The sequence below is a fragment of the Solea solea genome, chromosome 6, assembly GCF_958295425.1.
Source record: "Solea solea chromosome 6, fSolSol10.1, whole genome shotgun sequence".
Lineage (NCBI taxonomy): Eukaryota > Metazoa > Chordata > Actinopteri > Pleuronectiformes > Soleidae > Solea > Solea solea.
In genome coordinates this window covers 8,853,662-8,997,840 of record NC_081139.1, presented here as the reverse complement: position 1 = coordinate 8,997,840, position 144,179 = coordinate 8,853,662, and the positions used below count along the sequence as shown (strand labels likewise).

The 144,179-nt window shown below is 40.2% G+C and overlaps 5 protein-coding genes across 13 annotated transcripts in view; 4 read left to right on the top strand and 1 right to left on the bottom strand.

Moving 5' to 3' along the window:
- Positions 1 to 36,448: 36,448 nt before the first annotated feature.
- On the top strand, positions 36,449 to 112,537 carry LOC131461174 (plasma membrane calcium-transporting ATPase 1-like). Of its 6 annotated transcripts, none has more exons than XM_058632229.1 (22): positions 36,449 to 36,987; positions 65,159 to 65,567; positions 74,915 to 75,112; positions 75,449 to 75,706; positions 77,421 to 77,546; positions 77,823 to 77,948; positions 80,556 to 80,591; positions 86,311 to 86,493; positions 87,300 to 87,514; positions 87,822 to 88,064; positions 88,289 to 88,530; positions 88,654 to 88,891; positions 91,363 to 91,542; positions 92,021 to 92,108; positions 92,260 to 92,366; positions 95,003 to 95,194; positions 96,948 to 97,161; positions 97,333 to 97,544; positions 98,263 to 98,370; positions 99,435 to 99,617; positions 102,524 to 102,613; positions 105,961 to 112,537. In XM_058632229.1, exons 2-22 carry the CDS (start codon positions 65,372 to 65,374, stop codon positions 106,204 to 106,206), a joined length of 3,681 nt encoding a protein of 1,226 aa, XP_058488212.1. In that variant the 5' UTR covers positions 36,449 to 36,987; positions 65,159 to 65,371; the 3' UTR covers positions 106,207 to 112,537. The 6 variants fall into 6 exon arrangements, with proteins under 6 accessions (XP_058488212.1, XP_058488211.1, XP_058488209.1 ...); XM_058632226.1 differs by having other exon boundaries at positions 36,450 to 36,987; positions 102,524 to 102,734; positions 105,961 to 106,094; XM_058632228.1 differs by lacking the exon at positions 80,556 to 80,591 and having other exon boundaries at positions 102,524 to 102,734; positions 105,961 to 106,094.
- An 8,729-nt stretch (positions 112,538 to 121,266) lies between these two features.
- On the top strand, positions 121,267 to 122,774 carry pth4 (parathyroid hormone 4). Its single transcript, XM_058631662.1, has 3 exons — positions 121,267 to 121,293; positions 121,793 to 121,878; positions 122,413 to 122,774. The coding sequence occupies exons 2-3, from the start codon at positions 121,796 to 121,798 to the stop codon at positions 122,681 to 122,683; spliced, it is 354 nt and encodes a 117-aa protein (XP_058487645.1). The 5' UTR covers positions 121,267 to 121,293; positions 121,793 to 121,795; the 3' UTR covers positions 122,684 to 122,774.
- Positions 122,775 to 123,915: 1,141 nt separating this feature from the next.
- cept1b (choline/ethanolamine phosphotransferase 1b) lies at positions 123,916 to 131,915 on the top strand. Of its 2 annotated transcripts, none has more exons than XM_058631660.1 (10): positions 123,916 to 124,107; positions 125,159 to 125,445; positions 126,255 to 126,429; positions 126,726 to 126,822; positions 126,907 to 127,048; positions 127,977 to 128,061; positions 128,367 to 128,498; positions 128,941 to 129,099; positions 129,208 to 129,333; positions 129,802 to 131,915. In XM_058631660.1, exons 2-10 carry the CDS (start codon positions 125,255 to 125,257, stop codon positions 129,922 to 129,924), a joined length of 1,230 nt encoding a protein of 409 aa, XP_058487643.1. In that variant the 5' UTR covers positions 123,916 to 124,107; positions 125,159 to 125,254; the 3' UTR covers positions 129,925 to 131,915. The 2 variants fall into 2 exon arrangements, with proteins under 2 accessions (XP_058487643.1, XP_058487642.1); XM_058631659.1 differs by having other exon boundaries at positions 126,675 to 126,822.
- Positions 131,916 to 133,051: 1,136 nt separating this feature from the next.
- Positions 133,052 to 138,325, top strand: dram2b (DNA-damage regulated autophagy modulator 2b). Of its 2 annotated transcripts, none has more exons than XM_058630609.1 (8): positions 133,052 to 133,239; positions 134,742 to 134,910; positions 135,196 to 135,263; positions 135,953 to 136,095; positions 136,182 to 136,359; positions 137,111 to 137,193; positions 137,410 to 137,502; positions 137,620 to 138,325. In XM_058630609.1, exons 2-8 carry the CDS (start codon positions 134,780 to 134,782, stop codon positions 137,752 to 137,754), a joined length of 831 nt encoding a protein of 276 aa, XP_058486592.1. In that variant the 5' UTR covers positions 133,052 to 133,239; positions 134,742 to 134,779; the 3' UTR covers positions 137,755 to 138,325. The 2 variants fall into 2 exon arrangements, with proteins under 2 accessions (XP_058486592.1, XP_058486591.1); XM_058630608.1 differs by having other exon boundaries at positions 133,052 to 133,329.
- A 2,012-nt stretch (positions 138,326 to 140,337) lies between these two features.
- The window catches only part of c6h6orf89 (chromosome 6 C6orf89 homolog), a 5,599-nt gene continuing 1,757 nt past the window's right edge, over positions 140,338 to 144,179 (bottom strand). For both annotated transcript variants that reach the window (XM_058632897.1, XM_058632898.1), the window contains exons 2-8: positions 144,109 to 144,179; positions 143,730 to 143,895; positions 143,168 to 143,316; positions 142,829 to 142,983; positions 142,590 to 142,725; positions 142,312 to 142,435; positions 140,338 to 141,941 (exon numbers count right to left, since the gene is read on the bottom strand). The exon at positions 144,109 to 144,179 is cut by the window's right edge and continues 196 nt beyond it. In XM_058632897.1, the coding sequence (XP_058488880.1) occupies positions 141,859 to 141,941; positions 142,312 to 142,435; positions 142,590 to 142,725; positions 142,829 to 142,983; positions 143,168 to 143,316; positions 143,730 to 143,895; positions 144,109 to 144,179 (884 nt within the window). In that variant the 3' untranslated portion in view covers positions 140,338 to 141,858. The remainder of the gene's footprint in view (positions 141,942 to 142,311; positions 142,436 to 142,589; positions 142,726 to 142,828; positions 142,984 to 143,167; positions 143,317 to 143,729; positions 143,896 to 144,108) is intronic.

Sequence of the window (144,179 nt, the reverse complement as noted above, 5' to 3'; positions counted from 1 at the left end):
CTGTTGCAGTTAACTATTCCCATTATAGTTTGATGTTGGGTCTTTCTCCTGCACTTATGCCCTTTAAAGGCCAGGCCTAAAGGGGAAACCAGCCAAAATGTCCTTTCCTGTCTCAACTCAACCCGGTCTTTACGAAGACAGACAAACAACTGCACTCACACAGGAAATGCTGTAAGACACTTACTAAGACAAAGATATTATCACAAGGCTCCTCCTCCACCTCCTCTGCATTAGGTTGACCTCCTTCCCCTCTTGGTCCAACCTCTCTCCCATATAACATATGACATGTCTCTCTCTCTCTCGCTCCCTCTCTCCCTCTCTCTCTCTCTCTCTCTCTCTCTCTCTCTCTATCCCTCTCTGACCTGCTGACTGTCACAGCTTGCGTTTTAGGGGTCCTTGGACAGACCATAAACTCTGGATTTACAGCGTCCTTCCTCCGCCTCCTCCTTCTCCTCCTCCCCCCCCCTTGGTGTTTGTCTCAATGTGAATGGACGTCAGCATCTGATTGAATGTTTACATCAGCCTCTGCTGAGGAAAAACAAGTCGGCTGAAGCTGGACTCTGAACATGTTTTTCCACAAAAGGGAGAAAGAAATGTATTTAATTCATCTCAGTCTTCAGTTATATAGCCAGATTCACACACACATTCACCCATATGTACATATATATATGTACATATATATATATATATATGTTCATCCGTCAATCCATCCATCAAGTAATTTATTCATCCAGCCAGAAATCCACCCACCTAACCTCCCATGTGATCCAGTTATATAGAGTGTATACAAATCCATTCATCCATACATCTGACCACCCATCCACCCATTTATGTTCTGTAGGCCTGTCTATCCTTCATCCATCCATCCATCCATAAATCTGTCATCCATACATTGCATGTTCATTTAGCCACCCATTCCCCCACCCAACCATCAATTCCCCAATAAAAGTGTCTACGAATTTATCCAGCTACATGACCATCACGTCATAGTTATTCAAGCATCCTTTCATAGGCACGGTATAAACTGTTGGGCACCAACAATTAGTAAATAAAATTGTACTAATGTAGCAAAACACAAAAAGTAATAAAAAGCTGGTGTTTCTACGGAGCAGTGCAGTGCAGATGGTTCACCGTGATACGGTTTGGAACAGTACGCCCTGAAATGGCTTTGTGTGTTTCCACCTTGGGGCGTGTAGGCCACGTGGCAGTAGCGTGTGTCAACTATGTAAATGGGGTGAAGTCATTCCAGAGTGTAGCTCCCAATAAAGTGGATGAAAAACAACAACATGACACAGTAAACAAAGGTGCGTGCTGACACAATTTGTCCAAAAAGAAATACTTGCGTTCCCACTCCTTGTTATTGCAGAGATTATGTAGTGAAAGTGATTATTTACTGTTGACTAATCAATAAATCAGAAAATACAGACATTTTCCCTGAAGGATGCTGGAAAAACTACTTTATGCATTTACATCTTACTTAATTCAATAGTGGACATTGGTTGCACCCAAATGTTCTGCTTTGGCAGCAATTTAAACAATTGGGTAAAATTAACACAAGTTATTCATATTCAATAAACCTGTGTATTTTGAGTTGATACAGTGTGATTGAAACATGTTTTGATAGTAGGTCATTTGAGCTCTTGGAACATTTTAATCCCTCACAATTTGATCCCTTTATTCCAACTCTATTCAATAACTGTTCCTCCAATACTACACGTTATTTTCATATTACATGTTAGTATTATATTCTAGTGTCAATTACACAATTTTACAATGGAGGCCTTAAAACAGGTTGTCTGTATTGTGAGATGGTTGCCTGTCACCACTATTTAAAAACAACATTTCGCTGCAGGGACAGTAGGTAACAGTGAATAAGTAAGTCAGTTTTTCAGTGTGGACACCGCGACACCACTGATGACAACGCAATGAAAAACCCTTTAATTGGTAAAATAATAGTCACAAACCTCCAAACCCAGCTTTCTGATCACATAGTCTGAATGAATATGCACTTAGTACCAAAGCAGCTGTCCGACAGCAAGAAGACACTCAAGTCCGACACACAACCAGCAACTGATGGACACAACAAAACACACACACACACACACACACACACACACACACACACACACACACAGTGTTTCTCTCCTGGGAGCTTTTTTCTCTCTACTCAATGAATCAATGTATATTATAGGAGCTGGGGCCTGACACATGCAGCAGTGTGCAGTGCTGATTGCATGACACTGTGTGTGTGTGTGTGTGTGTGCTACCAACAGACTGGTGCAGTACTTATTTATGTGTCCATTGCGCCATTTAGCAAAGTGCTGCAGTGACTTTTTAGCCCACCATTCCCCTAACACACACACACACACACACACACTCACAGAGGCAGGAACCTCCTCTGCAGTCAATACTTACACGATGTTAAGCACAATTTTAGGTTAGAGACGAGAACAGAATTATCCTCCTCACTCTGTCACATAATAATTCAGTTTCACATTCTGGCTTTTCTGTGTTTAACGACTGGATTTGTTTGTATCCTGATAAATAATGTTGAGCTGTAAGATGTGGAGTCAATTCTGGATATGAGTACACACATGCTCGTTCTCAGCATTATTATCAAACCCCCCCCATGTTCATGCACATTCGTCTTTATAGTAAGACGGGTAGAACGAAAAACGGTATGGGAGGGTAGACTGAGGAGTGGGAAATGATGGAGTGGGAGAGAGAAATGGGACCAGAGAGAGGTGACACGAGGGGGAAGGGATGGATGAAATGTGTCCTGCTGCTGGAGGAGTTATGGCTGCCAGTCAGCATTTCATTGCAGGCCACAGTCAGTGAGCACCGAGGGGGAAACTCATCAACACACGCACACTGGCACATAATACATATTTCTCTCTGAGCTCAGACTGTGTTTGGAGATCAGCCTCCTCATTTGTTCACCTCACATGTTTGTCATGAATACATCAGTCTACTGTATATGAATGTCTCTGTGTGGAATTATGCTGTGTTTGCCTGTTGGCTTGACTGTGGTTTTCCCACTGTTCCAACACAACTACTGAAGCATTTACAATTTAGCCGGTGACCTTGCATCGGTTCCAAACTGCTCCTCCCATGTTGGTTGTAAAAAAGCCTCAGCTCATCCGTCTCTCTCTCTCTCTCTCGGGCAAATTTCACCATGAAGGTAATGACTTTGTGCCCTCAGTTATGGTTTAGATATGAACTGTCCGTGTTCCTGTTTGATCATCTGAGAAACGCCACATACAGTTATGATGTTTACAGGTACATTTGGCAGGGTGTTTTCGAGATTAATTATTAATAAGGCTATAATAACTACGGCTGTCAGACAGCTCTTACCAGTGCACCTCGATAGGGAATCAAATGAATGCAAATGAAGTTACTTTATGAACTTGACTTTTAGATTTATTTCATTATTTCAAATCAGAAAAAAGGCCAAAACGCCTGAGGAACCATAACGTCGACTTCAGAATTATTAATGCAACAGCATTTGCACTTTGTAGGAGTTACACTTACGTTGCCTTGTCCGTTTCAAAGGTTTGGGCAGATGAACGAACATTAACACACATGTATGCAAACAGGCCCTGATTTTCTGTGGGCCACCATTTAATATCAAGTTATTCCTGTAATTCAAAGATTCATTTTACATCATAAATGCATTTTATTTTGAGTTATATATTGTTCTATATTAACACTTTTGTTTTGAATGAATATTCTGATATCATTTTTATATTGCCCACCTTTACTGAACCGTTGCTTTTCCGCAAAAAAGTGTGATTCTGGGACAAAGGGAACCAGCAGAAATATTTTGTCACGGTGTCTCAGCAGCTGCACTCCCCTCACTTCCTGACTAATGATTGATCTGCAGTATTTTCCCCAGAATCAAATTGCATTTCATTTTTTGTTTTGTTTTATACATCTCACAACTGTCATTAGCTGTTTAAAAAGTGTGACACAAACTGACGCTCATGCTCTGTCCGAGTCAATGGTGCTCAATGGTGGTCTTTGTCTTCTTCTTCATCTTCTGCAATTAGAAAACCCAGCCTGTCATATTCTGTCTCGTTTCTTCTGTCTCATCCTCCTCTCATCCTCCCCTCTCCTCAGTCTCATCCTCTCATCCTACAAAACATACCAATGCTGCAAAGAAACCTAAAGAAAGTCTAAAAGAGAGATGGACAAATAATGCAATTAAGTTCAAAACCTGCAGATGAAGCTCAACAATCACCCATTTATTTTACGTTTATACAGATATCTGCCAACTGCAGCTTAAAGCGTAACATGCAGCCAGGATAAGGAATGCATTGTGTTAAGTTGCTCTTCATTATTTCTTATTCCAAGATAACAGACATAAGATATAAGCTCAATTTCTTGTGTCAGCAAAAAGAGTATAAATTATTATCTTGAGGTTACGAGCTGAAATAACAACCATGAACTCCTAGTATTATTCATTCATGTGTGATTAGTTTCACATTTACCTTGCATGCTTCATTGTTTCGCTCCTTTGCAGCATCTGCTTTTTTTGTCTTTGTATTTTGTCTCTGGGAAACATTAATTGCTGGTCATTTATTATTTAACTGCCTCAGCATTTAATTATAAATGACTGTGTCCCTTCGAGAGTGCTAATGAATCCCCTCTCACACAGCATATTCCCCCCGGCTAACTTTAAGATGCTGTCAGTCAGACTTTGTGCCCACCCACCAGGAGAGGGCAACCCGTTAAAAATAGAGCCTTACTTTCATGCATACTTTTATTTTAAAACATTTTTCTTGTCAATTGTTTGAATATTGAAGTTCAAATGTATTTGAGTGAAACATTCAGCATCCTAATAGCTGCATAAAGCTGCATGTTAAATGGTAAGGAGTCCTCCCATGTGCCTTAACAAGCAAAAGGTCATTTCCCCCATTAGTTATGACCCCTAGCAGTGTCATCTTTGTCATTATGGTGACAGTTATAAATATGCAGATAAAGGTTTGGGATGGTTGTGCTTTGGTAATATTTAATCACAGAGACAAGTTGGTAAGGTTTCAAATGTCATGGTTTAGGTTAAAATGTCTTGTCCATGACATTCAAACCTTTGTAAAACAAGTTCACCCAGTTATGGATGCAACTAACGACTTGTTTTGATAGTCGTCTAGTCATCGATTAGTGAAGCAAAATGAATTTTATTTACTTTAAATTAGGAAATGAATATGAAACAGTAAAATTAGATAGACACGTGCCGCTCTCTCTGGATTAGAGTTAGGTCATTTGTGTATTTGTTGTATTTATGTTGAATTTAAACAGTTCCAACGGCTTCTATGTGTGATTTTGATATGAATTGGCTTATTATTTCCCTCTGTAAAAAGCAGAAAACTAACAATGAGGTCAAACTCATTAACTCATTAAAACGAAGTATTTAACTTGATGCAACTTCATGATTCAGTTTGAAATGAAGTGGGAAAAGTTTCCTCATAAAAAAGAGAAGAATCATTCAAAATTAATTCATCTGAGATAAGAGAAATAATGGCATCACAATACGCATGTCTGGATGGGCACTTGTGTCTTTCCTTATGCTGTTTTATTACTTTTTTCTCTTTCCTCCACTCATATCTCCCTCCTCACTCCCTCAGCGCCCTTGATCTCTCTTTAGTCTCTCTTTTCCTTCATCCAGAGAGAATCATTAAAGCTCAGATATTATAGTTGAGAAACATCAGAGGGAAGCAATGCCCCATGATCAGCGGGCTTCACCTCTTCCTCTCAACTTTCTTCCCCCCCCCACGTTTTTCTAATCTAATTAACATTTACAGTCTCTCTTCTTCATCCTCCATCATCACTGAGCAGGTCCCTGCACTGTACCGTCAGCACATGTGTAAGTTGGTTCATAAATCTAACAAAAGCCTCAATGAACATTTAAATCCCACAAGAATTTGTCCTTCCTTTCCCTGACTCTCTCTCTGCATGTGTGTGTGATGGATTGCAGGTGTGTATTATTGACTGAATGTATAGTGTGTGTCCTTGAGCCACACAGCAAGGTTTGTTTAATGTATGCAGGAATGGGCAGTGTAATTTGTATTTTATTGAGTTGATGAAAATGCCTTCACATTTTGTATTGAAGTACTTCAATGTGGTGCATTTTTTGTATTTTTAAAATGCGTAAAAAATACCAACATGAGAACACAAAAAAAGAGGTTTTGCTGCTGACTGGACGACGTGGCTCAGACGTCGAAGGAATCTGGTTCAGTGCAACGTGAGTAACTTAATGTAGCTAGTTTATTTTTAATAAAGCATTTTGAATGAATCACGCAGAATCACGTTTCAGGTTGTTATTGCTGTGACACTACATGGTGGGAGTTTTGAACCTCAGGGTCATTCACTACTCTGTGCTGCAATGGCAACACGGCAGATGGCAACCATTTACTCCATCACTTGCAGTAGTTCTGTCTCATATTATGGGCTATTTAAGCTACTTTTTCTGTTAGAAATGTCAGCTAATAAGGTTGTACTATTGACTGTATTGACTGATGTGCACGTGGCATGCCTCAAATTCACTCTCCCTCTTTGCTTAATTCGATTCTGGGATCGGGGAGTATTTTTTAGTATTTTTAAAAATACAGAATTTAATTTGATCCATGCTGTGGCTGCTGTATTAAGTTATGTATTATGCATTTTTGCCTAGGCCTGGACATATCAAATTGTACTCCATCCATCCATCCATCCACAACCTTGTCCTTCAGTCAACCATGACCTTCCCACACAACTAAACAGCCTTCTCCTTTACTTTTATAGGGAAGTCATTTCTAAAACCGTCATTACTTGCATATCTACAGATGAACATATCAATGTATTTATTATATGTAGTTATATACTTGCACTTTTGGCAGATGTAAGGAAATGAGGGTGAAGGTAACTATGTTCTGGTGAACCTGGTGAAAAATACACAGTGGTTTTCTCATAAGTTCACTGTCCACACTAGGATGTTCTCATAACTCCCCAACAATCAGCGACAAATCTTTCAAAATGTAATCAAATTCGTCTCCAACTGCAGTCTACTGCTTAGCGGATGACTCACAGTGTCTCTCATGGTTACATGACACCACCAACCCGTCCTCCTCTGTGTGAGAGTTTTGCCTCAAATACTTTGTGAACTAAGTCATTATTGACTTTTCTTTCCACACAATTGTATTTGTGAATCAACACAGAGATTTATGCAGATCTGTGTGCACAGGCCAGATTTCCATCTGTGTTTTTCACAGTTTGAGATTTGACTAGTGCTCTTTCCACGACATCATCTGGTTACACTGTCTCTTGAGGTTCAGTGACATGCCAGCAGAGGTTGAAAATAATGAATTACATCATCTCACGTTACTGTAATTGAGTAGGTTTTTTTGTGTGCTTTAAGTACACTGGAAACTTTGGTGAAATTAAGTACACTGACAAAGTACAACACTGTATGTTGCCATACAGTATCATAGCATATAGTGTTGGATGGACTCAAGCACTAACTGACTCACTTCTCCTTTATCGGTTTTTCTGGCGCTCCATTTGACCTTTTTTGAGCTTCATTTAGGTGGACGCCTGACTTGTGGGAGACAAAGAGACTGGGACGGTACACGTTCATGTTCAGCCTCACCATGTCAGCTTCATCCTCTCATCTCTCCTCTTATTATTCACACCACCCACCTCCCAATTTCACTCTCAGGCTTTGCTGAACTCTTCTTTCTCATTCTCATTCTGCCTCTGCCCATCAGCGCCCTCTCCTTTTTCTGTCCATGTCTCTCTCTGTCTCTTGCTAAGGCCCGGCTCTCTTGTCCTCCTTTGCCTCTCTCTATCTGACAGCTAATCAATAAGCAGCCAGCCATGAGGGAAGAGACTTTGGCTCCATGGATTTTCAATGGGATGGCTGACCCAGTGATGCTGTGTGTGTGTGTGTGTGTGTGTGTGTGTGTGTATTTCCGAGTATAAAATGTACCACAGTGTACTTAAACGGTGCTGGAAACACTGACAACATGCAGACTCCATGGACGTTTGTGTAACTTGGCTATAAATTGTTACAATTGACACTATTGTGATGATTATTACATCATTTACTATACTTTACAATGGTATGAGCCAAATTGTGGAGGAACCCACACTTTTTTGTTTGTTGGGAGTCTCTTCATACAGGCCACGTGGTTTGTATAGAGTTTTCTTAGTGTGTGCCGGCTTCTTCTCACAGTCCAAAAACATGAATTAGGTCAATTGGACACTCCTAATTGACCGTAGTTGTGAGAGTGAGAGTGAATGGTTGAATAGTTCTTTGTCTCGATGTGGCCCTGTGATGGACTGGCGAACTATCCATGGTGTACCCCGCCTATCGCCCTATGTCAGCTGAGATTGGCAAAGCGCCCCCGCGACCCTCATGTGGAGAATAAAGTATACCACTTTATCCTCCACATGAGGGTCGCGGTGGGCGGATGGATGGATGGATGGATGGATGGATGGATGGATGGAGTCTCTTCAGTCTCTTCACACTTTCACTTCACGGTGAACGACAGTGAAGGCCACGCCTGGTGCATGAAATGGCCTTGAGAGTCTGGAATGTTTAATTTTCCTGCCTTTTATGATGTGTTCCGTCATGCCAATGAATTTGACCGATGACAGCACAGAGCACTCACTTTGCGTAAACAAACAAAATGGCGAAGTGAAGAAGGTGCTTTCAAAAACAACAGAGCAAAGCCGTGTTTCCACTGAGTGCAACGGTATGACACAGTACAGAAATATTTTTTGCTTCCCTTCCCCAACGGAGTAATGGTAGGGTGGAGCTAGACTCACGACAGTCAGCTGATCAGTGTTCTCAGTCCAAACGCAAGCCTGACCGAACTGTACCATGAGAAAAACAAGTCACAAGTGTCATACAGGTGTGGTCCAGCTCAGCCTCAGTCACTCATGTCTGTCTCTGAAGTCACAGCATGAGCTTTTGGCTCAGTCGCCCAATCTGACAGTGACCATGGCAACGGTGCGTGACCTCAGTATTAGTCACTGATCAGCTGTCGGACTTTAACATGTATTTTAACTGAAGTGTGTCTCTGACAGCAGCTTTAAAAGGTCAGACCATTTGATCACTATAATCTAATCAGCTCATCCTTTAGTTCAAGGAAACATTTTGCCCAACTGGGAAGGATTTCCTGAAAAAGGTTCTTGAGACGTTCAAGACTGAAATAGACAGACAGACTGAGTGACCAGAAACATAATGCCTGTGGTCACAACTGTCACCTGCAATGAGGCATAAAATAGAAATTCTCCTCACACAAAACAAGCCAGGAGACTGGTGATAGTGGTTTTCAGAGAGACAACCCTCACTAAGGGTTACAGAGCAAGTTTCCTTCATTTTACCATTATTAAAAAGCCCAGAAGTGATTTAATTCGACTTTTTTCCCCCCATTTATCCAACTGGACACTCAAACAGTCAGAGCTGCAGCAGCTTCACTCAATTAAAAGTAATTAGCAATGAGCTGAGTGATGAGTATAATTCTGCTCCTACAGCTCGGCTTCACTCAGTCTGAATGTTTTGCCTGCAGCGAACAGAAGAGAGTAGCTTGCATTTAGTGACACAATTATCAGGTCTTATTTCTCATTTGAATTTTGATTGACTCTTTGACATTGATTAGCATCATGTAATGGCTCCTACTGTAATATGATTAGGACTGATTTAGCTCAGGGTGCTTTGTGTTTTAATCTGTCTTTGAAAGTCCCCACAGGTAGAGACGGGCATGATTACGTCGCCGTGACATAACATGCTTGTGAGCATCACTGTGACATCACTGGTGTCAGCTGGTTTTCGTTTGAGTTTTTTGTGTCCATGTATGCAACATTCTGAATATGGTTCTGTTCTTATGGCAACAGAACAAGTATGAGATAGTGACTGACACATGCATCATTAAGTATGGTGGCCCTGGAGTGCATCACACACTCTGACAAATGAGGAAACACAACAGTCAATCGCACAAAAACAATGGAAAGTTCTGTGATTTCCTGTTATTGCACTTTAGTGCCACCGTATTAAGACCTCTTATTATCCAGCAGTTTTCTTACAATCCATTTCCACGACTCTTCTAGAGCACGTCATCTGATAAAAACACCAGACAACAGCTGTGCAGATGTTTACAAAACTCCATCATTCAAGACAAGACACTTTCCAGTCATGGAAACATGACACTAATCGACTGTAAATGGGTTTTCATAAAGAAAAAAACAAAACAAAAAAAAAATCTAACATCCGGAAAAAGTCCTGGAATCAGGCCAACACACATTATTATAAGATTATTAAAATTAGACCAACTCTTGAAGTTTAATGGCGCTTGTCTAAGAATTGGTACTGTTAATATAATTATGTTGTAGTCTATGAAAGACAGTCATTATGGGTGTAATGAGTCGAGGGGAAATTGACTAATTAAGATTTTGTGATTTTAAACAGACTCAAAAACATTGGTGGAGTCAGAGTTTTTCTCTGCAGGGAATGTAACGTGAAAATTGCAGCATAAACTGATATGTATGAACTAATGTCTCCATATAGCCTTGTAACATACCAACATATCAATATGTGCCTTGAGTTTTCCTCCCAAGGTTCTATTGTCCTTCTCTGTGCGTGCTATCAGCAGATTCCCAGACGCTGTCTAACCAACCACAGTGTTGTGAGGATAAAAACCCAAACATTATCTCCTTTCCCCTGAACAACTGCACTCACAGCCTGAATATTCTCTTCCTCTTGCAACAAGAATAAAGCTCACAAAGACAGCTGCTGCTCTTGTGTCTTTTATTTCAACACTCGCCTTAGTCTTATAAAGATTTCCTCGTAAAAACGTGGTGTCAGAAGTAGGATCCGGTTGACTGATCATCTGGGACTCTGTGAACGGCCACTGGTCATCCTGGAGATCAAACTCCTCCAGCCTCCACTTGTGCAGAGACGGGAGGGCTGACACGGTGTCTCGGATCATCACCACTGGATCTCAAGGAACTCTATTCATCTTAACATCCAGACATTCGGTGAGTGTTTAAATAAGGGGGGGGGGGGCAAAATGTCATAGAGGCATAGAGCAGAAACACACAGTTCTGTGGTGATACATGACAATGATTTGTCGTGGCACAGAGTTTGAACAGGTTTGTTGCCAGGCAGAATATGTTGAGCTATTGTAAGTTATTGCTAAGTTGGCTCCTATTGCTGTTTCAGTGTGATGCTCAGGCCTGCGCAGACCTGATAGGGGTGGAAGGCCGTCGGACGTATGTACAACATGTCAACACCTTTGTCGTGTTTGTGTAAGTGTGATAAGAGGGCTTGCAGCTGAACTGCAGAGGTAAGGACAAACAAGATTTACTGTTGTTGAGGAGGACGAAAATGGATGAATGGTAAAGTCTGCTTGTGTTGTGCTGAACGACCATTTATCTTTGACTTCACGACGACAAAACGGAAGAGATGCTCGATCAGATGTCTTGCAGCCCTGAGAGAATATTGTGGATGATGCTGGAGTTTTTGCAGTGTTACTATGTGTAACTGGTGTGGGGGAAAAAATGGTCATATTGATTAGATTCTACAAGGTACGGAGGCCCTAAAGGGTCATACATACATACATTTTATTTTCTTCCATTTTCCCATGATAACCAGATAATTAATTTGAGATCTCGAGAAAACAAAACGATAGTCTAGTCTATTTAATTTTGTCATGATTCCCCCTCACAGCTCTTCTCTCCCTCCTTTTCATCACCTACCAGCCACTCCCTCCCCCTCAGCCACTCCCTCCTCATCAGCTCAACTCCACTCACCTGTTCACAGCAGCTGCACCTGATCATTAATCAGCCCACTATATATACTCCTCTCCACCATGCAGTCACTGCCAGATTGTTCTATGTCGCCAGTATTAGTCTCACCAGCGTTATTTGGATTGATTCCCCGGTACCGACCCTGCCTGTCCTTGACCTGCCTGCTCTGTCTCTGCCCCGGTGATCTGCCCCGACAACGGATTCAGCCTGCCCCCTACCTGCTTGTTCCAGTGGCAAACAGCCCTGCACCGGACCTGTCATCTTCCTTGTGTGGGCTTTTGGAGTTCCCTCTGCTTTCCACGATACGGAGCTCAGACAACCAGAGATCTCCAGTGAGCCCAGCTTCTCCTCGCGGGGTTTTCATTGAACTGTCGCTAAACATTGTGCTAAATTAACGTTGTTACCAACTGCCTGCCTGCCTTCGTGTACTGGATTTGGGTCCTTCCCTGACCCATTACAGAAATAGCTCTATGCCTTGCTATAACAGATAATCTACACATTAGTGTGCATCATCTAAGAAGGCGGTTAGCAAGGCTTCAGCTTTATCGGCGGCGCAATCTAAGTGAGCCTGATGTCGCCGTAAACTACATAGTTGACCAGCTAGAGGCCCCTGCATGACATGTCATGTGTGATGGAAATCTCAGGCCTATCCAGTTTCATTTTATTCATTATCTCTCAAATGAATTATCGTGTTTGTATCTTGGAAAATGGAGGAAAAAAATCTTTATCACAGAAAAACAGAGGAAATAAAATGTATGTATGACTCTTTAGAGCTTACGTAACAAGGAAAGAGTGTTGCGCGCTTTCAGGTATATGGATGAAGTGAGCAGCAGAGTGACAACACCTGTGTAACACGTGGGCCCGGTGTTCTTTTAGGTTATTTTCTTAAATATATTGAATAAATCTGTTATTGGTTTATCTGTGTGCATCTCCCTCATTCATGGCTATGAAGTTTCAGACTCCTGCCCATCTTAGACTCAAAGGCCCCTCCCCTTTTTTTTTTTTTTTAATGGACTATTATTTAATATTCTGCAAACTTATAAATTCCATTGGAATCATTTTCTTTGATCTGTCCTCTCCCAGACCTCCACAGTGGTCAGGGGTTTGGTTTCTGCATCTTGGTTTGCCAAATTCTTGGCAAAAGTGTTGTTCAGCGGACACACACACACACACACACAGTGAGTGAGAGAGAGAGATACTGATACTGTCAGTTCTTGATAAAATTGCTCTTTGCTGAACTTCACCTCAGGCTGGTTGTGGGTTTGGTATCGATTGGTGCAGTATCAACACCCACATGCAACATGTTCACAAAGGTCACAGAGTCAGCTGTAAACCCTGAATATTTTGTCTTGATATTGAGTTCAGCTCGTTCACTGTTTTCACCAGTCACCTTGCAGACAGATTATAATAATGAGAAGGTCATTTAGCTGAACACACTCTTTTGACTTGATAACAAACCTTTGTTGCCACTCACAGAATTCAGTGGTGGTTCTTCTTTGGTGTTTCCATGTTGGCTGATGGCTTGGACATTACTTAGTTGCTGGTATTTCAACATTAACTTGTCTTGGCCTTGTGCAGTTGACATAGTTGTCTCAGAAAGATTATGACTGTCTTGTTGACTTGACTGACTTACTCAGGGAGTCTAGAGATCCTGATATAAAAGCCATGCAATGTTTTTGCCACACTTCTTCCATTGCTTTCTAAATATCAAACACCTAACATAACATGCCCAACTTTCTGTGCCTTTCATTGTTACTGTAGAGTGTTGCTGTCTTCACTTTACAGTCTTAGCTAAGTACTCACTCTTCAGTCCTCTGCTGAAGGTTTAAACCAAATCACGACATTTAAAGTGATATCATGTAATGACTTTGGTGTTTTGGCATGAATTTAAATGCACTGATGACTGAAACTGTTCTCTTGTTATTGCATCAGTGTTTAAAAGCATAGAGTGAAAAAAAGCTTCTAAACAACATACTGATTTATATGCATTATGCTACACTGCTAGAGGCAAACCCCAGTGGCAAAACAATGAATGGGTTTCTATTTATTTATTTTATTTTCATGCAAAGCGTTGATAAATTCTTCTCCTGTGGCAGTGAACTCTGCTGGAAAACAGGAGGTGTCTGTTTCAGCTCTGGGGCATGAAGAAGCAACATCATCCGACTTTGGACTCCCGAGATGGTAAGAAGCGAGTGGCTGCAGAGGCTGCGGGGGAAAATGCTGTTCATAAACAAGCAAACAGCATAATCGGGCCAGTTCCCAGGCTCAGCGCATAGAAAAAGCGTCGGAGCTTTTGGAAAATGCACAGTATTTATTAATAAGTGTTTCCCTGGAAGCGGGTGAGCGGAGTTTGCATGAATCCTGTGATAAATGGGATTCATGGACCAGAAATATAGAAGTGGAATGTGAAATTTCAGCTTCAAGACACATTCCGAACACAAAACTGGATTGGTGCATCATTGGGTCATCACGGAGACGCCTAAAATATAGCTTAAAACTGTAAAAACCTGCCCTTTCTCATCAAGGTCATGGGTCATCCACGTGTACTGCTATGAGCACGGGGAGATGATGATATTGACGTTACGTGGACCACAGCGGACAACTGTGGACTCCTGGACATGGAAAGTGCGATTCTGGTCCTTACTTGGACTAAATTAACAGACTGAATGGCCTTTGTGTATTGAGCGTATTGAATATTGGGTTGTATAAATTGTAGGAAGTGAAAGAAACCTTTTTCTTACATTGGCCACACAAGTGTGTTAGTCTGTGTGTGTGTGTGCGTGTGAGTGTCTGTCCATTACTTCATTCAACACTCCACTCCACCAGTGTTTCTCAACCCTGGTCCTGGGGACCCACTGTCCTCCATGTTTTAGGTGTTGCCCTGCTCCAGCACACCTGATTCAAATGGCCAGCTCTGCAGACGCCTGATAACGACCCATTTATTTGAATCAGGTGTTTAGGAGCAGGGAAACATCTAGAACATGCAGGGTGCACTGGGTCCCTGAGGACCAGGACTGAGAAACACCAGTCTAGACGACCATATTTAGATCAAGGCTGTAAGTACTGAACATTAAATGGTTTGACTACAGCACTCTGTCTTTATAATTTGACTGCATGAAGAATCACGCTGACAAAACCCTGTATTTATACCCCATGCCTCGTTATTGGTCATTAAAATCCTTCCATCCATCCTTCTTCCTTCATGCACCTATTTGGAGGTGACATGATAACATTATTAATAATATTAATAGGATGACCTACAGAGCATTTTGTTAAGAAATTAAAGAGCGAACAAACCGTGGCAGAAATGTTTTGTATAGCGCATTTTTAGTACCAACACAAAACACCTCTTCTTACAGCAAAACACCACCAATATCATCATTTGAATGTCAATTTAAATGTTTTATCAAGGTGGAGCTAAAGGCAGCATGAAATCACATTTGACAGAGTGCCAGATGAAAAATGTAGTGGATCTCAGGAAAGCAGGCCAATAACAAGGTCAGGACACACTCTTTCATTAGCGGCTGCAGTAAGGATTTATGATTCAGCCACAACGCGAGTTATCAGACACCATTGGTAAAAGTTACATCCACATGTATGAAGGATTATAGCACGTCAAAACACTTCACAGTCATTTGAAAAATAATGGAGGATCGATTAAAAATAGAGGATTCTGCTGCTCTGGAAAGCAATTATGGCAACAATAGTTGTATGTCACATTGTGACAGTCTCAAAGGAGAGTTATTATTATAATTATGAATAGCAATGTTAATGGAGAGCCTGGAGAGTGGCTTTGTGCAACAATGGGTTTTAAGAGGTGACAGAACATTGGAAAAGGTGAATTCAGACCCTGAGCTGTAAGAAATCCGACTTAGAATAAAAATGAGTTCACCACTCAAAACTCCCCGGGGAGGTTGTTCTAAAGAGTGTTGGTCATAACAAAAAAAAAGGCCAGGTCACCTTGGTTTTCAGCCTGTGGGTCGACTATAGCACAGCCTTGGTCTCTAGCCTGGGCACTCATGGTGTCAGGAAATTTGAGATGTACCTGGTTCAAGACCAGAACTGCTCTGCTTCTCCTTTGAGGGTCATTACACCCCATTTACACTTGGCACTGAAAAGCATTTTTGAGTGATTCCAGTCTTTTCCACATAATGTGCAGGTGGAAATGCAACAAAGATGCACTACTGATGGACTGTGATCAACCAAACCCCGCCTGGAAGTGGTCAGGAACTCATTGTGATTTAAATCAACGCAAGAGTAAGTGAAACGACATCAATCCACATCCAAAAACAGAAATAATCACACACGTCTGTTCCAGCAGAGAGAGAGAGAGAGCAGCAATTCAGCAGTAAGCAGACAGCAGCAATTATTTAGTAAACAAAGCAGTCATCTACTTAGTCAAAACAGTGGATGGAGTGAAGATGAGACCAATTGAAAAGCAAGCAAACACAAAACCACAACTTCACATATGGCAATCAGCTGTTTTGATTTTGAATGTTTCTGTTTCTTCTTGCACACATGAGGGGAGGTGGTGGACAGAGACATCAGGTCTCAAGTGGATCAAAGTAGACACAGCTGAACACCAAGCATACATTTCACAGGGTTATTTCTGGACTTTTTTTTACTTTTTGACGCCGGGAATAACTGGACTCTCTGTTAAACATCAAAGAGGTAACGTTTGCATTTGCGTCCATCTTTTCACATTTTAGCCTGAAAAAAAAACAGTTTCAAAAGCTTCTTTTAAAATCAGAAAAACCTTCCAACCAAGATGCACGAAGGTGCCAAATGGAGTCTGTAATCAGACGAGATCAGATGAGGGCAGCAGCTGCTCAGGTGAGCCTTCATCTGGTTTTGATCAGCCAGTCTTTAAACTCTGAAACTCTGATCATCTTTATGTAACTGCACAGCTTTGTGTTGTTGCCATGGCGTCAATATCTGACACTCTGCTGCAGCGCCTACATGATTTAGGTGGCACAGTCACATTTGACAAACATACACACACACACACACAGGGAGGGAGAGAGGAAAGACACAAAACAATACTTGGTATCTGCGGCTTTTGTGAGCTGTCTGCGCGGTGAATGTGTGTTTTTGTTTCTCATTCGTACATACAGTATGTATATATATATATATATATATATATATATATATGTATATATACGTATATATGAAGCTGTTTGTGTGTGTGATAGCATTTTATATATTTGTTTGTTTTTTTCCAGACAGTTGTGCTCTGAGTTGAGTTGGCCTTTTAAACAAGTAATTGCTGAGATCTGTTGCTCGCTGCATGGAGCTGATATCACTGGTTGTTCTCAAAGCAGAATAATTAAAGCGCACACTAAATCCTGTGGATTATGTTTTTGTGTTACTGTATTAAAGTGAACACTTTAAAGTCGTTTTTGTTCTCCACTTTTCTTTTCTTTTCTTTTTTTTTGCATCTGGTGACTGGTTTCCTGCTGTTTTAATGGGCTATGTTGCTATGGAAACAGCTTGGGTCCAAGTTCACTTGCTCTGTGTTTGCTATTGACAGTTTCTTAAGTTGGGGTTGCATGTATTTGTACTGCATGTATGTATACATGTGTGTATAGTATGACTGCATTAATCTTCAGATGAAAAGCGCTGACATCAAAACAGTAGTCCTGTTTGACACACTGAGCTGTGAGTCTGGTGTGGTGATTAATGTGAGGCAGTTACTGTCAGCGGCCCCTCTGTCTACTCTACCTGTTTTGTAAACAGTGTTGTTTGTCCAGTCTAGTTTTCCAATGAGGTGAAACCCCCGTGATGTCTGTGCGGCTGAACAACCTTTGTTATTTGTTTTTGTCAAAGCAGTGTGATGACGATGAAGTTACTTCAAATTAGTGATGAAGTATTTTTTTTTGCACATGATTTAGTCTTTGTAACTGTAATCTCCGCCATGTGTAAAGCTGTAGTGTGTAACTTTTAAAATATAAATAAATATTAGATTCAAACCTTTGTCAAAAGAGTTCACCGCGTTTCTCGGCGTTGTGTTTAGAGTCCATGTCGACGCAGAGTGATGCTTTTTACACCGTGCTTGTGAAGTGAGACAGCAGCAACCTTTACGTTATGGAATTAACCCCGGTGAATGATTGGAATGTGGATCTAGATTCATTCTCTCACAAAGCTGTAAAGTGTAGAGAATCAAACACTGTGTTCTGGATCCTTTTCCAAACCACTGACATACAGATGTTTTTCTTTTTCATCACTGAGTGAAGTCATCTGAAAGATTATCAATGAGCAATTACACTGACGTGGTCATTACGCAATTAATCAACATGCACTCACTGCAACATAAAGACACGCAAACACATACAGGAACACTTAACATAACCCTAATGAGCTCTGTCTTATCAGAAGGTCTGGGTCTTATTTCATTAAGAGAGCAGCTTCTGTCTGAACCCCATTTGTTAATTAATGCACTCCATTCTCAAGCTCCCTTAATGTTGGGAACATATAATTAAAATTCACCATCTGTGTTAATGCAGAGATCAGACCTCAGGTCACTCACTGGAGTCCATAGATTTGACACAATTATCTGCAAACACCATACATCCAACACATCTAGGCCGCTTCAGACTATATTCCAGGTAATACCACAAATTTGTTTGTATGAGTGCAAAATCACTTTAAAGGCGACATCGAATGCTTGTATCACACATATATGTTAGTTATGGAGGTCTACTTACATATATTAACTTGTTTTCATGCTTATAAACCTACTAGTCGCTGCAAACGAGCCGATCAAAATATCTCCTCACTGACGCTCTCATCAGCCGCGCTGTTTCAGACCAAACCACACCCCCAGAACGTGGACTGTGTTGTGATTGGCCAGCCAACGAGAGCTTTCCCACTGTCCTGTGATTGGCCAGGTACCTGGAAGTGACGTAATAGATAGGCCAGCTCTCAGATACACAGCTCCCCCTCTGGCACGGTGGATGCTCTGCATCTCAGCAGCTACAACGAGAGTAGTTCTTCTTCTTCTGCGGTTGAATGTACGCAACCGGATGTGCCCGGACTAGTGCCCGCACCAGGAGGCGCTACGGTGGTGAGAGGAGTGGTGAGGATTTCTGATGACGACATCAGATTAAGGAAGTGCCGATCCGCTTCGCAGAGCCCAGGAAAACAATTAAACCCTATTTTCTCAGCAGTGGCTGAACTGTTTGTTCTGAAACTTTAGGGTTTCATAAACGAGGTAATGACGCAGATACACACACACAAACGCAGCGTTAATTGGAGCTTCCGGTCTATGTCGCCTTCAAAATGAAATAAATAGTTTTTTGTTTTGTTACTTATAGTCCTTTGATATTCAAGGTTTCGAAAGCGTGATAGTCATATGCAAAAATAACATGTTGTCTCTGCAATGAAAAAGAAAAAAGAGAGAGAAAATACATAATAAACGGTAGGCTCCAGGCGCAAGGAATCCATGGTCTTCTGAGACCATGGAAACCAAGAGATGCTGGCAATATACATATATATTTATTTATATGTGTATATATATATATATATATATATATATATATATATATATATATATATATATATATATACATATATATGTACACACACACACATGTGGCTCGATTGCATGCATGTGGAAACTTACATGACTTTGGTGCAGGGAGAGAGTCGTTTGCAAACTTCAATTTCTACCAACAAAATAATTAAAGCAGCATTATATTCTTAGGGTACTGTAGACTTGAGCAGATTTTATTCGATTAGTCTTTTGTTGAATCTGTACCTGTACACATGAATGATCCAGTACATTCAGCCTTTTCCCTGCACATATGAATAATGTCCTGCCATTTTAAGTCAAACACTATATGATATATGAACAAAATAACAGCCATTATTTACCCAGCCAAAGACTGAATAATCAAAGTCATTTCCGTACTGTGTGTAAAGTTCACATGTCAGATGTGTGATCTGCTTCCAGCAGGCAGGGCCACATTCAAAAGCACACATTGGAAACATCTGCAACATGAACATATTTATTTATCTTTTATGATTTATTGATTTCCCCCTTGCCTCTGAGTCACTGCAACAAGAGTCTGACACCTGCCTGACTTTTACCAGCACTGCTCTGCAGCAGCTCTGGGACCACACTCATTACAGTTCAGGTCAAACGTCAGCATGTCAGATCCAAAATTAAAATTCACAGAAGGCAGACAGTTGTGGGTAATGGACTGGTTAATGCTTGCATCATTTGTGGTGGTTAAAACAGGATTGACTTAATGCTTGCTGCAAATTAAACAAAAATCTTTAACGTTTAAAATGTCTGGTCACTTACCAGGCTGTGACATCATGGAATCAGTAGGAAATGTACCACCACTGCATCATTCATTTGTTTTCTTTTAGGGCCCATTGTGCCATGACAGGCGTTTGAGGAGGTTCAGGGGTTCCTGCTCTGTTCTCTGTTGCTGTGCAGTAACCTCCTGAAGTTCAAGTTTAAACCCAGCTCAGACTCAGTGGTTTCAATTTGTACTTTAGGAAAAAGAAAAGGAAAAGAAAGAATCCCTAATTCAATTGATTCTGCAGAGGAACAGACTGTGTGTGTGTGTGTGTGTGTGTGTGTGTGTGTGTGTGTCACTTACTGTGTAGGTTGAATGTCAAATGAATACCTCTCATCGACATGTCCATATCCTCTTATGTTGTGATATACAAACTATACTACATGGTCAGAGTGTGATGCTTTGTGTGTGTGTTGTGTGTGTGGGAGCTGAGGTTGTGCTGTTGTTTGAAGTGAGTGATGGGGTGCAGCGCTGCAGCTGCTGTTTGCATGCTAATGCTGTGGCAGAGCTGGAGAACGTGGGAGAGGAGGGGAAAAGGCCAGAGCCCGCCCACACACACACACACACACACACACACACACAACCTGCCATTTCACACGTCTCCTGTTGAAGAATCAGGGGGAACAGGCTGGATGTGTGGATGTGTTACTGCCTGACTGCAGAGGATCAGAAGGTTAAAACTCAGAAACACATCAACTCTGAAGACAGATGAAGCAAAAACCTTCATTGAGCATCGCAGGACCAGTTTTGATCATATGCTGCAGAATTGCACATGTAGATTTTTCTCATTTCACACATCTACTGTATCTGCAGACTTTTCCTCCTGGAGACACGGAGTCTGGAAGCTGATGGAAAGCAACAATAAAAACAATATTTTTAATACAACTTTTTTGTAGAGATTAATCAATCCATCCATCTACATTATAGATTACCTGATGCTTTTGAAGTTATGTTGGACTTGTTCTTGAATGATGTTCAAGGTCACCTGTACATCCATCTATTTAAAAGTGAGAAGTTGAATTTGCTCCTCTAATCACATATTTTCTATCCAAACACTCAACTGGCAGTTTATCAGCAGCCAACAATCACTGTGTACAATTATATCCTACCCTGATTAATTCTGTAAAGATAAGAGGAACATTATTATCTTCAGTTCTGGGGGGGTAATGTTTCAGAGCTGCTTTATTACTCTGTATTACCTATAGTTTGATGTGCTGTAAACTGAGTGACTGTATGTACAGTGTGTGACTGCACCTTTCACATTTTCACCAGTGTAAGTGTGTTGCCTACTGCAGTACCATCTGTAAGAGCTGTGTAACTATGCCAGTTGATTTGAGAACAACCTTTTATCAGCAGGTCCTCTGTATGAACACGGTGGAGTTGGGAGTGTTGAGCTGCAGGTATTTCCTTCTGTCTTTGATTGTGGCACTTTGGCAAATAGTTTCATATGCATCATATCATTTCTATAGTCATATAGTCCAGAGATGTAAATCTCACTGTGATTGGAAGTGGTGTGGACGAGAAGATTTGTTATGAGGACGTTCCAGTGGGTGTTTATGGAAAGGATTTTGTGACACTATTAAGAAAAACAATGATCTCTTCCAAATGCCCCAATGAGGTGATTTTTGTGCCTAAACCGACAACCGGAGGTTACTGACAGTGTTGCATACTCACTGTTTGACAATCATTTGGTTTTCTTAATGTCATATGAACCAGTTAGTCTCACTGAAATCAAGCCAGTCTTAATCGGACTAACATATCTGAAAAATGCGATACATAGCCCGATTACTCATGCATGTAATTTCCTCTTTGACCCGGAAGTAGAAGGAGACGACGTATAAACTGCAGTACGGCTGCCTGAAAAGAACAACATGATGGCGTCGGCTCGGGCGAAACCTACAGAGAAGACCCACTTATAGGCTGATGTAGATAGGAAACACAGTGACGACAGCGCAATCCATCCACTGTTTGTTTTTCTCTGACGTAAAGGTCTTCTAGAGAGATACAGCGCCACCTACTGAGGCAGAGTACATGGCCAATAAATAGATTTATACTCAGACGACCTCAGCTCGTTTAAACTGTACATGTAAACGTACTGACTCTCGTTTCCTCAAAATGCAAAAGCACTTCGCGATGATATGCACTGTCTGTGGAGATAATAAGTGATAAGTGATGTGTGTCAATAGGTTGTTCCAGAAACGTGAGCTCACACATCTGTGGTTTGCAGAAATGTAAAATGACAGCATATGTTCTGTCGTGTGTGAGCCAAGTGTTTGACCAGAACATGCAGTTCCTGTCCAGACACATCACGGTGTTATGACAGCCATGTTCCAGTTCATGGGAACTATTCAATCATAAACAATACTTTATGTGGCCCTTGTGAATCATAGAAATACTCATGAAGTATAACTAGCACACATAAAACCGTCTAAATCAACAGGGCTTGGGGGTTGAGGGAAATTAACAGAAGCACTAATGGCAACAAGCACTTACCAGTTGACCAACAGTGTCCAACACCACAAAGACACATTATGTCATGAAGTGCAGCATCATCTTCTGTAAGCTTTTCAGAAATCTAATGGATTCTGTAAGAAAAACGAGTTTTTCACCTGTATGATTCACCTGAGTTTTTTTCTGGGTTCAATTACATCCGCAGGTAAAAGGAGCGGATGATGGGGCAACAATGAATTGTTTCCAAGTCAAAATCTCAATTTGAGACAATGCAATTATACTATAATTGTTCTATGATGTGCATACATTTAAGGCTTGTCCTTTTCTGAGGCTCACATGAGGAGCTGGAGCCAATCCCAGATGGCATCCTCTCTTTCCTTTAAATGTGATATTTTGTTTGTAATCTGCACATTTGACACCTACTGTCTGTGCTGGGAGACGGAGAGATCCAGTGAGTTTTTCCTCACTGGATATGAGGGTCTAAGGACAGAGGGTGTCCCCTGCTGTACAGACTGTAAAGCCCTTTAAAGAGTTGTGTTTGTGATGTTGGTCTATATAAACAAAATTCACTTCACTTGACCTGTTACAAACAATTTATATCTTGTTGTTGTCCTCACATTGCATTGGCGTTTATTAGTATATTTTACTCACGTGATTATGTTCCATCTTGTTTCAAATCTATAACGTAATACAATACATATTATTGTAAATTTGATTCCCTGTTTTCATTGTTTCTATGTTGTTATGTTATCTCTGGTGCAGGTCGTCATTGTACAGGAGAACTGGTTCTCAATTGACTTAATAAAGGATTTTTTCTTTGACACATGAGGATATAATGCAGTCAGCTTTTCATGCTTCAGCAAAGAGGTAATATTTGTAATCTCTTCATTCGAATTTAGGATTCAAGACATTCACAGGTATTTGTAGTTGTTTCTGTGGCCGTGTAACTGATGGGCTGTTGAAATTACAGCATCTCCTCTGACTTCGAGCCAGAGCTGCTGATGAAAAGTTAATGGTATCAGTGAGCCCCCCCCCCCTCCCCCGGGCAGCAGTAATGATGAGGTTGGACTCCATGTCAGCGACCACCATCGGTGCTCAAGGCCAGGAGGGAAGCCTTGCTGTAGCTGCAGAGGGTGGGGACTCCTCTGCCTGTGTGTCCATCAGCTGACTGCAGGAACCATCCACTCACAGCGGATGATGGGAGGTCCTGCAAGTGACAGGGATCGATGTTCAATCTGAAGCAGCATCACTTTGTATGGATTATCTCATGACCTTTCACACCAGCTGTCAGATGCTGAATTTGTGGAAGCAGCTGAGACTATGATCAACCTACATACACTTCATTTTGTTACAGTTACGTTTTGCTCCGACAACTTAGCTGAGAGACATCCACGGTGATGAAGCTCCAGCGCAAGTTCATAAGACTATTGCGGTTTGTTTGCTTGAATCAACGTTTCATTAGCATGCTTTCTGTTTTCATCTCCTCCATCACTCCCTAGCCCTCAAATCCCAGGATGTCAATGCCAGGATCAGCTGTTTATCATCAGCTGGTCGGTCTCATCTGCCCCAATAGCTCTGCGATTGCACCAAACTCATCAAAGGCCCAGTGTGAAAGATATACATGGGTTTATTGGCAGAATTTGAACAATGTCAGGAGGATGGCTATGTGTTCATACGCCCATTAAACTAACTGAGTGTTAATATCGCTGAGACGGCTGATGGAAAAAGTGCACATACAAACACTGAGGTGTGATTAACATGAATGTGTTTTTTAATATCACACCAAACGGCAGCTTCTTTGTGCCAAGTAACATCTGTTTTAATGTTTCTGTTCTGCAGTAGCTATAGCACGGTTCAAACCTGAACCTTTAAGCACTGTTCACATTCTTCTTTTGTTCTTTTTATTTGCACTGACTTTTACACAACATTTGAAAACGGAAGACAATGGGATAACTGTCTTTGTGGTGAGAGACTTAACTCAGTGGGTTGTAGAAGAATCAATGCTGAGCATCATTTTTCTCTCAGGTCTACTCTACTATGCTGTATGAAGTCCAGCATGTTGAATCTCTTGTTTTGTTTTTTGTTTTACTCATTTAAATCACCCCAATTTCATGAGGGCTGTAACAAATAATTAAAGTCAGGGTGGGAGATCATTTTCTGGAGCATTTTTTTACTGTATTGGTTTAAATCCTCTTCACAATTGGCCAATTGTAACCAATAATTAATGCATTGTCACCAAAATGATGATGTCAACTTCTTAAACGTGAATATGTTCCATAGTCTTAATACACAAATTAATGTGGTTTTCTGATTACAAACTAAAGTCATATTTGACGCCTCAAGATTCACACCAAATCGTCACTCTGAAGACTCCATTCTGAGTGGTTTTCACTCTAGATAGATATATAGATGGATGGATGGACAGACAGACAGACAGACAGAGAGATAGATAACACACCATTGAACAAAATTATGTTGCATAAAATATAACTTACTTTGTGAACCTTTGTGGTTTTGTCTCCCTCACATATACTGTGGAAATGATTCTGTGTACATCACTAACATGTTAGCAGTAGGCTTGGGAGGAAAAAAAAAATCTTTGTGATAAAAATAATACAGATTACGTGTGAAGGTAGCCATGGATACAACATCCAGTCACCCTTGTCAGTGCATATATGGAGAGATTTGTGTTTCCACTTCAAGTAGTTGTCTAAATGCTGTTGTCAGATAGCTGCAGTGTATGTAGGTGGATCCTGACCCCAGGGAGTCACAGTGTTACATAAGCTTGATGGATATGAAATACAGCCTCCATTTAATAATTAATAGTTCCACTGAAAAGTTTTGCTGGAAAACTGTTCCACATTCTGGAAATGATTCCAAAATGATGATGATGTGAGACATATGAGTGTTTGCATGTGTTCCTTTAAATGTTAGATGAAACACTGAGATACATTTTTTTATAGTACTTTTTTTGTCCACTTATCGCTATTATGCAGATTTTATCGCACTTATGCTTCCTGGGAATTCTTTCACTGACTAAAGCTGTGCCCCAGCCACTCTCACATCCACTCATCCACTACGTAAAAACACACAGAAATTTTGGACATTATGAATCATCATCTCTGACAGCAATTACACACTACTGATACTAAATGAGCCGAGTCGTTTGTCTATTGATAAAGTCTGGAGACAATCTGAAACCACCAGAGATGGCAATCATGGGTTTGATTTGATTGAAATATTGACTGAATAATGTGAGTGCCGTTGATGGAAAATGTGTTTGATTTTGATCATGGTTGAAACGCACCTGAGTAAAGTCATTCACATCTGTAAACTGTCAACATTTCAAAAGATACTTTATAGTGACTCTGATAACGTGACTGTTTTCAGTTTATTGTCGTTTCTGTTGTTCAAGCCCTGTTTATTAGTTTAACAGCACGTCTGCAGCAGAGTTATCATCATGATTGTTCCTGTGGGATTTATGGCCTTTGAGTTAGGTTTTAACCTTAATGTACTGAGTACAGCAGTATATTATGGCTCCACTGACAAGGGTGAGTCAGCAAAGTCGTGTTTTCACATTCTGAGTTAGAGGTGGTTTTGCACGTGTTCCCAGTCCAACAGGGCAGAGACACTATTGGACAATCTTACACGTTTAAATCGGAACATCATTTTCCACTAAATGAAACCTCAGTCTGACACTATGCATCTCCTGAAGTTACAATCCATGCACAAAAACAAATCTGTTCACTTATTCACACACACAACAATTGGTGTTTGACATGTGTTCAACAGTTTGGGAATATATTATTTTCCAAGTGCAATATGTTCACATGGGTTTCAATCCTGTATGTGTGTGAGTGTGCAAACCTGTCTTTGTGGGGACTGTCTTTGGCAGGTCCACACAACTTTAACAGACTTTTTGAGGATTAGGACCTTGTTTTAGGGTAAGGGTTAGGGTTGGGCATTTAGTAGTGATGGTTAAGGTTAAGGCAAGGCACTAGGGAATGCAATATATCTATGACTGTCCACACAAAAAAAAAACCAGTTTTGTGTGAATAGGTGTGTGTGTGTGTGTGTGTGTGTGTGTGTGTGTGTGTGTAAATGAAGCTTTCATTTCCTACTGCTCTATTTTCACATTTAAAGCGTTTATTAATATAAGGAATGAAAGGAAAAGGTTTCTGTTCAGCTCGATTACTGGAGCTCTTTACTTGTTTCTTGTTACATCAAACATTGTGGATGTTTCACGATTGGTTCTTGTTAGATTGTTTGTTAGAAGTTACACCATAGCTTTATTTTACATTGTCAAATAAAAAGCATAAAAGATTGTAAAGATGCATCGTAGATAAAAAGCTGAAGTGTTGATGTAATGTGACGCCCATTTTCTCCTCAATCAAAGTCAGTTTGACAGAGGAATTGAACAATGTGCCACATATTTTCCAGTGACATCAGGGAAGGTCGGGACGAGAGATTTAGCCTGTTCATCCATCTATGTGGCACTGAATAGATCCAAACCGAACCAAGAGTTCTGTACGTGGATGGATGTGATGATGGTTTAGGAAAAGTGAATACATTTAATACTTTTGTATCATTGATTGGCTAACGAACTTCCTCTGTATTACATAATATTAGAAATGTGTTGGCGTTCAATATTACATTTCACTACCGAAGAAGTTAATCTCCAATAAGCTAATAAGAATGCAGCGTGCTCTTTGACCAGCACGCTATCGGCTGCCCAGAGGCACGCAGTTAGAGGCTATGTGCACAGACGGAGCTTGTTTCCCAAAAGAGAAGAGGAAGACGGGGCTTAAAACGTGTGTGTGTGTGTGTGTGTGTGATTTGTGTTTTTAAAAGGCTGCTGCTTGTTTCATGAATGAATGTACAGTATGTCAAGAAGATCTGAAGTGCATGGGATAAATATGAGGCAGAAACATATGGTTAGTTAATGTTGTTGTGTTTCAGTTAATGTGTTTGTGTTTTAGTTAATGTGGTTGTGTTTTTTTATATTTGTGTTATGGTGAAGACAATGTTAAAACAGATTTAATACAATTGAAATCGCAACAAAAAGTATTCTGGAATACTTGAATACTTGAGTCAGTACCCAGCCCTATTCCTGAACATATGATTTTTTTGTAATCCATCTAACAGTTGTGAAAACCCTTTTAACCCTGAACCAAATTGTTTAGATCCACTCAGCTAAAAATAAAATAGAGAGTATAAAACCATGTTGCCATGAAATCCAGCCACAGCTGCTCAGTGCTGCAGTAACTGTGAGCTGCAGGTGGAATCAGTCTTTTGTATCTGTGAAACTGCAGGGCAGAAGCACCAATAACCCATCGCACAGTGATGTATGATGCTATTACACTCCAGACAACAACATCAGTCAGCAGCCAGCTTTGGTCTGTGCTCCAATAAAGTTCATAAACATATACCGCTCAAGAAGACTTCAGCTATTAACACCTTTCTGTAACAAAATCATTAATGCATGACTAATGGCGTCGGTGGTTTTAAAGGCAGAGTGAAAGCTACCAATGTCTTTGAGAGGAAGGAAACAAGAGAAGCTCATGTAGAAGACAGGGAAAAACTGTTTTGATTAAGCAAACTTAGCAGGACTTTTATGAGCCTGTGATGCTGGTCCATAGCTAAACCATGGGCACAGAGAGGGAGGGAGAGAGGGAGGGAGGGGGAGAGGGAGAGAGAGCTCCTGTTGCCTTTGCAGCCCTGAACAGATAGAGAGGTGACTTTTTTTTTGTCTCTGAGGACACTTACCCTGCAGACTCTGGAGTTCCTCCAGCAACTAAATAACTGCTTTAGATCATTTGGACTTGGCACCCGCGGCAGCAGTCACCAGAAAACATCTTTAGGATAAAATCTGAAAAACTGGCCAAGAAATTGTAATGGCCAGTCCAGATAACTGTCAGGCAAGACCAATGTATTTCCCTCCTTATTCATACTCTGTGCAACACTTTTGGGGTAATATTGGTGGATTCATATTCTCCTCCAGTGGGGAACCTTCAAGGCCATCTATGCCTAACATTAATTCTGGACCAAAAAATAATTAAATATTATATTAAATATTAAATTATATATATATATATATATATATATATATATATATATATATATATATATATATATACATATGCATATATTTAAAAAAAATCTATGTTATTTAATTTAATACAATACATTTAATAAATGTTCTCTCATCTATGTTCTAAAGTTAAGTTTACTATCAAGTTCCCATCAGCAATGAAAGGGTTACTGCCATGAAACATGTTATCCAATCAGAATCGTACATCTCTATTAGGCCTGGTTAGCTGGCTCATTAATTCGTAAGTTAGGACTTCTTGAATCCCGGAGAAGGCCAAGCTGTGTGTTTTGGTTTGGATGTGATCCAAATCACTTTGATTTTAAGTGGGTGGGCCAAAAACAAAAGAACAGCGCAGGTCTCACTGCAGACCACAGACTCACTACACGACACGCCCCCCAGAGTGCAACAGGACGGTTTTGACTCTGGATTTGAAGAGGCGGAAGAGAGCCAGAGTTGTGGATGTCTGGTGGGAGTGAATTCCAGAGATGGGCTTCTGATAAACAGCCACATACCAAGAAGATAAGATAACATGAAAGTGCTGGATGCCCTCCACTGTCACGCTTTGTTGATTGTGTCACATTCTTCTTCTTTGTTGGCGAGCTACACTGTGTGTGTGTGACATCATGCTAACGATGTAGCGGATGCAGCTGTCACATCAGGACCACACACAAGAGCAGGCTGTACCATACGTATCTAAACTGCCCTGCGATGCTTGAAAGAAATGGGGTTTATGATGTCACCTGTGTGAGGTTAAGTGTTTTGGACAAACTGACAGAGAGATCGTCCACTGCATGTTCACTTACCTGTAACCATTCCCCTATGAGATAGTACTTACTGTCAATCACGTTGCAGGAAAATGTCATTGTAAATCAAGTGAGATGTAGGATCATTTTCTCATTGGCTTATATACTAAGGTCGCCATTCAAATGAATACAGGTTTCATTATTTATTATTCATACTGTTTAAGGATTGAGTATTTTGCACAAGGTTCTTTCCAGTGACCTAGAATCCAGGGTCACACGAAATGATCCAGTCTACATCCGAAGGCACAAACTGGCTGGACTGGACGTAAAAAAAACCTGCAGGACAATCACACAGGAGGCTTCCATTTGGACCCAGCTCTGTTCCCTCGCTGTTTATTTCCTCCTCTGCATGTTCTTCATAAATGGAAACCAGTGACAAGGTTTTGCAACCGCATGTTCACAGATGTCACCTGCAACCAGGCCACTGATACCACTGGTGTCCACTCATACGTGTTGTACTTTAGCATCTTTTTCTAAAGGTGGGAACGTAATTAAGAAAATGTCACATCATGTTCTTTTGAAGACGACCCGAAGACCTTTAACTCCTCAGGAGAATGTTCACTGATGTAAATCGAGTGAGTGGTAGACTCATTTTCCCATAGACTTCTTTTCAAACAAACGTATTTTTGCAAATATAATCTTTTATATTATATTAAAAAGTTCTGCTTTGCCCTCAGCTCACAAACTGGAAGACTGAGTCCACTTTTATATTTTCAGCTGGCCACTGTTAGTGAATGATAACACATAGATAAATGAAAATAAATGATGTCTTGACCGAACATGCAGCCACCAGCTGTATTTGCTGTATTTTATATTAAATGCAGCTGTAAACATGATGTGAGTTTGCTGCTGCTGATGTGCTTCATTCTGTCAGTATTTTAGGAAAATTGACAGAGGACTTAGTGTGAAGGCAAAAATACAACAGTCAATAAATTCATAAACAGCAGAAGTGAATATTTACTCAACACTTCACTTTTGTGACTCTGCAAATATTCCGTCATATATGGAACTCGGCAGAAACCAATCAGGGTTCTTATAGGTGTTCTTCTTATTATTCTTAGGTTTGACCTGTGTCCTCCTCAACATCACAGATATGGCTTTGTGTCCATCTTTCCTCCAGTCTGTTCTGTCTTAATTTGTCAGGCGTATTGACAATAGATACACAGGTGTGTTGTGACAACAGCGTGCTCAGAGGGGAGGTGAAGGACAACAGCCAATCAGGCGGCTGAGTCCTGACGTGGCACATTTGTCTGATTTGAATCACAGGAGTCTGTGTGAGAGAGTCTGACACCAAAACTGACATGTGACGTGAATGTGAACAGAAGACAGACACACATTTACTTAACTGCCTGTGTCATTTTCAAAACCCTGTTGTGGTTCCTTCCCCTACTTTACTTACTAAAATATCATTGAGTGAAGAATCCTTGTGCAAATGGGAATGTGTGGACTTGAAAACCTTTCATCTTTTAAGCTTGACTGATTTGAGGATCCCTGATTGTATGTTTGCTGTTTGACTTTGTCATTTGCCTACGAGCTATATTTACTGTATGTAAATATGTCTCTTTGACAATCAGCAAACGAAAGTTTTGAGGGTCCACCCACTGTGTTACCATTTCGAAAGTATTGCACACAGTTATTAAAGCAGCATTCTTTGATAAATAGTGATACTGACATGTATTTTATTGCGTTTATTGTATGAGAGTCATAAGATGAAATGTGTGAAAAGTTATCGTGGAATTACTGCTTGACAACAATTAGAGGAAAATTGTTCATTTTATTTTGTTGATAGCAGTTCTATTTTACTTGTGAACTTGAAAACAGTTTCATAAGGGAAACAACAGATCAGGTGCTGCAAGAACAGGTGCATGACAGTGGAGCAGCTTTGCACACAAATCAAAACCATGTTGACAGGGCTCCAGTTAAAGGCTACTTTTGGGCTGAGCACGGTTGTTTAAACTATAGAAAAAAAAACGTTGCAGTAGACAGTAGTTTCTACAGGAATAAACCATGCCCAGGAACCAGTGAAGTAAGACAGTTCTGAAGTAAGTAACAGTAGTAGCCTTACTATTATGACCCACATGTTTGGGTTTGTTTGGCATAATGATTTGCGGTTCTCTCCTCCTTTTAAGTGTGTGTCTCTGTGTGTGGTGTGGGTGTGGTTTGGGTGTGTCTCTGACTGTCGGTCTCACAGGTGGATGTCAGCAACCAGGTGGCACACTGTGAGTGGCTCATTTGAGGAAGACTTGTTTCAACATGAGTGGATGAAGTGTTGGGGGCCTGGGCTATATACATTAAAAACCTGCACTTTGGACTTCCTGCTCACTCTTTCCAAACAAGGCCTTAGTCTGTGTAATTGAAATTGATAGTGGTATTAGTTAGTTAAAGGTAAATTTGATGTGTTGAGTTTGGCAAGTTGTTTTGTGTATAAAAGTTCACTTTGAAACACAAGTTGTGTTTTTTTTTTGCTCTTGAGAGAGTGTTGTGAAACAGTGTGCTCAATTGTTGATTTTTTTGTATTGATTTAAAGGTAGCAGTAGGAGAGATGGGCCATTTTTTATTCCACCTTTTCTTTTCTCCTGTTTTTAAATTAGAAGATTAGGCAAGTTTTTTGTCATCTATTTTCTGCTTTCTTTACTGGAGGTAAGATTAGGCTAATTTAAAGAAGTTTTGTTTGTTCTTTTGGCATTGCTCTTTTCTGAAGTCTAAGTAAAATTGCTGCACTTTGTTAAACTTTCTATGGAGAGAGGAGTTGGGAGTCACACACACGCGCGCACACACACACGTTAAGATTGTATGTTTTTTTTCTAAATACAAGCTGTTCCTGAATTTGCTTCCTTAATAACCTAAACTTTTTTTTCCTAATAGACAGCCAACTGTTTAAAATGTGAGGTACACTGATTTTGGACAATTTCAGGCATCATTTGCATAATCACATGCCTGAAAATCTACACCCTGCCTGTGCCTCATTAAACTGTGATGGTTTGACCACACATTGAATACTTAGGTGTATTTCAACCCTTTTATCATACACCTGCTGGGGTGCAATCTCCTTTCAACTGATGAAGAAACTGTAGCCTCTATCCCCACACTGACTTCATCAGACGGTGCTAAACCATCACTGAGTGTTTTGACCTTCAACCACAACACAACACATTTGGCTTCCAGCATCCCACTTTTCGCCAAACGTGTAACAAGGCTCATTCTCCTTCCAACAAGCTGCTTGATTTTGGTAACTTCCCTTCAGACCTAAAGGTGATAACAGCTGCTATGTAATTTGGCTTGGAAACCTCAACAGCCAGACTCCACATTTAACAACTAAGTGTGCCACGCCTCACCACCCTGCACTCTTCAACCAGAGGCTGGTACTCCAGGGTCTTCCTCTCTTCTGTGAGCACCTCCATAATTATGTTATAGTCCTTAGTGGAAAACAAAACAATTATTCCAGCATCAGCCCTTGTTATCGAGGAGCTGGAAACCTGGAGCGGATTATACTTTGAATTCTTAGCACCACATACACCGCCCTTGGGCAACACAGGTGTTAGATAGATAGATACTTTATTAAGTTAAATTCAATGTTACTGTCAACATCAATCAACATCTCTCTTTTTGTTCCCAGAGATGATGTTTATTTTTTTTTCTTTGGCAAAAATGTCAATCACGAGCATCTCTCAGTGATCCTTACGGCACTGTTACAAGTGGGACTTTTGTTTTTGCCTCATCAAATGTTACTGATGATTGAACGCTGATCCACTAGAGTGCACAGCATCCGTGCCAACAGACGCCTGCAGAGAACCTGTTTACAAGAGGATGTTACCCAACCCTGCCTACTCCCTCAGCCTGCCGTCCACACACTGCCCGTTGGGTTGGCAGTGGTAAAGAATGCAGTTATTCACATTATATTTCTGATAAGAGTTGGTGGAGATGCAACCCACCCGAAAAGAAGAGTAAATGTTGGATTTACCTTTATAAGAAGGGCAAAAACATAACTCCATACAATTACTGATCTGATTATGTGTCTTCTGAATGTATAGTTGGGCCTCAGAAGTCTGTTTGGAGCCTGCTGGAAAAATTCCAAGCTTGACCACAAAAGGAATGTGCCAGAACTAAATAAAGGGAGTCCTCCACAGACTCCATCTCCCAGCAGGTCATACAGTTTTTGCACTTGAGTGTGTGAAATCCATGCAGTAAAACTGAATCCTCAGTCTAGCGGGACCTTCCACCTTTGCAGCCATGATGGCCATGAGATGAAACCTTTTAAGAGCGCCAACATCACGCACGCTGTCACGGCCATTTCTGCCAACTGGAACGTCTGTGTGACGCAGTCCTGTCCGTGGGTTATCTTCTCTCTCTTACTCTCTCATTCTAACACACACACAAAATGCCTTATCTCTTCACCTCTGAGGTACTGCATGTGGATATGACTTCCTGCTAAATCAGTGGATCAGTACACATCATTATACAGTGTGTACAGTTGGTATGTAGTCTTAGGACACGTGACGGATGGAGGACAAAGGTGCAGCTGGTGGTGGGCAGTGGCGACTTTGGGAACTGTGATAGGAATCAGTGGTTCTTCATCTGCAGTCAGTGTTTCATTGAAAGTGAAGCAGTGCACTGTGCTGTTAATGGCAGCAATAACCACCTCTCCATCATTAGCATAGCGTAGGAGGCAGAGCTGATTGAGTGGCCATTTGGCAGCGAGACATTTTCTTTTCATTTTCCTTGTTCATGTTTATGTGTTTGCACCAGAAAGATTCCCCCATACATGAGGACAAATACATTTTCTATAATGATCTCTACATTTCAAAACAAAAAGGTCAGGCTTGCTGTCATGGAAGATTTCTTAAATGTTTTTTTTTTTTTTTTTTTTACATATTTTACAAAAATGTTCCTGCTGAAAATGTTAGACACAATGATTCAAATCTAAACGTTTTTATTTGAACATATATTAATAATTGTTTTCGTCAGCTTCCTCCATCAGCAAGTTCATATTATTGTGTGATCAGTGGTTTAAATGACACAAACGTATCTCATTAGGCAGCAGTGGACCAGCAACTAACTGTGTCACCAAAAGATTTTCTCTTTGGACTTTGGTGTGGTAAACTGACTAAAAATGATGTCTGCCAGTGAGATAAAGTGGCAAAAAGATATGTGTGGACTGATAAGGAAACCACAACATTCCTAAATTTAGTGCGAGACGCAAATATTACTAAACAGGCACTCTTTATTTATGCTTTATTTGCTGCTTGTCTTGGTGAACTAATTACCAATATTTGCTTAAAGCAACTTCTATCATCCCCTGAGGAATTATGAGTAATCACCAAGACACTGCTGGTGCCTCTACGTGATGTTAGCCTTGGGAATCCTGCACTATACCGCAACCTCTCTGCTACCCATTTAGCAATCAGCATTTATCACATGAACCTACTGAAAGTCGAGGTTTTTATTGAGCATTTCGAGAGCCCTTGTTGGCATTTTCAGAACTACTCCAACCTGTTGCAGTCATTTCAGTTCGCTAAAGCCATTGTTGTGCTTCCTCCCAGCTTTTGTCTGTCTTGACATAAAATTAATCACTTACTGTGCACAGCTCGAAAACATCACTGAGTGAAACTGGAGTCAATGGTGTACAAAAACACAGCTCTACCAAAAAATAAATAGAGAGTCAGGTGGAGCTGATGGTATTGTGTGAACTTATTTGGCAATGAGTATAAATGTAACAGATATTCATCCAATCCAAGTTATTTATAAGCCATTTTTAAAACAGTTGACCAAAGTGCCATACAAGAGTGAAATTGAATAAACAAAGAGATATAAAAACAAATAAATTAATAAAAGACATAGACAACATCTCACAGTCAAAGTGGAGAACAACAATTGACACTTTTTAAAGCAGACAGAGAAGAGAAGGGGCCTGCCTAATGTGTAACGACAACCCATTCCACAATTTAAGGGGCCGCAATAATGAAAGCCCGATCTCGTCTGAGCTTCAGCCTTGATCTTGGAACCACTAAGAATAGGTGATCAGCTGATCTTAGAGACTCAAAAGTACATAGTTTAATGTTAGAGCTTTAAATGTACACTGTACCTTTACAGTTAGAAAATGTTATACACTGTCTGGTACAGTAAATGCAAAACCCACACTCTGGCGGCCTCCATAAAGAAAGCACACACAAACTATGGGGCCCATAGTTTGCTAAACTATGGGGCCCATAGTTTGCTAAACTATGATGGAGAGATTCTTAACCCTTGAGATGATCCAACGAAGATGCCACAATCTTTTACACTTCAGGAGCAAAACAGGCTACAGTCATGATAACTTCTCAACCTCTTAAAAACACTATAAGACAAGGAAAATAACGTCAATAAATAAAACCGATATTGAGTTTTTTGGTTCACTAACATTTTATTTATATCCTACATTTATCTCTCTTTTTTTGGCATATAAGGGATTTAATTAACACGTAGGACAGCTATAGATAAAGACAGGTCATTTTAATTCCACTCAGATGAGGCTGAACTTGCAGCGTTGGGGCCCCCTGGTGGCCTGGAGGCCCTATGTATATCAAGAAACGACTATGCCAAGGCTAAGAAAACCAATCTATTTTTTATTCTAAAGTGATTGCACATTTATCCAAACATACTTATAAGTTGTGTACACATAAAACACATCTTTTTTTACAGACATTATGGAAATTTGGTTAAAAACTGCATTGCATCATATGTTTTAATGGAAACCAGTTTATAAGAAATGTAGGCAGCTGGCTACTGTGTCATATCAATTTAGATTTGTAAGCCTTTTGCAGAAATTAGCTACATTAAGGACATTTCTCCAGATGTGGATTTAGATTATCCTCCGTGTGCATTTCTGGATCTTTACCCCAGGCCTGGTGTTCTGGATGTTACTCGGTTTCTACTGGAGTACCTGATTAATTCATAGATCCACCTTAAAAACAAGGTTGTCCCTCCCTCAATCTCACGCAGTCTCGGGCAGCAGTTCACTTCCCTCTCTCAGTTCTCCAGCTCGTTGGGCAGAGTCGGATCCGGACACTGGATCTTTTCTTTGGGTCTTTTTTTTTTTTAATCAGCCGGACCCCCTCACCCATACCCACCCCTGTAGTCTCCCCAAGTCCCACCCACTGCTCTGCAACACACACCAGCGGAGCTCATTTACTGGATCTGCTCTTTGTTATCAGAGCTTTTCCCTCCTCTTGTTTTTTTGAAATTCAGGAGAGAGTGTGAGAACGGGAGAGAGAGAGAAAGAGAGAGAAAGGGAGTTTATTTTCCCTTTCAACGGATTGATTTGTGGAGCTGATTAGTTTTTCCTCTCCGTCACTTCATGAGCCGTTGTAATTATAGTCAAATAAACTGGTTCGAACCTCGGAAGACTGTTTCTCGCCCTCTTCCACTCGGCTTGTCAGTCTCTTTCACCACTGCAGTTGTCAACTTGAAGCCGTGCTGGGAAATGGACAAACCCCTCTAAAGTGAAGACGCTGCTCGCCTCACCCACACAACAACCACAGGACGTGATTTGGACGTGGATCCCGGAGCGGAGGTAACCTCTTCTTTTCTCTCTCTCCCTGTGTGTGTGTGTGTGTTTTAAAGTTTGCTGCTTTCTTTCAGTTCACTTGTGGCTTAAATACATGACACATAATCTGTTGTGTGTGCTGGGGACGTTTTTAGAGAGACGTTTTAAAGTGTTTCAGACGCATATCGCGTGTTTCCACAGTTGTCCGTACTGCTCAGCATCCGGGTAACGTCCACAAGTACTGTTTCTTCACCTTGACGCCAATTTATTAGCGACTAAACAGCCGAATTTGGGATTTTTTACAGGTGTAAAGTATCATGTACAGGGACACTGTGACATGTACGGCCTGTGATATTAATTTCATTGGCGGCTGAACTCCACCAAAGACACGTTTTCACCCCGTTTTCTTTTCGTTAACCGTCCCGACACTAAGCTAGGAGGTTACAGCCTCGATACGTGCCTTTCTGTCGTCTGCAGTCAACAATGCCATAAACCTCCATTCAGAAAATGGAAATATAATGTTAACACGCACACTCACGCTGCCTTTCACGAACCAGTGCGGTCGTTGAAGTGAACACAGTGGCGCTGTGCGATAAATAGTGATTGAACGCGTCAATAATCAATCAAATGTCGCTTGGTTCTGACCACACGTCAACTTTCGGACTCCGTACGCTGCGGTGCTCTCTGGTTCCTGTCGCCCGCCGCTGTGCATTTCACTGCCGGGATACCGTTGGGTGCGCATCAGTTGGTTGGTGAAGTTATCATTTAAGTGACCGTACCGATGTTAAATGTGTAGTGGAGGTATGCCGAATCGAGAAGCTGTCTCAATGTCACGTGAACATGTTTTCACGATGCGTAACAATATTCGCCTTAAGTCCCTAACAAGGATGTATGTTTAAACAATGTGAAAATCTGCATGGGGATCGTGTGACTGGTCTCCCCGGGCAACAGAACGGCATGTATGTACTGTTGAAGAGGCTGTGAGCCGCGAGGAGACCTCCTGCGGATGTCTGGAAACAGTTTGCTCACAGTCTCCGCTTACAATGGGTTGTTTTCCCTCTGACGTCCCCCTTGGTAACCAAAAAAACAACAATTTGTTGTCAGTATATGAAACCAGTCTATGGGAACTTCATCATAAAAACGAGGCATTTTCCCCAGTGGACACTGGTTGCTGTGATAGTTGCTGCTGTTATGCTGTTCTGGTCGGACTGGTGTCCTTGCACTGTTTGCCATGAATGCACCGCCTTCAGGGTGAGCTTGTTGAGCTTGTTGGAGTGGTTTAGCGCTCACAGTGTAAATAGTACTTCTGCTTTCTAGGCTGTCATAATCACGGGCGGAAGTGAACGAGGGTGGAAAATTCTTTACTGAGCTGCTTTTTTGTTATTAACGGGCGTTCTGTTCCGAACCATCCTTACGTCATCTACTAAGATGGGCGGATGAACAGCAGCAGCAGAAGCTACCCTGCTTCTTTTTCCTCCTCTCCTCTTTCATTTCATCCATCCTCTCCTCCTCCTCCCCTCTCTATCTGGGTGTGTCCTGCCTTATTGCGTTAGGAAGGAGGGGGGATCCCGCATCTTGGCTCATGGTGACTCCTCCTCAGCTTGTGACCTCCAAACGAGGGCATTGCTCCTTATGTTCTCCAATACTGCTAATTCTCACTCTTTGCACAGAAAATCTGTTGCAAATAAAACTTCTGATGCAAGTGTAGAGAAACCGTGAGCAGTTTAGATGATTGTGTGCAGAGCGTTGACCCTGTTGTTATATACTGCAAATGCTATACATATACAGTGTATATGTGTGTATATATATGTGTATGTATATAATTACATATATATGTATGTGTGTGTGTATATGTATATATGTATACATATATATATATATATATATATATATATATATATATATATATATATATATATATATGTGTATACATATATGTATATATGTATAGATTTATAGATTTTCATGTAAGGGATAAAGCAAATATTTAGTGATGCTTTGCCTTGATTTATAGGGCCTGTAAGTCATTGGGAAAAGCACTAAATCCCAATTTAGCCCTGATTGCAGTGTTGGCAGTGATGAATGGTGTGAGATAGAAAAAGCATTGCATATAGATAGATACGTTGCATTAAAGTGAGATGTAGTGTAAAGCACTTTAAGTGGGCTTAAACTAGAAAACTGGCTGTGGGTTTTTAATTATTACAAAGTTCTTGCACATCACAGTCTTATTGGGCCAGTACAATTGATTGTTAAAGTGAATGATTTTTTTTTGGTTTTCTACTAGGAAACAGTGTGCACAGGCCTCTAGCAACGGTTCAGGATTTCCTTCATGAAATGGCTCAGCTGATGTGTTCCACCACACAGTTACTGATACATCTTCTCCTCTTGTGATGTAATTAGTTAATAGACAGCAGCCTGAGCAACAGCTATAGTAATGACATTTGTTATATGAAATAGCACCTAATGGTTTAATGGAAGTGTATGTATTCTTTATGGAGAAAAAGATGTGGTCTGTACTGGGAAAATATTGGCAAAAACAACAACTGGAAATTACTGTATAGTAGTTTAATTTATGCCTGTCTTGGGATTCATGTTTGTAAACCTCAAGACTAGATGAATACGCTAGCCATCATTTCAAGTAGTTGCTTAAATGATTTAAAAATAAAAAAACAACAACATTGGATTTTAAGTTAACAAAGCTCATGAATGTCAAATTAACATTTAAACATGGACTGGTTTGTCCAGCCAAAGAACGTGAGTAAACAGCATGTCGCACAGACGTGTTTCTGCCATGACGTTGTATATGTGTATTGTCTCAATGCATTTACAAGGTGCTCTTTCAACAGGTCTGTATTTGTTTGTGTTGGCCACACCTCTGACTGTTGAGATTTGTGAATGCAGTTTTTATGTAAGAATTTTAACAACATGTAAATCTGACCGATTGTCTCTCTGTAGGATTGGTTTAAATCCCCCGATACCCTCTGTAGCATAATGGTAATTGATGGTATAATTCTGTGGATGGTGGAGGCTATGGTCTGCCGTTGATATTATGCAAATGAATAATGTATGAAAATGATGCAGCTTTCCTCTGTGCTGAACATTATCAGGGAAACACAGTCTGGTTTACCTGCAGACAGATGAGATCTCTGTGTGTGTCTGAAGCTGCTGAGGTCCTGATGAGAGGAGCACAGGAGGAGACGGATGCTGACTCAGTGTGTCTCTCCTACCAATGTCCTACAGGAGTTTCACCTTCTTTGAGCAGCTACAAATATTAGAGTTGATAAAAAGTGGAATGAATATATGTGTGTCGGTGTATAATCGCTTTAAAAATAAGTAAGGTCCTTGCTTTATAGAGGCTGCCATCTTGTGCTGCAGTGTTTCTACAGCAGCCCAAATGGACAAACTAGTGAAGAGTGCACATTTCGGACGGAGTCCTCCGTTTGATTCTAACTCTTACACACTGGACTTTTAGGTTTTTATTATTTTTAGTATTATCAACAACATTTTTTTAACATGCAGCATTTGTAGGTTTTAAACTAAAGAGCCACAAACTGCAAATCTTTGTCACACTACAAAGAGTTTGAGTATAATTATTAAAAGATTATAAACACTGTAAGTGAAACATGTGGCTAAAGGTAATATGATGGACTTGCTTAATGATATACTGTATCATACGGCGCCTTACCCATGTTGGATGGCACCATTGTAACAGCTACTGTGCGTACTATATTCCAACAGAGACAAATGCACCTGTAGCAGCCAGAGCATGGTGTCATTCACAGCTGGGACATGAACACACACAGTCAGTTTGTTTGAATGGGAGGTTTTAAAATTCAGTGAAATGTAGAAACCCCTCTGTAGACGGAATCCCGGCCTGTGAACCAGATCCAGCAGAGCACACTGTCTCTTATGTAAGTCCACATCGATTATTAATGGACGCAGTGCAGCTGTAAGAAACTCAGCCCTATATTTAGGATATGCATGGCCTCAGTGTTTGTGCTTATAATAGGGCTGTTGGTCTTTATAATTATTTTATAATTCAGCTTCATAGAGTTCATACCTCTATGTAGCGAATTGCTGAAATACAGCTCTATGTGATGTGTTTAAAAAAAAAATAATAAAAAAAATAATAATCTGTTTTTAATTTAACTAGGAAGTCTTCTAGGCTCATGGCTAGGATTAGTTATAAATAACGACATGTAATGAGCTGCAAATAAATATGAAACTGAAATGTATGTGTTAAAGGTCCAACACAATTAGCTGTGGATATTTAGGCTTATTATATAAGATTATCTTTATCATGGCAGCAATTATTGATTATGATCAGCTAATTCTTTCAATTCACTGATTAAATCGAATGTAATTGCTGTGATTTTATTATTCTCATCTCTTTGAAACTGGTTGTTATTTCGATATCCCCTCTTTTAGATTAATTGTACTAAAGCAAAAGGCCGCTGTACTTTTAATCATGTATGTTACTTCCACCAAAGATGTTATGTTTTGAAGGTCGTATGTTATTTATTTATTCATTTTTGCATTCTTTTAACATTGCAAGATTGATCCCTTTAAGTGATGGCACGGGTGCGTGGTCACTGAGCGTTTTGTAGTCGGTAACGCAAACACGTTTTTCCATGATCACCTGTTTAATAATAGCGGTGTCTTTGTCACCTTTCATCACAAAACACAAAATGTTCGCTTTCAAGTTCTACTTTGCTAGTAAACTGCTGTTGGTGTACTTTTCCACAAATGTGGCATAATCTGTTCCTTTTGTTTATTTTTAATGGAAGTCTATCAAAATGACAAACAGCCCTTCTTGTGGAAGCTCTACAACAACTGAAAAAACTGAAGTGAACAGATTTCACTTTGGAGTAAAACGGTAATAGCATTTAATTCTGTTATGATGAATTAGCCATGGCAATTTAATTTTTGATTTCTGATAATCTGGAAGATTGGCTTGACCTACCAGTCGGTCTGGGCGATATGGCCAAAAATGTCACCATGATATATAAAATATCACCCCAGTCAATATTGATAATTATCCTGATGGATGATGATGGATGTCGGATAAGTTATATTATATTGAACTATTGCCCAGTCCTACCTACCAGTAGCTAATTGCCCAACTCAATTTAGACTAGTATTATATTAGACAAGTTCAGACCTGTTCAGTGCTGTACAGCATATGTTATAAATGCCGGTAACCACAGCAGCAGCACTGATACTTTATGCTCTGTTAGCACCTAAATGACTGGAGAAAATACTCACAGATTAAAACTGACAGCAAACACACTTGGTGAACAGTTCAAAAACAGCTGACCTTTAGTTGCTCTGGAAGGTGGAAATGATGGAAGAAACAATTATGAACTCCCATCTCCCATCCCATCAGGTGTTTTCTGCCTCTTCCTTGCGCATAATTGTCACAGGAAAACCTTGTTGCTGGGTCCAGGCACATGTCCTTTTGGTGTCCGTAGGATCAATGTTCATAACTGGACCATCTGGAAGTTTTCTCCTGGCACATGCTTACATAAAACCTCTATCTGTGCTTGACAGGTGTTCTGAGTGTAGGAATGTGGGAGTTTGTTTGCAAGTAACTAACAGATTGGTTTGAGCTGTGGGATGAACATGAACTGAATCAACAAATCTGCATCTTTGTACTTGTATTTTTGACACTGGTTTATTGCTGAGAGTTAAATAGTTAAATATAATTTAATGCAATATAATCAACATATCAGAAACATTGATGTAGGTAGACAGACAGACAGACAGACGACTTTATTAATTAGTATTATAGTATTATAGTAGTATAGTATTAGTATTAAAGACAAAGCAGCATGCCCTTTTTTGTATGCCACCTTAAAATGTTTCACATTTGAGATAAGAACTTCAGGTCCTGAGGTATGATCAGGAACATGAGGCCAACACAAATATGCTCTTAGTCTAAAGATGAAATAATGATTAATATTAAGCAACAAAATGTATAAAAAAAGACAAGAGCAGCCAGTCATCGATAAATGAACATGTATTTGGACCATGATATTTTGCGGGATTTGTGTAGTCTGTCTTATCTAAATTTCCCTCTTCATTCTCTAACTAACTTTTCACACTTCCCGAAGGTGAAGGTGCGTCTGTGACACACTCAGATGTGTTAATCCTGATGAAGCCGTCGGTGCAGAGAGGTGTTGAAGCTTGTTGTGAATGTGATGAACTGCAGTGAGCTGATATGTGTGTGTGAGCGAGTGCGGGGGATTGTTACATGTTACTCATGGATTTGCTGCTCTGTGGTTTACTGAAGTGTTATTGTTCCTTGACAGTTGCATAAATATATGTACATTCTGTACTTATACTAGACTGTACATACTGTGCCTGTGTACAGTTTAAAACTTCATGTTTAAGGTAATGCACTCAGATGGAAGGGTAGATACTAAAGTTATTACTGAGTATAAGATTAGTTAAAAACTAATATTTAATTCAGATTATATAATCATACCATGTCCCTGATATGTTTTTGACAAATTTCAACTTCTTCATCTCAGATGGCGGCAATTTATTTTTTTGAAAGTGCAGAGGAATGATAGGAGAGATTGACTACTTTGCAGGTCCTCCAGTGTAGTTAGTAGTGTGTGTGTGTGTAATGTTTGCACCTTACTTGGCCTCCCTCTGCAGTATGTTAACAGCTGATAAAGAGTGGTTAAGGCAGAGATGCTGCAGGAGAAAGAGAGCATATTCATAGAACATTTTACCAAAACACGGCCACAACTGAAATGAATGGCACAAGCTACAAGTGTTAGTTATTTTACAGTAATTTTATCAATGGTTAAAAGAAGCAGATTGTATACAGGTACAATCTGCTTCTTATATACAATTACAATTACCATCCGCCATGTCCAAATAGAATCTGCATAACTGGAGATCATGCTTCACATTTAATGTGTCTATATGGATAAAACCCTGTATCATACCATTTGCAGTTTTGTATCATTTATGAAAGGCTGATTGGGAAAATTAATTGAGAAAAGTCTTAATAATACTGCAAATAATCAAGCTGAGTACAGCACATTGATTAAAGTGATTATCTTGTTCATAGAAAAATACCACACTCTGAAATGTATTGCAGAATCAGTCAGCTGAGATATTTTCCCATGATCATTTTTTTTTTTTGTTTAATTTTTGTTAAGTCAAAAGAAAAAATGATATTTAACAATTAAATATCAATAACACATTAACACCCACTGGCAAGACCTATGCAGTCAATATGTTTCCAGTAGTCCAGTTAGCTTGACTAGGCTATTGGAGTACGGGACCTCTGTCCTTGTCCCCCCAGGCACTAGAGGGGGAATCGATTTATTGAATGAAGTGTCCGACTCTGCTACGCAATGTGGTGAAATGCCTTTTTAGGCTTTTTTTCCTGGTTGATCTATTACATCACAGGTGAAAAGAACTGTCAAACTATTTAGCTGGCAGCTAGGTAATACCATGTCGGCTGATGAATTGGACAGCCCTACCACATTACCCGGGTGTGGTAGTCTGACTCAGAGAAATTTGATTTAGTACAAGCTCAGTTGGACTAACAGGTATTTAAAAATCATAATAAAAAAAAGTTGTCTATTTGTTTTTTGTAACTTTGTTTATATACTGACTGATGTTCAGTACAGTCAGTGTAAGTGCAGTGAAGCTGTCGTCCCCATTAATGTTTTTAGTGTTTATTCTGAATAAATGGATATAATCGGCGGCCAATCGACGAATCACAAAATAATTGGCTCATTAGTGAGCTCCCAACACAATTGGTATTTGTAGCCCTAGTGGTTAGGTTAGTGTTAGATGTGGCACTGGTGCTGGTTAAGGATAATGCTTTATTCAGGCTGTCCAAAAGAATGGAGGTCAATGCTGTGTCCTAAGAAAAATAGCTACGCAAGCCTGTGTGTTTGTGTGTGTGTGTGTGGGTGTGTGTGTGTGTGTGTGTGTTTGGAGACGGTCAGAAAAAGGCGTCAGTCAGAGGAGGAAGTGAGCAGATGGAGGGCGGTAGGAAAGCCAACAGGAAGTGGAGGCTTGATGGTTTCCTCATGTTGTGTTGGCAGCAGTCAGGATTTCACTTCCCTGTACTGAACATAGCCAACAGGTGTTGTGTGTGCATGCTTGCGTGTTATGTCTCAGTCCATCTCTTCCTCTCTTTATTTTGCTTCTTAACCTCAACAGAAGACTTTTTAGAAGTGTTTAATTGAGATGTTCAAAAATATGAGTGGAACTATAGACAAGTACAAGTCACCAGAATCTATTCTACCAATAACCATGTGATATTAAAGTTCTGGAATTCATGCAGCTTACATTGAACCTTGCTATTGATAAACATATGTATTTTTGTTTTTGTACAGTAGTCATTTGTGTTGAAACAAAATAAACATGCACTGAAAGTAAAGATATACAAAGGAATCATTGACCTTACTTGGATTACCCTAATAATGCTAATTAATGCTACCTCCCAATGGAATACATACTGCATTTCAGAAAATGTCAAATACTGGCTATTTAGCATTTTAGTGAAAAGATTTTCCTACAATTTCTGTTATTAAAAATCAGCTTATAATCATAGAGTCATGGGGCTCTGCAAAAGCTTTTTTGTATCCGCTCATTGACCGTGTCTCTGCATTCATATTGAAGATAGGGATACACTCTCCAAATAGTGACTCATGCTGTATGTAACACATTTTTGCAGTATGGTTTATTATTCAGGAAACTTCCCTGTTAACTTAAGCACACTTCAGATCTGCAGGAAACCGAATACAACACCATGTAGCCTACATGTTTTAAAAACATGCTTACAAGTGGTCACGAGATAAGGTGGATCAGGATCTGAGTGGGAAGCAGTTCTCTGGGGAAACCCTGCTGACATTCAGTTCTGGTTCCTGTTCAGACTGTAGACACTGCAGAAAAGGCCCTGTTGTGGTTTGTTTTTTCTCCTCCAGTCGTTGTGGTGACAGGCTGACAGGAGGAACCTCTGGTGACAGACACGCTACCTCTGTCTACCAGTCCTACACTGATTTAATTCCTTGTCCTAGTCCATGTTTAGGAAAGCGGGGTCATTGGAATGCAGTGTTTGTGTTGTAGACACTGGGCGTGGCTTTGTTTAGCCATGGTGACTGAGCAGTCAGCACATACCCATTCATCACATTGTGTACACGCTGAAATGCAAAGCTCAGATCTGAACGCACAATACTGCTGTCACAGCCAAGAACCTCCAAACTGGGCCAAGATGAGATTTTGGAAAACATTAAAAAAAACCAGAGCAGAGCAAGGACCTGGTTTTTGTATAAAAAAAAAAAGCACAAAAGTAGCTTCTGACTCGGAGGACCAGGATTAGATTTGGGTGTTTGACTTGTCCTTTGACTTGTTCCTTTTTTTTTTCTCCTTTTATTTTTTTCACACTCGGAACAGTTGGAGAGCTTTTGGTCTCGGCTCTGTAAAGTCATGTGCTCAGTGCAACTGCAATGGCTTTAATTTCAAAGTTCACCAGGAAAAAATGAGCTGGAGGGCGGGTGGAGGGAAGGCATACAAGATCTAATTGTTTGCATGTTTCCATGTGGCTTTGAAAATATCACGTGATATTGTTGCATTCTCCCTTTTAACAATTTGAAAGAATAATATAAAATGTTTTGTCTGAACAGCATGAAGAAAGTAAGGGTTGAAGTTTCTCTCTGGTTTTACTACAAAACGGTTTTGTCAAATCTGATCGGGTGTCAATGTAATTTGACAAGATTATATTCAGTAGCACTTGAAAGAATGAATGGAGCGCTATTGTTATTCCTTGAATTGCCCCCCAGGGACAAATATAGTTTTTTGAAATTGAATGAAGTGCAGCCACCACAGTGCTCCATAGGCAACGAAAGCACTATAATCACTGTCCTTATAGGTGTGTTGTCATCACCGAACCTTTCCTGTAGTATCAGGAGTATTTTATGAGGATTTCTTCTCCTTCTCGTGTTTCTACTTGGAGGAAACAGAGTCACAATTAGGTTCAGGGTAGAGTTCTTGGCCCATATAAAGTTCCTGCTGTGAGTTGTAGACTGAGGAAATATCTTGGTGGGGCTTGCAGCTATTGTTCCAGCTGTGTCCTTGTGCTAATTCACCTCTGGTATTTTTAAAAACCCACAATTGCAACATTTTGGTTGTAGCCCAAGAGATTAAACAGATTTTATTCTTCTGATGGACTGAATACTCTGTCCCTTGACACTTTTGACAATTTTGGCTTGGCAAAACTCATCAGATTGTGTGACACTTTCAATTTGTGCTCTGGCTGAAGGTTTCAGTCATCTCAGTGTAACCGCTATCCATTTTTCAGCCAGCTCTTTCAGTTGCCAGTTTACATTATATAATCCTGATTGGTACTGTTAGCTTGTGTATTTGTTTCCTTATCAGTGCTATCAGGGCTGCATTTTGATAATACACAGTTTTGATAAAGTTGATGTATTTTGAGTCGGAAGAGATTTTTAATTTACTTTTACTGAGAGGCCAATAGAGAACAGAGGATTCACTCGGAGAGTGCCGACCTTTGTCAAGGATTCAACACTTTGTATTTTACATACAGGCACCTGAAGTGTTTACATTTTGACCCACTGGATCTAGACTTTCTGGATCTGTATAGAACTTTACCCACTTGAGGCTATTTTATGAGATGTCTCTGAGATATACACATTTGTACTTGTTGATTGGGACTTCCCATGTTACATCTAAACTGTAATCTGGATCAGTTTTGGATGAAACTTAGTCTGATGGTAGAGTGTCAATCCCGCATCCCCTAACCCTTCCGCACAGTTTTACTCATAAGAAATTATAAGAAAGAGATTTCTTGAAAACGTGATTGTTTTTTGTGACGTCATCAGTGAGTAGATTGTTACCTAAATGTAATGGCAACATATACTTAGGTGATCACCTGCCTATAACAAAAACATGTTATTTATCTGTCAAAAACTGTTACCTGGCAGCTCGTTGGTTGAATCAATAGAGATTAATAAGGAGAAGATGTTTTGGTCTGACATTTGAAGATGAGACATCCACATTAGAGCTGCACCTAATGATTATTTTCACAATTGATTAAGCTGTCGACTACTGTCTTGATTCATCGGAAATGATAATGTTCTCAAATGTCTTGTTTTCTTCACAACCAAAACGATTCAGTTTTATTTCTTTGTTATACAGAGCAAAGAAGCTGAGAAATCAGGGAGCTTGTTTTAATTATTAAAAACAACCTCATAATGTACGCATACTGTGAAAAGTCATTCTTTAATTCCAGGGGAAATAAACACCAGTGTTCAGGGAGAACTCTGTGAATTCCTGGAGCTTTTAATGGAAAAACACCTGATGTGTCCACACAGAAATTGCTTTTCTAATCATAATGTATAAGCTTCTAAAACTGTTTTTAAGTCTGTGTTGTAATTTTAAATGAGTTGAAAGTCGGACTGTTTCCTGAGTTACTCTCTGTCTTCATGCTTTGTTAATCATGTGATACAATATATTTCCTCCATGCAGTTTCAAAAATCTGAATCTACATCTTGTAGTGCCTGCAAATTAAAACCAAACATTTCTCTTAATCTATGGTGTGTATCCATAATTCATTTTTACCAATTCATAATTTTTATAGTTCCACTTGTGTAACTTTGGACAACAGCTGTTGAGACACAACTTATGTTGTACCACTAAGGCAGAAACTGATTTCAAATTGACATTCCTCCTCTGAATAGGAGTCTGTCACACACTCAGCTGATTAGACTGAGTGATTTCCTGCTCACAACCACCAACATGAATGGCAGCTTGTGTTTTCTGCATTCACACAGACCCTCCTCTCTCTGCTCAGACAGTCACTTTTTTATGAAACCCAGGAATGTTTGGTGTCACATTGTCCAACTGGTTTTCAGCCCAACAAATAGCAGACTGTGAAGCATTTTTTCCACTCTGCTCTTAGTCATAAGATGCTCCACTGACAGTCATCTGAGGCTGAGTAATGTGCTGTCTCATTGCTGGAGACTGGAATAGGCTGATGGGTGTTGAGGTTATTTCTCTGCACAAATGAAAAAAAAAACAATGGAGCCAAGTCTCTATATTGCAGCAGACTAAAAGACTTTTACTGAGTTTGTTGTGTCATAAAACATAATACATAAACATCAATGTAGTCATTTTCAAATGTTTTTATTGCTGCAGTGGAGAAAATGTTCCACTGGTTCCACTTCTTCTAGACCGTTCCAGAGGTGTGTAACATGCTGCCACAGTCTCTCAGTTTGACTTCTGGACAGGATGGACATTAAACTAAAACTGTCTCTGTCTGCAGTGTGAGGCTGTAGCAGAATCAATCAATTAGATGGATCATCCGCTTCCATCCAGGACTCTCCAGAGATGGAGCTGGATAGATATCCACAGTAAAGAAGAATAATGGTCATCACAATAACCCTCATACGCTGATGTAGACCTGACCTCTCTGATTGATTTCAGAAAAAAAAAAAACCTGGTACATGTATTTATTCGTTTGATTGACGCAAAAAATGTCTGCATGTGTTTGGTGCTGTTTTTCAATATTGCTCACTTATTCCAGTCCAGCATCAAACTGACAGATATCAACTGTCACCTGGATATCATTGGATACTAATTATAACAGTTGTATTTTGATAATCAATTAATCAGTTTGAGTGTTGTTTCAGTAATTAAAACAAACTATCTGGTTTTTCAGCTTCTCAAATGTGAATATTTTCTGGTTTCTTTCCTCTATATCACAAAGAAATTAAGACTGAATCGTTTTTGACATTTGAGAACATCATCATTTCCAGGTTTGACAGGTGACAGATTGACAGATTAAGTGAAAATAATAGTTGGTTGCAGCCCAAGTGGATAGATGATATTAGAGCTGCAGCTAATGATAATTTTCATAATCGATTAATCTGTCGATTATTAAAATCGTCCATAAAATATCAGAAAACCTTAAAAAATGTTGATCGGTGTTTGTCAAACCTGGAAATGATGATGTTCTCAAATGTCTTGTTTTGTCCACAAACCAAAATGATTGACTTTTAATGATGTCTTTGTTATCCAGAGCAAAGAAATGAAGAAAATATCTAAGAAGTTTAAACAATTGAAAATCTTGTTTTAATCATGAAAAAAGCTTCAAACCGATTCATCAATTATCAAAATAGTTGTCGATTAATTTAGTAATCGATTAATAATCGATTAATCGATTCAGCTCTAGATGATATTGATAATGGCAGTGTTTCTAATTAAATATGTTGACTGTGGTGGCCTCATTTGCCCTGCCACAGTCTAAAAATATGCTAAAACGTTTTTTTTACAATTACCCGAATACACAAGGGAACATAAGTTAGCATTTTGCTCTATTGCTGCGTACACCATTCTTGTACATTCTCCTTGTTTGTCTTGTTCTTGCTTTTTTGTGCTCTATTATGCTGCGGTGTGCTCACGCTATGGTCATTTATTACTGTGACAGAGCCAGAAAGACAGTGTGAGAGTGGCACATAAGATCATCTCTTTCCTACCACTCAGGCTCTGATGGTGGTGAACTGTGTGTTTGCGTGCGGGCATGCACACACCATGTGGTCTATCAACAGATACTGAATTACTTCCATGGGAAACAGTGATGTGAAGGCTGGTTTCATAAAGATGAACTTACCATCGTGAGCAGCATGTAAGCTTGACTGGCTCTCTGACTTCTGTGTAAATTTACTGAACAAAAAGGTTCTTATGGTTGACTCCATGAGGAGTATACAGGAAGAAAACTGCAATGTTTTTATCGATTGGTTCATTGATTTGAGTCCACTGCACACAGTAGCTCTATATAGTTGGGGAAACCACAAAATCCACTGTGAAACATCATTGTAGTTGATTAATTAAATAACACAGAGAACCAGAGGTTGTGACGTTTCAACAAACCTAACACTTAATTCTAAGACCTGCACATTTTAGATGATTAATGAAGCTCTGCATATTGTAAAATTGCAGATATGGCCACCTGTCATTATGCAGTAAGAAGATTCCTCTGTTGCTCTGATTATAATCATTGTGATGGTCTCAGAATAAAGTTCTTAATGCTGGTGCTGGACCTTTTATGAGCATATTTCTTCTCCATGTGCCAGATATCCCTGTTTTGATACAAATTGGGATTCAACTGCTTCTTCTCAGCCAGAGGGAGGAGAAAATGTGTTTCTTCAATTATTTATAAAGATGCCTGATGTGATGTGGCATCCAAATCTATAATGAAATATGACTTACTTCAGTGTCTTCTGCAGGAATATGGATCTGTAAAGGTGGATCACATCATGTTTGTATAACGTTAAGGAATTCACAATGACATATTTTTAACTCTTTAACTGAAAACTGGTGACCATCGCTCACAATCACATGCTCACAGACTATGACTTTTCATCAGCACAGAAGACACAAGCAGACATGTGTCAGTGAAGTAGGTTTTGCTATTGTTGCACAGCTGTGTATCAGATTCCATGTGTGGGACCAAAAGCAAGAGTCCTGGCAGGTTGTGGAACATGAAACAAAGCAAAAGAGGAAGGAAACAAACTGATTACTACTGTAACACTTCCTCCTTGATAAGCAGCACAAACAGTGGCTTGAAGTTTGTGCTGCTGCAGTAGTCATCTGCTTTAACTACAGTGATTCTGGGGGTGTTACATCACCCTTTAAATATTCCAACCATTGTGATATGCCCCGATGGCTGTATGTGAACTGTGCTGCCATCTCCATCAAATAGGAGATACTTTTTATAGTTGGTTAGTTGCCGTTTGTACCCAAAACAGGACATAATATAGGTCAAAGAATTTTGAAATGGAGAAAATATTCATTAAAATGAATTGATAATGAAAGCAATGGTTATTTGCAGCTCTGATTCACTGAAACGTGTCCAGAACCTGAATCAATAAATAAACTTTTCCTATGACACTCGATACCTGATGTAGTACGTCTGTGTCTCAGAGCTCTTACAGACAGAAGAAACACTGATGTTTGGAGTGAAAGTGAAATGTAAGCTGATATGCGCGTGTGTGTGTATACACACTTTGTCTTGCACTTCTCAAACTGTTAGCTACTACAGATCTCAACCTCTCTGTGGCAGGATAAGCCATACGTCTGGGAAGTTGTAGGGCCTGAGGTTTGATTTGTATGATGTGTTAGAGTTAGGGTTTGCGGCAGGATGTTTGCAGCTCTGTGGTGTCATATTTTTAGTGACGTCTTTGTCTTCTTCATTTACCTCATGGGAAAAATGCTGGCATGTCCCACCTGGAATGTCCTCCTTATCAACGAGCTGCAGACAGCAGCTGTTATCTAACATGTTCTCCGTGTCTCATTGACATGCCATTACTCTCTAGCTCTCACACACACACACACACACACTTTTTCACTTCTATGATGTTTCTAGTCCAGTTTAACCTCCAAATTCAAATCCAAAAGTTCAAATGAATTTATAATGACCCGTAATTTGTTTGAATAAATTTGAACCCCCCCATAACAATTTTAATTATTGCACTCCGTTGAACACTCATATTTATGAGCCAGCTAACAGAGTATTAGATTAGATATGTATTAGCAGATAAATGATGCACAGTGTGTCTCCACCAAAGGAAGGATCAACTGAACCGCCACTGCTCTGGTCGGGCTGGTAGGAGGCTCCTTGGTGCAGCCGCTCCTCTTCTTTTTGCCACTTGCAACTCATTAACGGCCCACATATACACTACATATATTCACCCTCAATACAGGCTTTTCTCCCCATCCACTGGATCAATCGTTGTGCCTTGCCATTACAGGCGAAGCTTGAACTAAACCGTGCTCTGTGTCTTCCTCTCTACTCCTAGAGTCAAACTTAGTCTTCTGAACCTAGCCCAATTAATAACAAATCTAAATAATAGCTATCTGTTAATGCCTAACTGTGCTTTACTAGGGTAGTGTACATGCTACACAGGGCAAAACCTGCTATTTGAGAGGCGTCTCCCTCATATACTGTAGACTTGCATCTCCAATATGCTGTCACTCCTGCAGCTGTCAGCTGTCATATGGTAGGAAACCTAAAGTGCGCCTTTAGGTGCTGGATTCTAAGGGTTGCTATTTAAATAGGTGCTTATGGAAGATTACATTTTGAGCAGAACGTGAACTAGAATGTGAACTTTACATTCTAAATAATGTTGCATTTGCCTGTCACAGCTTGGCCTCAGATCCACTTTGAATGACCTTTTGGCTCATCGTCGGAAGAAGACAGCATTGATGTTTTGTTGTGAAAATCTAGGACACAAGCCAGCTAACTGTCCTTTTAGGTGGATATTCTATGACACTGAAGCATCTGAAAAGCTCCCAAACCTGAACAATTTTTTGCTGGACAACAGAAAAGCTTTTATTTGCAAAAAAAAAAGCTATATTGCTGCTATGTTTTATGGGCCAATTTGAAGTCAAACTATATTCATTCTTAAAATGTAAAATTAAAACAAGCCATACCTGAGTTTGCTGACCTTGTAAAACTCAATTGCTGATAAAAACATTAGCGCCTCCTTGTCTACTTAGTTTGGCAGTAGAGCCACAAACAGAACACGGCAAGACCAGATTATTCTCAGTGACCAAAATGTGGGTGGGTTTGTTAACATAAACACGTCTAGATTGCCAACACCAGCAGTTCACAGAGGTGATGTATATACAGGTCTGTTTACATAGACTCTGTGAGAGCGGGCGCACAAATAACTGGACCTACCTGTTTGAACTCATTTGAATATTAACAGAACAGAAGTGAAACTGACCACTACCTTTCTCATCACAGCCTATGCTCTGGTAAAGCAAACAGACAGTAACATTAATGGCTAGACAAAACCTTGATTGAAGCTGCAGAGGGGTTTGGGTTTGGAACTACACCTGTTAGTATCCAGCCCAGAGGAGGTCAGCTGGCCTCAGCCCCAGCTGCGGCTGCTGTCACCTGGGCCATATCAAAGGCAGGGCAGCCCACCCTCACAGCCCCACAGAGCTCGTTAGCTGTCAAAGCTAATTGGAAAACTCTTTATTGCACAGATGCTCACATACTTCAAAAGAGTTCCCCTTCAAAGCGCCCAATAGGAATAGGTGGAATTTGAAAATATATATGATTTCATATTAAACAGTTTGACTTTAATGGTCTCCATAATGAAGGTCAGGTATTCTGGAGATTTTGTTTCCACTGTGTTTCTTAAAAATACAATTAAACGATTTGTGGTTAAGCCAAGTAAATATCTCACTCTGCAGAACCAAACCAAAATCATGTTACGTGTGGGCACATAAACATTGTAACCATTTGTGAGGTTTAACGTATGATGTACTTTAACCTTCTGCTACAAACTCTTCTAGTTTCAGTTTGACAGACTTTGGAATCTTACTGGAGGGATTTGCTGCCGTTCAGCCATAAGAGCATTAAAGCCAGTTCATGGTCTTTTGCATTTGCATATCTGCAAGGGTCCATATGGGTGTGTGTGTGTGATCTAAATTTTATTATCAGCTCAAGTCCACAGGATGTTTGTGAGTGTAGTGGCTGCAGATGTACAGTAAACCGGAGGTTCCTTTGCTGATTATTTTTTCTATTCTTGGACATATTATTGATGTTGTTTAGTCAAATGCAACAAAAAGTATTGTTCTTGCTGTTAGGAGGTGTACATTATAGTGTGAATAGATGGTCTGTAAAAGTGCAAGCAGAAACCATGGACTGACATTTGATGAGTTCCAGCAATGGCGTTGGAGGAAAATGGCTGACTCACAGTTTGTGTTTCTGTGCATCATGCAGTCGTTTCATAGGCCTGAGATCAGGGTTTGCACAGGACCCTCATCTGCTGTTTCAAAGAATGAAAACCAGTTCTTTATAAACCTTGCTAATTTGATACTGAGGCTATGCTGCATTTTGATAGACAGAAATGTAGGGCTCTGGATGTCATGTGACTCCGTTTCTACAAAGCACTATCATGGGAGCCTTAAATGGAACAGTATCAGTGCTGGATTCAACCTGTAAGAGTTCACTGGACTCTTTAAATCCATGGAGATTGACTGATATACAAAACTTGACAGACTGAATATAAATCGGGTTAGGCATCCCGGAGCACAACAGCTATCCAGCATATTCACTTTTACAATGAAAACCGACTATGAGATAAGTTGTGTGACATACTGCCCGATGACTTATTGGCCATCACACACACACATACATTATTTTAGTTCCAAGTCAGTGAGAGCTACGCTAGCTACTATGGCACATGACCAGTCATTCATTCATTCTCTAATCCTCCTCATGAGGGTCATGGGGAGCTGGAGCCAATCCCATCTGATATAGAGCACAAGGTGGGGTACACCTGGACAGCTCACCAGTCCATCATAGGGCAGTTAACCTAATCTGCATGTATTTGGGAGACTGGGAGGAAACATACCCAGAGAGAACCCACACACACAGGGATAGAACATGCAACCTCGCCCTCAGTTGAATGGGGATTTGACCTGTCTTGCTGTGAGGCAACTGCATCACCAGGTGTCCTAGTTCAAACACAAAAAAATGACATACACTAACATGCAGCAAAATTCATATATGGTGTCTTTCTATCTGCTTAATAGTAATCGTATATAATAATAATATGCTATAATATAGGAATAGTATAGCATCAAGAAGTTGTGTATTCATTGCTGCAGAGTTCAGTAGTGTTGACAGTAAACATGGTCCACTGATAGTGAGTTTGTCCCAGAAATGTGGGGCATTAAGTGTATGCTTTTCAAAGAAAATTTGTTTTAAAATAACAATAATTACAATAATATACGATATCTGTACATATGTGCGTATATTTTCATAATCAATTCATCTGTTGCTTGTTTTATGAGGTCCACAATTGACGATGTTCTCAAATGTCTTGTTTCGTCCAAAAACAACTTACATTTAAGAAGCTGAAAACTCAGAGCTCATTGTATTTCCAAAAAACACACAGATTAATTTAATAATAGTTTGATAATGGATTAATTGTTGCGGCCCAGGTACATGCATACTTACCGTATATACAATATATACATGTGCTTGTGAAGACAATGAGAGTGGCTGAAAGCCCTGAAATAAACAGTCAAGCTTAAGAGCAGTGTTTTTTCCCCTCAATAATTCACAAAAAACAAAACCCCATGTCATCTGTGTCCCACGTGGATGCTGTTTAATGAAAAGCATACACATTAAAGGGATATGGCTGTAAATCTTTCAGTTCCGCTAAGTGTTTTTGTATTGGCAGCCTGCTTCACTGTAGGTGCTGCAACAATGGAGGCTTTTATCTGACTGATCCTCATACACACTCTCACCTGGGGATTGACCAGTGTCTGCACACACACACACAAACACACACTCTGGCTGCTGCAGGTCTTTTCCAGTGTAGATTGGGCTGAGCTTCAAAGATTCAGCCTGTAAACAGGATTATAAAATCTCTAGATGCTCTCCTGCTGGTTTGGTCTAAAAATTATATGGTGAACAAGAAGGACATAAAGGGCATATAGGCTATGCTGTTGTTGCAGGGCCTCTCTGTCTGTATTTCTGTTATTCTGTGTCCATTTAGTTTATCTAATGAAAGGAATTCATTGTTAACACACATACACAGCTGGTTAATTTTTGGGCTCAGGTTGCAGCTGATAAAATACCCATATTCTTCCAGCTAAGTTCCCAGGTGTTGTGTAAATAAAAATGCATCCCATTCGGAGGTTATTCGCATTAGCTTTATTTTTTGCATTAGCTATTGTGGTAATTTAGTCCTTGACTAAAGTGTTACATCACATGACTAGGGTTGACCAATCTGCATTTTTCCATAACTGAAAATTGAACAGGTTAATTAACAGTATTCCTTAATTGTGAGCAGTGGATAGCAGAAACACCTCTGCTTTTCTTAGTTTAAATGTATATTCAAGATTTTTTTTTTTTGACAGTGCATTATGCCAAAAACTTTCTTGTATTTTGTCCCTAGTAGTTATCTTCATGTAACACATAAAGAATGATGATAATAATAATAATAATAATAATAATGATAACCTAATAAAAGAATGAGGCTGTTGTTTGTTAGCTTGTCATTAAGTCAGTCTGCAGAGAATTCTCTCTGACACAGACTTGAGCTGACTAACGTGGAAATTTGGCATGTTTGCCTCCCACCATTCAATGTGGTTTAGAGTTTGTTACTGAGGAATTTATTTCATTGTTTTTGAGCTTCTTGAAAAGTATTGGTTGAGGAGGAGTAGCAGCTCTGTCCTCCCGCTGAGTTGCAGCTCTATAACCTGGCAAAGGTGCAGCTCAGAGGCTGCCTCTTCTCACCTCGCCATGCCCTTTGACGACTTCTTTGTTATTGCTTTGGTTAATGTGAGGTGTGGAAAAATGACATGAATATGAAAGGAAACCGATACTGTGTGTTAGCTGATTCATAAATGTGTAAATGGTTAAATTCTAAAGGGCAATAAATCAACTAACTGTTAACATTTCTAAGTTGGACATTTGGCGACACTTGGGCTAAAAAAAATTAAATTACAAATTCAGTCAGCATCACTGTAATAGCAATGTATGCTAAATGGTTTGTCCATGGCCCTCATTAAGACACAAAATGAACAAAACAATGCAGTTAATATGCAATGCTGAATAGGTATTCCAGCTTCCCTGTTTCAATGACAAAGTCAGGACTATTGCCACCCTCTGGTAACTGAAGACATTTTCTCGCATGCAGGTTAAGAACATTTGTTTTGGATGCTTGTCAGCTGTAGCTGATCCTGTGTGTGTGTGTGAATACAACTTTCCCCTGATACATGTGAATAGGGGTAGCGTTAGCGATATTCCCATGGCTTCATAATGACCCGTTTGATGCTGCAAACATGGATTACTGTCAGGAATCCCAGGAATGAGCCTTCTGCATGGAACCATGTGTGTATGTGTGTACTGCTTTGTCGCACATCAGTACTCGACAACGTGCAAGATCATTTGTCCCATAAATCTATGAAAAGAGTTGATGTGAATCTAATACTTATTGCTTAAAACAGTGCAGCAATGCAGGGAGGTTCCTCTGTTTCTGTTGTCATGAAGTAAAAAAAACAAACCAAAACATTGCTGGAGTTTTGGGGAAGGCCCAGCAGAGAGCTGTGGTGATGCTGTGTTTATGCGGTTTCACTATGACATCACTATCACTGAAGAGCTCATTTAGCTCTGATAAGAGCTAAATGTGTTTCTCTTTGGATTGAATTTTTAATATGATTTATATAGCAGACAGATCTGCTGTGTAATCAGATTCGACCTGAATACAGCACATTGTGCAGTATGGCATATTTACAAATAAGGGTTAAAGTAAATCAAGAGAGGAAATCATACATAGAAGTTCCACACCTGAACTGTTTCCTGTGAAGATGAGTCATTTGCCAAGTGTTTTGTCTAGGTGAGTATATATGCGTTTGTGTGCGAGCATGTGACTGTGCATGCAGGACTCATTTGTGTGCAGAATTGTAAGATGATCCTTAGTAATTGTCCATTGTGTGTCATCATAATTAACGCATGCTGAGTTGAGATAAACATCTGCGTATGTGTCTGTGTCTGTGTGTGTGTGTGTGTGTGTGTGTGTGTGTGTGTGTGTGTGTGTGTGAGAGAGTGCGCGTACACACACATAGAAAGGGTTAGTCTAGAATTTGAGTAGTGTGTTTGTGTGGGTGTCTGACGCTGCACAGTGAGTCCGGACCATTGCCTCGTCTCGCTGCAGTATGGGGATTTCCTTTTTCCACTCTGGTCACATGACTGCAGATATGGGTGTGACCTCCTGCATTCCTGGGCTCACTCTTTTTCTCTCTTTATTACTCTCTCTCTAACACACACACACACACACAAAATGTCGTCTAGACCAAATACTGTGGCCTGGTGTTGACTGCTGTTCGACGTGCCCTGCATGTTGAAATGTCCTTGTGACATAATTCGGTGGGACCGCGTGTGTGTGTGTGTGTGTGTGTGTGTGTGTGTGTGTGTTAGATCTGTTGCTGGGTGCAACAAGAAGAAAAAAAGTTCCTCTGTGTGGAGGGTGTGGCCTGCAGCCTGTGTGTGTGTTTGGAGGAGGGTGGTGCAGGCTACTGCTTTAGTATGCAGAGCAGGTGTGTCTGCAGAGGCAGAGAACAGAGGAAGAGGAGGGGGGTAACAGCAGCTGAGCAGAGGGCCAATCTGATGACGGATAATGAAAAGAGAGAAGACCTGACATGTGGCCACATCTTTTTTTTTTTATTTATTTATTTTTTTATTTCGGTCATGACATTTAGATCACTCATCACATAACAGTGCAGTTCACACAATATACATAACCGAAAGGGAATGCGGGAGAAGCAAAGCTTAACTAGTCCCGCCCCCATTATCATCATACATTTCGTTTCCTTTTTTTTTTTTTTTTTTTTTTTTTTTTTTATGACATTTTGACAAAGAAAACATGTTTCAGCATACGATAGAACTCAGAGATATAGTCTAGCTCTAGACAGTCAACTCAGACTCCATGTGTGTTTATTCATGTGTCCATGATGTTCCGTCGCCCGTGACATTCTCGACTTGTTGCCTGGCATATTCAACTTCCCAAAAGTCACAAATAATCCAATCAATCCAATCAATAGAGGTCACTGCATCATATTATTATTATTATTTATTTATTTTTTTTTTCACTTTAGTCATCTATTTCATCCGTAGGATTCACCTCGCTTTTCTTCTCCATCCTTTTCATGTGCTCGAGGATTGTTGAGACGTCGGAGCGCAGCCCAACCATGAGTTTCTTTGTTATTGCGCTTTCCACCTTCATATCGCTCCATTCCCTGGTCCTCTTACTGTTGGTCTTTCTCAGATACCGGTGTTGCAGGTACATTCCCCATCCCAGGGAGAGCATTCCGATCATCATGAATGTGAATATGTACACATCCTCGACATCCTCTACATCCAGTGCAGCAAGGCACACGACTTTCCACTTATCCCATCCGTCCCGAGTGTAGCCTGACATGTAGGTCCCAACTGGGCAATGAGGTTCACCATAACATCCACACAGAAATGGAACAAAACGTGAATTATACTTATCCCGTAAACACGGCATTGTTTCAGGAAATGTCTCCATCCACATGAAACGCTGTAGTACATATGCCGGGTCTATTAGTGGCACTGTAATGCTGCTACACCAAAAATGGAGAAGAAGACGTTGCACTCATTACAATGCATATAATCACAGAAACTGAGACCGAATGAACCAAGCCAGGAGAACAAAAGGAAAATAAAGGTTATCATAAAGCAAACAGACCAAACAACAGTGTTGTCAACTTAGTGACGTTGTCGCTACATATACCGACTTTTCAAACCCCCATACTACTTTTAAAGCATAGTTAAAGCATGCCAGTAACTGCAGCTGTACTGTGTTTATAAAGAGTTTGTTGAGAGTAAGAGATTCCCTCCCTAACAAGGTCCAGAATTCTGTGCAGAAATTACCACTATGTGTTAGGTGTTTGGTTAAACATCTGTAGTCTGGTCACTTTCCCAGTGTACAGTATGTATTGCGATGAATTCATTCCTTCTTCCACTCAGTTATCAAGTCTTTTTTTGAGTCGTCATCATCTGTGGCAGCCTTGGCTGTATGATAGATTCTCTCACTGGGTCATTTCTGACATCAAGAGACACTTGTATTTGCTCATCAATATAGTTATTTCCACTGTGCAAGCCATTATACCATCTCCAGAAACTCTGACAATGGCTGGCCTGGCAACAGTCAGTGTTGAAGGTATTATAATTCCGTGTGGTCAGCCCATCCCATTGTTAACACAAAAGTGAAATCATGAAATATTTTATGTGCAAAGATTCTACCCAGGCTGCTGTGTTAATGCACATCTAATAATAACGCCATGATTGATGTGTTGGTGAGTCAGCGTGAGTCACTCTGCAGCATGGATTCGTTCACTTATTCACTGTAAGTGAACGTGGTCCTAAAGAGCGTGCAGTTCCAGATGTACTTATATGTCTTTATGTTCTCAGGTGTCAACAATGTATCCATCTAGAATATGGATGGAAAATCCAACATCATTTACAACCGCTTCTCCCATCTCCACACAGCTGGCTTCAGTTATACTGACATTAAACTCTCACAAACCATGAATATGGGAATCTTTCCATACCTACCGTTAATCTATCATGATATTAGCACAACACAGTATACCGTGGGGTTTCGTGTAGATTTTGACATAAAACAAGACATGAAATGTTTTTTCACATCTTGTGGAAGATGTGGGTGAGGGAGTCAACAGGCGGGATCAAAACACACACACAAACACACGCTTATCATATCTCACACACACTCGTATAAGCTGAGTGGCTGGCTGCAACATAATTTCATCTTGAGTCAGTAACAAACAGATAAGATGGACAAAGAACAGACGCACTGTCTCTCTAACACGCACGCACACACACACACATACAGAGAGAGAGAGAGAGAAACCCTGGTCGTCTTCTTATGGCTACATTGATTGTCCATCTATATATAGAGACGGCTAAATGTCCTGACATCACTTCCTGCTGTTGAGCTCTTTGTTTTTTTTCTCTGTGGCAAAAGCTTGATCCAGTTGCAGTGTAGTTCACTGATTAACAATAGAAAATTACACTGAATATTTATCAAGTTTCCTTTTCCTCCATTGCTGCTGTCGTTTTCTGACTGTCCTTATTGTTTCATTCCACTTTTTCTGTTTTGACTCTATGAATAAGATGTGTCTTTAAATTTTGCTGAAGCTATCTTAAAACCTCCATCTCCAGTCCACAAATACATATTGAACTTGTACAGTATACACACCATGTCAATATCAAATGTATGTCAGATGAGAAAGGATATTTGATGAAAAAGCAAGACCAATCAACTGAGATGGTGTTTGGCGTTAAACTAAGACGCACAAACCTGCAGTGGTAACGTTGAATCATTTTGTTAAATCCATAATTTCAATGGTTAATTTGTTCTAGAACGTGATACTATGTTTACATCAAGTTAAACTGTAAGGAGGATATTTTGTTAATTTACGTACTTGGTTATGAATATGTGCTCTACCTAAATAAAAGAAGTATAACGTTGACATGTTGACCTATTTTGTATGGGCTGGTTTGTGAATATGGTAAGATGAGATTATACTCTTTGGCCCCACAGCGAGGAAATGTTTCTGACTGGAAAGAAATGGCTCAAAAGTAAGTGGAGCTGCTGTGTCACGCTGTCACTGGTGTGGCGCCATCTTAGGGAACAAAGAACTGTGGTGTGGTTTAGACGAGTTCTTGTAAGATTAAGCTTTTTTTGTTTAACAACTTGTCAGATGGTGAGAACCGTACGAAAAGTGCAGATAGTTGTGATCAGTCCTGTCATCGTCACGTTCTACCTGCTGTGTGCGTGACTCACCTGTCTACTCAGTCTAAGCTTCTTTTCCTGTGAGTTTTCAGTTTTTCATTATCACATTCAGAAGATGAAGATGAATAATTTCCCAAGCATCTGTCGAGACCTGATTAACCGTTTATTTTTGTTGTGATTGACGTGTCGACTGCAGCTTTACGTATCACATAAAATATGTCAAACTATTGGTTTTTGTCTAGTTTAGTTCAGAGTATATCCATGAAAACAGGATCTTCAGTATGTGATGCTCTCACTGACATGTTCTGCAATAGTTGGTTGGTTGTATAACAGCAGTCGAGCAAATCACAAAAGCTCTACAGACTTTTATTAATTGTGGCCATTTTAGTACCATTTTAGTATCGACAGCGTAGCATTGCTAACGATGTGTTTCCATTATCCCTGTGCGATTGGTCTTCGTTAATCATACATCTGTTTGCCAAAGCTTAACATCATGCACAATCAGTCACATGATACTGTATGTGAGGGAAAAGTGTGTGTGTGTGAGTGTGTCACTAGGTGTAAAAATAGGAATGCCTACCTTTGGACTGATGTAGGTGTGGTGCTGTACTTACAGACGATAAATGTGCCCGAGTGTGTTTGTGAAACTCCACCCAACATGTGTCAGTTGTGCACTTGTTTTCCTTTCATGATTCAATCAACCTGTCGTTACGCACGGCTTATAGTCAGACTGTGTATCAAATGCTCCTTCTTCAGTTATTGTTGCCAAAAAAACATGTTGGTTAAAAAGTATGATCACCTTGGATAGAATCACACTTATCAAGATGAAAGGATAAATGGATAAAATGGCTTTGTTCGACTTGGAACAAATATCAAATACACTTAAAATCAAAGGTCGGTTGAGTTTGTTTTGTGTGTTAGTAGGGTTAGGGTTTATAGGGTTGGTGAAGTAAAAGTAAATATTACAGCAGTTGTAGTTGAGGGTAAACTGTGAGATCTGCTTCTGACTCATTCATGTTAATGCTCTAATTGCTAATGGAACATTCTGAGGTAAATATATTATAAAGGTCAGGGGAAAAAAACAGGTGCATTCAGCATATAGGTATAATAACATGGTGCATTAGAATGTATCAGAAGAAAACAAATGCCTGGGTATAGCCACCACTGAAGAAGGGAGGAGAGCTTATTTTGCTCAGGAGCTTAAACTTTACCACTTCAGGACAGACTTTAGGATTTCTATTAGACAGTGTGAAGATTTCAGGAATGTCCTGTTTGATTGTAAACAGTCTCACGTGTGCGCAGTTGCTTATTTGTGTATTTTTAATCTCATGTCAACAACTCACATTCTGATTGGTTTGGTGCAACTTAGACTCCTGTGATTGGAGAGAATTAGTGCTCTTCTTCCTGCTTTGCTGCTGTTGGTTTACATTTTGCTGAAAAGGTAAACAAGCCTCATTACTCACCACTATATATTGATTGTAAATGACACATTTACTGTATGTTTGATATACTACTGTATCGGCTCTGTGTTTTAAAAAGCTATTTCTGCCATTGTTTCGCCAATGTAGCCATGTAGTTGTTGTTTGATGTCAGGCACGTTGTGTGGTCACAATCTGAACTTGTTGCCCCAGGGCACTTTAAGCTGGTTATTGCTACTGATTTCCTGTATTGATTTGATTCCATCCCTTTCACTTTCTTTCCCTCACCTCTCTTCTGTTTCCCATTTTTACTTTCACCCCAACCGGTCGAGGCAGATGTCCGCACATTTTTGAGCCTGGTTCTGTTCGAGATTTCTTCCTGTTAAAAGGAAGTATTTTTCTCACCACCGCTTGCTCATTGTGTGAACTGTTGGGTTTCCCTTCTCTCTCTGATATTTTAAAGGTTTTTGCCTTAATGTATGTTGTGATTTGGTGCCTTTTTATTTAATATAAACAGTGTAATGTCAATGTCATCATTGGTCTTGCAAGTTTTTAGCACACATGGCACACTTGTGTGTGTCTGTGTGTGTGTTAGTGTCATTCACATAACACTAAACTGTGAAAAATGGAGGACAGCCTTTGATGTGCACTTGCATAATCCATGGCAATGGACTGGAATGCTTCATTTCAGCCACACATTCGCTTTCCTTACCCTGTCTTACTGTCAGAGTAAAGGAAATCTGTCAGATACTGAATCTGAGTTCTTGCTCCTTGTTCTTCATCAGCAGGATAGTGTCTATGAATTCAGTTTCCTTGTTGCCTTATATGTAATCACCCAAAAATGTTTGTGTTTTTTTGCTGCTAGGTAATGAGCTCACATCTTGAGGGCAAAAAGAAAAGAATATTTCTAATTTCCATGTCACAATCAAAGGAAAAGAATAATTTTACTTGAATTTTTAATCATCACTACTGTCTTTTTTCTTCCTTTGTAAATGATACTGGTTTATTGATGGATTTGCTCCTGGTGCATGGTGAGTTCAATCAAAGGATGCAATGTGACCCATCCATAAACAAGAGAAAATACACAATTATACCTTTTCTATATCCAGTCATTATCTCGGAGCCTACAGTTCAAGGGGAGCAGATATCCACTCATGTGTCTCAGAGGGGCAGCACAAACCAATAATCAGTTTATATCATAAAGACTTTGGTGGTTCAGGGGACTCCTTTAATAGTAGGAGATGAGAAAGTCTCCTCCAATCGGCCCAATTAGTGTCTGTGCTATTAATTAGTAAAAATCAAAGCGAGTCGTGAACTGATCTGTGTGCTGTATGATGTTTGTCTGCTGTGCTCTCAGATGGTTTCCTGTCTAGATCTAGTTTATAAAAATATGTTTTCCTGTTTCTGTTTCCTCTTTAGCAACAAACCAGAGGAACATGTTTACCTCTCTGTTTCTGTGGTAACAAAGAGGAGCATGCACATCCAGGCCCGGAGTTAACCTCAGCTTTCATCCCCTCTGAACTACACTACCCTCAATTCCCGTGAACTGACGACCAAATCTGAAGTTAAGATCAGTTAATCAAGGACACCCCGAGGAACGTCAACTACAACGCTTCTGCTAAGAGGACCAATATGGCCAACAACACAGCAGACCACCCTCAGGGGAATTCGGTTGCTGAGGGCAACCATGACGGGGACTTTGGGGTGACCATGACGGATCTCAGAGGTCTGATGGAACTGCGGAGCGCTGAGGCAGTCGGCAAGATACGGGACGATTTTGGAGATGTGCAGAGTATCTGCCGCCGCCTGAAAACATCACCTATAGAGGGTAAGATGCACCCAACACAACAATCCAGACGCAAGCATTCTGTTAAATTGATAATTAAGATAACTAGAGGAAAAACTCATTTGGACCAACTAGTGTGCTGTTTTAACACTACAAGTTCACTTGTTTAGATGTCCAAATCCACATATTATGCCTGCTGTCTTCATATGTAGATCTGTCTGCCCCATTGAAGACTTACAGTACTTAAAGCTGTTTTGTCACTGTTGACTGTTATCCTAGACTGTATTTATTTTAGACTGCATTCTTCTTGTTTAAAAAATGGGATGTATTCTTCTGGTTGCAAACTCCTGTGAAGAACTGAGATTTGTGATTTGACTGGAGCGATGTCAGGTTTTGAAAGTGGAAGTTCACTGGCATCACCTGCAACCAGTGTCTTATTGGATGCTACTAGCTGTCACACAGTGTCCACTCAAATGTGTTGTGCTTTATCTTCTGTTTTAGTAATAAGTTTTTGCAGCCAGCAGAGCCACCCCCTGGTGGCCATCTGCCCCTTCTGTGCTACTTTTTAGGCTTCAAACTGGAAGGCTACACCCAGTGAAACGTAGAGTTTATGACTATAATTCAGCAGCATTATCATGTTGTTACCTGAGTGTCAGAGAGTTGTCAAAAGCAAAGACACAGTTAAGACAGGTCAAGGTTTTTACCACAAGCATAGCCTCTGATAGCCCAACTGAATGTTTAATTATTATCTAATCATATTCATCTGGGCCCAGTTGCCAAATGTTCCCCAGCCTGGCACATGTCTACTGCCCCATTGGATTAGGAACCACTGTTTATTATGAAACATCCTTTAATCAAAATTTTAATCAGCACTGAAACAGATTATTTAAAGCATCAGTCAGGAAGCTGCAGATTCAAGTCTCACTCACACATTTGCAATGCTGATTTACATGCACAAGAATCAACCAGTCAAAGCTGGCAACTGTGCCGGAGCCCACAGACCCACATGTGCTCCTGAATTCACTGAGTGAGTTAGTTCAATTGATTGTTTACGCCCCTACACTTACTGTAATATCGACCTATGGTGCTGCATAACAATGACATTCTCTCATCACTTTACCTTGCATAATAAAAATCTTATTTTAGCGAACCTTTGCCCTGTGCATCCAATAGTTTTTTTTTAACTGCGTCACTGTGCAGAGGACAATTTGAGAACAGCATGGTTGACTCTTCCCTTGACTCATAAAGATCTAAATGTGAACCGAACTGTCAAAGACATAGAGGAGAGTGATGGAAAATAGCAGGGCAGCTCATGACACTGTATCCGTTTCTAACACTGTGACATTGACAGCTCTGCGAATGCTGAACTACTTCTGAACTGCACCAGAGCCTGTTTACAGCTACTGTACATTCAATGTGGTCAACAACACTGAAATGAGGAGAGACACCTCACAGTATGTTGGAGTTATTTTCCCTTCCCATAATGCAACAGGACTGTCAACAGATCTGTGTTTTCACATTTTAGATGTCAATCGGGTTGAGACCTCCCACGGAGGAAGTCTTTATTTGAGTTCAGTGTGGGCCGGGTGCTCTGCAAGTGACTGTTTTATAACTGGGGAAGGCCAAAAAAAGATATAAGTATAGTATAAAGACACAGATTGATGACAAAATTGGCAAGTCAGAGTAGATATGAGATTTTAACACCATTTAAGAGGTGACAGTATGTGAAACAGCCAAGTCATGCAGAGACAACTTTTCTGCTTGATGCACTTCTTCATTTGTGGTGTTTGGTGAAATATGATTGGCAGAGATTTCAGTCAGTGCTTTACATGAGGCGGGAAAATGGCCGACAAGCTGTGGTTTGTTATTTCTCTCTCTCTCTCTGTGTCTCATCGTTTGATCGCTGTGTGTGTGTGTGTGTGTGTGTGCTTATGCATGTGTATTTGCAGCCATCGGTCCATTCCAGGATTGAAATTAGTTCCAGCCCGTTCCCCTAATGGCTACATAGATCATTGCTCTGTTCCATTTAGTAATCAGATGACAGCTGTAGTTGTGTCCTCCACACAAGAAATTACTCACATTAATGAAGAAAGTGTAATTATATTTTCGCTGCAATGAGAGGGGGAAGGAACGAGAAATGGGGGAAACCTAAATGCAAGATTGAGGGCAAATATGGGGCGTTTAACTCGGGTGTCAATCCTTTTTGAGCGCAGATACTTATTGCTTCCTGCTATTTCTTATCAGTAATGTAGTGTTAGACAACAACATCATTATTTCCGATTACTCCATTCCTGCTTCTAATTACATTCATTGTAATGTTTGGGTCAGCAGAGACCTTGACTCTGACTTTCATGCTGGATTTAATGTAATGTCAGCCGTCTTTACTTTGTCTTAAAACAAACTACAAACTACTACAAAAATATGTAGTATTCTTAAAGTAACGTAAACACACCAGCAGTTAGAGGTATGCATCAAATGTCAAAAGCACTAGATAATAAATATTTTAAATCAAAGTCACAGTTGATATTGCACCTATGTAGTGACAAATTTATTGTTGAATCGTTTATCAGTTATCAAACGTTTAATCAGTTTATGATTTTACCAATACATTGCAGTAGTGACAAGACCGGATCCAGCGTTTTGTTAGAAATCATATTCATCTGACACTGCGGGTGTCAAATGTCAATAAAAGGCAACCACGGAAAATGATCCATACTTATGGGAAAAATCCAACTATTCTAATTTCATAACTATAGATCAGGACTGTGTCCCTGTAGCATCAATAGGCAGCAATGGTGCTGAAGTGAAACTGTGCTTTACTCTCTGTTTTATAAAATGTATACAAACCCCACCCCCTTGATACATTTAAAGAAAAATGAATGTGAAAGATTCAAATGTATCAAACATTTGTCCGGTACATTTTAATATCTTTCAACTCCTCTCAACTTCTCTCGTGTTTCCCACAGTTGTTGTTCTGCCGGAGCCAAATCCTGAGGCACTCCATCTGTTGTAACTGATAGATTGTCATCCCTATTTGTGTCTTTCTCTAAACAAATTATTTCGATACTAATAGTTGTGTCTTTTTAAATAAACTGACCTTCTCCACAATCCTTAATACTAAGTATTCATCAATTTTACACGTATATGATCACAATTTTCTACAAAATTAGCACGAGAGAAAGGGACACTGTCTGTGACGGGTTTGAATCCATTTTTTTATTTGAAGGCAGTAAACCAAATCGTCTTGGCTGCTCACCTGAGTGGTGACAGAATACGCTGCTGTTCATTACTGTTTTACTAAAATAGATTTAGATTATTTTTATGTTCAAATGTGTTTGTTTGTGAAGTGCTTTGTAACCCAGGTCCCAGGAAAATTCACTTACATTTTCTAAAGTGATGAGAAGGACAATCAATGACCTCCAGCAAGTCAACAGAGTCGGTCATCAATACACATTAACCATCGGGATACACAGCTGAGCCTTGTTTGTGTGATTGACTGTGTGTGTGTGTGTTTGGTCAGTCTGTTGACAATGACAACCTTCTCTGCATCCCATCAGAGGTTGATTTTTTTTTTTGCGGACCGAAAATAAATGTCAGTGAGGATGAAACATCTCATTATCACAGCCAGAGCAGCGAAATTATAAACAAACAAAGTTAAATCTAACCGTGTGAAGTCGCTCTTATCGAGATAATCAGGTTAGCTTACTCTTACAACCGAGCACTCTGAGCAATAAGATGCCTGGTAAAGAACCTGGAGGCAGAATAAGACTTGAGTTGATGATACAGACGCAGTATTTACTGAGTCTCAACCTTAACCTTAACTTAAATTACCCATAACATGAATGTGTAAACAGTTTAAGTTATCTACAGCAAACGCACTCAATAGTAGTGTAAGGCAGTTATGTAAGTGTTCGTGGGTTCAGAGGTTTCTCAGCCTGCTGTCGTGTCAGACCATTTTGAGCTCTGTTGTGTGAGAAGTCAATGACCAATCTGAGATTCAACCCGAGTTGCGTGACCCAGTCATATACTGTAATGAACACACACACACACACACAGAAAGAGAGCCTTAGGTCATCCATGTCTGTATCAGATGAAGCAGAAAGCTCCTTGAAGGGATCGTGCAAAGTCTTTCTTGTTCGTTTGGTGTGAGCTTTTTCATCCTCGCATGTCTTTTATAACAAGGGAAAGAAACTATTATTTTCTGTGCATCTTGCCCTCTGAAATTCTGCGTTCAGACTTGGAAATATACACATCTAAAATGTACCATATCAAATTTAATGGAGTAAAGATTATGAACCAGATATGATTTACGAGGCTCAGTCATTGCATCATTTTGCTGCTGCAGAGAATGTGAGTGTCCATTTGTAGCCTGTAAATTATTCTCCTCTGTTCATCAGATTTTACTCTCTTTTCCTAAAAACCCAATAAAATCATCTTGCATTCTAAAAAATAAATCTAAGACAGGGGTCTTAAACTCAAATGACCTTGGGGCCACTGGGTGTCTAGTCTGGTCAGGAGGGGGCTGGTCAAAGGAAAAGTAATGTGCTTTTTTTGGGAAAAACCAACTGTTCAGTAGGGATGGGCGTTATGAGTTTAAAATGATGTAACAATATGATATTGCAATAACAATATGTGTGACATTGTTTTGTCTTTTAATTTATTTTATTCCTTTTTAATATGTATTTTTGCTTTGAGTTGAGCGAGTTTAAGATCAAAGATGTTCTGACAACAGCAGAGTTACAGTAGTAGCTAAATATGGGCAGATGATTTTTAATATCCTGTTTAGAGAACATGATTCTATTTTCTATGCCACTACATATGCTGTCTTCATCTTGCATTCATGTGGGTGCATGTGTGGCGTCACTGCACAGGCAAAATTGAGGGAAAAGGAAGTGTGTGTGACTGCAGATAAGGCTACAAACATGGAGAACTCACATCACGCAAAGGAATATTTTGATTAAGTAGTGGAAATTACGTTTGGTTATTTCCTCAAAAAAAAAGTTCTGAGATTGTGGATGTACTTTAATTTTGGCCGTTGATGTATATTTTACTCAGTTTGGGCCCCTTAGTTTTTTTTACTTGTACATTTGGATCACAGAGCTAAGCATCTGTTTTGTTTTGTGATCTTTGAAATAAAATCATTCCATTTTATAGCACTTCAAAATCCTCAAAGACTCCCCTAACCATCTGGATGACAATTTTAAGCTCACTCACAGGCATAAGGCACATGCTGAGGCTATATGTATGCAGCGTTGCCATATGTGACTGCATGCTGTTAAGCCACATGTGTTCATGCAGTTGTAGACACAGTGAAAGAGCTTTTGTCCAGGAAAATTAAAGATGGCCCAACCACAGTGTGTCTACATGTAATTTGTCCACAGCTTAAATCACACTGACACAGTACAGGGTAGTTTTTTTATGCAAATATTTGTGTTTGTTTGTTTGGAGTCTTTGCCGTTCAACAGATCATAGACACTTCAGTAGAGCCAGATGTAACCGGAATGCTTGTCACTTTACAGTGTGTTCATAAAAGGGGGAGGACCAACTCGAAGAACAGCTTCTGTGGGGTTACCGTGGCAACTGTGCACATGGACATACGTCACATACGGTTAATAAAAAAGACAGCTTCCACTTCTTTTATTTGAGAGAAAATGTCAGAAGACTTTGCTTTGGCTTGTGATCATAAACGGGATGAAGGCAATTTATAAAGGTTTAGAATAATGTTCAGTCCAGTGTGTAACATACATAATATGAAATTATTTTACTTTGCCAGAAGTGTGTGTGTGTGTGTGTGTGTGTGTGTGTGTGTGTGTGTGTGTGAACATGTGTCAACAGTTGGGTGTCTTGAAGCGTGACCCAGTCTCACGTCTTTCTGTGTGGATCAGGGACTGTTAATTCAGCTGTTGGATAGCAGTGAAGAAATAAATCACTGCAGGAAGATGATAGATAAAATGGAGGCAATGTCGGAGCTGGTGGGTGACCAGCAGTGATAATAAAGGACACAGTTGTAGTGTCATTTAAAACGTACATCAATGCATGCTGCTGTCAGCAGGAAAATGAATGGAAAGGAATATTATGTCTGGTGAAAGATGAAGTGTGTTGGCTGATGAGGCTCTGAATTGGAAGAGACCTGTGTTTTTGGAGCATTAGAGTCAATTTCTGCTGAAACCAGAAATTCTTAAACATCTGTGACAGGCATTTGTGCTGCTCTGCTGTTATAGAAACATCATTTCCATGGGGACCAACACAATAATGCCAGGCATCAGATGAAACCCACCGTCACTATCACACCCAAAAAAGAAAAAAGAAAAAAAGGTGTTGATCAAGTAGCCATTCTGTTTTCTTTATTTTAGTCACCGAGGAGCTTTCAGCATCAGTCACTGACGTCTAAATGATCAAACCAAATTTTGAAATAAGCCACAGTGTGATGACACCTGGCTGACGATGATTTTGTTAAGCAGTGTATTTTTAAATCACTGTTTATGTACCAGCTTATTATGAAGCTGCTTTAAGAAATGATGTAAAGATACATATACAGTCAGTCAAATATTTAGAATTATGTTCAAGCTGAAAGAAACAACATTTTGGCTTAATGTCATTATGATGGTAAAACTAATTGCACAGTGTAAAAGCTGCTATAATGGTATATTTCCCCTTTACACTAAATGATGTAAATAAACACAAGCAATTGTTTTTCACCTGGCCTAATGCCAAAGTCCTAAAATGTCTCCATTTCTAATACCTTTTATAATCCTTGTTTTTACCACGTTATTCTTTTGCCTACTGGGACACAGTTATTGTAGGAAAATACTGGTGTGATCTACAGCCCACTGGCTTTTTCCCCCTGCTGCTTCCTCCCTTCTAAAGTTAATAATGTCACATCACCTCATCTCCTATCACTTTGCCTCCACTCAACTCATCATAAATGAAAACCATGAGAGGCCAATGCACTGGATACCCTTCCCACACTCCATATACTCAAATTAATGACATCATTCCTTTTACCATTCCTCCTACCATGCAATTATAAATTATTCTCAATCTACGTGTGTAGGTTTGTTTCTGTAGCTCTGTAGGGTGCAGAAATGCTTATTTGTGACTTCTTCATGAAATCATTGTATACTGTTGTATAATAGGGATCATCATATGTTTTACCTTGTCTTTCAAGCCCCATTATTTGGAAAACATCTTATAAAATTAGTTTTCTTCAGGCACGTTCCTTGACCTTGACCTTGACCTTGAATCTTTTACTGTCCAGTTTAAAACGTCAACGGTTTCCCATGTTTACAACTGCTACCCTCATGAACCCAAATTTGTGAAAATGCTTCTGGGTCACTGTGGTTGTGTCCTTGTGTGGAAAAGCAGAACCATGTCATGTTCTTTTACCGTTAAAGCTTTTTATATATCACTAGTAGTGAGGAAATGAATCTGTTTATGTGCAGTTGCTAACTGCTCTACTCATAGATCATAATACTCAAAATAGCAGCACAAACTATGAAGTATTTTTACCAGATTACTGCATCCAAAGAAAAGAGAGACAGGTGGAAAATTGTCATGAGAATTCTGTCTGGAGAGACTAATCAAAAGAAATGAAATAAAACACCATTATTAAAACCTATATAGACAGAAACGTGTCTGGCTTCCTGCTGATGCTGACTTGCAGAGTCTTCCTCTGTTAAAAATGGCAGTGCAGTCTGTTGAAATTCAGATCATGTTCCACTGCACATCTCCCAACTCCACCAAGAGTCCACAGCAGCCATGTTTCTGCCCACACGGCCATGCAGAGGAACTCACAGATTCTCAGGTTTTGCTGAACATTACCATTATTTTTTGAAGGGAAAAAAAAGCCAGATTGTTCAAACAAGTCTTCTCCAAAGGAGATCCTGTGATGAGCTCAGAAATTGATCAGAAGCACTTAGTTAATTAAAAAAAGACCTATAAATAAACAAAAGTATTATTAAAATTCAAAAGCAAAGGACGCTAAAATAGTAACCCCTCTGTTTTAGTCCATTTTAAGCATTTGTGATGACTGAGAACTCTTTCCGTCTGTCTTCATATGGAGAATGAATGAATGAATGAATGATGGTTAGATGTGAGTCACTGCCGGAAAATGACTGTCATGGCTCTGGAATCACTAACCCAGATGTTGTTTGGTCTTCAGTAAGCAGAGCTGCATTCTAAGAGAACTTTCTGCACAAGGACAGAAAGGAAACATCAAACTCATCAATCACACTTCAACCAAACTTATCAATTAGTCTGAGGCATCTTAGTGATATATAAAGTCCTTCACTACAGTGCACATCATTTTTTTTTTATTCATATCTCCTTTTCCCATTTTTATTTGCTTTTTTATTGTTGGATTATAGGACATTTACCAATGATTATTGCTGTTTACATCATTACATATTTTAGATTTTTGTTGGCAATTGTCTCTAGCTTCCTGTGAACCAGCGGATCTGGATCGCATCAGACTGATTTAGTGGTGTTGTACTGACATGGAGCTATTTGGCTTTCACAGAGCAGCAGATTGTTTGTACAGCAGGGGAGGGTTCAAATCAGCTCAGGCTGCCATGGATTCATGATTACCACTGACACATGCACACACCCATTGTCCTCATCCTTGGGCGGAGACCCACACAAGGGGCCACAGGATAAACTGGAAGGGTTGCAAGGTGACTGACAGGAAGCCAAAGTACTATATTATTTACTGTCTAATACTGATGTAGTAGTTAGTGCAGCAGGCCTCTAAAAATCCTCTTTGATTAAGGTGATTACAGACTGATATTTATTAAATGGCGTTGTAGTTCATAAATAATTTCTAGCTTCACGTGAAAGTACGATTTTTTTCATGTGTCTCCCAACAAAGAGGAGGAAAGACAAAGACAAAACTGAATACTTTCTTTGGATGGTACAAATCCGTTTGGATAAACCATCAAAGAAAAGAAAAATGGTAACTAGAAACACTCCGTTGCATCTCCTGCCCTCTCTCACTGTGTTTGTCGGCGCACACCTGTGTGCAAAGCTAAATATGTTCACTAAAGAGTGAACACAGGAGTTGACCTTTTAAGTAAGTGTGGAGACAGGAGTAGACTGCAAATTCAGTAACGGTGACATAAGGACAAATGAGTTGTGCTTCATGAGAGGAAGAAACAAAAGTATCATTAGTTCAAGCTCAGCATTAAGTCCCTGATGACTCTTTTTTGGGGGTTTGACTCTCACATGTTTTAATGCTGGTATTGTCCACATTCATTTTCAGTGATTTAACTTCAAAATTTAATCTCAAAAGACATTTTTCATGCAAGTGTTTTCGTTGGAGCTTTTATAGACAAATTCCGTGTTGTTGTCCTTGTTGATGTGAATATTGATTCCTTGTGTTTTTGTGTCTGCAGGTCTGTCAGGGAACCCTGTAGATCTTGAAAAACGTCATGCGACATTTGGACAAAATTTCATCCCCCCGAAGAAGGCTAAGACATTCTTGCAGCTGGTGTGGGAGGCTCTGCAAGATGTCACACTTATAATCCTGGAAATTGCTGCCATCATTTCACTGGGCCTGTCCTTCTACCATCCACCAGGGGGCGACAGTGAAGGTCAGTGCAGTTTTTTATTCGGAAAATTTTGTACTGTAGATATTAGGACACTGAAATCACATGCCATTTATAAGTTTTTTTCATTTGTGTGTAAGAAATTGGAAGTGTTAGACTTGGTGTTTCATATTTAAATGTATCCATATCGTACTAATTCTATGCAATATATGTATATAAAAAGAGTTTCTAAAACCAGTAGTTATTAGTCTAAGAGGATTAAATGTATTAAAAATGTAAACAAAAAAAACTAGCCAACTGAAGCAGTTTCAGTTTTAAAATATTTTCACTTGTAAATATGTGTATTCATGATGAAATAAACATGTCCTCTTCCTCTCACAGCATGTGGCCAGGTCGCAGGTGGTGTTGAGGATGAAGGCGAGTCCCAGGCTGGCTGGATCGAGGGTGCTGCTATCCTGTTCTCAGTCATCATTGTGGTCCTGGTGACAGCCTTCAATGATTGGTCAAAGGAAAAACAGTTCCGTGGGCTTCAGAGTCGCATCGAGCAGGAACAAAAGTTCACCGTCATCCGGAAAGGCCAGGTCATCCAGGTTCCTGTCGCTGAAATTGTGGTGGGAGACATCGCTCAGATCAAATACGGTATGAGGCCATAACCTTTAGTGTTAATAACTTTGTGACAGGTGTTAATACGCGCTCAGATATAGTCCATCTTTTTCATTTTCAAAAGTAGGTGGCGACCTCAACATTTCAGCTTTACGAGATATTATTGCAAAAATGATCTACCTTTAATAAGAACTTAACCCCACTGATATATAGTATAACGTCTGTCACATACTGCAATAATTGGCTCACTTTAAGCCAAAACAAAATTAGTGAAGTCACAGGGAACCAAACCCCTTCTTCTGGAGCTAATTTTTAAAAATGCCAAGAAATGGGCTGAGAGCTGAGTGAGGGCCTCCCAAATATATAAAACTGGGAGTAAGGGTCAATGAGCCCCTGCTGAGTTTGTACCAATGAATCAAGCATGGTCCAAGAAAGCCAATAGCAAAATTTGAACACAGTAGCTGGTGTTTGAGGAGGGAGGCAGTAGATACACTGATTTTCATCACAGCATGTGTATATACACACATATATGTGTGTATATATATATATATATATGTATATATATATATATATATATGTATATATATATATATGTATGTATGTATGTATATATATATGTACTGTATGTATATATATATGTATATATGTATATATATATGTATATATGTATATATATATATGTATATATGTATGTATATATATATGTATGTATATACATACATACATACATATATACATACATATATATACATATATATGTATGTGTATATATGTATATATGTATGTGTATATATATATGTATATATGTATGTGTATATATATATATGTATGTGTATATATATATATATATACATGTATGTATGTATGTATATGTATATATATATATATATATATATATCCCTCTCAGAGAATGTTCAGTCTGTGTTAAACCTTCAGCTGCTTACTCTTATGCTTTAGATAGCAACTACTGTGAATCTATCATAAACATTTAGTGTCTTCTTTTAATGGCTGATGCTGATGCTGATTTTTAGAAATCAGAGCAGAAAATGTCAGATAATTATGCCCATATATTTAGCTCATTATCTTTTTTCCTACATCTGATGCAATATAGCTGTTTAATGACAACAAATTATGCAAAGCTATGCAACGTTAATGGTCTCCAATCTACATTTTATGTCTACACTGCGGTGCAATTATGTACGTTATTTCCAATAGAAAATAATGTATAAACTAAATATTAAATGCATGAAACTGGTCATCAAAACAAAAACATTTTGGAATGAAAATTATTAAGTTTTAATGACCTTGCAATATTTAAGTTTATGAGGACTAAAATACTTAATTTGTAACAAAAATTGGCTGATTAATAAAATAACGATGATTAGAAATGGCAAATATGAAAATCAGAGAGGAGCTACTGTCAAATCCATATATCCATGAATCCAAATATCATACAGTATATTTGAAAATATATGATATTATATACCAATATAAGTTAAATTCTTCAGCAACAAATGGTAGGGCCATTTCAATATCGGGTCATGGTTTGTGAGAATTGTAATCATAATGTTCTAATGATGAGAAGGGAAGGAAGGAGAGTTTGAAATGTCATTGCATGCTACCATAGAGGCTACAGCTGATTGAAATTGTCGAAAAAAATAAAAAATTGTGTAGTTGGTATGTGTTTGTGCATCACTATTAACACCAGCCATGAATAACACACTCTGACTTCTAACCTCTGCACTTACAGGAGACCTGCTGCCTACTGATGGGATCCTGATCCAAGGAAATGACCTGAAGATTGATGAAAGCTCTCTGACTGGAGAATCCGACCATGTCCGAAAGTCTTTGGAGAAAGACCCTATGCTACTGTCAGGTGTGTGCCTGTTTACAATAACATGACAACTTTTCAAAATTGGAATTATATGATACTCAACATCACCAATAAATAACGTGCTGTAGATTGACAAGAACAACAAGAATAAATTGTTATCAATGTCTGAAATGACATACTAACACTGTCTGTTTATTATTTAATGCTGCTGCAGAACAAAATTGGGCATGGAATCATAAATGGTTCACACTAACCTAAAGTAAAAAGAAAGTGACCCAGCTTTAGTTATTACTCACTGCTTTTTAAATCTTTCCCCAGGAACACACGTGATGGAGGGATCGGGCAGGATGGTGGTGTCCGCCGTTGGCCTCAATTCTCAAACCGGCATCATTTTTACCCTCTTGGGCGCCAGTGAGCACGATGAAGAAAAGAAGGTCAAGAAAAGTAAGACTTGAGGCAAAGCCAGTGATATACGTCTGAAAAAAAACAACTTATGTTTGAGTTTTAAAGGTCATACGAGAACAGTAATTGTGTGAACTGCTGCAAGGGAAGAAGATTATCACGGTGTTGGCTTCTGAATTTTTTTACTCTACTGTTTGAATGGTGTAGATGGGAGATTTTTCGCGTGGTGTTTTGAAGTAGCTGCCTTTGTCAGCAGGTAGACGTCCAGTCTGGGCTGATAACAGCAGAGCTTCTTCAGGGGACTAACTGTAGAATTGAGAACTTTGTTCAGCTTCAGTCTTTAAAGTGAAAGCATTTTACTGAATAAATGAGCCCACAGATGAGGTGAACTGTCATGAGGATGTTATTTTTCCAATTTATCTGCTAAACAACAGCCAAACACAGCAGATGTGAAGGATCTATTAGTGTCTGAATTTCTCCAATGTAGCTGCACACATTAATGTCCTTGGCTAATCAGCTTACTTCATACAATTTGAACCAAAGCTGTGTCTGAAAGAGTTGGGGTCCAATATTTTATTTTTGTGATACTGCAGTGCATAAACATTTTACCCCTTTAATTTCATGTCTCCTATATTATCAGGTTTGTCAATCAGTCTATATAAATTTAAAAATACTCTGGAGAGTAAATGCTATTTAAGTAGAGTAAAACAGAAATCATTTATATTTGTTGTTTAAAATGTGGTTTTGGTTCTCAGCCAGCCAAAGCTTCAGTAGTGTTTCCAAAGAAATCTGGTCTTATCATGGTCTCATCTATTTGTGTGAGTTAATGGCCTTTATACTGAGGTATTGATTTGACAGTCCTATAATGTTGGTTAAAAAAATGAAACTTGCCCTCCCCTTTTAACATGAACTTGCTTGTAAGGGGAATCCTTCAAAGGTCAAAGTCCAGATGACCCTCGTACTATTACAGAGCTTGAGAGTTTGATGTAAACCAACAGGCTTCTGCAGTCGGTCTCTATTGCTTTTGATTTGCTCGTGATCATGCTAACCCCCTTTTACTCATGTCATTTTCTTTAGTTTGTTTTTGTCTGATCATTTGTTGTTGGGTTTTTTTCACTAAAGTTTTAGTTTGTCAGGCATTCATCGTGAACTGGCTGAATGTACCAGCTTAGTGGAGAGAGACGCTCAGGTTTCTGTCACAGGTTTTAATAAACAGTCATTCCTAATGAGTAAAACCACAAGGCACAGTTTCATACTTAACTGAATTAGGTTGCTGCTGCATTTAATTTCTCATTGACATAATATGTTCCCTAGCTCAATAACCACAGTTTTATATACAAATTATTTTGTGCCATAATCCTTATATCGTGCCAGAACCCACATAAAGCACTTTGAAGAAGTGAGAACTGGACAAAATGGCCCCCAGATTGCACCCATTTTCCAACATTGTACTCATTTTCTGAAAAAGTGTCCACACCCACTGAATATGAAACTTTAATTTGCTCTCAAAGATAGAAATACAACAACACGCACAAGCACCTTTGTGTTCTTGTAGCAGCAGATACACAGCAGATTTTACAGTCACACATGGCTGCATCAACCCACTGCACTCACAGGCACACACATTCATGCATTCATTCATTGACAGTCACACCCATTGGTTATCTCACAGCATTCAGTATGTGCAAAGTCACAGGCACACACACACACACACACACGCACATTTGCAGCAGTTCGATCTCATCACTCACAAAGCACTAGCTGAATTTTAAAGAGCCCCCTCTCTCTCCCTCTCCCCCCCCTCTCTCTGGGTTTGACCTTGCCAAACCTTCTTTCGCAAATAAAGTAGACAGCTCTATAATAGGAAGTCAGTGTCACGAGGAAGGAAGACTCAACTGAACTGCCACGCACACATGCATGTGCATGCACATTTGACTAGTTTGTGGTCAGAAAGTGTTAAAAACAACTGATAGTGATCAGAGCCAATCTGCTTCTTATTTGAGAGAAGATTTCCATCCTTTATTTAAACAATAAGTGTTTTACCTGTAAAGCTGGAAGGATAATTGTTAAGTTGACCAGTCATCAGCCTCCTTCCACATCATTGTAGGTCAAGTCGAATAAAGTCTGTCTTTATTAGAAATTCATTAGCAGGAAATGAAATGAGAGGAGTGGAACAGCATTCAGATGAATCAGCGACTACACAAAACAAAGCAATATACTGTAGAATGTAGTACTGAGTTATGGCAAATGGAAATATATCCAGACAGTTTAGCCTCAGGCAGTAAGTTATAGTAAAGTTTATACACACAAATTTGTTGTATCAATGAAATAATCCAGAGCGTGTGTATCTGTGTGTGATGTATTACAGTTTTACGTTCTGTTCAAATTGCACGCTGCACATTGTTCATTTTTACTACTGAAAAAAATGGATTAGCTCACATGGTGGCCAGTGGTTCTCTGCAGCAGGGAGTCATGTGTCTCTCTCCTCTGATTGGTCCATTCATGCCCACAGCACACACACACATGGCGCACACACACGTGTGGGTTTCTTTTAGTTTGAGCCTTTATGTTTTCCCTTAGTTTAAGTTGATCTTATTTTTCCTTTGAACCATCTTATCAGCATTCCGCCCTCTCTCTCTGTCCGAACAGGTAAAAAACAAGGACCCCCCGAAAATCGCAACAAAGGTAACCCCTCCATTCATCCATCTGTCCCTCTCTGTCCCTCCATCCTTCTATTAATCACCACCTCCTCACCCTCCACCCAGCGGCAGGAGGGCAGTCTATAGTCCATATCTTTCTCTCTCTCTCTCTCTCTCTCTCTCTCTCTCTCTCTGGTGTAAAAAGGGGGACGTTCTCTCGCCTTGCTTTACCTGTCAAAGGGTGCAACTCTCAACTGTCAAGTCTTCGACAGCCAATCGGCATCCACAGTCGTCATGGGCGACTTTGGGTTTATATTTCTGTCTCAGCTCTGAATCCAGGATGGGACATTTTAAACACAGACAGTAAATGTTGTTTTGTAAAGAAACAGTCAATCAAAATCAAAGAGCAATTTAGTTTTATTTAGAGAAAAACATGTTTTGAGATGTATGTCATGATGAATCGTGCTTTTTGTTATGTTCGTAACCACATGCAATAACACCCTTAACCTTAATTAGCTGCCTGAGTTAATTAGCTAACCTTGAAGTGAAAAGCTGCACAGCCAAGTCTCTGAACTCAGTCATGTAATTCCATTTAGAGGGAATTTGTCTTGATTTATACACTAAATATTTAAGTGAGTGAGAGATGTAAGTGATAAAGGGCAAGTTAGTAAAGTTGCTGCTAACTGTATATCTAGATCGATACCAACACCAACAGCTGGGTTGTAAACTAATTAAATGCATATCAAGTTTAAAATAGAATTTCATAAACTCTTCAACAAACCCAATTTGTTACTAAAACTGACTATAAACTTCTCAGGTTGTGTGGATTATGACAAACAAACAAATCTATTTACTGAACCTGAAGTATATATCATTTCCAAAATGTATTGAGTGATAATTCAGTGCCTGCAAAAATGTCTCTGTCCTCAAAATGTCCCATTTCATACTAAGAATCTGAGACACATATATAAGTCCATCAGTGCTGACTCACTCTACATACAGGAATGACGTCCAAGGTGCCTTTAACATTTGACGTGTGTTTGTGCGTGCATATGTGTTTGTGTGTGTGTGAGAGAGATGATATCGTTGCTCCAGACTTGACCAGTCAACCGTCCTCCATGTCCCGTGTGAGCCAACGCACCAACACATGTCCACGTACACACACACACACAGAGCTCCCAACCTCCCATGGTTCGAGCATCTGCTGCAGGCAGAATGCTTCTTGATGCACACAGACAGAGATGATGCACAGATGGATCTGCGGTCACTGATGACCTCCACTAAAAACACATCAAGAAGAAAACACCTCGAGTCATATCGCTTACTTGCTTCAGACCCCAATGAGAATCTTCACCAACTCTGCAGTTCTGCTGAACTTTGTAGCCTCCTTCAGCTCCTAGTTTTGTCTTCTTACCTGTGTCAATTCAGTTTCCAGCAGCATCAGTTGGCTATTTTCATACTCCAAAGAGATACTGCTTCTTTGTTTATGCTGGATGTGGTAGAATGCTGCTGTTTGTACTTAATAATGTATCAGAGCTGTCCTTCGGTTGGCAATGAATACACACCGAAAGATTTCTGAAAGCATTTTTCAAATGTTGTCACTTAAAACCTGACAATGTTTCTCTCTTTCAAAGCTTGCATCACAGTAAGATCTCATCATACTTTTTTTAGAGTTAGAGTAACTATAAAGTTTTGATTACAACTTTAAAATGAAGATTGAGAGTTGCCTGAAATATGATTTCAACAATTGATCACTTATCGCAATAGCAAACACAATAATTTGCTTTTTAATACCGATTTTCTGACTAAAAGTTTCAGTTCCGGTCCTTTCAGCTTTAATTTGTAACATCTATGAAGAAAGTTCTACTGAATGTAACTGTAATTGCAGCAAAGTAAAAGCAACTGGAAATAATTAGCACATTTAAATGCTTTCATGTTTGTAATGACATGTTGCTGTTGTACTGGTGGAAATACTGCAATAAATGTTTTCCTAATATTCTTATTGGATTTTAGAGGTCCCTATGCCCTTGAATCCGCTCTAAGATTTTATTGACTCATCTGGCTCTCAGGGGAGTCTATATGGTTCTTTTGATGCCCCGCTTCAATCCAGCATAACACTCGATTGCATCAACTTAATAGCGACATCATCCTCTTCTTCAGAAACATCACTTTCAGCTTTCTCCTCGGTTAACTCTGTAGATAAAGGAGATGGCGGTGGCAAGAAGTCCTCCACAAAAGAGAGTAAGCCGTCATCCATGTTTAGCATGCAGTGCTGTAGCTGTAATGCCTATTCAGGGCTATATGCTACTATTAATGCCAATCAGTATGGCAACAAGACCCTCCCTTGCAGCTCGTTTTAACATGAAATATGTAAACATGTGGAGGCTGCCACCACTGCAAGAGCCATGTCATGAGCACTTTAGTGAAGCTAAACACATCCCAATCAGTCTAAACAAAAAAGGAAATCTGTCACATGGTTTAGTACATTTATTGTATATATATATATATTATATTAAATTTGCCTGTCTGTTGACAGAAGAGAAAAAGAAAGTAAACCTAACAATGCTGTGATTTTCTTTATTTTATTTTATTTAATTTTTTTGGCTGTCTTGGGGCTATGAGTGTGTGTGAGAGTTGCACCCTTGCAGTATTAGTGGGCTGTGGGCTGTCTGTTCTGATTGTGTATCCTTAGTTTCTTTTTTTTTTCTTTTTTGTTTCGCCTTTGATTCCTCTCATTTCTCTCACTGTTGCCTCCTTGCAGGGTGTTGCTCAGGACTTCATGTTGTCTTGTAATCACTGTTTGACTCTCTCCCTCTTCTCTGTTATTCTTCTGTCTTGCTGAAGTCTCCTGCAGCCTCCACAGCTCTGCAGCCTCCTCTACCTCCTCTTGTATCTCTCTGTCGTGGTTCTGCATCGCTGTTGTTTTTCGTTTTTTGGGGTGATCCTTTTGAGTTTGTCTTCTGTTTGTTGATTTGCTTACTTTTTTATTGTCAGACATCCTCTCCCCTCTGCCCACCATGCGTTCTCCCATGGTTCAGTGCTGCGCCTGTTAACAGTTCTGTGGTTGGTCAGTGGGTCTCAGTCCTGTTCATGTGAAGCTGTCTTGGTTAGTTCTATGTTGTGGCTTGTCTTCAGAGTGGACCATGTGCATAAAGCTCCACAGTTTCCTGGTTTGACAACAACTCGTGCACACATTCAGAATGTCTTAATGTCATGTTGAGGTTGTGATGTCCTGAAATCACTTCCCTTATAGCAAAGGTCAGTGTGGGGAGCTTCTTTATTATCAACCTGGTGACACTGACAGAGAAGGAGTTGTTTTGGTCGTAGTGTTTCTAAAACATCTCTAGTTTTGTGCTACAATTTTCAAATCTATCCAGGTCCCCACACTTAATGTGGATGTTTCATACAAATGATCACCAATGAGCTAGAAAACTTTTTTTACCAACTTGTTTTACAGTACCATGCAAAATTATCAGGGTGAAATTCTGTGATCTTTGGCATTTGGGTTGGAATGGTGTTACTGAAAGGTGGCCTTAGTCAACAGAATTTATGGTCAACAGAACTGTAAATGTCTTGTTTTAATTTGATTAATGCCACTGTCCATTAACAGGCACACATGAATGGACTTTGGTTGTAATCAACAGCCCAATTTGCTTTATCTGTGAGGTTGTATTCACAAAAGTGTGTCTTGAAAGTAAACAACGGGATACTGCAAAGACAAAAGTCACTGTCAACACTGTGGCATCACAGCACAAAAGGAGTCCATGACTAATATGAGAGGCAGTCAACTGTGTGTTATCACCAAGAGAAATGACATCATCCCATTACCAGTGATGATGTCACAACTAGAACCTGCTGCTATCTTTACAATGCATCAACTTTATTACCCCAGTCTCATTTAAAACACAGTTTTTCATGTTTCCATTAACACATTTAAACACCAGTTATCGATTTTTAAAAGAAAAAAACATTAATAAACTACAGCACGTAGCACATGACCAGAATTTTTACAGACGATACACAATTAGAGTCTTTCCCCTGTGGAGGAAGGCACAATGTCTCTACATGATTAGTCACGTCCAACTACATCTATGAGGGGAACAAGCTCCCTTAAATCACTTGAGAACACTCTGTTTGTACAACTCGTTCTTACACAAGGCTCAATCAGTGAACTCGCTTTAATACATTTTAACTCTCTGCTAAAGGACGTCCCAAAAGAGGTCTGAATGTCCCCATTTCCACTCCCAGACACTACATACTGTATTTCAACCCTCAGTTTCTTTTTTTTCTTTTTTTCCAAGTTGTTTTGCTTTTGGCTGCTTCGAGTGAACGTTTTATACAGCAGCAAACATGACTGGGTTTGATCAAGAAAGAATCTTCTTCAATGACCTTTTCCAAAATGAATGTCCCCCATTCCACTTGAATTTCAGGACAATTGGTTTTAGATTTTGAATAACCAGAGCAGAGTTTGATGTTTTCTTTTTATTTCAGTATTTTTGTACTGGTCATCCAGGAATCTAAAACTGCTTTATGTCCATGATCTGTTGGTATTGTTAGTTCCTAAAGTGTTATTGATATAATTGACAGTGTTTAGTACAAGTCAACAGATTTAGCTGATGTGTGTTGTTTGTGTATTAGTGTATATATTCAATGGCCCAAAGACATTCCCATTAATGTCAATAACCTAACAAGAACCTTGTGGGATTTCAAGACAATTGACAATCCAATTTCAGTCAGTGTTGTCAGCTCAGGTGTTCTCAAGGACAAACAGCACAATAAACCGCAGAGTAGTGTCTGTGTCAGAGTAGTTGTAGATCTGTTCTGTTTCCATTCATCACCTGCTTAAATTTTTTTTGGTACAGGAATTTGACAAACATTTAGTGTAAGCTCTTCAGCAAACAGATCAAAAAGTTGCACTTACAGTACTACAGTCAAACAAGGTCACAGGTGTTAAAGTGAAATGCAAATAATAATGCATTGTTTGTTATACAAATGAGGAGCAGGGCGACCAAACAGGTTGTGAAACCAGATGTCATGTCAGACTTCTGAGCCCAGCCTCCTTCCAAACTCTAAGCTGTGACATTGAAGTGTGTGTGTGTGTGTGCGTGCGCGTGCGTGCGAGAGACTGACTCATTGATATTGATTGTTTGACAGGCCCCTGTTACATCTTCTCTGTTGTATCTGCTGGTCTCTGTTGTCTGCTGCTCTTCATTACGACCTGCTGCTCCCAACTCGTCTGTGACATACTCTAAAAGCTACCTGGACCTTTTTCATGAATGTTCTGTGATCATAAATTGATGACATGCTACTCTCTGCATTCAGCCAAAGGGTCACCATATTAATGAAAGAGTCAGGGGTCTTCTCTGATCTCTGAAAAAAAGTCTAAGTCGTTTTCCAACTTTTGGTCAAACTGAATCCATAATATTTTCTCTGCCTCTCTACCCTTTATTCCCAAACCACTCCTTAACCATCCTCCATTTTTCTTTCTGTTGTGTTTTGTTTTGAAATGTATTATTTTCATTGGTTCAATTCATTCACCTTCTGCCCACCTGTTACTTCATCCTCTGCTCCTGATTCCCCTCTCCCATCTTCATTCTTAAATATTCAACCACTTCCACCTTTTCATAATCGGTTATCCCCACTGCATGCATACCTCCCTCTATCATCCTCCTCCAATCTTTTCCCATTACTCATCTGCATCTTGATACCTGCCCCCTCCTTCTCTGTTGACCTCCTCACCCTCCACCTTACCCCTCCTCCTCTAGCCAAGACCCGGGACGGCATCGCCCTGGAGATCCAGCCCCTGAAGAGCGACGAGGCTGCCGAGACTGAAGAGAAGGAGGAGAAAGAGGAGGCCAAACCGGTGAAGAAGGTCAATGTGACCAAAAAGGAGAAGTCAGTGCTGCAGGGCAAACTGACCAAACTGGCTGTACAGATTGGGAAAGCTGGTGAGGAGCACACGGATACACGCACACATTTATCAAATCAACTGTTGATTTCAAAAGCTGAGTGTTGTAAAAATCTGAAAATGAGAGTCAGTCAATTGTGTTATAGACCCACCATCATTGATCTGCTCTGTACTGAGCTTTTTTCTCTTGGTGATGTGACTTTCAGGAGTATAATCATCCTGGTACATTCAAGTGTAACAACTTCTAATTGTTGCTTGCTTTAGATGTCTCGCTGAGCCATTTTCAGTGCTATTTTCAGAAACGTGAAACTGTTCCTTCAATAGCACATTAAATTAGAGCGCTGGAAGGCACTCAGTGTTATTTGATGGATGATTTATTAGTTCATCCTGAAACTGAAGGTTTTCTGTGTCATTTCAATTGACCTTAATACAGCGAGAGGGTTTCACAAAGGGAGGGTGCAGAAAAACATTTTCTTGTTCACCTGTTTCCACTGTCACTGGCTGTGCATTCAGGATTTATATATATAAATTTGCATCAACCCTTAAACAATTTGCTTATGTATGAACACGTAGCTTTAATAAAACCATGTCTGTAGTGTTTCCTTAGTCCATGAATTCATTCAAGCGCATGAGACAGCTGATTGTAGAGACAGATGGAAAATCTGAAGTGACCGTGAGGATATGACTTAAAAAATAATTTCGATAAATGGTGTCTTCAGCTGCTCCGTCCACAAACTGTGACATCAAAAATGTGACCTTTTTACATTATAGGGATTCATTATATGTCAAACTGACTTGACTGCTACAGAAGCTTATCTTAAAACTTGTTCTCCTCATTTCACTCAGGTCTGATCATGTCAGCTGTGACCGTTATCATCCTCATTCTCTACTTTGTGATCGACACCTTCGGCATCCAGGGTCGAACCTGGGTGGCTGAGTGCACCCCTATCTACATCCAGTACTTTGTCAAGTTCTTCATTATTGGGGTGACTGTGCTGGTGGTGGCAGTTCCTGAGGGTCTGCCACTCGCTGTCACCATTTCACTGGCCTACTCTGTCAAGGTAAGCAGTATGGGATGCAAAAGGAGATTATGAGAAATGTAGCATGCCGCTCATATTTTGTTTTATCTCCTCACACAACTGTGTCATGTTCTGGGATTTATTGCAGTCATTTGTTACAGGAGATATTTCTTGAGGCGCATAATAATCTCCGGTGGTTTATTTATCAGAAACAGTACAAACATGTCCTCTTGTCACATTTGTCTGGGAAACAATTGATAATTATGCCTTAAAACATGTTATTATCTCAGTGACCAGGTCATTATTAAAACACAATCTTCAGCTTTCAATTGTTCCTTTTGTCTTTTAGAAAATGATGAAGGACAACAACCTGGTGCGGCACCTGGACGCCTGCGAAACCATGGGCAACGCCACGGCCATCTGTTCGGACAAGACTGGCACGCTGACCATGAACCGGATGACAGTGGTGCAGGCGTACATCGGTGACACACACTACAAAACTGTTCCTGAACCAGAGGCCATCAAACCGGAGACACTAGAAGTTCTGGTCAACAGCATCTCCATCAACTCGGCGTACACAACCAAAATCCTGGTGAGACCCCTCACAATCTAGACCTACATCTATATATAACTTAAACAATCCAATACACAAAGGACATTTTAGATTGGATTGTTCAAACAAGTGCTTATACTGTGTGAGTAAACTAACAACATTTCAAATCAAACAAAACCTAAGCAGTGTACTCCAGCTTGTGACAACAAATGAAACTGATGCTACTTACATTTCTGACATTACTTGACAACCTTTTTCCTCAGCCACCAGAGAAAGAAGGCGGCCTGCCCCGTCACGTGGGCAACAAGACTGAATGTGCTCTGCTGGGCATGGTGCTGGAAGTAAAGAGGGACTATCAGCCAATCAGAGATGAGATCCCAGAAGAGAAACTCTACAAGGTTTACACATTCAACTCCTCCCGCAAGTCCATGAGCACGGTGCTTAAGAACGCTGATGGAGGCTTCCGTATGTACAGCAAAGGAGCGTCAGAGATTGTCCTGAGGAAGTAAGATGAGATCAAATGATACATAGATGAATGAAGTAATGGATGCCATTCCTTTTATCTCTGTTAATGTCTTTCATATAATCACCATCACTTGCTCTTCATCGCTCTCTTTTCTCCTGATAGATGCTCACGTATCTTGGATACCCAAGGCCACCCCCGTATCTTCAAGCCCAAGGACCGTGATGAGATGGTGCGTAAGGTCATTGAGCCCATGGCTTGTGATGGGCTGAGAACCATCTGTGTGGCATACAGGGACTTTCCTGCTGAGGGCGGAGAGCCAGTCTGGGACAATGAGAATGAAATTCTAAATGAGCTCACCTGCATCGCTGTTGTTGGCATTGAGGACCCCGTCAGACCTGAGGTACAGTGCACGCTTAATCCCTCTCACACAGATGAAAACACTTCCCAATGCTGGGCTATGTTCATGTCTGGAAAGTAGTTCTGTCATAAGTCACTATGAGGTTCATTCAACGGCGTAAAATACTCTGGTTGATAGATGCAAATCTGTATTGTAACGTGCAGCGGAGCAAAGGCTATAATGAAACAGATTGGATGCTCACTGAATGCAACACAGCACACCAAGAATGGAAGTAGTATGAGTGGTTAATTAAAAGGTAATATGAAATGCTAGACTGTAATGTTTTGGACAGCTGGACGACATCTGCTTTGATATGTGTCACAGTCACATAGAGCCAACTGTTAACAATGAGGAAAATAGTTTAAGTGATCAGCCTAATTTGTCCCACAGCTTCATATCTGACAGATAGAAGCAGACTATCTGACAGCCCAAAATACACTGGTTGCATCCGGTGTTGACACCACAGAAAGAATCCTTGCAAGCCCAGCATGCTCCTGTTTCTTCAGTCGGTAGAAGTACTGCTCCTTCTGTTGTGTCTACAGATATACAGTGTATTTCCGTGTGAGAAAACCATAGCCTCGTGACTCCAGCTGTCCAGCCGTGTGGAAGCGGGCGGACGTGAGACGCAAGCAGTGTAAATTGGCATAGCTGTGCGGATCAGAGCACGCATCCGTTCTGCAACCAGTGTATTTTGGGGGTTATTGGATGCTGCAGCTTTTTAAACCTGCTTTGACACAGAATGACCTCTACATCACAGTGTTACATTAGGAAGGATACAAGTCAGATGTGATATTACTGAATATACTGCCTCTTAATTTTAAAAGAGGCATTGAACTCACGTCACAGTTACAGAATACAGTTTGCTGGTGTGGGATGAATTGTTAAAATATTTTTTTTTTACATTTTACATTATCTTTCGGTACCAGTCTGCAGGAATTCATTGAAGTTTGAAGTTTTTTGGTGAAAGCTCTAAAAACAACAAAGAGAAAATGGGTGATGTATGTTCGGGTGATGTAACTGACCTGATCCGACAGGCTGCTTTATGAGTATACATTTAGTGTCATAAGAAAACATGTTCCAATTATTCCAAGAGTGTTTGACAGTGTGGAGATAAGTGCACACACCTTCCTTAACACGAAGCCTGAAGGGAGTCCTGCTCAGGTGTGTCAGAGTTAGATGCTCTGAAGTGTTAAATGAAGTCTGTAATGAAGCTCAGAAAGCATCAGTGCTGCTGCCTACTGCTTTAATGTCAAAGCACGAAGATCACAGTCAGGATAGAAATAACTGGAGAGCTACAGGAGCCCGTCATTTGTCTCTACATGACCTGTGATGGACACAAGATGGATCTGTGAATTTAGCACAGAATTAGATTTTTTGTATCATATTCAGGAAAGACGACCTCCAGTCAGCGGTGTATTTGTAAAAGGAATTGACCCTCCATCATCATCATCACAGAGCTGAATCTTTCTATAACCACTCGTTCAATGTGGTTAGATACACAACTTTAATGGCTGAGCTTCCTGCCAGCCTCTCTTTCCTCATTATCATGTCAGGATACAACACTGGCCAAACTTCACATAGTACCTTGTTCAATTATTCAGTAAAGTACATTAACAAATCACAACTACTCAGCTTCTATAGAAGCGTTTTATTCACTCGATTGAAATCTATCACTGTGATTTTTAGATTAAAAAAAATGTTTTATTCTCTCACAGAATTGTGTCATGTTCAGTGAAAGTTAACAAAAGCAGCTTCTCACGCTGACTCATTTTAAAATGGCAACTGTCCAGAAAACCATCTGTTCTCCGTCTGCACTTTGCAGGATGCATGACAACATGCTAAACCGAGGCTACAGCTAACATGGCCCTGGCTAAAAGCCTCACCAGTTAATTATTAATGAAGAATACATTGAAAAAGGCGCGGCATTGTTCATGTATTGCAATGTAATTTCATGCCTACATCCTCTGGTTTGTAACCCAAATATGAATATTTATTATTCATACAAAGATTTAATACGGTCCTGGTTATAAAGAATAAGACAGCTAACATAAGCATATGGTAAGATGATCTGTCTTTAAGATTAAAGATTTGGACATGACTCTTGCTTTCTATTGTATTTTGTGTTTGTGAAAAAGTGTCATAATAAATCATAGTGTCTCTCTTAGTACACAGACTTTATGTACACCACTATTTGGTACATGTTTACCATAATAACAATCAGGTGTTTTCACCCATACACTTAAATCAATTGTCCTTTCTGCTTAATTCAAATGAATGACGTGTGTATGTGTTTGTAAGCAGTCACATGGGAACCCTGTGATCAATGAAAGGTTCCTGTTGAGCAGCCACAGCATCCAACAACTTTCTGAATGTCAGCTGTCCGTCACCTCACAGTTGACTCATCCTCACAGACCTCTATCTGTACCTCTGTTTTTATTTAGCATGACTTTGGGGTTTGTTTTACACTCTTCCAGGTACCAGAGGCTATTTCTAAGTGCCAGCGCGCAGGCATCACTGTACGCATGGTTACTGGAGATAACATCAACACAGCCCGGGCTATTGCAACCAAATGTGGCATCTTGCTGCCCGGGGAGGATTTCCTGTGTCTGGAGGGCAAGGAGTTCAACCAGCAGATAAGAAACGATCAAGGAGAGGTGAGAAAACAGTTGGTTGTGTCTAACAGTTATGTGAATGAACTTAAAGCTGTGTTAAAGTATTAAAAATGCAAAGTGGTACACAGCATGTTTTTCACTGCTGCTATTGTAATTATTATGGCAGAGTTACCAAGTGGACAAAGCTTATCTGTGAAGGACACAGATCTGCAAAATGTGCAAAGTGTAAGCACACTAGCAGACCATCAGTCTATGTGTGTGACAGTTGGGGGGTCCATGGGTTGAGCTTACACTGATGTAAATGCATATTCCTGTCATTGTCATGCCCTAAAATTAGTAAAATACTGCACTGAGACCTGGTATTTTGTTGTTCGGTTGCTTCTCTCTGCCTCAAGATAGCATTGTGACATCAGTACATCTGACCACAACTCATTTTGAGACCAACATGTCCTTGTACACACACACACACACTCACTGGACCTTTTTTCATAAAATGATTGGACATGTTTTATTTTTCTAGGTGGAACAAGAACGTCTGGACAAAGTTTGGCCTAAACTGCGTGTTTTGGCTCGTTCTTCACCAACAGACAAACACACCCTGGTCAAAGGTGGGTAGTCGGTATTCTGGCGGGATGTGTATTGTAACTTGGCTAAATATAAAAAGTCATATTTATGTTTTACTACACAAGATCTCCCCTGAAATACTCGTACACGCATTAAGATGGAGAACTGCTTTCTTTGTTCCGTTCTGTTGATCAGGCATCATTGACAGCACGGTTGGCGAAACCCGACAGGTGGTGGCAGTGACGGGAGACGGCACCAACGATGGCCCCGCCCTCAAAAAAGCTGATGTTGGCTTTGCTATGGTAACCACATCTTCATATTTCACATTTTTCTCTGTTGCCTTTGTTCAGCTCTCCACTGATTCGTTCATCTGCTGTTTCAGTTCGCTCTGCATCATTACCAAGAAGAAAAGAAACACTTTGAGTTAATTACATTTCTAATCCCATGAAATGGCTGTTTTCTCAAAACATCATCCACAATAATGCTTGAGCTCAGTGCCATTAATTCAATGAGATAGCTGTGAAATGGAATAGTAAATCAATAAATGTTGAGCTTGTGTGCTTTGGCTCATCCACAGAGTGGGGATCCCACTCTTCTGTCATGTTTACTGCCTTTGTTCTCCAAAAGCACAGCAACAGAGAAAGGGAAAACGGGGACAACTCCTGTCAGTATAAAAAATACATTGCATGCTTTAGAGCTGAAAATATATAATTGTGATTTTTCTGAGAGACATTGCAATTATGATTTGTTTTGCAATTTTCTCTCAATATTTACCGTGCAGGATTTGAAATGTGACGGAGCATGACCACATGATTTATGTTCTCATCCCTGCAATAGAATACAAAAATATGAACAATTACCTTGACTGAAACCAATGATAGTTTTCACTTTTTTACACGTTTTGTTGTATGAGTTCCCATTACAGTCTGCTAATGCAGAGGCTGATATTTATATATGTGTATGAAGAAAGAAATCTGAATATCTGACCTAATCAGTACTTCAATCAGTAAAATCAGTGCAGTTTAAATCTTTAACAGACAAATTGGTTTTAAAATACTCTTGTAATATTTTACAATGTTTCCTTTAGTACTCTGTTTCCCAAATATTTTCATTGAAAGATGACAAACTATAATATGCACATTATATAACATTTCACTGAGATTTTTGAATTTGAAAACCAGCCATTTCCATGAGGTATGTTTGATTAAATGAATTACAACTTCATTTTATGCATTGTTATTTAATAATTCTTAAGCAAAAGGCTTGGAAAACTTCACTCTGAGACAGAGACAGACAGAGACTGAGTGGAGACCCACAGCTGGGTCTCCACTCAGTCTCTGCTATAGTGCATTTTTTGTCAACAAATTATGAATGAATGGGGTGTTTGTTCCAGCTAACATCAGTGGACAATATTGTGAATAGATATCAGTTAAATGTGCCTGCAGAGGAGCTCAGTGACATTGGCTGTGTTGTTGTGTGGTTGGGTTTCATGTGACCCAATATTTACTGAGGAAAAGTCGAGTGTCTGCTCCAGCAGCTGATATGTTGTCAAACAGCTCCTCAATCCTCTTCTCAATCACAGGACAGAGGCACTCGTGGGATTTTATTTTACCACTGATAATCCAGTCCTCATGTGTCCCACATGGAATCATTTCATTTATCACAAAGTGTGATAAGTGTCCCTGGTCAATTATCACCTGTTCAGCAGGAAACCAGAGAGTTTGTGAGAGTATGATGCTACAGATAGACACAGACACTCAGATCACAAGCTTCTACTAGACTAATTCCCCCTGATTTATTTTTACCACAGTGTCACTTGACTGGGTTAAAAATATTCTGAGTTAAAGCCATCTGTACTCTAGCTACATTGTCCATTAATACAGAGTTCAGAGACTGAACTAGGTTGGTCTCTCTTGGTGTGGAAATGAATCCAATCAATTTCAACTGTATATTCAGCTACACAATATTAAACAGTGAGCTCAGCCATTTGCCTTTCCCTGACTTACTTGAAATTACTGTGTAATAGAGAGCAACATTAAAAAAAACTGTCCAGTACATTGAAGGCCAGTCATTACTCGCTTGTTTTGATGAACTCAGAAATGGTGACAGGTTTATGATGCCGTGGAGTTCCTCTGTACTGTTCATTTACTGAGTTCTGCAGACAAAGCTGATGACTACAATGAACCATATGCAATTCTTATTTGATTGGTCTATCAGATCGTTTTACAATTAAATGTTTTTTCTCCTGTTTGAACTTTGAGCTCTTTGTGATTCAGTGATGCTTAAAAGCTTATCAGAATCAGAATTAGTGCAGCTCTTCCTTTGACTTCCACATCCATGGCACTGTCAGACATGACATGACATGACACGACAACAACACCACCACTGTGCTCTAAAAACAATTCCAATGGCTTGTGTCACATCATGATGGTTATTTGAGGGAAGTGCACATGCAACACGTCAACAAGCGAACATTTTCAGAGGTGAATTAATTCCTAATGCACATTTGGAAGGTAAATGAAAATTTACAGTAGCTGATGTCATGTGTGATTAAGTCAAAATATACTACAGTGAACGTGTTCATGCCATTCTCACTCACAGTTGTGAGTATTATTTGATAGCAAACAAAGGAATAAGACATTAGGTTATAGATGCACTCATACATACACACGAAAGCGCACAGCACTTGTTCATAGATCAGTTTAGGTCTGCGAGGGGCATTCGTTGACATTAAAAAAAAAAAAAAAATTAATATCACCAGAGCATATTTTATTCTTAATTTAGAAATGGGAGTTTAGCACTTCTTTTAAAATGCCATTCTCTTTCACTCTCAACGATGTCCACTGCAACAGGTTTGTGTCTCACTGCTTTGTTGAGAAAGTGTTTGTGAACAGCTAAAGGACATGGGATTTGATCATGTCACTCTGCTTCCTGTCAGGGAATCGCCGGCACAGACGTGGCAAAGGAGGCATCTGACATCATCCTGACCGACGACAACTTCACCAGCATCGTCAAAGCCGTTATGTGGGGGAGGAACGTCTACGACAGCATCTCCAAGTTCCTGCAGTTCCAGCTGACTGTCAACGTGGTTGCTGTGATCGTGGCGTTCACTGGCGCATGCATCACACAGGTAGAGTTCATTAATTATTAGAATGATATATTCAAGTATAGTTCAGTAGTAGTCCAGTATTGACATCTGATTTGATAGGTTTGGTTTTCTGTGAGAAAAAAACCACTCCAACTTAAAAAGAACCAATTAACACTTGAGGCTGCCGAGGCTGATCATTTGCTTAAAGTTGCTTTGAATTCTGAAAACTCAATTTGCAATTCTACTTTCAATTGTAGGCATCACATTTTCTTAATGTTTGCATTTTCATTGGGTGTTAGTAATGCTCTTTTGTCTTGTAAGACAATAAAAAAAAACACTATCAATTATATGTTGAGACAAAAGCTGATCTAGCGTGTCTTCAGTCTTTTGCCTACAACCCTTTTTTAAAACTACAATCAAAAGAAATGTTTTCTTATCGTACAGGAAAGTAACAGAAGTGCGTTGAAGAGCTGTTACAGTAGTGTGATGTACATTTGAAATATGTACAAAAGTCATATTTTTCCCAACAGAGCTGATCAGATCTGATCATTCTTCTGGCCAATGGTCAGCTCTTTCAAGCCAAAGTCTGACTCATTCTGCCTTTTCTACCTGACTCATGTTTTGATAGTTAAATCAGGCTTTAAGACTTTCTGATGCGTCTGCTCTCACACTCTGTAAATCTCCGTTTGCTCGAACATTAGCAGAATCAAGAAATAGCAAATAATCTGGGACTTTGATGCGAGGCAACCAATGCCACTTTTTTGTCTCATAATGCGTTTCTCTAATCATGAAAGTGAACTCCTGACACAATTTAAAAGAAAAAAAAAGAAGTTACTTGCGGCTGTGTATTAATTGAAAGGCTCACAGCTGGCAGGACAGATAACTAATTCATCTCCAGAGCAGAGAAGAAAAAGTAGGTTGGTAAGATACAGCCTGAAACCATGGCAACACGCCACCATCATAATCCTGAAATATAACAGGGACTCAGCAGGTCTGTGGTCTCTGTGTTGTGTTCATGCTCATTGATCGTCCGGCGCTTGGTGTCTGATTGGTCACTGAAATGTTGGCACAGATCATTAAAGGATGGTTAAGAGATTTTATGTCTTTATTGTTTGCACAGAAAGTTTTAGAAATGTGTGCGTGTGCTTGCCTGTTAATAATTTTTTCCCTGCACTTTAATGCTTTTGAATCTGAACAATAGGATAATATGGGTTGGATAGCACAGACATAAAGCCCATTTCCATGGTTTGTTTTTATCTGTTTAGTTGGTCTTTTAAGGCACAGCGTGTAAAATTTAGCAACAGTTATTGGTGAAGTTACATCGCTGTATATTTTATCTTCAATTTCAGCCAAAGGAAAATAATTGCAGCTAAATGTTACACACTTTGGACTTTGGACCCTTTAAAGAGCAGTGAGCACATTCTGACATTCATCAGCGATATGCAGTATGTCGACAAAATATTGAATTATGTTGAAGATAATTACATTAAGATAATTGTTATAATTGTTATATTACCCTGTATGCAGGGGGCTGCATACTAAACCTTTCTGTGATGAGAAATTCAGAAACTTACATGATCAGTGTTTAACTTTACTTAACTTCATTTCACTTCAGTTGTCATAAGTTGATTGACCATTTAAAAGTCATGATTTCCTGATAAACATTCAGAACTAACATTTTAGTCATGTTCACACTGATGCACTGCAGTTTTACTAAACTTAATTTTTTTTTATATTCAGATTAATAGACCTTGCTGTACATTGATCTCAAGACCTCTCTATCATCCTGCCGCAGGATTCACCTCTGAAGGCTGTCCAGATGCTCTGGGTGAACCTCATCATGGACACTCTGGCGTCTCTTGCTCTGGCCACTGAACCACCGACTGATTCCCTGCTCCTACGTAGACCTTACGGCCGCAACAAGCCACTCATCTCCAGGACCATGATGAAGAACATCCTTGGCCATGCCGTGTACCAGCTTGTCATCATCTTCACTCTACTCTTTGCCGGTGAGCAACACTGGCGAAGAATACTCCGACTGTAGAAACCTGCTGAGATGCGTTTGTGGTGTTCTTTAAGATTGTTATCTGCGCTAATTATCGTTCAGTTTAAACTCACTAAATACATAATTATTGGCATATTTTGTTTATATTTATTGTTAAAAAATTGTTGTTTCTCAGGTGAGAAAATTTTCGACATCGACAACGGCCGCAACTCTCCCCTGCACTCGCCGCCATCCGAGCACTACACCATTGTGTTCAACGTGTTCGTTATGATGCAGCTCTTCAACGAGATCAACGCCAGGAAGATCCACGGCGAGAGGAATGTGTTTGAGGGGATTTACAGGAACCCCATCTTTTGCAGTGTCGTACTGGGAACCTTTTGCCTGCAGGTAACACATCATCATCATCATCATCATCATCATCATCATCATCAACATCATCATCACAGTCATCTCGTAAATATTTTATAGATGCACAGATTAACCTTTGAATGTAAAAACAATTTGAGATAAGGAAATGGAGCGGGTCACAGCAGGACACTATTCACTAGTTGTTGCACAAAATGGGACGTTTTTGGAAGACTATTTTCAGCATTGGATTAATCCACCGTTGCTTCTGTAGTATTTGGGGCAACAGGAACTGTGTGTGTAGGATTGAGTCAAAATGTACTTTTTGCACAACAATGGATGAATACAATATATCAGAAATAGGTCAGAAATGGACAAAAAACTGCGCACCTGTAGAATTATCTTATGTAGGAACTGTTATATCTTGTCACGCAGTGTGACTGATGGTTCATATCTACTTATCCATGTATCTTGAACTGTTTTTGCATTACATTTGTCCTTTGAGTATGGATTCATAGAAAATGTGTATCGACAACTTAATCAAGTCCATCCACCATCAAAGCAAAAAGAAGGAGCACACATTTGGATACGAATAAACAAGAGCGTACAGTATCATGTGATTTAAAGTGTCAGCTGAAGGTGTGAGAGCACTTGAAAATGTGACACAACAACTATGAACTGTTGAGTGATAAGGAAAGTTCTGAACATCAGCAAACCTGGATACAAAGGTAACACCTCCTGTCCTATTATATCTCCTCAGATCATCATTGTTCAGTTTGGAGGGAAGCCATTCTCTTGCACTGCTCTGACCATCGACCACTGGCTATGGTGTGTGTTCATCGGTGTGGGAGAGCTGCTGTGGGGACAGGTGAGAACTGACTATTTGCACGGTCTCTTCCTGGTTTTCAGTAAGCCAGCCCCGGCTATTTCCTGGTAAGCTGTCAGCCAACGATGCAGAGATGTCCTGCAGTCGGTGTTTGCAGAAGTTACCAACAGTGTTAGACAATGAAGCATAGAATTTTGCGGCAGTCGTGCACAGAAAGAGGCTACAATGCTCCACTTTTGTCCCCTCACGACGCTTAAACTTACAACTACAGACCGTGCATTTAGTCTCATCAAACGGCCTCTGCATCACACATGAATCTGCCAGAGTTCTGAGAATGAACGAGATATACTGAGTCGAGAATGAAGAGGTGGATACATGAGGTTTGTGGCAGCAAACTGTTGCCTGTTAAACTTGTGCTGCTGCAGTGTTGCCATCACGACCATCGCCATGGTAATGATCTTGGCACATGAAAGCAGCGTGACTCCTGTATATGAGCACTGAGCAAAAACAAACCCAGCGTGTCAGTCCCTCTGTGGATACACGCACGCACACAGTCACACATGTGATGCTGGTAACATGTACACACACAGGCTTAGAAAGCATACATTATTGAAACCTGGTGGGTTCAGGTGGAGGGCAGAAACGGAGAACAGAGACTGAAAGATTATGAAAGAAAATGACTGATCTCAGGTCTGTGAGTTAGAGGTAAAACACCTTTTGTTTCTAAGTGAGAGGGAGGACGGGGAAGGTAACAGAAACATAAAGCGCTGATGTGCAGCTGTAGCAGGAGGCTGGGTGCGTCTTTCTCCTGCCTTTTAATTTAACACTTAACAAACAACAGTTTACACATACAGTACTGTACATACAGTAAAGCCCAAATGTGTGTGATGAAGGACATACCATTTTAAAAAAGAAACAATAGTGGGGGGGTTTCACAAACAAATAAGCATCATCAGATTTCTATTTCATAATTATTATTGTTACTTTTAAAGAGACAATCCACTACTGAGGGGCTCATAAAAGACACAAAGTGAAAGATAAGGCGGGTCTGTTTATAATTTGCTTGCTAATTTGAACAAAACTGCTTTTTTTCCCCTCAAACTCAGCTGGTCACGTCTGTCCCAACCCACCGCCTGAAGTTCCTGAAGGAGGCCGGTCACGGCACCACAAAGGAGGAGATCCATGAGGAAGAGCTAACGGAGGGTGCTGATGAGATCGACCACGCTGAAATGGAGCTGAGGAGAGGCCAGATCCTCTGGTTCAGAGGTCTGAACCGCATCCAGACACAGGTACGTCCGCTTCATCTCGTCATTACACCCTTAAATGCAAATCTGTGTCCAGTGTTGTCAATGATGTCACTAACTTTACTTGTTTTATTATCAAAATCTATGAACATAATAACACATACACGAGCAATGAGGAGATTCTCATAATTTACTCAAGGTAATAAATGAATCAGCTTCGTCTTTAGCGACTTGCTGTTGTGTGTGTGTGTGTGTGTGTGTGTGTGTGTGTGTGTGTGTGTGCATGTGTTACCATCCTCCTACAGAACAGATCATCACTCACTGAGCATTAGAATGTCCACAAGCAGTTACATTCAGTCCCTATGGGCTTCATTAGCCTTGATGCCAACACCCACCTACAGTAGCAGCAGACAACTCTCCGCTCCCACATGCACACACACAAATGCACACATGCAGAAACAGAGCCACAGAGGTCCGGTGTCCTCGCCTCAGCAACGGACTTACTTCTACTTATTGTGGCCAGAGGGTAAAGACATCTGAATTAATAATAACAAATATCTTTTTCTGCTTTTTCCTCTTGGGTTTTTCACGTTGACCTCTGCTGAAGTTCTCTGTCTCTGCACACACTCTGAAGAGTCTTTACAGTCATATTTCCTGCTCCTCTCCCAAGCCAACGATTCTTGACCTTGGAAAATGTAGTCTGTGTACTGTAAAATGCTTAAAATGCTACTACAACTAATCTGGGGATTAAGCTCCAAGTCATACAATTGTGAGCTCCAGAGCAGCTAAGACCCGAATGACTCTACTGTTGTAGTTTATAACAGTAGAGTAACTGTTGTGTCTTAGCTGAAGCTCGTGGCTCAGAAATATACATTACTGTGCAGAATCACCAGCTGTGTTGTTTTTATGTCTGTCAAACTCTGTGATCTTTTTTGCTGTTGATTAGTTGAACTCATACATGTGTATGTAATGCTCAAGCATGTCTTTGACAAGACAACAGTGTGCACACAAAGGGACAAGAGCCAAGTTTAATTTAGGCACGTTATCAAGTTCACTGATGTATAACTAGCACATTTTGTTGCACACCCGTTAAAACTGAGACGCTGCAGCGGAATATTTTCACACTCAATTGCTCGTGCCAATGTTTATTGTTAATGATTTTTAGCATCGGAGGGTAGTAAATCTGAGGAAGCTCTCTCTCTTCACGTCTGTGTATCTGTAATATCAGTCTGTCGACCTATTGGGATGGGAGGATGAGGGGATGGAGAGGGAGGCAATGAAAGGCTGCAAGCTAATTAGGTTCTTATCTCTCCGTGCTCCTCTTCCTGTCCTCCTTCTCTCTAATCCTGGTGGGCAGCATTGTGCTGCTCAACGCCTCAACAGTCAAACACAGTGGGGGAATAATTGGTACAAGCAGCACTCAATGCTGAAACTTTATCAGTCATTCCAAGTGACACATTCTCTCCTCTTCCTCTCGTCTCCTCTCCTTTCAACCTGATTTAAAAGCTAATATTTCTTGTTCTGTTCCATATTTCATCCCTTCATTCAGAGCTTTGTCTGGATTGTCACTTACCAGACTGAAGTGCATCTTTTTCTTTGTTTGTTTTTACTCAAACTTTACTCCTTTTCTCTTCACTCTTGAAAGCTGTAGGTTATAAGTATGCAAAACATTGCAATGGTCTTTAAAAAGACGATTCTTCGTCTACTGGTACAGATCGTCTACTGTACCTACATACAAGACCCTTTACAAAAAAACTCAAATGCATCTTTGTTTGATAATATATTTACACAAAACCATGGCATGTTGCCCAAAATGTCCATAAATCTAAGTAAGATGTCACTTAAATCTGGAAGTTTGACCTTTTTTCCATTTTGTATTTCCCACTGTTTGGATACCCTATCAGAATAATAATAATGATAACAATAATAATAACATATAATAATAATAATAATAATAATAATAATAATAACAATAAAAACTCATGTTAACACTGGTTGATATTGTGATCCGGTGGTAAAACTATGCACATGCAGTTTAGACACAGACATATGTTTCATATTTTCAATAGAGTTGGTTAGTAATAATTGAAAAAACTCATATATAATATAAACATTTTGTCTGCAGCCCTGATTATATCTGGGAATATGTCACTGCCCGTACCATTTTCAAAGTAATAGAACTCTAGCCTTTCAGTTTCTTTTATCGCCAAGCCTTTTATTGTGAAATACCTGCAGGACCAGCAGATGCAGAGCTTTATATTGAAGAGTCTTGTTCAATACAGAGGCATATTTAAAAGGTCCATTGTATAAGAATAAGTGACATATTCTATAGTGAGACTAATGTGTCAGGGAACTACCGTGGCCTTTGCTTAAGAGTATTTTATTAAAGGCATTTTTCAAATGCAAACTGTGAGTGAGGACTACAGACGCACCAGATCAGTGACGCAGTGACAGTTATCCAGGCTACTGTGAAGTGTCATGGGTAACTTGAGAATATCCTGTTGCAATTCCGTTGACCTGGGTCACAGTGGGTCTCATTATATTAATGTCCAACAGAGGAAGAATGGAGATAATGACGGATCATCACATTCTTTCAAATGAGATGAGGTCCGAGAATCTGATATTGAAACCCTGAGACCCTGTGTTTTTCTATGCAAGACTAAACACAAAACTTCTTCATGATGTCATATTACTAACACATCTCTCTGAGATATGCTGTTTGTCCTTTAAAACCTAATTCTTACTCTTCTGCCTGTTCAGTGTACTATAACTGACACTAAAGACAACTTTCACTTTTCAGCCTCTATAAAACCTTGTATAACCTCTTTTTCTTTCCTCTGTCTCTTCTGTCTGTCTGTCTGTCTGTCTGTCTGTCTGTCTGTCTCCTTGCTCGCTCTCCCCCCCTCTCTCTCTCTCTCTCTAACGGTGTGTTGTGGCTGTCCCTCCTTCAGATGGATGTGGTCTATACCTTCCAGACGGGCCAGGCGGCGGTGCCAGGTGCCCTGCGCCGCCAGCCGTCCGTTGTCAGCCAGCACAATGACGCCTCTGCCGCCAAAACTCTCTCTAGCCCCACCCACGTGGGGCTTAGCTCCTCCTCCTCTCTCACCAATTCAGCCGGGGCTCCACTCCCTGCTGCCGCTGCTTCCTCCTCCACTGCAGGCAGTGAGTCTGTGACTGGAGGCCAGCTAACACCTCGCTTCACCCAGCTGGACTCTTTTTCTCTGTCTGCATAAGTGCATGAAACACTGAGCGCTGCATGACTCTGCAACTAAATCTATGGTGCGGTTTCTGTCTCGAGCAGGTGTCTACAAGTCCTGACCTAATCTGACATATAACTGATTAAAGCAGGAGAATCATTTTTAATATTAAGCTCAACCTGGAACTGTTACACTAACAGTAGTAGAAGTAAACTGTTACCTACAATTTTCATTTTGGTACGGCCTAAAATGAAAAAATGCTGCCTCCAAGTTAGTTATTTTTTGTTATATTATAAGTCATGATGTAACAAAGCTTTGTGAATCTCACTGACTGCCAAATTCTCGACAGCTGCTTCAATATAAAAGCCTTGCTAACATTTTGAAAGCTTTGAATATGATGTAGAAAACACAAAGTAAGCATTTTTAAGGAAACGACACATCGCTGTGAAACAGAATGAAATAATGTCGGGAACATGGACGTGCTAAACTTAGCTTAGCTTTACTTAACTTAACTTAACTTAGCTTAGCTTAGCTTAGCTTAGCTTAGCTTAGCTTGGCTTGGCATGAAGGACTAGGTAACGCCTAGTCAAGCATACAGTGCTCCTACAAGCACCTCTAAATCCCACAGATTCTGATTTAGCTTTTTATTTGTTCTAATCATTAAAAAAAAAAGCCTTTGATAAAGGAAAATATTAATTTTTTCCAAAAAGTGATTATTTTTGACAGTAAGAAAAATATAGAATATGTTCAGATTTACTCATAAAAAAAAAACCCAGTCAAAATGAACTTGTAGACAACCTGATCTGAGTTTCCATCTCTTATTCTGTTTCTGTTTCATACTCGTGCTTCCTTCTTCTTCTCTCCCTCTTTTGTTGATACTTGTCATCACTTCCTGTCAGCCTGCTGCTCATCCTCCTGTTTGTAGTGGCCCTGATGTGACTTGCTGCCTGACAGGTCAATGACAGATCACAACTGTTGGCATACATGGCAAATGAAAGATACTGTGAATCCTTGTGATTCGTGTCAGAGAGAGAGGGGAGGGGGGGGGGGGGGATCACTGTCCTATTTTCTCTGTTGTTGTTTTTTCCTTGGAGGCGACAGCCTGGGCACCAAGATAATTTTATGGGTTAATCCTGAGCAGGGTTAAAGCTGTCAGGCTCAGCAAGTCTTTCATGGTTTTACAGCCAAGCTTTTTAACTTGTGAGCTCTGTGTGTGTGTGAGTGTGTGAGTGTGTGCGCGTGTGTGTGATCAGCCTGCAGCTCTCCTGTGGTTCAGTAACCGAGAGCTTTGAACTGCAGGATTATTAATTATAATGAAGAGTGTCTTCTGGTGTGTATAAATCAGTGTGATCAGCTGCAGCCTCTGTGGATTCCTCACAGACTTTAAGCAGAGAGAAGAGCAGCTAGAGGACAAAATGTTTCTGGCTCTCAACGTGATTATAAATACTTAACTGTGTGCATGCGTTCGTGGTTTTTCCCAGGTGTGTGTGTGTGTGTGTGTGTGTGTGTGTTTGTGCTTACTGGAGCGGCATATCGTTTGGGTTTTTCAATGCCACTGATTGCACCATTATGGTTGAATTACCAGTGGACAAAGTGGACGCCAGGCTCTAAAGGCCTATATTTATCAGGTGTTTTTGGTTCCTTACAAGGAGAGGTGCAATCAAATAAGACAAAATAAGTAATTAATGTGCCCAGGTGTCCTAGTTTTCCTGCATTTAAGTCAGTTTTTGGATTAGTTGTCAATGTTTTGAGGGAACTTAATTGGGCTTTTTTGTAAGTGAAGTCAGGCCCTTTCCATTATTATTGTGGTATTTAAAACCTCTCTGAATGTGTAATCATTTGGTTACACACTTTCTGTGATATTAAGGACATCAGCAGACCTGAACAATGATTGCCCCACAGCAGAGCTGGTCTGTCAGTGGGTGATACCACCTCATTACCATGACCCATAGCTCAAATGAGATCAGGTGCATACTAAAAAGGAAAGGAAATTCCCAACAAATAAATCAGCATAATGCAGTAGAAGGATGAAGTGCTGGCCAAGAGAGTCAAAAAAGGTGGAGAAGACACCCGGTCAGCCACACCATCGGCCGTCATTTACTGTAAACTAAAAATAAAACCTTTTAAACCTAAACTAAACCAAACACGAAGAAAATGGAACAACCAGAGACCTTGAATCAAACATAAAACGTCAAACTAAAACAAGTAGAAACCCGATATTTAAGCCAGGTCACTATAGGGATGGACCCATTTATTCTGTGCTTCCTGCTTCTTGTGCCGTCCTGATTGGGCAAATTGTCTGCATGGTTTGATGATCTGTGAACGAGTCGAGGCTGACTCACACATACGTATGTGGTGAAAAATGCTTCATATTCACTTTGAATGAGGCAGGGTCGTGCATCACCAAACTGCATTGTGGGTCCTTTGCTTTGCTGTGACTGGGCTTCATGTAGTAGAAACACTGGCCAATGAAAATATTCCAACACAGGTTGATCGAATCACGTTTATGTGATTAAACTTTAAACAATTACGTTTGTAACATTAGCCATTCTTGCTACAAAGCCGATCATGACGGACACTGCTCTGCTGATGTCTGACGGTCGCCTCCAGCACCGAGGGACTGTCGTCTGACAGGATTATATTTATGTTTCTATGTATTTTTTTATTGTGTCTAGTCTGTCTGTGTATAACTACAAAAACAATAAAGCACATTTTCTAAGGAAGAGGAGAGAGCCAGTAAGAGACAGAACAGGAGCAGACAAACAAAACAACTGATGACACACCCACAAGGGGTGTGCACCAGAAAATAACTGTATGTGTGTGTGTGCATGTGTTTTGACTCCACACACTCAGCTGCCTGATTATTATTGTTATTATTGTTGTTATTATTATTTTTTGGCTGCAGTATATCTTCCTCCACCCATTTGTTTCCAACATGGTGTTGACTTTTTTTTTTATGAGCCTTTTGTATCTCTCTCTGATTATGTTTCAGTTTGCCACCATGTTCTCATCCATCTACCTTCTGTTTGACTCGATAATGTTAACGTTTTGTGGTTTTTGCCCCTCCCCTGCTCGGATTCAGACCCCCCAGCGTCCATGTGCACCCTCCATCCCCGCTGTCTTTCTGTTGGACATCACACTGTCTGTCACTCTGCTCATCGTCTGACTTTACCTTTTCTTTTTGTTTCCAGATTAAGGTGGTGAACGCTTTCCGTAGCTCCCTGTACGCGGGGCTGGAGAGCCCAGAGTCCCGTAACTCCATCCACAGCTTCATGGCCCATCCCGAGTTTGTTCCCCTGTCTGAGGAGGAGGCTCGCATCCCCCCCATCGAGGAGACTGGTGACGAGATTGAACCCCTCCCCAGCTCCTCCTCTGGGGCAAGTGGAGGAGGAGAACCACCTAGCACCTTCCCCCAAAGCTGCGAGTCATCCATCTGAGCTCCTCCTCCTCCTCCTCCTCCTCCTCCCCCTCTCCTCTTCATTAGCTTCATGTGTCATCCCATCAACTGAAGTGTCGCACTGAGGAGGGAAGTCATCACTCTGTTCATCCCTTCATTTTGCACGCACACGCGCCTCACGACGTCTTCACCCCTGTCAGTCATATCTGCCTCGTTGTGTCCCTCACACTGACTGTGGCGTTGTTTTGTCTGTAAGTCTGTCCCTCCATCGCTACCACACACCAATCAGTGGAGGTGGAATCCAGAGTCTCCACAGTGGAAGGCCTGTCCTGTTGTCCTTCATTTATATTTTTTTACCTGATGATCCTTTTGCAAAGCTTTTAAACTATGTTGGGTTCGATCTTTGTGGGACTCGCAGCAGCAGCAGCAGCAGCAGCAGCAGCAGCATGTCATGTTCTGTACTCGCTACATTCCTGCTTACGGCTCTCAAATATGGCACTGAACTTTCCAACGAGTGCAACGATTCTCATGTACATACGCTTCTGCTCGTCTACACAGCTAACAGTCAGGTTTGGTGATCAGAAGATTTTTAGGCAAATGCAAAAATGTAACCTTTTATTATTTTATTTTTTTCTTTGAGATGTTTGACATCTGTTTTTGTTTTTAAAATCTCTCTTAACGAATGTCAATTGATGGTTGATTCAAACTCCTGGGAATGTCTTGTGAGTGTGACACTACAGTCTTCAAGTTTCCGCTGTTAAAGAAAATGTTCTTCCCTTTATCGTGTCTGAATGTGTTGGTTTTTCTTTTTACCTGCTGTGTTGCATGTGGAGGCAGAATGTTTACTACCCACATATATTGACCATAGGTGTGTCCAGAGAAGGGCGGGAGCCTGACCACATCTCACCCAGTTAGGGTTCTGGTTCTCTCTCTGCCCCCCCCTCCCCCTCTACGTCCATAGTGTCGGTAGAAAACAGCATGTTATGTTTAATTCGTGTTGAGTCGCATGATAGCTCGGAATGAATATTTGGGATTATGTTAGATGATCTGTGTGTTAGTCTGCAGCGACATCTGTTCAGAGAACTTCCTGTCTGTAGATCTAAACTTCCTGTCACCACAACAGGACAAATCAGACTCACCGTTGTACTTCACAGCAGCTGACGTGTTCATATATCGACATGCTCCTCACAGTGGCTCACTTGCAGGCAGAATTCAATCCCTAAAACCATTTTAGAACACATACAAAAACTATTAAGTCTCCAAACATCGAAACCTACACTTAGGGTCGGGATTATAATTCATTCTCTGCCACAGTCTTAAACAGTAATTTTTATCATTCTTCTTATTCCTCTTTCTCTCTCTCTCTCTCCCTCTGTAATTTGGCATTTCACTCTTGACAAGCTCAAATAAGAGTTATGTCCATCCTCTTTTTAAGTTTTTTTTTTGCATTTGGTGTCAGTGAAAATATTTAGCTCAAATCTGTCAGGTTTGGACACTCCCGTCCCAGGATGAGACATATTCCTATTGCTTCTGTATTTATTCTATTCATCGTCTTGGACAGTGTTGCAGTGGCACCACATAAGCACGTTATCCCAATGTGTTTGAAGAGTAGGTGGGGATGTATAATTCCTACAGATGTCAATCCTCCCACCCAGACATGTCCACAATCCATCCTTCATGTGTCCTGATGAGATGATAAACCACCTGAGCATGAAGGAGCGGCAGGTCTCGTGAGATCTGACCTCCTCATGTCTGCCATCTCATTCTTTAAACCAGAGCTCAGTGTGACAGTCTGAATGTAGATTGTGGAGCTTCATCTCCACCTCAGCTTACTCTTCCCAACGACCCCAACATGCATGACTTTGATTTTCCATTTCATTTTTTTTATTTTATCAGTGAATGAAGACTTGTCTCAAAATCTAACCAGAGCTCTACGATCTTCTCTTGTTCAACCCTGTGGACAGGCTGTTGTCTCAGTTTTCACCATCCAGGACAAGTTCATTTCCATTCTTTTCCTTTTGTGTTTCCATTGTCTTCATGTGTCATAAAACCACCCACTAAAAAAAATTATTTTCTCAAGAGTGAATGTGCATTAAAACGGAAAGGAATCCTGTCTGGTTGGGTCTGTTTTGCATCTCGGTGCAAGTAGTTCACCTCAACAGAAAGGAAGTTAATGGATCTCTGAACAGAGTCTGCACGTCTGTCTGTCTGTCTGTGTTTAAGACAAATCTTAGTACTGCATCTGATGTTTCCTCTGTTTGTCAGGTTTCACTAACAGAAACTGAATGGGCCGTCAGTGACATGCCACAGGCAGCAGCAGAGGAGATGTTAGATCATCTTCATCCCTCTGTGCTCTGTGGCCTTTGATTAACACACACGTCACTGTGGCGGCCATGCTGAGGTTTATGGAAGACTGATGATTTCAGCCTGTAGAGTTAAATCCACTGTGTGACCCTGCTGCCGATCAGTTCTTCGTGCCTGCCGTGTCCGCAGATTACCGTCTTAAAAGAAGAAGGAGTCGTCCTCCAATCAGAAACAGCAACGCGTCTAATCCCCTCTTAGTCCGACTAGCAGCCATCGATTGATCTATGAACTAGGATACATTATTGTAGTCGTGTGCTACTACTGCCATATTTCCAACTCTTTTGTCATGACTTGGTTCTTCCTCCCCTCTGATGAGCTTTTTCTATGTAACTCAGAGCCATATTTTATAGGTTGTCTGTATTGTTTTTTATCTCATCATTATCAAGGTTTCCGTTGGACTTCCTCGCCCATGACCCTGCCCCCACTACTCCTCCCCACCCCGGCCCTTTACGTCAAACATGACCAAAAAGCAAGGAGAAATTCTTCAGTCGTCACTGCCGAACCAAGTTTAAAGGACCTCTAACAATGTTTACATGCAAAGCGATTGGGTGGCAGTTTGCCTGTGCTTCTCTCATCCGACCACTTCCCTTTCATTCCCTTGCTTTCCTGATACTTAAAGTTACTATTTAACTAAATGGGGAAACTTTCTTGCATGGTTTTCATATAAAATTCAATGTTTTCTTCATTTTTTACAATTCTTCTGTATTTTTATATTAAGTAATTTTTAATATTTTGGAGATATATGAATATATATGTATAGGCTGAGGAGTTTGGTGACAGTATAGTTCATGAATGAGATGAATCTGCCGTGGACTCTGTCTTTTTACAGCTCTCTAAATATTAATGCCACGTGTGTCGTCTTGGTCACCTGATGTTAGGGCTCAGAAATCTGCAGTGACTTGTTTACTTCCTGTTGGCCGTTCAATTGGAATCTCAATAATCTCGTCTCATCCGCCCCTCCCCCCCCCGTTTCCGAGTATATCCACTTTATCTAAATGTTTTCGACACACTACACGCTGTGTGATTTCTAAGTTATCCAAACTCCATTAGAGTTCAGCGAATGCAACATGACTACAGCTAACTGTAACAAACATTAAATGGGAGTGTATAATTATTTATCCAACCTCTGGATTTCTTTGTTTTCTTGAAGCTACTATGACTGATTTCTTTGACTGAATGGATTCATGCTGTTTCCAACTGGCCGGTGATGGCGCTTTGACCACTTTGCAAACATGTAACCTGACAACAAGAGGATCAAAGCTGAGTCCCAATTCAGGATCCGCCGCCTTCAAATGGGCCAGTCCTACACAGATGTGTCCTCACTGAAGACCAGAGTTGGTCCAAAACAGAATGTTTTGACCCCCAAATAAACCCAAGAAAATAAACTCCCAACAACTAATTTGCAGACAGGAATGTGATACTATGATAATCAAATCAAACTCAAGCATTATTCAGAACAAATGCCAAGAGTCAGTGCAGGTGTGACGTGTTTCATTTCAAAATGCTTCTACATCCGTGGGCCTTGGCTTGGTAGGGACGCTGTCACGAAACAAGCAGGTCAGAAGGTGAAAATTATCCAAAACCTGGGGTGATACAGGATTTTTTTGGTTTAATGCTTACAAAACTAATTTGGTTTTTATATCGATAGTCTCAACAATGATTTTGCATAGACCAGGTATCTTGTGTCAGGCTTTTAATCCTCACAAATTATAGTTAACACTTACTGCATTGAGGTGGAGGTAGTGTGGAGGGTGTCCAATCATACCTAGGGCCCTAAAGATGCTCAGAGCACCTCTGGACGATATGTTGTGTTGTCTTAATTTAGGCCAAAGAACCAAAAAGACGCCACAGTTTCATTCCTGACATTTTTATATGGGACATTTAAGGAGGCGGGGCCTGTGACGGGACGCAGCTGCAGCTGTAGCTGTCATCACCATTTTATACAACTAACATTTCATCCCATGACAAGAGCGGGACTGCCAAAGTGCTCGTGACATGACTTTCAGTGTGTCCTTTGGCTGCAAAAGAGACACACTCTCGACACGAATGACGACGCGTTTCCTCTTCTTTCTTTCTTTCTTTTTTTTTTTTTTTATTCTATGGCTGAACCTGAACAGAACACATGTGCTCCTACAATCAGTGCAAAGTTAATATTGTCATAAAAGTGAATGGAGTGAATTGATCATGCTGTCAAGTGTGTCAGTGACAGGAAATGGGAGACGGGGGCAATCAGCCAATCATCACCCAGCAAAGCTTTAAGAGTTCTCTGCCAAAGCTGTTTCCTCATTGCTTTTCTTCTTCTTCTGCACAACCCTGTGCCCCCCTCCCCCCACCCTCCATCCCCCTATCCTGGATGAGACTGTCCCTCTGCTGTTGCCATGACGTTGGTGTGGCTGTGGTGGTCATCTGCTGGACTGGTCGCCCCTCACGTCTTCATGCCAGTTGCACAGCACAGACCCACCGTCAGAGATGCTCTCGACCTTTTTTGTGTTTCCTGGTTTCAGCCACGTCCCAAACAAAAAAAAAAAAAAACAGGATGAGTCTCAGCTACGGACTGAAAGTCTTCACCTGGTTTGAGTTTTCTGAGGGTTTACTTTGTGGAGTCATACAAGAGCTAAGTTTGCCCGTTTTGCATTAGGACGTGTACATGGAGAAGGAACTCGCTTCTTATCCAGTCATTGTTGCATTTTGGCTGCGTCGTTTCCTCTTCAGAGCGCTGCCTTTTTTCTCAGAACAGCTTCCAGCAGTCGGATATGAAAGGAAATCTACGGAGAAACTTTACATCCTCTTCAGAAATCAAAAATTCAAAAGAAAAAACAAAAAAAAAGGAACAAAGAACTGGAATATCACACCTGGAATAGTCATAATCACTCCACAGCATATATCTCTATATATTTATATCTATATATATATATATTAGATGTAAATAAATAGACGTATGACATGAATGGTTTCTCAGTTGACCTTTGCAAAAAAGACTGAAAAAGAATTTGTTTTCTGTAACTACTATGATACACAGTAATAGGCGTTGGTGTTATTTTTGTATAAACATAATATCACCTATGTGGCATGCATGACATATATACAAAATTTGGTGGTTTAAAGCAATATGTCCAACCTGGTGCGATTGGTTCCGTCGTGTTCTGTGTAGCCTAAAGCCACTCTTTTACCGAAAGAGATTTAAAAAGAAAAAAAGGACAAAAAAAATACAGAAGAAAGAATAACTGCATTTGGATAAAAACTTAACTGTTCAGTATATGTGTTTAATGTTCTGTGTTCTGCATGTTTTTGTAAGGAATGAAACATCCCAAAATGTTGACTCGTGTTCCAAATGAATCTCAAACACATCCCCCGCCCCCGCCCACCCCCTCCTGGAAACACATGCAACATAACACACACACACAAACATACAGAGACTCACACACACACACACATGTATTTGCACTGTGAGGTGAAACACACTGAGGAAATTAAAACTGTGACTTCTGATGGATGTATATGATGAAAGATGAAGATTTGTCCTTTTTTTGTCCCTCCCATTGTCTCATTTTATCCAGAAACAGATTTTCCCGCTGTTTCTCAGCCTCCCCTGAACTCATCACACACATCTGTGCAGTGAGAGGATGAGGAGGGAGACAGGGTGACAGTTAGTAGGCCTTCATGTTAGTGTGTGTGTGTGTGATCTGCACGTATGTCATCATCATCATCATCTCACCAATCACATCCATTCATACTTTACATTATCCTCCTGCTGATGAGAAGAAAGATGAGGATATTGGAGTTTGTTGCTCGCCGTTAAACATCGGCGTTGATGAGATAATTTCGTCCAACTGTAACAGTTTCCCCGAGTACAATATGAACTCTCCAGATTCCACATCTAACAAAATGTGTCATTCATTTTTAAAAAAGAATTAATTAAATATCTTGTATGTTGCATATCTTGGTTGAAGCTCTGTAACAATCAGATTCAACAGATCCGAGATTAAAATGTTGGTTTATGTAAATGATCTGTTCATTTCGTGTTATAATTTTGAATCATTGTCATTCTGACGGTTTACAGTCGTCTTGTTTTCACTGTGATGATGGATTTTAAAACTGCTCTCATTTAAATCTGTGTGTATGAACAAAAACAAGAGCAACAGACAGAGATCATGTGTATATATATATATACATATATACATGTGTATATATATACATATATGTATATATATACATATATATGTATATATTATAACAAATAAAAACACATCTTAAACTTTAAATCTGTAAAGCAAATGAACTTGCAGACAAATCAGTATAATCAGGCTGTAAAGCCTGTAGTATCATTATTATTATTATTATTATTATTATTATTATTATTATTGTAGTCAAACACCTGCAGAGGTAACAACATTCCCATCAGTGTCAGGTTACTTTGTCTTCAGGGTGAATTAGGTTGATGTTAAGATGCTAAAAGATGGTGGATATAGTTAAAAACTTAACCTGCTTAGTAACACTGTCATCATCATCATCATCATCATCATCATCAATGTGTGGAAGCTGTGTTTGTTATTGAAACGCAGAGGACGTGACTCAGTGTCTTCAGTCTGTGGTCCCATCTACAGTTTGTGAACCAAAATAAAAATTCCCTGTGCTTCCCTGTGTGTGTGTGTGTGTGTGAGTCGCTGTGTAAAGGTGTGTTTCCTCAGTGTGTGTGTGTGTGAGTCGCTGTGTAAAGGTGTGTTTCCTCAGTGTGTGTGTCACCTTTCCCCTCGTCCACTCTCGCACCTCGTCAGTTTCTAACATCCTCCTGTTTGCTTCGATCTATGCAACAGACTCTCCTCCAGTTCCGCCCCTGTGGCTCATCCACTCTCTCCACGCTCTCTCTCTCCCTCACACACACACTCACTCACTCACTCACTCTGTCTGCCTGTCTCCGTCTTTATCTGCTTTTTTACTTTTCAGTTCTTTCTACAAACAGAACCACGATACCTGTACATTGATGTGTGTGTGTGTGTGTGTGTGATTGTGTGTGCTCGTGCATGCACGTACGCGCACACACTCACGTTGTTTTCTTTACTTTTTTGTAAGATATGATCATGTGGAATGCCTTTGGTCTTAGTGTCATGTCGTTTGAACTTAAGCTGAACAAAAGATGATAATCAAGCAACTGAGTAAAAGTTGTGACAAAAGTATATACATTATATATATATAATATATAAATATATACAAATCTATATACATAAAATAAAGCCATTGGAATTTCAAATAAATCTGTGTCAATTTGTGATTTTTCACAGTGTTGTTTTTTTTCCCCCTCAGAATTGTTTTTAGTTTACCAGGATAATCCCACTGAGATTTTCAAATCTCTTTTCCAAGAGCGTCCTGGCTAGTGATGTGAAATCTAATGACTTCTTCTCTCTGAGAAAATAGTCTCACAATGTTATCAAACAATTAATCATCAGTGACTTCACAGCAGCTACGCTTCACACAGTGCTGCGTCTCTGTAAAAGAGAGCTGGACCATAAACAAGGAAACATGAGTTTAAGAGCTAAAGATATCGGCCTCGGGTCACCTGTGCATGTTCCTGTGGATGAGAGGAGCTCAGGACAAAGAGCTGCCGTTACAAAAAAGTGAGTTTTAATAACCTACTGATGAATCGCGACCATCAACACGTCCAGAGATCCTGTCCACTGTGTGGACACAAGCCTTCCAAGATCACAAGGAAACTCAAAGTGCCCTTTAAGTAAGATAACCATATAATTATATAAAAATGACTTCATTTTCAGGGTCCAAAAAGTCCTGAAACCTGAATTCAATTTGCATGTAGGTCATCTCACATGATGTCCATTTTGTAAACAGCTCAGCTCAGACTGGAACATGGGTGCGAATTGACAAGTAGAAGTGTGCATGGTTGCAGGTGTGTGTCCGTGTCTTTCATTTGCTTCGTCATTTGAGTGTCTTCTCTCATCTTCTAGTGCTAAACAGCAAAATCTCTCAGTGACAGACGGCGACGCTGATTCAACGTGCTGAGTTGGCGGCAAAGCCTTTGTCCTTGCTCCTGTCAACACTGACCAGAGCCAGGATCATGGTCATCCAAAGACTGACCGGTGACTGTTGTTGCGGCACGTCAGAGGCTTCAAAATCATGGAGGGGTAATTTGCCTCTGTAAATGGAAGGGCCATGGGCTGGGCTGCCCCTGAGCAAGGCAGCCAACCCCCCCATTGCTCCCCAGGCATAAAATAAGTGCTGCATATTGTTCCTGTGTCCAGCTTTTGTATTCAGTGCTGGTGAGTAATAAGGATGGGTTACATGCAGAGGTCAAATTCACTGTCATTAATCGGTGTGTGTGCAAAAAAGTATTTATTCTCATTAATCTATTGGGCGACAGCAGCGTGACAGGATCTCTGACAGCATAAACCAATTCTCACTTCTCCTTTTTGAAATAATCACACACAACTCACATGTGTGTGTGTATGTGGTGTTTCATCCATCCCAGAATGCAGTGCTGCACTTGTTGGCTGCTTTCGCCCTTGCTCTGCATCAATGCAGTGGGGCAGGAAGTGTTTTTTCGTCTCCCTCTCTTCAGATGCTCAGTGCAATGCTGCCACCAAATGGTGGAAGGCTGCGCTGCACGTGGAGCACCTGCTGCAGATGTGCACATAGAGAAATGTTATTATAACATTTTACTGAATCATCGAAATAAACCTGGAAGATGAAAATAAAGACTTGATTCCCAGACTGGACGGTTTGGGTAAGATATCGAATTGTCACAGATATGATGAGTGATGCTGTTTGCCTCAGTTCAATAATTACTGTGTCATAGATTTATATACCATTACATTATATAACACAACTATATTTGCTACTATACTCCAAAACAAGAATGAGAATTTAAATATATGAATGCTCACAGTCGTGGTCTTGGCTGTGAGCATCACAGCTCACAACACATACTGTATATATCTCATTTTTAATGAAGAATGATGAATATGTATATATATATATATATATATATATGTGTATATATATGTATATATATATACACATACATATATACACATATATACATCTATAAATATATATACAGTATGTGTGTGTATATATGTATATATACATATATGTGTATATATATGTATATATATATACACATACATATATACACATATATACATCTATAAATATATATATGTGTGTGTATATATGTATATATATGTGTGTGTATATATGTATATATATATATACACATACATATATACACATATATAAATATATGTGTGTATATATATATATATATACAAATCATTAAAAATGATATATATATTATATATATATATATATATATACATATATTTACACTTCATCATCATTTTGAATATATCCTGGTATTTAATATTCATATTTTACTTCATTTTTATTCTAATAGGCCATATTTTTCTATGTTTGTATTTTCAAATGCATGTTTATAATTGTTACCTTTTTAAGACGACTGTCTTAAAACACTGTAAATTTCACTGTTGTGGGAAATAATAAAAGATTATCTTATCTTATCTTATCTTAATTGGCACTGAACTATAAAAAACGTTTAAATGCAGTCTTTGCAATTTGCAAATTGGTTGCTTTTGATTTGATTCTGATTAGAAAATGATTAAAAATTCAGTCCTACTGGAGTCACACTAATGATGGTCCACAGTGGACAAGGTAGACTTGAATATCGATGAGTTTCCAACGGTTTGGACGAGTTGAACACAATATTCTTAGAAAGATGCACTCCCTCTGACTTGTGTTGCATAATTCAGGATGAACTGGTTTGACAAGCGTCCACGTGCTGTTCAGTGTTTACCTGAGTCTCTGATGTGTTATTGACTCACATGTCTCCATGATGTTAATGCCTGCAGGGGAACACACACACACATATGTCTGTATAGCATTCATAGTGAGGACATTCACTGACTGGCCCCTTATCTTAACCCTAACCATCACAACTAAGTGCCTAACCCCTAACCTAAACCTAAAACCCTGAAAAAGCCACCACAATGCTGAGACTAAAGCAGCTAAATGGAATCCAGGAATATTTTATTCTTTCCAACATGTGCATTTCCAGTTGTGACCTGTCAACAACATGATGAAACTTAAATTTTCATCCATCCATCTATCCATCCATCCATCTATCCATCTATCTATCTGAATGTTTTGGGACTGTGGGAGGAAACCGGAGAGAAAACACACACACACACACACACAAATGCAAACTCCATGCAGAAAGGCTCTTGTTTTCTGACTGAGTCAAGAACCCGGGCCTTCTTGCTTCAAAGGCAAGAGTGCTAACCACTACACCAACGCCTATCTTGCCATATTACAGAAAAACAAACAAATCATCCTGAATCTGTCCATTTATTTGGATGTGCTCGAGTTATCCCACACCCTTGACAAAATCATAATTTCAATAGGTTAAGTAGTTTCTGATTTAAGACCGCTTCTTGTGGTTTGAGTTAAAGGAAATGTCATCTCTTTATTCCTTTTCTTTTCCTACAAATGTCTTCACATCATTGCAAACTTAATGGACTTAATCACCGATGTGCCTCATCCCTCCACCCACGAGCATTTGACAGTGGCCGACGTTTCTCCCTGAGGGAAGCTCGTCCAGGAAGGTGTTGTCAAGACAACTGCATTTCTAACACTGACTATGAGGACACTGCAGCAACCAGAGACTCCAGGTTCTTTGGGTTCATTAGCGTTGGGGGTGTGGTGTCGATGGTGGAGGTCATGTCAGGAAGCTGGAGAAGAGCTCCAGGCAACAGGCATCTTAACTACAGACGGAGAAAAGTTTGAACCTGAACAGCTGCAGACTGTTGATGTGCTGACTCATCCCAGTGAGTCTGCACCTTCAGTATCAGTGAAAACCATTCAGTCCCATTTCTTTAAACTCCTCTTTGTCAAATGCTTGAATTTCCCCAAAGAGGAAACGGGTGCGGATTAGACCAAAGTATAGAAAATCATAATCCCCCATCATCATCATCATCATCATCCTCCGCTTATCCGGGGCCGGGTCGCGGGGGCAGCAGTTTCAGCAAGGGACCCCAAACTTCCTTTTCCTGAGCCGCATTGACCAGCTCCGACTGAGGGATCCCGAGGCGTTCCCAGGCCAGAGTGGAGATGTAATCTCTCCACCTTGTCCTAGGTCTACCCCGAGGCCTCCTCCCAGCTGGACGTGCCTGATATACCTCCCTTGGGAGGCGCCCAGGAGGCATCCTCACCAGATGCCCGAACCACCTCAACTGGCTCCTTTCAACGTGAAGGAGCAGCGGTTCTACTCCGAGCTCCCCCCGGATGACCGAGCTTCTCACCCTATCTCTAAGGGAAAAGCCAGCCACTCTCCTGAGGAATCCCATTTCGGCCGCTTGTACCCGCGATCTCGTTCTTTCGGTCATGACCCAACCTTCATGACCATAGGTGAGGATGGGAACGAAGACTGACCGGTAGATCGAGAGCTTTGCCTTCCGGCTCAGCTCCCTTTTCGTCACAACTGTGCGGTAAAGCGAATGCAGTACCGCACCAGCCGCTCCGATTCTCCGGCCCATCTCCGGCTCCCTCGTCCCCTCACTCGTGAACAAGACCCCGAGATACTTGAACTCCTTCACCTGGGGCAAGGAGTCATTCCCTACCCGGAGAAGGCAATCCACCGGTTTCCTGCTAAGAGCCATGGCCTCAGACTTAGAGGTGCTGATCCTCATCCCGACCGCTTCACACTCGGCCACGAACCGATCCAGTGAGCGCTGAAGGTCGCAGGCCGACGAAGCCATGAGGACCACATCATCTGCAAAAAGCAGCGACGTGATCTCAAGCCCGCCAAACCACAACCCCTCTCCCCCACGACTACGCCTCGATATCCTGTCCATGAAAATCACAAACAGGATTGGTGATAAAGCGCAGCCCTGGCGAAGGCCAACACCCACAGGAAACAGGCCTGATTTTGTGCCGAGAACCCTGACACAGCTCATACTTTGGGCGTATAGGGATTGGATGGCCCTAAGTAGTGCCCCCCTCACCCCATACTCCCGCAGCACCTCCCACAGTATCTCCCTGGGAACCCGATCATACGCCTTCTCCAGGTCCACAAAACACATGTAGACTGGATGGGCGTACTCCCAGGCCCCCTCCAGGATCCCTGCAAGAGTAAAGAGCTGGTCCGTTGTTCCACGACCAGGACGGAATCCGCATTGTTCCTCTTGAATCTGAGGTTCGACAACCGGTCGAACCCTCCTTTCCAGTACCTTGGAGTAAACCTTACCAGGGAGGCTGAGAAGTGTGATGCCCCGGTAATTGGCACACACTCTCAGGTCCCCCTTTTTGAAAAGGGGGGCCACCACCCCAGTTTGCCACTCCTTTGGCACTGACCCCGACCTCCACGCAATGTTGAAGAGACGTGTCATCCAAGACAGCCCCTCCACACCCAGAGCCTTCAGCATTTCTGGGCGGATCTCATCAACCCCTGGGGCCTTGCCACTGCGGAGTTGTTTAACCACCTCAGTGACCTCCCTCAGGGAGATTGACGATGATCCCCCATCAGCCTCCCTCTCTGCCTCCACCACAGAGGGTGCAGATGTCGGATTCAGGAGTTCCTCAAAGTGTTCCTTCCACCGTCCGGTTACCTCCTCAGTCGAGGTCAACAGTGTCCCATCCTTACTGTACACAGCTTGGATGGTCCCCCGCTTTCCCCTCCTGAGGCCCCGAATGGTTTTCCAGAAACGCCTTGGTGCCGACCGATAGTCCTTCTCCATGTCCTCTCCGAACTTCTCCCATACCCGCTGCTTTGCGTCTGCCACAGCAGAGGCTGCCGCCCTTCGGGCCCGTCGATACCTTGCAACTGCCTCAGGAGTCCTCCGGGATAACATATCCCGGAAACACTCCTTCTTCAGTCGGACAGCTTCCCTGACCACCGGTGTCCACCACGATGTTCGAGGGTTACCGCCCCTTGAGGCACCTAAAGCCCTGGAGCCACAGCTCTCCACTACAGCTTTCACAATAGAGTCTTTGAACACTGCCCATTCAGGTTCAATGTCCCCAGCCTCCACAGGGATACAGGAAAAGCTCCGCCGGAGGTGAGAGTTGAAGGCCTCTCGGACAGGGGCATCCTCCAGACGTTCCCAGTTCATCCGCACTACACGTTTGGGTTTACCAGGTCTATCCAGAGTCCTCCCCCATCCTCTGACCCAACTCACCACCAGATGGTGATCAGTTGACAGCTCTGCCCCTCTCTTCACCCGAGTGTCCAGAACATGCGGCCTTAGATCAGATGAAACGATCACAAAATCGATCATCGACCTTCGGCCAAGGACACTCTGGTACCAAGTACACTTATGAGCGTCCTTATGCTCGAACATGGTGTTTGTTATGGATAGTCCATGACTTGCACAGAAATCCAATAACAAACGACCACTCTGATTTAGATCAGGTAGGCCGTTCTTCCCAATCACGCCTCTCCAGGTTTCCCCATCGCTGCCCACGTGCGCGTTGAAATCTCCCAGCAGAACTATGGAGTCCCCCGACGGAGCCCCTTGCAGGACTCCATCTAGGGCCTCCAAGAAGGCCGGGTACTCCGAGCTGCTGTTCGGTGCATAAGCACAAACAGCAGTCAGGGCTTTCCCCCCCGCAACCCTAAGGCGCAGGGAGGCGACCCTCTCGTCCACCGGGGTAAACTCCAACACAGCGGCGCTCAGCCGGGGGCTTGTGAGTATCCCCACGCCCGCCCGGCGCCTTACACCCTGGGCAACTCCAGAGAAGAATAACTTCCAACCCCTATCCAGGAGTGTGGTTCCAGAGCCAAGGCTGTGCGTGGAGGTAAGCCCCACCAGATCTAATTGGTAGCGCTCCATCTCCCGCACAAGCTCCGGCTCTTTCCCCCACAGCGAGGTGACGTTCCATGTCCCCAGAACCAGCTTCTGCCGCCCAGGTCCAGTACGTCGAGATCCCCGACCTTCACCGCCACCCATGTGGCAGCGCACCCGACCCCAGTCGATCTCCCTGCAGGTGGTGGGTCCACAGGAGGACGATGAAGAGGCCACGGGACTTGTTCGGGCTGTGCCCGGCCGGGCCCCGTGGTAGACCCGGCCACCAGGCGTTCGCTCACGGGCCCTCCGTCTGGGCCTGGCTCCAGGCGGGGGCCCCGGGCTTCCTCCGGGCAGGGTCACTCTCTTCCTCTGTTGTTTTTTCATGAGGTCTTTGAACCATTCTTCGTCAGGCCCCTCCGCTGAGACCAATTTGCCTTGGGAGACCCTACCAGGAGCACTAGGCTCCAGACAACACAGCTCTCAGAATCACAGGGGCACTCAAACCTCTCCACCACGGTAAGGTGATGGTTCCCGGAGAGGCATAATCCCCCAATTGAATTTAATTTCAAAGCTCCTGATTATGTAAAGAGTATAGCCGACCGGTGAGTGTGTAAAACTGTGCACACTGGGATGCAGGAGGCATTTTTGGGATTGTATCGATACAAATGAGCTCGCAAATGTCATTGTGTCTCTCCTCAGACGTAAAAATCATATGTTAGAGAGATTAGGGCACTGACGTCTGTTTCATTCATTTCATCATTAAGCCTCAGTGTGTGTGTGTGTGTGTCTGCGTGTGTGTGTGTGTGTGTCTGTGTGTGTGTGTGTGTGTGTGTGTGTGTGTGTGTGTGTGTGTGTGTGTGTGTCAGGGGGCTCTATAAAAGGTCTGGAGGTCGAACCTGAAGTCATTTTAGTGTCAAATCATCAGAGGAGGTGCTGTCACCAACACAGACAATGTAAGTTACCTTTATTTCTACAAATGTTCACGTCAGTGTTTTATTTCTATTTTGTAATTTGCAGCACGATTTTCATCTAGTTGAAGTTTTTTTTTGTGAATGTGATGATTTTATGTTTAACAGAGCTCTGAATTTCAATTTAGCATTAAAGGGAATTATGTTGTTTAAGAAACAAATATGAAAAGTAAATTTCAGCGTCTATGTTAACGATAACCTAAGGCTTGAGTTGATCACAGTACGATTTTATAAGATATCTAATCGATAAATCCTTGGCTTCTCTGTGATTTCTGTTTATGACGACTCAACTTTGTCTGTTTTGACTTGACGAAGCTCAGACTGGGATTTTAAACGTGTCTGCAATTTGATGTTGTATTTAATGTTTAGTGTATTATAATTAAGCCCATGAAGTCCATTCTAAGAAATCTGAAGGGTCAACAAGAAACTCAGTCATTACTAAACAGTCTTACAAAGTCTTTTTCTTTCTCTTTTGTTGTTACAGAAGATGCAGATGTCACACAGATCTGTGCAGTGGATCGCTGTCATGCTTCTCGTTCTCTTCACATCTGGCCAGTGCCAACAGGAGAGGTAAACGGATAGATATATGTTAAAGCTACTTGTGCTGGACGATGAAATTACAGAAACATTTGGTGTGCAACACAATAACACATTACAATGACTATGTCTGTTTCATTCAGGATTTTTTTTGTGGCACTGATAAAGAATCTGCCTATAGAAGAAATCTATTATTCAGAATCACAGCAAAAAACAACAACAAAAAAACTACACGTTACATTTTAGTTCACCACAGTTCACACCTGAGCTTTTTTCCTGAATAGTTTCTCAACAAAACAGGGTTGTTGTTTTTTTATTGCACAACTGAAAATTGCCAGCTGAGAATGTCAAAGAGGGGAAACTTATTTGCATAAATCAGATTAAAGTTTCAATAATTCATGTGTGTCATAATAAATGATATGGTATTTATTTCACAGTCCAATATTTGGTTGTCCCTGTCTTTGCTTCCATGTGACTCTGATATTGCTCGTACCATTGTTACGATGTAACATGAGGATGCATCGATCTTGACTGATCTTTCTCGCTCTTCCCTCCGGCTTCTTTCAGCCGCCGAGCTGTGACTGAACACCAGCTCATGCACAACCGTGGACAAAGCATCCAGAGTCTCAAGAGACTCATCTGGCTGTCCAGTGCCATTGAGGGTCTCCACACCGCCCAGACCCGCTCCGCTGCTTTCAACCCCACTAAGATCCTGAACTTGGATCTGAATCCAGCGCTAGTCCCTGCTGCTCGGACCCCTCAACCTGCACGGGTGCAGAACCTCCTCAGAGACTTCTTTAATCCCTATCTGACTCAACTGACAGACAGAGAACCCTAACATTGACGCAGAGAAATTGTATCTGCTGAAAAATATTCAGCTATAGACATATCCAAAGTTCTCAAAAAACTCTCTCAGTTTTTGTGTCAGACATGACTGCAACAACATTTGAGATCCATGCATGTTTGAGAATGTCGGTGTCTTCATATGAAAACAAATTCAAAATGTGCTTTTTTCGGAAACTTATAGCTCGGTCATTGTTGTTCATCTTTGAGCTGCAAATTTTCTGACGCACAAATGCCATGTTTGTAAATAAAGAAGTCCTTATTCTAATGCCCTGTTGTCACACTATCAGTCTGTAACTGAAATCCACTTCTTGGTGTTTGATATATTCTTGTTATAGCTGTTTCTTCTCTATGGATTCTTTGTGTTTAGATATGAAAAGAAGAAGAAAGAAAAGCCAAAAGGCTAAAGTGTTTTTGCTCTTTTCCCTATAGAACAGTTACTGTTGTTCAGTCTGAACTTTGAAGAATGATCCTCAATACAAGAAATAACTTTTATAGGTTTAACTTGTCTGGGGCATACAATAAACCCTATTTATCTGTCTGTCTGTCTATTTGTCCAAAAGTAAAATAGCAGATAAAGACGGAGACAGGCAGACAGTGTGAGGGTACCACCTGAAATAAAATTGAACTCTCCAAGTCACACATTATTGCCAGCAAAGTCAGCTACAGACTTTTCATTTATTCCCAATAAGATCATTGCTCTCTCATCATCCTCCTTTTCCTCACATATACTTCACACACTGTAATATAGGTATGAAATTAGATTAAGATGGAGCAAGAGATTAAGTGACGCTAATTATTGTTATTGAATGTATTTATTTTTGCTAGTTGTTTCATTTTTTACACGCTCTACGCTTCATTTTGATCACATACCCTGGTATATCAGTATCTCTGATTTTCCTCCAAGTACCACCAGAGGACACTCAGGTTTTATGACGTGTACTATGGTCTGTTGTATGTTTGCTTATTTCTTGTATTTGTTCTCACTGTTCTTACCTTCATTGTTCGTTTTTCATTATCTTCTCTTGAGACCAACCTGCCAATGTGATTGGAGATGGAAATCAGTCACCTTGCTACAATCTCACATATTTACATCAATATGCACTGTCTCCATTTGTATTATATTTCGTTCCAATCTGTCCAATGCCTGGGAATCTGGACTCGGTGCTTGACTACTCTTGCCACCATGATACATTCTCGCGAGATCTCAGTGACGGCTAACGGGAACTAGCGTACTCCGTGTCAACCACAGTGTCACCAGTCGTGCCGATACTGTACATCAGTAGAGGTGCTCTCGGTATTCCAACTCTTTACGGACAAACCGCAAACTAACCGCCAACAGAGAGCTGCTGTCTGTCGGATTGTATCACCGCCGCATCCCCCCGGACTGTCCGTGGCTCTCGTCCTTTAATCGGCCAGGTCAGTCGGCACATCCGTCAGTTGGTCAGGTTAGCTAGTCGGACTAGCATTGGCTAGCACATAGGGAGGTGTCAGTGGTGTAGACTGATCGATTCAGTTGTATGTGTGATATCCATCAACATTGTAATATTGAATAAGTGTGATTAACCACTGGACCCGCTTCCAAATATCCCCACTCATGCACAGCGTCAGTCCTAGAAATAGTAACGTAAATTTGGCTAACAACAATTATGCTAGGTAGCATTAGCAAACCGCCGACGTAGACACTTGATGGATGTGAAAGTGTCGCTCACGGAAACGATAAACTGTGTAACATCAAGTAGACTTGTCTTTGGTTTGTAAAGGGTTCAGTGTTTGGCTTGTCATTCGCCCCGTTGAAGGCACGTGTGCTGCTCAAGAGAACCACACATGTATGGGGGATGACTTTAGTTTGATCATATTTCTCATGTAATCATGTTATCGCCAACATTAACAACAACAAGTGTGACAATACCACGTGTGACAGTTCACACAGTTCGTGGGGCAGATAATATTACATTATATTAATATTAATTAACATTCTGTAAACATGTCAAAAGGCTAGTTACCATCTGTGGTCCATGATGCCTGATGTAACTCCCTGAATATGAATACAATTCTATAACTGGATCTAAGCTTGATAAAACATTTAATATTAATTAAAAGTAATATGTTTGTCTCTCCTGCCTTAGACCATTATTTATATTGATGCCATTGGTAATCATGGAGAAATATATAATTATCCATTATCTCCACTGGTTTCTCTTGTACTTTCCCAAAATAATAAAAGCAATGCAATCCTCTGTATGCCATATATTGATCCAGTCACTAGCATTTATGGTTTGTCTGACTCGGCCACATCTTGCTGCAAATTTTGTCACTGGATTTACGACACACAATTAATAACTTACTATGATCTGAAGGTCTAAACAGGACAGACTCCTTAGCCTAAGCATTAGCCAAACAATGTTTCATAGGCAGCTGCTTTCATGGATTGTGATATTTTCATTGGCTAGTGTTTTCATGTTTCTAGGTAATATCCAGCCCCACTGTGGATCTTTAGCCCCTCCAGTACGACAGTGGCAGAGGCAGAGCCATCAGGAACCAGACCAACAGGTAGCGGGGCTACATGAGCACACCGGGGCAACAGCAAGGGGGGGGCCTGCGTTCTCGCCGAGGCCTTGGCCGGGACAAGGACCCTGGGCAGGGCGTCGGCATGGAGGCAGACTGCTGGTTTGCTCCTGGAGTGCTGCGCAGGCTGATTGAGCTGCCCTCACCCCCCCTGTCCCGACACCAGCTCAAGAGACTGGAGGAACACAGGTACATTCTATGTATTGATATGTTTGTAACTAACTATAATGTCCAGAGAACTTGTAGTCTAATATTCTTGGGTTAGATTTTTACATACATTCAACTTTGAGTATAAGCAAGGAGGATTTATTTTTTGTTTTTATGTCAGTTTACAAAATTAAAGATTATGTAGCACAAAGTAAATTTGATAGCATCAGTTTTTAATGCTATTGCTTGGAACTGGGTGCAGCTTGACTTTCAGTATGCCTATATAACACTGGGAGAAAAAAACAATTTATTGCATTAGCCTGTCTAAAACTGGACTTAAAACCAGAAAAGATATTTGTCAGACAGAAATAGTACTAAAGTTGGACTAAAAGCACCCACATAATGTGATTTGATTTTAACATAATGTCTGTTTTTTTCATTATACCTCACATACTGTTTGGATTTATATGAGCAGAGGGCACTCATGTATTTAGCAGAAGAAGAGGTTATAGTGCAGAGAAACAAATGAGAGACGAGATGGGGCGGCCTCTGGGATGCACCTCTGCTGAGGCATAGCATTGCAACTTGTGCGGAGAACAGTGCAGCGTCAGCTATGCTGCTAATCGTTGTAGATGGCTACTTTTAAAATGTTTCCAACAGGGCTGAAACAAAAATACTAAATAAATATATAAATAATAATTAAAAAAAACAATCTCTTTTCATTTGTATGCTGTTTTTAAACCCATTCAATGTTTCCTCAGTTGAGGAAAGTACACCCGACATTTTATTGTCGCACCTGGGTGGCACCTATAAGTTACTGAGTTCCAGCTGGCTATTATTTGTCACTCCAGGTACAGCAGTGCAGGACGTTCCCTGCTCGAGCCTCTAATGCAGTGTTACTGGGAATGGCTGGTGGGACGAGTCCCTGCCTGGATTGCCCCAAACTTAATTACCATCATCGGTCTGGCCACCAATGTCTTCACCACCCTCGTGCTTGTCTACTATTGTCCAACTGCCACTGAACAGGTGAGTGCTCGTTCTTCAACAACCCTGCACTGTATCGTCTTTAAAACACAAATAATCTCAATTAATAATAATTAACCAGCAATAAAAAAGGTTAGCCTTGGTCATCTGGAAGAATTTGTAGTTTATTGATCAATGAAAGTTGCTGTGAAAAACAAAAGTGTTTATGGCATACAGTTTTGTAATGACTGAGTTAATGCTGATGAAATGTATGTTATACATACTCATGAATGTGTGTGTTGTCTCAGGCTCCTCTCTGGACCTACTTGTTGTGTGCTGTGGGTCTTTTTATCTACCAGTCATTGGATGCCATTGACGGGAAGCAGGCCAGACGGACCAATAGCAGCTCTCCTTTGGGTGAACTATTTGACCATGGCTGTGACTCCCTCTCCACTGGTGAGATTTGTCTCCCGTTTACCTTCACACTGTCTCTCTTAATATAATCTCATATGAATCGCATGTGTTGTTGTCTCCCTGTAGTGTTTGTGGTGTTGGGAACCAGTATAGCAGTGCAAATGGGCACCAACCCGGACTGGATGTTCTTCTGCTGCTTTGCTGGGATGTTTATGTTCTACTGTGCACACTGGCAAACATACGTGTCAGGAACACTGCGGTTTGGCATGTGAGTTGACAAGAGCGGCTTGAATTTGTGTTCTGATTTTTTTGTTTGTCTCAACGCAACAAGATTATTTACAACCACTAATTTCAGGGCTCAGTTGTCATGGCATAAAGTATATCCTTAGTGGGTCTGACAAAAGATTCACTAACATGATACCCAACACATTCCTTTTTCCTACCTCACCTAGCTGAGTACAAACATGTCATATTCCCTGAAAACTAAAACTCATAACCAAATAAACCAAAATAGAAAATATTATAGAATAGAAAAGATTAAGGGTTTTAAATTACCTAATAAAAACACATTAAAGATTAACCCCCACTTTATTGTGCCCTGATTATCCACTGAACACAAAGATCAGATCAAATTACTACATATGTAACAAATGTTGACACCATTGATGAAATTATAAAAAAAAAAAAAAAAAGATCAGCTGGAAATAATATAGTGAGTAATTTAATTTGCTGCTGCGTAGCTGACTCATCTGATTCTACAATGACCTCTGACCTCGGGAGATGGAGAATTTAAATTCAGTCTGTTCTGTTTGAAGGGCTCGTCAGGGCCATGAGATGAGCTAAATTAACCTTTAAACCTACCTAGTTTTTACATTACAGTACATTACAAAAAAACACACCCACATTTCTAAAGCTCAACATTTAAACCATGTTTAGAATTTAGCACTACTGTGTTTTTTTTTTTGTTTAAATGTGGAGTTACTGTGATAGTAGTGACTGAGTCACTTGTACTGATGACGTTTCTTCTTCGGCTTCTTTGCTGTTAAATCCTGAACCTTAAAAATCAAACAGCGTTGTGTATAAGATCACAGCCGTGTCCACTCATGTCCCGCTGTGTGTTGTGGGAGAAGGTTGTAGGCTACTTGTGAATGTCACTAATCCTCACTGTACATATTGTGCTTTTTCCTCTCACTCAGCATTGATGTGACTGAGGTGCAAATCTTCATAATAGTCATGTATTTGCTGGCCGCTGTGGGAGGATCAGCTTTTTGGCAGTCAATGGTAAATTTAGTTGGTTGTAATTCTTTCAGATTAATGTGAATGATGGCATAATTATGTTGTAATGTTTATAATTCTAATGCATCGTTGTTTTGGCTTTCTTGCTGTAATTAGTATCAGTAATACAACTAATGTGTCCCTGAATGCCATGCGTTTACAATGACCTAACTCTGCTCATGGAGCTTTATTGTGAATGTAAAGATGAATTCAAAAACTACTAAATAGTTGACCGATATAACATGTATGTCTTGAGATAGATGTGGCATTATAATTTCCTAATGTTTGTTTTCTAATGTTTCACTTCCCAGATTCCACTCCTAAATATTCAGGTGAAAATGGTTCCAGCCATCTTCACTTTTTTAGGAGCCATTTTCTCTTGCACCAATTATTTCAGAGTTATTTTTACAGGAGGTGTGGGCAAAAATGGATCCACAATAGCAGTAAGTCTGAAAACCTTCAAGTTTTCCTCCAAGTAGATATCAGGGATCAGCCGATACGATACTGAGTAAAAGTCTGATACTAGTCAAAATCCCTGGATTGGATATTGGAAAGATTAAAAAGTCATGTTGTGAGCTGTTTCTTCTTCATGGGAGAATATTTGTTACACAGTTATGTCTTTGAAATCACTTGAAATGACTTCACACAAAATGTGTTGTTAACATAGTTCATAGTTTAATACGTCTCAAATGACTATCCGGCTGATGTTGGTGTATATACTTAGGTAATGGAAAAATGATAATGTGAGGTAGAGTGCTGCTGTATTATAACAAATTCTGCTGGAAAATTGAGAAAAAGGTGAGGATAAGTTGATGTCTGTCTGTTCTGCAGAGCAGTTCCAGTGTGTTTTTCTGACAACTGCCTTTTCGTCGTCTCTGTCTACAGGGAACCAGCGTCCTCTCTCCCGTCTTACATATTGGCTCAGTTATAATTTTGGCGATAATGATTTATAAGAAGTCCGCTGTCCAGCTGTTTGAGAAACACCCGTGTCTTTATATCTTGGCATTCGGTTTTGTCTCGGCCAAAATCACCAACAAATTAGTTGTAAGTAAATCTATAACCTTATCTACCAGTTTCCACTTAGAGGATGTGTTTGTTGTGTCTGACGCTGACTCTGTTGCCTCCGTGTGGTTTGTATGTGTTTGTCCACAGGTAGCACATATGACAAAAAGTGAGATGCATCTTCATGACTTGGCCTTCCTTGGCCCTGGACTACTGTTCCTGGATCAGTATTTCAATAGTTTTATTGACGAGTACCTGGTGCTGTGGATTGCATTGGTAAGTACAAATGTAATGCAGGCTTTGGATGAATGTTCTCTGTAATGGTTACATCTACACACTAAAGGTTCTACAGTATTTAATTAGTCTGTGTATATGACATCAATTAATCTGTCTATTATTTTATGTTGATTAATCTGGTCCATACAATGTCACAAAATGGTAGAAAATAGCAATGTCCTCTCAAAAAGAAATATATTCAGTTAGATGTAAAGAACTGTGCGAAACGTGGACTCTTAATCTTTCATTAATGAGATATTAAATAAATAAATAAATATATATATATATATATATATATATATATATATATATATATATACATACAGTATATATATAATCAGACAATATATCAATCTGTGAGACGGTGAACATTTTGACATGGATTAAAATGAGGGTGTTGTTTATTCTTCTTTTCCTGGCATTGGTGTGTTTCTGTGTTGTAAGAAGTGTTTTCTTTCTCTCCTACAGATCATTTCCTTTTTTGACTTGGTGCGTTACTGTGTCAGTGTTTGCAACCAGATCGCCTGCCATCTTCACATTTTTGTTTTTAAAATCAAGCCATGTTCAGTCTTCATTTCCGCTTCCCACTGAGGACACGCCGGCCATTACTGACTCTGTTCCTTCCTGTTAGCCACACTCATCTCTACTTCCCTCTGTTTTCCATGTAGAGATGCAGGGGGGTGATGTGATGTACAGTAAGTGCTTCTGCCAACTGAATGTGAGGACATATAATATATATTAAGATACTGGAGTATTACTGAATTTGTACCTTCTGCCCCAGTAACAATAATTCTCCTTGTGAAAAAACTCATTGTTACACAGCGCAAATATTTCAGGAAGAGTACAGGTGCTACTCATTGTTTTCAAGGAGAGAAACTTACATGTGTTGTAACTGTCCATGTGCAAGAAGATGTATAGGAAATCAATCAAACTCTTTGCTTTTGATTATAATTTTTTGTAATATTTGCATAACGTTATCTTTTTGCTATTGTAAATACCAAACTGTTATGGTGTCTATGCTTCTCTTTTAATTTAAAAATCTTGCTTTGGAACATTTATAAATCCTTCTTCCATGTCTATGATTTAAGGCAACTTCATCTCCTACTGATTACGTGAAGCTAGCCAGTTCTTCATCGTTCATCAGCAAAAGTTGGTTTTGGAAGAAACTTAAAAGTCTTGACACATCAAAATGTCACATTTTGTGTTATAATTGAAGTTGGTTTATTATTTGCTGAAATGCTCACTTGTTTGGTTAAGGCTTCTTCTATGCATAATGAATTATTTGCTTTGCACACGTTTGTGGTATAGGTCAAAGGTTGAAATTCACTTGATTCACAGTGGGAGGTTTCCAGCTGAGGGTGGAGGGTCTGAAAGTTTACCTTTGACGTCACAAATTCACTTTTATGTTTAAGTTTTCACACATTTGAAGGTGAATAGGTTTTACATCAATATTGAATCAATATTCACTTAAACCTTGTTTAACTTAACTGCTCTTTTGTTACTTATCACGCTGCTGGTACTCTGCCCTCAGTTACTCATAACCTGTTCTATATTTCCATTGTTTACGAACAATGAAAAGACAAAACCAACAAGGTGCTGTCCAAATATACTGTGTTAAAGCTTGCTGGTTCATACTGAAGACAGACCGATGTTTAAAAAGACCTCACAGATATGCAGTTTCATTTTTATAAAGGCTCAGTCAGTTTCTGAAATTGCTGTTTACTGCAGTTTTTTGGAAATATCATTCAAACAGGAATAAATTATGCATTTGTACGACTGCGTTTCACAGTGGATATGTTAGAATTTCTGAACAACTATGGAACTCTTTATTTATTTCCAAGAATTGGATTTGCTTTAAAGGAATTAAGCTCTTGAAATATGCAGTGTTTTTTTTTTTAAAAGTGAAATTTGTGTACAAATCAAATTCTACCATTCGCTGGACCAACTATCCACTGCCACGACAGTTATTAATGTTATTAAAACACACACACACTCCTGCCTGTGCCTCACTGCAGACGTCCACTAACTAAACAACTGTTGTTGACACATGTAATTGATGCTAAGTTTCCTCCACAAATCATACCTGCTGAGGTAGAACAGGTGTACCGAATGAGTAGGAGATGAGGTCACATGACGACGTCACAGTTCATAAAGTTGGTGACCGATGAGAATCATATGAAACTCTGTCTTTGGCTGCTGGTCGATCCGCCTCCACAGCCACCACCACCGTCATCTTATGCTTTTGTTGCACCGCGTACTGAGTCGGGTGAAGCTGTACTGACAGCCAGTCTTAGAAAACGTCAACAGCTCAGATCAGTGTCTTTCTTTCACATTTTGTGCCTGTTTTGATTTCAATTTCATTGAACAGTCAGATCCAATATTAAGCTTCTGGTTTATTTAAGTTGATGTTGAAGATAATGTACTGTATGTATGAAAACATGACAGAATTTACACTGTTGAGAAAAAAACCCTGTTGGCTCATAGGAATAAAGCATTCCATACAGAAGTGTTAAAGGTTCATTTCACCCACGTCACAAACTCTTTGTCCTTTTAACGAGACAATATTAAAGAATTGTAATGGATATTGTTTGAGTTACCTTTTTTAAAGTGGAGTCATAGGACATTGGGAAGATTTATTCTTCATTTTGAGCAAAGCAAGTCAACATTAAACGGTAGTTTACAAGAAAAAAGTAACAAGAGTTGTCATTTTACATGACCAAATGTGGGATGTTTGATGACAGTGTGTTATTTTATCAGGGAAAAGCCAAATGTGACATTGAGAATTTTAATTATGTGAAGGTGCCATACAACATGATTGAAAGTGAGAAAGGGTCTTTATTTCACAGAAGAAAAGCATTAATCAGATGAGCAATATTTTAGGAAAATCATTGAGAGTAAAAAGTAACTTTCATGAGAAAAGCCCTGAAAAAAGCATATGACTGAAAATACAAAATGTTTTAGACTGTATTATCGTAATAATTTTATGTCGCAAATAGAGTTGTAATAGTCTAATTAGTGTAACCATATACATGTAGCACAATATAGGAGACATTTCTGTTCTTTGGATGACGTGTGTGTGTGTGTGTGTTGTATCAAGACAACACCTTTCACCCTGAGCATGTTGTCAATTCTTTTTTCACCGATGGCCAAAGCACTTTTATGACACTAAGTCATAATAATGAGATGCTATGTCATAATTATGAGATACTAAGTCAAAATAATGAGATAGTAAGTCATACTAGTGAGATATTATTTCGAAATTATGACGTAGTATCTCATAATTATAAGATATTTAGTATCTCATGAGATAGTATCTCATTATCAGCCTTCAGTATCTCATTGTTATGACTTAGTGTCTCATAGTTATGACTTAGTGTCTCATTATTATGACTTAGTATCTCATAGTTATGACTTAGTGTCTCATTATTATGCCTTAGTATCTCATAGTTATGACTTAGTGTCTCATTATTATGACCTAGTATCTCATAGTTATGACTTAGTGTCTTATTATTATGCCTTAGTATCTCATAGTTATGACTTAGTGTCTAATTATTATGCCTTAGTATCTGATTATTATGACGGGCTTCCATATATAGTAGATCAGTTTCATGTGAAACTGGATGCAGTTCCGACTGAGGCCGCTGCGCTGTATTTTGCAGGTTCTCCTACGAGACACAACTCAGGGTTGAGTGTGCCCTCCGTGTTGGCCTGTGATTGAACGACGCATGCGCACTATCTCCTTTAGCCAACAGCCGAAACAACACAACAGTAGAACTTATTTTACTCAAATAGAGGATTGTATCTGTGTCAGTGTTGTGACAATCACTGACATTTAACGGACAGCAGGTTTAAAAACACATTTTCTGAAGACTCGGAGGATTATGGTTGTCCGAGGATTCGAGTAACGTGAGTGCCATCACATGTCCCAGCAGAAAGACAAAAAAACGGTCTTTCTGTGGATGTGACTGATTGATTTCTTCAGTGCAGCAGCAGCGGGTTAGTCTGAATACACCGACACAACAAAACTTTATTTGTTATCACGTTATTACTCGTCTGTTATCTGACGTAGCTAACCGTATTAAGCTGCTTTATGTTGCTGTATAATTGTGAATAATTGTGTGTTAGTGTGTTCTGTGTGTGCCGTTACATGTTACTAATTGTTGTTTCACGATTTCTTTGTCGACGAAACACAGTTTTGAGTGAGTCAAAAGTTATTTTCGTAATGGAGTTTGGTGTATAACCGAATACTTTAGTGAAGCAGCCATCTTTATACCATAGTTCACTTCCTCATTGAGATCACATTCACAGGGACTTTCCTTTCTGATGACTTGACTTACAGTCAAATTAAGTTAAAGTTAGTTTCTAGAGCACAGGGTTTCCCGCACTCTTTGCAGGACACACCTTTTAAAGATGACAAACCATCAGGACCCAATTGCCAAAGTAAATCATAACAAGAACCAGGGCCGTTTCTAGTTTTGTGGGGAGCCCAAGTGAGATGCTGTTTGGGGCCCCTAGTTTACCAAACTACGAAGGAGATTCCTAACCTTTTAAATTAGATTACAAAATTTGTCTTAAGATGTCTGATGAGGAAATGAAACTTGAGTAGCAAGTTGCATGTTGAAGCGTGGGTTTATATCTTTGCAAAGAGAGAGTCAAGATGGACAACAGCACAGACGCAGGTTAAACATGGCTCTGAGGCACAGAGAAAGTTTGTATAGCTTTATAGTTGGTGCTCGCTTCCTAAGCTTATCAGTGCAGCTGGGAAAGATGACCTTGGTTCCCAGGAACAGGCAGGGACGATAATCATGTGTGGGTATTGCTTATGAAGATATGAAAATATGAAGATGAAACATACTAGGTTTGAGTAGTGTACAAGTGTGTGTATGTATGTTAAAACAAGCATTATATGAGAGCAATTGTGTTATTTTCCATGACAGGGTCTCAACCTCAAATGACTTAGGGGCCACTGAGCAACTAGTGTGATCATGTCATCCGGTCATGCAGGGAAAAACAAACTGTTCAGTTTATATGAGCTTAAATAATTAATATTTGTGGCAATATTCAACAGAATAATTGTACATTTTTAAAATGACTTATCTCTTCTTGCTGGCTTTCAGCTTTACCTTGATTTTTATTGTGCATGCATATCTTGTTTTGATTTGACTTATTTTACTCTTCTTATTGTTTATCTTGGTTTTATTTTTTGATTGAATTGTTCTTCATATTTGTTATGTTTTTAAATGCGCTATATAAATAAACTTAACATTGTAGCAGATATATACATTTATATATATATGTATATATATATATATATATATATATATGTGTATATATGTTTATTAGTGTTCTGCAGAGGATCCTGAAGTGTGTGTACATGTTTCACAGTTTGTGTTTGTGTTTGTGTGTAGGGCAGAGTTACCCAGCAACAACACTCGGCCAAGAGGCCATGTGGTGGTTCCAGCAGGGCCTGTGCTTCCTGCCTGCTGCTCTGGTCATCTGGACTGCAGCGTCCTTCGTCTTCGCATATGTCACAGCGGTGGTTCTTAGACATGTGGATCCTCTGGTGCCGTACATCAGGTGTGTAACACACACACACACACAAGTGTGCACAGCTATTATTCTTAGGACACTGTGTTGACGTCCATTATTTTGGGTAGTCTAAACAAAGTGTTATCTTCAACCTTAACCTGACCTAACTTCAAATCTTAGCCTTAGCCTAAACCTAATTCTAACCCTAACCCTAAAACCAGGTCTTAACCTCCACAAAGCCCTTTAAAGAAGCGAGGACCTGCCTGTGGTCCTCACAAAGCAACACATACATAACATAACACACATGTTCTGATGGGCTGTTTTGTATTGCAGCGACACAGGAACCATGGCACCAGAGAGGTGTGTGTTTGGCATCATGTTGGACGTGTCAGCCTTTTTAGGTAAAGCACACACACACACACACAGTCTGTTTGTTGTTATTATTGTTCTCAAAATAAATATTGTTTATAAATGTTTATTTTTTATCCATAGTCCGTATGAATATGGATTATGAATTGTATTTTTTTGTTTGTTTTAAATTAAGTCTGATCAATAATTCAAAAACAGTATATATCGTGTGTATAACTTTCTTCAATCGCAGTATTACAAAGTTTGAATATATATCCATAAGGGATGGGAATCGCCAGAGACACCACGGTACAATATTATTACGATATTAAATACTGTGTATTAAAAAAAAAGTGGTTTTTTTTACACTAATTCACAAGAAGTGTAATGTTTGTTTGTAACATCAGTTAAAAAAAACGATACTTGGTGTCTCAAAATGCAAATTATCTATATTATATTATTACTATATTTCACTGTATCATTTTTTCTTTTATATTATACAAACACTGAGGTATAAGGTATAAGTACAAAATAATCACAAATATCACTTTTTCCTCAAATGTTTGAACACTGTTCAACAAATGTTTGATGTGCTCTGTTCATTGGTTTCTTCAGCTTCTCTCAAGAGACAAAAACAGTCTTTAATTATCTGACATTTATATAAAAAATGATAGATAATGTTTATCATGAGAGCATTTTATGAGCCATATTGTCCAGCCCTAATTTACACACATGTCTGCAGGGATAGCTACAGTGTATGTACGTTACAAACAGGTGGAGGCTCTGACTGCGAGGGACGAGCTCAGACTCCACCGGCTGAACTGCTTTGGGCTGATGCTCGGTTGGATAAGCTCATTTGGGATGTGTGTGGTTGCAAACTTCCAGGTGAGCGCAGCTGTTCTACGATCCGTTCACAGCTGTTCCATTTGTGTGTCTGTGTTAATGTGTGTGTTTTTTGTGTGTCCGAGCAGAAGACCACACTGTTCTCAATGCACTTGGTGGGCGCAGTGTTGACCTTCGGGGTCGGGGCTCTCTACATCTTAGTTCAGACGCTGCTGTCACTCAACATGCAACCTCACGTCCACAGCAAGTCCATCTACTTCATCCGCCTGGGCATTGGCGTCTGGACTCTGAGCAGCATCATCACCAGTATCCCTTGTCTGTTTGTTATTGGCTGGTTTATTATATCATAGCTTCCAATTTTCTGATTTGATGGGTTTTGATTTTTTCTACAAACAAGCAGACAAAGAGAAGTGGTCATAAGCTTCAAGTTGAGACAGCAATGTCCTGAGTGACGGTTGCGATACAGCACTAATCGACCAAGATAGGACAGAGACAAAATACACTGTGCAAAGACATAACCAAAAGGATAAAAAATGGGGTAGATATCGAAGTAACAGTGATTGGTAATTTAAGACTTGATTTCAAGTTATCGCCACTGTAGGAGCAGCCAAGAATGTCCCACGTTCTTCCTGAAGTGCTGTGAAAAAGTGATGCAAAGACGGGTGTAGAAGCCATGTCTCATTTTTAATTGTGAGTCCTCTATTATTCTCTACTATTCAATTATCCTCACGTGTCTTTCATAGTTTGTGAATGATGTGATCAATATCACATCAGAAGTGAGTCATTACGTCCTGTTGCAGGTTTCACTTTGTTAAACAGAATTGTAAGTTGTCTTTTTTTTTTTAAGGTGTCCAAATGAATAAATATATATAATTATATTATCTACTGAGTAGAAAAATCTCCTTGAGAAACAACCATTAATTACTGAGATATATTCTCAATCACAATTTGTGTACTGAAAGTGTTCCTGACAGATCTTATATTAACACGTGTCCTGGTTCTTTTTTTTTTTTGCTGTGGTGAAATTGATAAGTTGTGATCTTTAACACCTCGTCAGTGTTCATATCATCTGTCATCATGTATAGCAGTCTGCCCGGGGTGGATGTACCTCACAAAATGCACTGGAATCCTGGAGAGACGGTCAGTACTTGTCTCTTGTGTGTCATAGGCTATACTTTTGTTGACAAAGTTTGAAAACACTGTTTTTTCCAGTCGGGGACAAGAAATGTTTCCCCATGTAGGTCAGTGTTTACAATAAAGTGTATGCAGCATTCAGTCAGAATCTAAAGTAGTATTGAGTTTAAATAAACAGCTTTTAAGCATTCAAAAATGATGTTCACTTACCTTGTTTTTCAGGGTTACACTGCTCATCTCATCAGCACTGTGTCTGAATGGTCTCTGGCCTTCTCCTTCATCAGCTTCTTCCTCACCTACATCAGAGATTTCCAGGTACTTAAGTCTCATCTTTTCCCTGACAATGTTTTAAATCCACTCTAATCAAGAAAGCTTATTTAAAAAAAATAATGCCTCACATTTTAATTTGACGTTGTTTTTTTTTGCATATAGAAAATTAAATTGCGAGCTGAGGTAGATTTGCAGAGCACCCACCTTTACGACGGGCCATATGGAGGCGCTGTGGCATCACCACAGTATGAACGTGTGGCATCTGAGTCTTCTCCACTGCTGACAGGACGAACGTGACCAACAACTGAGAACATTTGACAAGAACTGCTGAATCTATTCATGTTTTTTGTCTTTTTAAAAAGAAGCTGTTTTGGCTTTGTTTCCTCTCAAAGAACAGACACTACCAGTTTATCATTTTAGCATCCAAATGATTGATACTAGCATTTTACACACGATTTTGTTGGACGGTTGTGGGTGCTATTGTATTGAATTTAGTGGAAAATGCCCCTGCAAGGAGGTGGTTGTTAATGTTGGAATAAATCTTTCTTTCTTTTTTCTAAATGTGAGCCAATAACCTCTGGGGAAAAAACACTGCGCTGAGTTTCAGATTTGATAGGTTCAGAGTAAAGGACGTTTAAATATTTTAACCAATGTTTATCTCTGTTTTCTTCACACTGTATTTAGCTCTTTATATGAAACGGTTGCTCCCATTATTAACTTTTTTTAATGTAAAATGAACAATTCGTTGACACCTCTATCTGTTGGAGAACCAGACATTTTACTTAAAGTGAATATGTACTAATTATAATGAGGTTTTATAATATAACATAATACAACTGTATACAGCTACATAAACCTTTGAAACATTTGATACGTCTATTTCTGTATTCTCTTATTAAACAAACAACTGATGACAAAAAACTGCAATGATTCCATCAACTATCACCATAATTTTAACATTCCTTTAACGGCATTGTTTGATATCATGTAAACAAATGATTGACTCATTACACAGTTAATTAACAGACAGGCCTAGAAGCTAAAATAAAAACATGTTTCAGTACCGTTAAGACACTATGAGAGCTGTAATTATAGACTATCATGCCTGCTTCTTGGTGTTGTCAGTTGAAGAATTAAACCTATGATGATTTTTCTTTTACATTGTTGTATTGAAAGTGACCGGTGTAGTACGGAAGCGTGTTGCTGCCACACATACAAAAAAAGTGAGGTGCTCAGTATTACGTTATAACGAGTAACGTTATTTTCGAGATAAGATTGTTTTATAATAGTGATAGTTTTTTTTACTGAGCACCCCACTTTTTTTTATATATGCTACCATAGTGTAGTGTTCCTAATAAAGTGAATAGTAATTACATAATTCAAGACATCAAAAAAGGACTATGTATATATCTTCAATTGAGGATTATTATAGATATCTTGAACATGAATTGTGAATAGTTGTAGATATCTGAACCTGGAATTAGAGATTTCTACAAGAACACTCCCCCCCCATCAGGTGTCACCATAAGTACCCGCCTCCAGTAACGCCCACTTACACAACCTTACTAGCTGATTGGTTTACTATTCGGGCCAATATTCAGCTTCCGTCTTATACCAACTTCCCCACCTGCCGTTTATTCACGCTGGCGCAGAGGAGTGAACAGAGCGGGAGGAGCGGCACATTTCAGCCTAAGGTAAGGTCGTAAAGTCTGTTTTCACGGTTTCATCACAGACATCATTTGCCGAACTATCATTACACGCTCAAATCTTAACTCCATTGCGTTGCGTTGCTCAGCAGCAGACCGAGGTAGTGATGGGCAAATTAAGCTTTTGTAAAGCACTGAACCACTTGGCCAATTGTTTGGAAAATGGGTTTAAATACTTTACTTAGAAAAGACCTTTTGTTCTTTGGTCACCTCTTTTTGAAGTATCTTTGCTTTGAAAATCATTTGATGCACAAACGCATGCTGAGACTGAATTTGTTATGTTCTATTTACAAATAAAGTTTGTTGAATGTATGCATTGTGTTATTGAGGAGAGAGAGTGCTGGGAAAATATGGCATAGGTTGGGTGTGCTTGTGTAACTAAGGATTATGTGGGCTGGGGAATGCTCAAAGATCTTTATTGATTATTTTTTCAACAGTTTTTGGATTGAGAGTTTCTTCTCCATATTTGGGAAACACTTGCTCACAAGGAACAGTGCCAGTGAATCACCCGATTGGACCATGAAGCAGTCAGGTGATTCATTCTGGCAAAGAAGCAATTGCTGCTTTGGATGGTCATGTTATTTATTTATTTTTTTAAAAAAGCAGTGATTCTATGGAATTTTAGTTCAGGGTTTGAACCTATAGAAGCTTCAGTGTCGCACTGCCATCACTAGACTGAGGCAAGGAAGGTAATTGGGGCCTTCACCGTCCCCTCTCAGGTCAGACAAGGAACTGGCTCATGTTGATGTCTTGAATTAGACTGTCAGGCCCACACTTCTTCTCATGTCACTCCAGCAGGCTTCAAAGGTTTTGAAAGGTGAGACCTTTTCTCACCGATCCTCCCACCAGTCAGAAAGGGGGCCCATGAAGCTGCTATTTTAGGGCCTTCATGGATGTGATTGCAAAATATACCATTATTTATTTTTCTGTCTGCTCTAATGTAATGGTTTGGCCAGTTTAGATGTAACGGTGGTGAGCTGCACATTAGGCGGCTTTATAGTTGTCATTAAGAAGAAACCCGGGGGCCCCTTTTTCTAAAGGGCACCAGATTCACAATATTTTCTTTCAATGTTGCGATACACTTATTAATTTTTTATTTTTTTGTTAAAGCAGTTTCTAAAAGATGCTAGAAGACAAAACTCCTTAGGTTGAATGCACAACAACAAAACACCAATGGGAGCGAAAAGTTTTTATTTTCTCAAAACTATGATAAATCCAGGCAAATCAAACATTTCAGAAGACTCGCCCTTTTGATTTGTTGGAAATAAAATAATTTTTAGATCAAAACAAAACAAAGGAGCCACATTTCAAACACATAAATTAAAATGTGATAGACATTTACTGTCAAACTGGTTTCATAATAGTCACTTTCTCTGCACAACAGAAACTCATGCACCAAGCATTTCTTTAACTAAAAAAAAGATCTAGATGATCTGACTTCTGTCTGCATGTTGTACTGATAAGTGAAATTAAAAGTATATTACAACACACAAATTAATGGCTTTAATAAATATTTACATACAATCATAACAATAAATTACTGAGCAGCTTTGTCCATAAATCTTAAGTCAAATTAAAAAAAACTTAAATGACATGAAGGATGTGTCTGATGCCACATAGGTCAGCTCAGTAAGTGGTTGTTAAAGGGTAAGTTAACAAATTCCAACTTTTCACCTAAATTCCAACTAGAATAGGCCAAGACATAAATTTAGAGAAAGCAGCCAAGCAAAAAATTAGTTGAGGTTTGTAACCTAGAAATTAAAGCTAATTTTAAATGTACTTATTTGTCCTGTGGGTGAACTGGCCCCTTTACCAGATTAAATGCTGAAAGTGAAGTATTTATTAACTTTAGAAAGCAGTGAAAGACTGTGCATGTATTATAGAACCTAGATTCCACACCCAAAAAATGACCAAAAGTATACTAATGCACTACAAAAAGACAGAGTGAACATGGAGGCAACATAAAGAAAAGTGAGCTTTGGCTTGATTTTTAGTTGATAAATGAACTTAAAGGATCAAACAGCTGCAGGAACCCTGACGTTCAGACAATCTCTATTAGTCTGAGATGGCGCTGAAAATGAAAAACACGAGGGAACGCATCCAGTGTGAATCAAGAGTTATTGATCAGTACAAAAACCTGCACAGCTGCTAAACATCTTCAAGACAAAAAGATGATGTCCATGCACTCAATTGCACTTAAAGTTATGACAGAACAAACCAGAGATGTGGGCAATTATTAAACATGTCTGGAACCAGGCTAAGGACCAACACTCTCAACAGTTATTCACTACCTTCTGAAACAGATATACAGGCGTTTTTGTTTTTTGTTTTTCTTTAGTTGTCAAGTTCTGTTGAAGCTATGGCACGAGGACAGGCAGAACATCGGAGCTTTTAACGCTGAGTTTACAGACTGATCGTGTTCTCCAGTTACACACAAGGTCATAAAGTGATTTGTCAAACCTCTGACCGCCACCCTTGCATCCAGTAGGAAATCCATTTTTCCACAAGTTAAAGTTATGAGTGCAGTGTTCTCCAGTTCTCCGAGAAGTTCACTGAGGAACAAAGTTATAAGGCATCAGTGGACGAGGCCACCTGGAGGCTCATGCACTCCGAAATGCCTCAGCGGGAGTCAGACATTCACAGCTGATCTGCGTCGTCCCACTCCTGAACTCTCGTTCGTCACTTCACACCGACATTAAAAGGCCGATCCATCACAGATGATGTTCTGGCCTCGGCCGGGGAACAGCTCCATCTGCCAGTAACGGGGGTCAGCATACACTAGACAGGTCAAAGAGAACAACTTTCATCTAAGGGTGTAAAGAAATATCAGTACACTAAAAGATGGCAATATTTCATGTTGTGTTACTGTATTAATTCTTTGAAGCTCTATATTGATAGGGAAATATTCTTGTCAGTGGTTTTGTGTTGTATTTAAACCTCCAAGTGTTAGTTGGCAGCATGTCTTTAGCCATTGATCTCTCATTTTTTGTGGACTAATGGCAGCAGTAGAGACAAGTACAAGTGTGAGAGATCTGAGCCTCTGTTGTTTCTGTTCTGTTTCCATCTTAAATTGTCTATTTCTATTTTATGGCAGTGCATTGTCATGTTCAGTGTGTTTATGGATGACAACAGAAGCAGCAGGAGTTACCCATGTCTCCAGGTGTCAGCCACAGGTTGAAGGAGCTGCAGTGTTTTTGACAGCGTTGAACAGGCAGAACTCGAACTGTTGGCAGCCCCTCACCAACCACCAGCCAGCCCAATACCCTGACACCCTGTTACACAGACAGCAACTCACATTTACAGACATTTAAGACTCAGGGTACACATGTTGCAAATGTTATTTTTATTTTTATCTTTATTTGTTATTTTTATCTTTATTTCTAAAGACTTCTCTCAATGAGTGCAAAAAAAAAAAGAAAAACTCACCTTGCTCTGGGAAGCTGTGCTGTGGGTGACAAGGCAACGCTGCAGGATGGTCCCAGCACTGTCCAGTAGGGGGCAGAGCTCAGCTTTTGGGAAGAGCCACCTCAACACCTTCTCCCTCGCTCCAGAGCTGAACCTCCTACAGACACAGCACAACACCAGCAGTCAGTGTCTGTAAACATTACCGAGTCCATTTGGTGCGTGTACAGAGGTACGAAAACTTCACAGTTGAGTATGTGTACCAGAGCAGGGTGAAGTTAGCGGGTCCTTGAGGAAGGCCAAAGTTGTTGTTCTGCATAATTTCGTCATCATCCTCTAGCAGAATGGACATGGACCCTGAGTGAGCTAAGTAGAGCTCCTCCAGCTGCTGCCGCTGGATGCTGAGGGACTCCCCACCCTGGAATGGTTGGATGGGTGACATGATTACACAACTCAGAGAGATTGGAAAAGAATGCAACATTACTGCAACAACTATAACATCTGATGTGGCCTGTTCAGCAACTTTTAAAATATCTTCAAATATATTTTTTGTAAGAGGTGTGGCAGCAGTGAACCATGTCTTCCCTACTCTAAAGCAGTACCTTCAGCAGGACAAGTTGTGGCCCCCGTCGAAGAGTCACCGTCCCTCTAAGGCTTTCTGGGACCTCCAGCACAGAGGAGATCTCTGCACAGCCTGAACAGTTGACCAGATTCTGTCGTAAAGTGCCTGCACTCCACCACTCATGGAAACCTGCAAACAAGCACAAATTAACCATTATCAAGTGCCTCAACTTTGTCCATTTGCATGTAATTTTAGGGCCAACTATATAATATAATATAATATTAAAGCTGCCGTGTGTGACTTAATAAAGATATATTGATGTTATTCTTCTGCCTCTTGTCTTTGTGAACACAAAAGATGTAACATTATTTTTAAATGCTTCACTCTTCATCTGAAAGCAAAACTACACGACCTGACTGAGGGAGCGTTTGTGTGTATACAGAGGTGGTGCAGGGGTGGGCAGGGACAAGAGGCACTGATCCTGACAAATGGCTGAACTGGGTTTTTTGAGCAGCAGACTTCACTTCTGAAACTTTTCATGGCTGCTCCTTTTGTGTTTTCGTGTAATGTAGTGTAAAAGACATGAGTGACCATATACAGACCTTGAAGGTTGTATTTCTTGGCGATGGGCAGGGAGAGCAGGCGGACATGACTGAGGGGAGACGACCAGTTATAACAGCCCAGGTGGACCAGACCAATCTGTTGCCCACTCTGAGGGTAAGTGAAGGCCAGTATCACCACGAGCAGGAAACCAACTACCACCATAAACTGCAATGACAACAGAAGAAAACAAGAAATTCATTTGATATTTGAATTCCTAACCAAATAAAGAAATATTAAGAGAAAAAGAAGCTAGGAAAAGAAATTCTCACATTTAGGAGGCAGTAACATGTATTAAGTGCTTTTGCTTGAAATGGGTCCTCAAGGAATATTTGATTAGACTTTCTGTCAAACTTTCATATTTGTATTGGTAGGCCTAACCTTGATGGTGGCTGTCAGGATGGGGAACTGCGGAGGCTCTCTCCTGGGCTCGTTGGTCTCCAGGACCTGCT

Bases quoted from the DNA above. Each gene is read 5' to 3' on its own strand.
- dram2b (XM_058630609.1), top strand. From the start codon at position 134,780: ATGTGGTGGTTCCAGCAGGGCCTGTGCTTCCTGCCTGCTGCTCTGGTC. The intron at 135,264-135,952 runs GTAAAGCACACA...ACATGTCTGCAG, and splicing joins GGACGTGTCAGCCTTTTTAG to GGATAGCTACAGTGTATGTA. The intron at 136,360-137,110 runs GTATCCCTTGTC...ACACCTCGTCAG, and splicing joins TCTGAGCAGCATCATCACCA to TGTTCATATCATCTGTCATC.
- pth4 (XM_058631662.1), top strand. From the start codon at position 121,796: ATGCAGATGTCACACAGATCTGTGCAGTGGATCGCTGTCATGCTTCTC. The intron at 121,879-122,412 runs GTAAACGGATAG...GGCTTCTTTCAG, and splicing joins GGCCAGTGCCAACAGGAGAG to CCGCCGAGCTGTGACTGAAC.
- LOC131461174 (XM_058632229.1), top strand. From the start codon at position 65,372: ATGGCCAACAACACAGCAGACCACCCTCAGGGGAATTCGGTTGCTGAG. The intron at 88,892-91,362 runs GTACAGTGCACG...ACACTCTTCCAG, and splicing joins AGGACCCCGTCAGACCTGAG to GTACCAGAGGCTATTTCTAA. The intron at 99,618-102,523 runs GTACGTCCGCTT...TCCCTCCTTCAG, and splicing joins TGAACCGCATCCAGACACAG to ATGGATGTGGTCTATACCTT.
- cept1b (XM_058631659.1), top strand. From the start codon at position 125,255: ATGAGCACACCGGGGCAACAGCAAGGGGGGGGCCTGCGTTCTCGCCGA. The intron at 128,062-128,366 runs GTAAATTTAGTT...TTCACTTCCCAG, and splicing joins CAGCTTTTTGGCAGTCAATG to ATTCCACTCCTAAATATTCA. The intron at 129,100-129,207 runs GTAAGTAAATCT...GTTTGTCCACAG, and splicing joins AAATCACCAACAAATTAGTT to GTAGCACATATGACAAAAAG.